The sequence below is a fragment of the Monodon monoceros genome, unplaced genomic scaffold (assembly GCF_005190385.1).
Source record: "Monodon monoceros isolate NGI ecotype Baffin Bay Population unplaced genomic scaffold, NGI_Narwhal_1 Super_Scaffold_8, whole genome shotgun sequence".
Lineage (NCBI taxonomy): Eukaryota > Metazoa > Chordata > Mammalia > Artiodactyla > Monodontidae > Monodon > Monodon monoceros.
Window position 1 is genome coordinate 68,553,334 of NW_021703785.1, and position 128,141 is coordinate 68,681,474.

Sequence of the window (128,141 nt, forward strand, 5' to 3'; positions counted from 1 at the left end):
CAGTGTTTGCTGAATGAAGCGAATGACTGCGGGTCATGTTGTGTCTGCACAGAAACCTGCCTAGGGTCCCCATTAGCCACTGAATAAAGTCCAGTTGTCCCCCCACATGTCCCCCCCATTCCTTTCCATCAGTCCCATGTCCAAATCCTCTTTTTCCAGTTTATATTCATCTGCTCTGGCTGCCATAATAAAGTACCAGAGAATGAGTGTCTTTAACAGCAGAAATGTGTTTTCTCACGGTTCTAGAGCCTGGAAGTCAAATGTCAGGGTGTCAGCTGGGCTGGTTTCTGCTGAGGCCCCTCCTTGGCTTGTAGACGGCTGTCTTCTCTCTGTGTCTGTCTGTCCAGATTTGCTCATCTTATAAGTTCACCAGTCATTTTAAGTTAGGACACACACACACACACACCCCGCAGCCTCACTTTAACTTAATTCCCCCTTTAAAGACCCCTTCTCCAAATACAGCCTGATCCTAAGGCACTGGAGATTAGGACTTGAACATGTGAACTTGGGGAACACAGTTCAGCCTGTATCAAAGGCCTGTCTCATTACTTTCTTCCTAAAATCTTGTCAGATTTCCCTCCTTTCCTCCCCCCACCTTCTCTCCACCAACTTCTCCCCACCTTGAACAACACACACACACACACACACACACACACACACACACACACACACACACATCCGAGAGGTTATTTCTCTCCTCCAAACAGCCATAGCAATGCTATAGGTTTTTCCTTGTGGAATTGAGCACTTTTTACCTTGCACCATATTACCCTGTGCTATATTTTATCTTGTATTATACTACCTTTTATTATAAGTATTATATGTGTGTTATTTCCTCACAGTAAGGCCCTCCTGGACAGACCCTATTTCTTTTTTTTTTTTTTCAGACCCTATTTCTAACAAATCTCTGTCTCTCTCACATGACTTGATACAGTGCCTTGAACATAAAGGCAAAATCATAGTGGATGAGTGAATGAAAGTGGTGGGAGATAACGATGAGGCAGTCACTTGAGTACGAGATGAGTTAGATTATCGATGAATTATGTCTTGCTTGAAAAATAGTGCTTAGTGGGCAAGGAACCAGAATCACATGTCAGTTTGTGATTAATAAATACTTTCTGACAAGGCTAATTATGCATGCCAGCAAGACTGGTGGGTCCCCTGACAGCGTAACTCAGGATGGCTTGGAGACAGGAGATGTGAGTCCCATTGTTGAGAACGCCAGCTCTGGAGCTAGACTGCCTGGGTTAGATCTTGACCCTGTGACCCTGAAAAACTTGTGTAACCTCTCTGGGCCTCAGCTTCCTCACCTATGAATTGAGGATAATATATCTGTCTCTACCTCCGAGGCTCCTGTGGCACCTGGAAGAGTGTACTTGGTAAGTGGTAGCTATTATTATCACCAGTGATTTCAGACATTTTTAAAGTGCCACCCCTTCTGCCACTCATATCTAGCCCTTAAATGGTGATCATTAAATTTCGGGGCAAAGAATATGAAAAGTTCTCCAGAAACATGACACTTCTGCCCAAAGATCTGCAATGTGCACCGCATCTAATTCTCCTCTGTGTGTCTCCGGACATCGGACATCGTGCGGGGACAGCAGGTGGAACTTGTTTGCGTTGTGATTGGGCCTTTGTGAAATGTGACAGCCAAGCCCTTAATTATTCTTAGAAATGTCAGAACTCACTGGAAGCAATTGGGTTTGACAGTTCAAGGGCTAATTAACTCCAAACCCTTCTCCTTGGGTTGCCTCATTTGCAATTCTTGGTCACTTATTTTCTTAAGCCTTTTAAAAAAATTCCTTTTGCGGTTTGGTAGAGGGTGAGAAGGCTGGGTGCCACAGATCAGTGCGGAGGGGGCCCTCGACAGACACCAGGGCCCCATGGAGGTGCAGGGGAGCTGTAGGTGTGCAGAGGTGTTACTGACCACGTCTGACCTTGAACTGACAAGCGGAGCTAAAGTATGTGCAGGACCGCACAGAGAGGAATGCCTGCCCTGTCCTGAGTCCCTCCTTTTCAGAGGTAGTGGAGACTTCCACCACCTGAGTGTCTTCCAAAGACTTCATGAACAACAAAACAAAAATATGCTAAGTGAAATAAGCCAGACACAAAAGGACAAATATTATATGATTCCACTCATGTTAAATATCTAGAGTAGGCAAATTCCTAGAGACAGAAAGTAGATTAGAGGTTTACAGGGCCTGGGGGCAGGAAGGAGTGTGGAGTTACTGTTTAATGGGAACAGAGAGTCTGTTTGGGGTAATGTGATGAAAGGGTTTTGAAAATAGATGGTGGTGATAGCGGTGCACCATTGTGAAGGTAATTAGTGTCAGTGAACTGCACACTTAAAAATGATGAAAATGGCAAATTCCATGTTAGGTATGTTTTAGCACGATTTTTAAAATGTTGAAAGGCGAAAGCCCTCGTCCCAAATCCTCAGCATCACATTTAGGATGGCGTACTTGGACTCCCGCCCATGCGTCGGGGGCACCAAAGGACCAGCAGCTCACAGGACACAGGGTGCTTGCTGTCCGGCCTCTGTACCTTCACATATGCTGTTCCCCTACCTGGAATGCCCTCTTCCTCCCATCTCTCTGGAAACTCATGCCATCTTCAGAAACCGCAAGTCAATTGCCCCCTTTCTCTGTCCAGGCTTCTCTGACCACCTCCCTTACCTCCCAGGAAGAGCTGCTGTCTTCTTCCTTTGCACCTTTCACACATCACCCTATTTATTGCAGCACTTACCGTGTTCTATTGTGATTTATTTTCTTTTTAAAAATATCGTTACAGTGCATGCAGAAAGGTTCATGCTTTTTAGTGTACACTTCTGCAAGTTTTAACAAGTACAGTTAGTATTTAACTGTAGCCAACACCAACGTAGTCACATGACACTCCCAACCCTCCAACTCCTACCCCTCCGCCAGCCCCTGACAATCACTATTCTGTTTTTGGTCTCTCTAGTTTGGCCTTTTCCAGAATGTCATGTAAATGAAATCAACAAGCATGTGTCAGTCTACTGTGATTTTTAAAAATTTGTATGTCTGTCCCTTCTTGTAGATTTGAGCCCTTAATATCGGGGACCTGTCTTAGCCACCTTTCCCAGAACTAAGCGTGGTGTGTGGTCCACAGTGGTGCCCTGTGCCTGTTGGTGGAATGATCAAATGAAGGCATGACGTTATACCCTGTTTCTATTAGAAACAATGCCCGTGTGGTGTCCTTGGCTTGGGAATACATGGGAGGTTCCAGGTGGGAGCAGCTGGTAGCAAGACAGTCATGACCAGAAACCTCGGGAGGTAAAGTTCGCCCAGCTGTTCCTTCCAGACGACGGATGGGGCAGAATGGGGTGAGGCCCGGTCAGCACTTGTCACCCCTGAGCCAGCCTGCGGGGGCCACGCCCGTCCGCAGAGCCTCCAGACTGGGCGGTCTGGTCCCTCCCTGGGACACTTCCTGGTGCAGGCACCTCCGGGACTCCAGGTCGGCCAGCCTAGGAGCAGCTCAGAGGTTTCCAAACCTCACTCATCCAGGAAGTAGTGAGCATTAGCCCGGCCGGGCAGAGTGGGGACCAGGATGTTGGGAGGGAACAAAAACCAGCTGACGTTGCCCACTCCTACGTGTTCCCCGATTCCGATTCGTCCCCTCCCCCTCAGCTACACACGGTCAGCATATCCTTTGCTTGCTCCGACACCAGGCAAGAGCCATCACAAGTAGCCGTTTGAGTTACTCTTTTTCACTATGGTTTTCTGTTTACCTTTCCTAGAAGAGCCTGGAGAAGTCCTCATTCCACATCCCATGCTTGTAACTGTGGCCTCAGAAGGAGCAAAAGTCCCACATTCTTACTACCTCTCCTTCCTTCCATGCTTTATTCCTTCTTTCATTAGTGCCTCCCTGGGAGCTCCTCGAGGGCCAAGTGCACCACCAGGTCCTCGGGTCATTTTGCAGCACAGCCGTGATGAAAGAGAAATCGTAACAGAGCAAGGGCCACGTGGTAGACGCCAAATAAATATCTATTCAATACATGGGTTCCATAATTCATGATCAACAGTCTAGATTATCGAAGCTAGCCACCTCCTTCTCAGCCCTCAGGTTAGAATGTTCACTGCCTCTAGATCATCTTCTTGGGCAAAGACAGAAAGAAATAATCCACTGCTTATGCTACTAGCAACTCTGGTTAAATTATTAATGGGCAAGAAGGTCGAAACTTACGGTGGAAGTGACGTTTGGAGAACGTGGCATGGATGCTAAATCTATTTCTTGCTCTTGCAGCAATTGAGCATTGGCTTTAAAACTAACTTTGTTAATTAGCTTTTCGGTGAAAGTATTTAAAAAAATGTTTTTAAATCCCTATCATGGATCAGAAGAGTAAGAATAATTTTCAGGCTTTTCACATTTGAAGTGACATTTCTTTAAAAACTTGGATCTCTTGCATCATCAACCAGACAGATGTGTCTTCACTTTGCCTTTAACTCTCAGCATTGATTAGTCCACAGAAATAAGGAAGAACATCGCCCCCCAAAGTCGCGCAGGTGCTCCGGCCCCGGCTGTGCAGGTCAGAGGCCCTGCTCACACGTGCGCCGAGGTGATAGGATGGAACCCAGCCTTCTTCCGGTGATGAGGCCACGGACACAGTCTTCCCAGAACCACGCTCTTGGTAGGTGCGTTTCACGGCAATGCATTAAAACCCATTAGACTGAATTTATTGACCCCAGAAGCACGTGCCAGCCTCACAAATCCCGCAGCTGTGATATCTGAAGGCTCCCTGGGTGGAGAGAAGGCGGCTACCGGCAATAACTGGAGCCGAAGGAAACAGGGGAAGGCGCAGGGCTGGGGACTTTGCTACCTCTGCAGAGGCCCGGAACCATTGCACCATATCAGCAGACCCCCCCCCCCGAGGTGTGACATGGGGGACTGTCAGCCATGACCCCACCAGCGCCAGTGGGGAAAGAACACAGGCTTCTTCTGAGCCAGCTGAACTGGAATCCTGGTTCCCCTCTGGACTGGCTGGGAGATTTTCAGCAAATTTCTTGATGTCTCTGAGCTTTTTCCAGAATATGGGGCTAACATCCCCTGCCTTCCAGGATGGTCAAAAGTACTCAGTGAGATATTATATATAAAGATCTCACAAAGCATATAGAAGGCATAGTTTTTGGTCCCCCTACCCACCTCCAGAGAATGAAGAGGCCTGAAGAAGCACACCCATGTTATAGGGCGGTGGCGATGTGGAACAGCACCGTCACATGGTAGAGGCGGCGCGTTTTAATAGGGACAGGAAATCAGGGGAAGTCTGGAATGTGGAACATGGCAGGGGTTTATGCTGCTCTTTGGAGAGAACCAGGGGGTAGCCCGAGGGTGATAGTTGTACTCACCGGGGCTCACCAAGACAGGGGAGGAGAGCCAAAGAGAAACAAGGGCATTAGGAATAAACGTGCTCTCACACCTTGGCCTACGGCGAGCCCCACATCTACCATTGGCTCCTGAAGCTGGAACGATGTGATGGCCCCGTTGATAAGAGAGCTCAGGTCTCCCTGGTCAGTCCTGCACTGCCGACACAGAGCTTGACTTCTCCCCTGATTCCTCGTGAGGCTGTTAACCCTGAAATGCCCCTGGCCAGGGTGTTCCAAGGGTTCACCGAGAGCAGATCTGTGAAACGCAGAAAGAAGCAGCTATGAGAACAGGTGAACGGAAATCTTTGGCAGTGACCATTCAAAAGCCGTCTGCCTCTGCCTTCCAACAGGATGCCAGGCTGAAGCCGAGAATCACCCGCCCGGGCGCCTCTCCTCCACGCTGGATGCAAGAAGCCAGCCATAAGGTGACAGGTGGCAGGTGGCCTGGGTGGAGGTGGGGGACCCGCTCCCCTGAGTGACACTGTGGGGAGGGGCAGGGCTTCCTGTCCAAAATCTCTGCATCTCTCCCCATCGGGACGCATTTCTCAACGCCCGGCCAAGCGAACACTTTCACTCAGCTTCCTGCTGTTAAGTCTTTGCTTTGTGCTTTCAGCCGCTTAACTTTTGAACACCAGGCCAACCGTTTAAATGTCTGTATGTTCCCAGCATGGCTCTGTGGGAGCATTTGTGACTCTGAATGTAAAACGGGAGACTCCGTCTCACACTGGGACTCAGAAAACCCCCAACGACTGGGTCACTCAATCACCTCCATCACGAAACCCTGGGGGTCATGATGTCACTTTGATTTACCCCAAACTCAGACTTGATCATGAAAGGCCGAATAAATACATGATTGATAGTCTCTCTGTATAATTCAATTGCACGCATCCTGGTAGCAGGAAAGCATTTGGACAAGGTGGCAGGTTTTTTCACATTTAACAATTCTGACTTGTTCAGAGGTAGTACCAATAAGATATTATTTCCCTAGGGAAATTTCCTCCTGATGGTGTGTACTGAGCTTGCAGCTTTTAGACATATGCAGATTTTGAGAATTTATCTTTCTCACCTGAAGCTATTTTTGTTTGGTTTGGTTTGGCTTAACTCTGACAGTTCAGAGTGTTTATTACATTAGCTCAAGGAAATTTCACCCCGCTTTTTTTTTTTTTTTTTTTGCGGTACGCGGGCCTCTCACTGTTGTGGCCTCTCCCGTTGCGGAGCACAGGCTCCGGACGCGCAGGCTCAGCGGCCATGGCTCACGGGTCCAGCCGTTCCGCGGCATGTGGGATCTTCCCGGACCGGGGCACGAACCCACGTCCCCTGCATCGGCAGGCGGACTCCCAACCACTGCGCCACCAGGGAAGCCCGCCCCACTTTTTACATTTATGTCCTTACTCATTTTGTTATAATACTGGATGTGATCTTCCCATGGCCTCTGACCACAACTCTGGGAACAAGAGATGGAAGTTTCTAGGGCTGTCCTTGCCCACAGTCAGATGTGAGGGTGTAAGAAGCTACCTTCGAGGATTAGTTAGAAATGCAGGTGATTCAGTCTCAGCCTACAGAAAGCCTTCTTTTCTCAGAGGGTCATTTTGAAAGGATAACGACTACTATTCTCCAGATAAATCTCAGAAGCTAGTAACGAAGCATCCACCATCACCTCCAAGGCACACTCACGTCAGACAGATAACATGTATCTCATTAGAGAGATGAGTCAGACAGAGATGTACTCTTCATTCTACATACCAAGAATACATCGGTGAAGTATCACAAAATATTCAAAAAAAATTAAGAAATCAGAGATAAAGTAGATTCAGTGAATACGAGCCTCTCAAGTCCTTCAGCTATCGGTCTAAAGCAAAGTCAAACTGTAGGATGAATGCAAATCCGTCCCACTTGGACCGCTGTAGGAATTGCCCCTCATATTCAACACAGGATTTGATTTGGGTGGTGCCACTGCCGAGGGAAGTGGGAATGGGAGTGAAATGTGTTTGGGAGTAGTAACCAGACTGTCAGACTTCCGGCCTCCAAGACTGTGAGAGAATAGATTTCTGTTATTTAAGCTGCCCCGTCTGTGGTACCATGTTATGGAGCCCTAGCAAACTACTACAGTGGTCAGCTCACACTAGGCCAGCATAGCTGGAACAAACTTTATTAGACCCTTTACGTGCCAAAGGAATCTTTTTTTGGTCTCAGTGATGGCAACTTTATTTTGATAGGACTATTATCTTCATAATTGTCTTGGGGATGCATATTCTTTCCATGTTCTAAAAAGATTAAGCATACATGTTATGTGCATGTGTATATTCATCCAGTAAGTTGCCTTTTATTTTCAAAAATCTTTGGGTATTTTTTTTTTAATTTTCGGAAGTGAATTAAATAATTCATATTTTTCCACAAAAAGGGGACCCTTGTTTACATTTTTATCATCATATTTAACAGCTCTGGTGCAGTGTTACTGTCTCCTTTAAAAGCGCCAGCCAACCCCTAGCTGGTACCCTGTGCTATCAGAAATGTCTGCTTACCAGCCCTTGATGGGATACGAAATTGCCCTCTAGCAGTGCCATGCTACCTGAAGGCAATCTGAGGAAGAGGAATCATCCCCTGCATGTGAAAATTAAGACTTGAACTCAGATCTACTGGAAATCACACGTCTCTACCTGAACGAGAGAACACATCCTGCCATCTTGGTTTCTGCTACCCAAAAGGAAGTAGGCATCTAGGCATCTGCATAAATGAAGACTCACTAAACTTGATAACTTGAGCCTCAAAGTTGATTTTATTTTAGACTTAATGATCAGGCTTCAGGATTAATTTTTAACCAATTAGTCTGTTTTTCACAGTCATGATGCCGTTTTTCCTTGGCTCATTGGAACAGCCTTGGTGTTGTACACTGAATAGAATTCAGTGCTGCCTTCCACACTTCCTGTCCTACCATTGTCTTGGTTTTGGGTTTTAGTTTAGTTTTGTTTTCTGGCTACAACTGATCTAAGTAAGGAGGGTCAAAAGGAGACTTTTAACGTAATTCTATAGGAGTTTATATTATCACTGGGAAATATATATCACATTCCCTTTAAATGCAAAAAGAATACAAAATCAGCTTAAGATTCTAAGTAATCACGTTTTCAAAATCAGCTTTTTAAAGTGGGAAAATTGCAAATCTACTTTATAAAATCATTTTTTAAGCTAGAAAGGGAGAACTTCTGGCACCTTTATGGTTGAGAACTTTATGTGCCCCGAATTAACAAGAGAGACTAAACTACCCACTGCAGGTCAGTTGGTGAGGCAGAATAAAAAGCAAAGTCTTTAAAAACAAAAAGGCTTCCTTTTCTGCAGAAAGTGTGTTTGGCATAAGATACAGATACAGACTCATCACATATATATTAAAAACAGATAATCCTGAGCATAGAAACTGAACGGAAAAGAAATACACAAAATGTCAATGTCAACAGGGTTATTTTTACAGTGGTAGGAAGTGATTTATCCCTTTTTTTCTACTCTTCTCTAGAAATACATCAGTCGATTACAATGGCAAAATGTAATATAATTAATTGTTAAAATGATCAAAGAGCAAATCTGGTGCCATGGAACATGTCTACAGACAGCTGGGAAACAACCACGGTTGACAGAACCTGCTCTTACCCTGTTACCAAGGATAAGAAATGGCCCAATTTGGGTGAAAAATGCTCACACCAAGGCCAAAAGTCAGGCCAGCAGCAGCAGGCTCTCCAGGTGAAGCCCCAGCTGGTTAATGGCCCAAGACCAGCCCTCGCCATGCTCACGTGTCATGGCGCCCAAGCGGGCACCATTTTTGTAGTGTCAAGCTCATTTTGTCTTTCATCCCAGCTCGCTTTGATGTGTTCAAATGAAACGCTGAGAATTTTTAGAGCAGAGAAAGCAATGAAGAGTCTGGCTCCCCAATCTGTCCATCTGTACAGACACACTTTGAATCCAGAGAACTTTTGGCACCTTCACAGTTGAGAACTCCGTGTGCCCTGGAATTAGCAAGAGAGACTAAACTACTTATCACGGGATATTTGGCCTGGTAGGATGAAAAAGACTGTCTTCAAATAGAAAAAAAAAAAATAGCCTTCCTTTACTGTAGGAAGTACACTTTGCAGAGGAGATCCCTATAGGACAAAAATATGAATCCTGAGGATATTAAAGAGGTAACTAAGGAGGACTTTCATCCATCCGTCCATTCATTCATTCATTCATTATCACTCACTCACTCATTCATTCACACAACCAACCATTAACCCCAGCTCTGTGCACGAGCCCTCAAAGCAGTGGTTCTTAGAATGTGGGCCAGGAACCAGCAAATCAGCATCCCCTGAGCACTTGTTAGAAATGCAAATTCTCAGATCAACCCCAAAAGTACTGAATTACAGTCTCCAGAGGCGGGACCCAGCAATTTGTGTTTGAACAAGCTCTCTGCACGGCTCCCAGGGCTGCTGTAGTTTGAGAACCACTGAGCTCCTGTATGGGTGTGTTACAGGAGAGTGGGGAGGATTACTGACAAGCGTTTCAAGTAAAAGAGGTAAGAACAGTGTGTGGAAGGAGCTCATCGTTCTAGGGAAGCACAGAGCGTGAGGCAGCCCCTTACCATGTGGACAGGGCTTTCCAGAAGCTATATCCTTGCACCAAACACCCGATTCTGTGGTAGCTGCAGTGTTTTCCTCTGTGAGATTCAGTCATATTACTCTCTTAGGATGTCAGACAATATGTGTTCTCAGTCCAATATGGTGGTGATTTGAAGAATTGTTTCCATTGGCTTCTAGGATGAACTCAACTGAAAGGACCCAAGTAAAAATATCTCTCCTCTTTCTTGCTGATGTTCTCTGATCAGAATGGCTTGTGCTCTCATGACATGGCTATACTCCGGTCCTCATGGCCCAGCGTAAGCTTGCCAAAAGGTATTCTGGATGGCTGTGGGAGATGCCATCCGACAGGTAGCTAGAGCCACACGGCTCACTTAGAACCAACACTTCCTACTTAACAAGGACATCAACTCGTTTCTTTTATTGAGTTCCCTTCTCTTTTCCTCACAGCATTATACTTAGCGGAGAAAATAGTAATTCTATGAGCCAGCCCTCCTATCAGATTTAACAGGCCTGGGCACAGCTGTGTGGGAAGAGGTCTGCCCGTGATATGAGCCGCCTCCAGGATTCCCCAGGTCATATTCTTGCTCTGCTGCAGAATCTGTAGCGTCTCACATGTTTTCTGCTTCTCTGGAGAGGCCGATCCAAGGGGCGTGGCTGAGGGGTTAATGCAGCTCTGCAGCAACAGCTGTCTGCTTACTTTATTGTCTCCTAAAGGTTTAATTTTGGATCCCATCCGAATAGCCATGTTTTGGAGAGAAAGCGCAAAAACAATCCAGCTGAGTTTGCTTTCGTTGCCTTTACTGTGGGCACCCTCCTTGTAGGTCCCAACTGGAGGACTGAGGTTATGTTTCCTATGACTAACGCATGTCTTTATTTAAATTCCAACACAGGAGAACCTAAGACCTACGACTAGTCACAGCAGTCAAAAATAATATAATTACTACCATGTATTGAGTGCTTGTAATATGCTAAGCATTATACTAATTATACTATAATTATACTAATTATACTAATACTTCCTGATAGAACCTCGCAACAACTCTCTGTGGTAGATTTTATCATCCCATTTTGCCGCTGTGGAAACTGAAGCTCAGAGAGGTTAAGTCATTTGTTCAGGGTGATGCAGCAAGTAAGCTGCAGGACCGGGATTTGAATTCAGGTCCCTCTGACTCTCTCATGCTCTGGTGCCTCTCTGATACACCAACAGCGAAGGGATAAAACTGTGACAATCCATTCGACTAAAGAACACACGGTTCTATCTTCTATAAATGTGCTCTGGCCGGGGCTCAGACAAAGCAGTCTAAACGAATGAGATTTCTTTTCAGCCTAAGATTCACTGAAGGAGAATTCACCCATAAATGATAGATTCCAGAGCAGGCAAGTAAGTTTCATCTCATTAATTCTGAATATTGATTAGTGGAGGCCTGAACTGCTGTGTTGAGAAAGATTCTGAAGCCACATGGGAGCCCAGGAGCGAGGAGGGCTGTGATGCGTGGGGGATAACTGGGCTGGCCTCGAGAGAGGTAGCAAAGGACCTGCTGCAACATACTTACCTCTGATGCATCCTGGATGCCAGGAGTCTTAAGCTGTAGGCTCAGGCCTTGAATTTAGATCATATGTTGAGTCAACAACTGCCATAGAAAATTAAGTATTAGGATGATGGGCTCAATAAAATGCAGTGGGATCCACCAGTTCTATGTGATGTGGGGACAATGGGACACATGACTGATCAGATTGGAATTAATGATACAGGCATGCCTCATTTTAAGGAACCGACTTTGAAAACCCAAACTCATAAAATAATTAATGATAAGATGCTTTTAAATAGTGGCATCTCACCACCAGCCCATACACATCCAGTACTTGCAAGGGGTTGTTTACCATTCTCTGTGTGGCAGAAGGTGGAGGCAGGCTGAGAAGCATAACTGCTGGAGTCGTTCTTCACTGAAGAGCAGTCAGGTGTGAGTGTTTATAAAACTGATGCTGGAGTAAAAGACCAGGGGAACTAGGATTCAGTGTATCCAAATTTAACGTACATGACTTTTCAAGAACACGTCTATCAAAATAAGGCTTAGTGGGCTTCCCTGGTGGCACAGTGGTTGAGAGTCCGCCTGCCGATGCAGGGGACGCAGGTTCGTGCCCCGGTCCGGGAAGATCCCACATGCCGCGGAGCGGCTGGGCCCGTGAGCCATGGCCGCTGAGCCTGCGCGTCCGGAGCCTGCGCTCCGCAACGGGAGAGGCCACAACGGTGAGAGGCCTGCATACCGCAAAAAAAAAAAAAAAAAAAAAAAAAGGCTTAGCTATTGATATCCTTGAAGAGAAGGAAGATGCCAGTGGATGGGGAAAGATCTTTATACCCAATTTTCACAGTCCATTCAGCGAGGCTGATTTCACAACATATGCTCAGATGGCGTGATGCTGTGTTCTCAGTGTGATCTGGCATTTCCAGGCAGCTTTGACACACGTGCAACGACCTGCCTCTGGAATCAAATCATCACTCCAGGGACATTAGGACCAAGGGTGACCCAGGGTCGAAGGCTTTCTGAAGACCACGGGTACCTCCTAGGCCCACGCGGGGTCATCGCCTGAGATGGGCTCTTGAGGACCAGACTAGAATTTGATGCTGCCTATACAAGGGTACTGGAACTGACAAGAGTTTTCTGTGACTTTGCTCAGAAGTCTGAAATAATTGCTTGATTTTCTGTTTCTGGTGATTGAACACTTTCCACTGTTAAAACTATGCAGGAGTCACTGTTCCCTGATTAAAGAAATAATGTCATATTGAGAACATCTTGTACAACCACCATAATTTGGGGCACTGCTTATATTTAATGAGCTTTCAAAGGACATCTGCAATGTACTTTACCACCAGAAGACGAGGTGACCAAATGGCACACATCAGAGTTTGAAGGCCTGCAAAGCTAATCTGACATTTCATTCTCATTGGCATTGACTTGACAGAAGCAGCTGTCTTCTGGGCAGCAGCGGTGGTTCATAACATCCTGCATGTACCCAGTGGGTCACTGAAGTAACCCTGTGAGCCAGCGCCACGCAGGGCCAGTCAAGTCTCATGGAGCGAGTAGATGCCTCAGGCTGGGAAGTATGGAAAGCTGAGACCATCCATCGCTAAACAGCGCCTGTCTCTCCTACTCATTCGGAAGAATAAACTTACAGGAAGTATATATACTTCCAGAAATTAACCCGTACCCTATGCAGTCTTATACGACATAACCAAGAAGCATGAGGCTGACAAAAATCCCACTTGGTCCACAAAAGTCCTTATGTATCCCCCTCCCTCACAACCTCTCCTTTCCTCTTCATCTTCCCTCCACGTTTCTAGCCAAAGGCCACAAAAACCTGCCTCTTGACAGAGCCTTTACTATGACCCATGGTGAGAAATACACTTCACACCACAACCGAGTACACACATGCACAAAAATATTGCTGAAACAAAAGACTCATGAAACAATAGTTACCCTTACTTGATAGAATGCACTCTCACGTGTTCTACCTGATTTCGTGTTTTGAGAAATGCTGGAAGTCAGTTTGGAACATCAGAGAAAGTTCTCTGAGCATGGAAATGGGCTCTGTCTACACTGTCCACGAGCCACCAGGGGTTATTAAGCGCTTGAACTGTGCTGGTATAACTGTAGGACTCAACTTAAAATTTTGTTTGAAGTTAAATTTAAATAGCCATAAGGAGAGCCTACATCCAACGGCTATCGCACTGGATAGTTCAGCTTTAGAACATCCAACGGCTATCACACTGGATAGCTCAGCTTTAGAAAACTGTTTGGTAGTATTTTCTAAAAATAAACATGCCTCAACCCTCAGACCCAGCAATTCCAGTCCTAGGAATATACCCACGGAAAAGTGAGTGAATATGTCCACCAAGGGACTTGTAAAGTCACAGCACAAAACTGGAAATAAACCAAATGTTCCACTGTAGAATTAATTCCTCAAAGTGCAGTGTATTCATACAATAAACTACCGCACGGCTATAAAAAATGAACTACTGCTGTATGAACATAACATTCGGGTGAGAGAAGACAGATAAAAGAGTATAATTGTATGATTCTACTTACATGATGACTAAGAATAGCCAAGACTAAGCTGTGGTCATAGAAGTCAAAACAGTGGTTGTCTCTAGGGAAGTGGGTGAGTGTTTACTTGGATGTCACAGGAGGGGACCTCCCGGGTTGCAGGAGATGTTCTATATCTTGATTTGGGTATTGTTTTTATGCATATATACATTTATTTTAAAATTTCTGAGCTATACATTTAAGATTTATGTATGTGGTTGTATACATTAGACTTCAATCAAAAAGTTTTAAAGAATGCTGGTTCTCAGCCTAAGTTGATCTCTTGATCCTCTGCTGGGTCAGGACCTACAGTTTGAAGAACAGTGCTGACACAGATGTACCTGGCAGCCCTCTCTAGCACAGGATCCCCCCACGGAAAGGAAGGGCAGGAGTATTAAAGGGTGTTTTCTTATTCCAGCCTGGATTTCTTTCAGTTTTCTCCCAGGCTCTTGTTGTTCCCACATTTTGACATCTTTCTAGGTTTGGGTAGAAGAGCTGATATAAATGTATATGAAATCAAATCAAGTCACCCATTACCCGCACGCCTTTCCCTCTTTATTGTATCTGGTCCCTCTGTTCTGCTTCCCCCGCCTTAATCTGTTTGCATGGTCCCTGGGTGCCATGGTGAGAATCAAGGAGGTAAATGCAGCAATAAGAAAGGTGCTCTGTAGTCATGAGCCAGCATTTTGTTTCCCCTTCTCCTCTCCCTGTTGCCAGGAGAAGGCCACTCACGTGCAGACAGTGAGTGCCCTCACCCACACAACTGCAGACACACCCGGCTAGTGGCAGGAAACGCTGTCCTCTCCACCGAGCCAGAGGGGCAGGGGGTCTGCACCACCCTGGCCTAATAGCTGGTGTTCTGCCTGGCACCACCCACTTGCTTACTGAGGACCAAGGAGACTGGATACCCCAATGCTACGAGAGGCACACGGCCACCTGGAGAAGCCAGAGCAGAAATGCCACAAAGGCGTTGCCCAAGAAGACACTGGGATGGGAAGTGCCGGGGAGGACATAGCAACTAGCAGGGGAGCCTCTCAAGGACCAAAGGGAAAAGAAGCTGGGATGTGGAAACTTGGTGGGATATGGGAGACTTGTAGGAATGGAGCCCCAGGAAAACGGGACTGAGCCGTGAATGGGAGAGGGGTTTGGGCACATGCACACGGTCTGAGACCACATGAAAAAATGAGGGAGATAGTTGGGGGTCAGTGAGGAGAACTGAGATTCATTGAATGCCTACTGTGTGTGGATTCTTTAACACTTGTGATCTCATTTAATCCTCACAGCCACCCTGTGGATAGGTGGCATTCTACCCGCTATACACATGAGGAAGTTGAGGCTTATTTATGCTGGAGAACTTGGCCAAGTTGCACAGCTAAGACAACTGATGCTGTGCAGTTGTGAAGTCCATGCTCCTTCCACTCTATTAAGTGAGCGACCCTCCGGCCAAAGCAGTGACCGTCTCCACCCCGGACCCTCTCCTTCCAGCCCTGCCTCCTCAGATCACAAGGAAGCCTTTGCACTAGGGAAGTGGTGATTCTTTAAAGAGTAAGACAAGCTCCATTATGTTTGGGTGACAAGAGATGATCTTGTGTTGCTCAGGGTGATCTAAAGCATGTTACTCCAGCAACTTCAGACCAAAGACGATTTCTCAGCCCCTGGAAGCTCATTCTAGCCCCCAAACATCCCAAAGGATTCTAGAGCACTACAAATAGGCCTGAGAGTCCTGTTCAATGTGGAAGGGTCTCTGGGAGAGTGGTCTGAGAAGTTCCCCGTCCATCCTGAAGGGTACCCAGGGAGGCGGAGCAAGTTCTTCTTCCAAGGTTTCCCGGAGACTTCCGAACCGAATCGTGTCTCCTTAAACCTTGATGCCTCGAACCTTCCATCGTTCGCTGGAATTTCCAAAGTAAACAAGGAACCAAGAGAGTCCCTGCTTCTTCCAGGATGGAGGCACACTAATTTGGTCCAGTGCTGGCGACACTGACACTGTCCGGTGTTTGGTGATTTTTGAGTCCAGATTCGGGTTCAACTAAGGCTTATTAGGACCCAGCAGGTGCCAGATGTACTCACACGCATTATGTCGTTTCATTCGTCCAGGAGCCTGGAAAGGACGTGATTATCCTCCTTTCACAGATGATCAAGAAGAGAGACTGACGTCAAACCACTCATAAGTGGCAGGATTGGCGTTCAAGTCCAGGATCTCCAGCCGTAAGTTCCCAGCCCATCCCACCATGTTGCTCAGCCTCACGTGGGGTGTCCATTTGAGGGGCCTCCACTATGTCATCATGGTCCTTAATTACCAGGCACTACAAAGCTCATGATAGCCTCATAAAGGAAGGAGAAAATGCATTCACTTCACTAAGAGTTCAAGTGTGAAGACAGCTTACAATTACTCCCAGAGTGTAATCAATGTGGGCCCGTCCTGAGCCTGGCTCTCAGCCCAAACAGTAAATCTCTGATGTATTTCAGCTTCTTGATAAGGATACAAATGGTTAGATACATAAAGTTCACCCCAGGTTATTCCTCAGTCTTTTGAGATCAGCCCCACAGAATCTGTAATATTAAAGGGTTATGTTTAGGATCACTTCACTCCTGCTGAGTGTCTTGGGGTTCCAAGAGATGGCAACTTGAGTAGTATTCTAGTCCCTTAAATTGAAAGACAGTGGATTTTAATAAACTTTTGAAAAGGGAGTCAGAATATAGATAGATAGATAGATAGATATCAAGCATATATATAGGCTTGATCCCTATCTGAAAAGCTTTGTAAAATAATAAAACTGAAATTAGTAAAGTACTGACTGAACTTCAGTGTTTTCACCTCAATTTTCTCTAAAGCATCTGGCAACCAGATGACAAGATTTTCCAGTTTTGTTCAACGTATGGGGTAGATAATTTACCAGGAGACAAATTAAATCTGCCCCAGCAACACGGTTGTCCAGGTTGTATGGTCAAGCCTGACCTTCCTGAAACGTGTTGAAAGACGGTGAACACGTATTTTGTAAAATCTCACAGACTCCAACAGGCCCTAAATCATCACATCCAGCAAACTGGCGATCACGAGACAAATGATTATCAAAGCTGGGAGTGATTGCAAACATCACTCCCTCTTAGCCAGTAAGTAACGGTTCCGTAATAACTGGCGTTAACATTTCATTCACCACACTAGAGGGGAAGCTTGAAATATATATCTTTAAATATATTTAATTCATAATTAAACATCTTAATTCAGTATAATTTAATTTATATCTTTATAAATATTTAAATATATAAATGCTCTTACATCTATACTATATACTATATTATTATTATATAATGATATAAAATGCTAGCACGGGGGTTTATCATGGGAACTTCCAATGGTTTCATGAAGTCAAAACCAATGACCTATCTATGGTAATGGCAGTTAAACTATGCAGAACAAAGAAAACTTGAATTCATTTAGGTAAAACAAACCCTCCCAAAGCTTTTCATTCCCTCTTTAAAATTCAGTCAGTAAAGACTTATCATGCAAAATGTTGACAGTAGAATTTCGTGGTGTTTGCCATTCTTAAAGCTAGGCTGATATAGTTAAAATCTTTTAAGAATGTAATCCAAAAGGCTGTCATCTGATCGTGTAAAGGTTCTGGGTTCTCATCATTCTTACCTTGCTACACTTTGGTTTTCAGTGGCGTGGTTGACACTGCCAGTTCACAGTGATGTTTGTAGCATGCATGGGGAGTGAGAATGGGAGAAGAAGAAGGACAATGAGTCTAAATGAACTTGGCTTCAATGATAACTGTAGATCTTAGAAAAATGTTTTCTTTGCCAAGGAAAGGGAAGCTATTAAACTGTGACTAGATCTCATATACAGCGTCGACCATCAACACTGAAGCAAGGCAGTGCAGCTCCAATCAGTTGGGAAACCAAGGTGGTCACTACTAATGAGAACAATATAGTTCACAGTCAGTGTCAGCAACATGGTATCAGATCCAAGGCCACAGTCACAGGCAGCATTAGGCCCTTCCAGCAGTCAGTGAACAATGATGCCTATGGAGGCTTCACGTGAACCATGTCCAGCAGAGGATCCGGGACTGATTTTGACAATTACTTCCATATTCATAGGGCTTAACAAAGTCAGAACCTTCCTGTTCTGATCCAAATATCCTTTTCTTCAATTCGTCATCTCCAACATTATCAAAGCAAGACTGGGAAGAGGCAGGTTAGCAATGAATATTGCATCCCTTTCTATGGGCATCCTCAAAGTTCTGGTGAAGCCTTTGTCTTTCTAAAGTGGAAAAGAGCTTCTCAAAAATTAAGGATTTTTAAAAATTCATGTGAAGGTGAAGGATGGACTGAGATGAGGAAGTAGCTATCTTGGTAAATGACACAGACTAAATCTCTACAAGACCATCCACAGGATGGAAAAGAAGAAATTAAATCTTCCAGATGTTTTATCTGCGTAACATGAAAAACTTCTTTGATTGAATTTTTCACTTTCATTTGATGTTGTATAGACAAAGTCAAAGATAGGAAAATATGAGAAGAAAATGAAAGGTGTGTAGAAAGACATCGTCAAAAATGCTTTTTTGATGCTAATAAAGTTCCCCTTTAATGTTGTAGGGTTTTCTCCCAAGCAAGACTTGATGGGTTTTATATTTATACAGGACATATATTAGCATAATTTGGGGCCTTTGGGAGCTGTTGATCTCAGTGTCTAAAAATCAAAGAGGAGAGAGCCACACACTAAGTTTTGGAATGTCCTCATGATAAAAAGCTTGTTCCTAGTGGTTATTTTATTTCAGTTGTTAAACCAAAGTAGAAGCTAATGCAGGAAAACTATGATTACAGGGGGAAAATCATAAAATCTGAGGAAATGCACTTAACAAAGGCAGCACAAGTAGGAAAATAGAAACACAACTCTGATGGCCTTGAGAGTCCTGTTGCTCTGAGACATTGCAGAGAAATGTGGATGCCAGGCTGGGGGGCAGCCATTTATTTGATTAGGCACCGAGGAGCCATCAATATTTATTCTTAATTTTTTGCTTATTAGTTGCCAACAACAGAATCCACTCTGCCTAGTCCGAGCTGAAAGAGAATTTCCACACAAGATTAGGTAGCTTATAGAAACTTCAGGTGAGCTAAACATTTTGGCTCTGAAGCCAGGAAACAGGAGGTACTGTCATGAAAACACATCCCACCTTCACTCCTGAAGATCCAACCCCCCACATGCATTTACAGGAGAATGGATTCCTGAAATCATAAACCTGAGCCTTAGTTGCAAGGGAGTCTGGGATGTGCGGTTTCTATGTTAGGAAGACATTAGCCCAAAATATGGGAGGATGTTCAGTGACATTGGGCAGCTTCTACTGACAAATGTCCACTACAGCAAGGAGATGACTATAGCTGTGCTTTAGGAAAATTAATTCTGCATGATTTGTGAACAAGGATTGGCATGGGAAAAGGCTGGACAAGGGAGAAGCCTGTTGCAATTGTCAAAGGAAGCAGTGATAAGGTCTTTCACTATCATGTTTGTTAGTGGTGGGAACCGGGGGGTGGGGGTGGGGGTTCTGAATCACTAAAGAGAGAGAATTGACAACATTCACAACGATAATGTTACTGAACCAAACTTGGGTCCTCTTGACATTACACAGTAAAGCCCATCTACTGGCACCTGGTGTGGTAAAGGAAAGTGAAGCGTTTATTGCAGGCGCCAAGCAAGGAGTCCAGGCAGGACTTAAAAGACCTGAACTCCCTGAAGGCTTTCAGGGAAAGGTTTTTAAAGACAGGGTGAGGGAGGAGGGTTGTGGGGTGTGTGATCAGCTTGTGGACATTCTTCTGATTGGTTGGTGGGGAGGTAATCGGGAGTCAACGTCATCAACCTTCTGGTTCCAACCAGTCTGGGGTCTCCATGCTTGTGGGCAACACACAGTTAACTTCTTCCACATGGTGGAGATTCTAGTATCTGCAAAAGAGCTCAAAGGACATGGCTCAGAATATTATCTACAGTCCTTGAGGTGGAACTAAAGGGCTTTGACTTTGTTTAATGGCTAATGTATTATTATTTTGTCTTGTTTGACTGTTTTCCTTTCTTTCTGCACTTTCTCACTTCTCTGATTAAATTTACTCTTTGGAATTTGGGAAAAGCCTGGGAGGCTAGAGTTTTCCTACAAACAAGAGGCAGGCAGAGGACATGAGGGGCTCTCTTTCCCATAGGGTCCTGCTTGGTTACAAGAGTTGATGCCATCAGCAGAAACAAGGGAATCAAGAGGAGGTGGTATTCCAAAGGGGAGGGTGGAGTCCAGAGTGGGACACATTCAAGTTGGGGGACAGCAAGATACCCACTGGTGGACAAATCCAGCAGGCGTTGGAAAGGTAGATCTGGAGTCCAGAGAGAAGCATCCAGACACAGGTGTTAGAGTCACCCACAGACAGATGAGAGTTGAAAAAATAGGACTGGGAGGGTGTAGTTCAATCTTAAGTGTTTTCATTCCTTTTGAAAATTGGTTTCTTTTTTGTGCCAGTGTAACTGGTTTTCTGCCGAAGTGATTTAAGGAGACCTTAAACCAGAGACTTTTTTTCCTCCAGAAAAAAAAGGACGAGTTGAAGTTTTGCTCGTACCCAAAGAACACATTCCTTTCTGTTTCGAGGAACTTATCACCTGTCTTCAAATGATTCCCCTATTCTTTAGAGAACTATGTCTAGGGGGTTTGAAGACTTAATTGCATGTGTCCAAGTGACGGGATGTATCATAAACCAGGAAAACCCAGACTTGTTTTTATTACAGTCATTTTTTTCACCTGGTTTGAGAAGAAACTAATGCCACGGTTGATGGATCAAAAGAGTCTACATCACAAAAGAGAAAGTTTCCGAATCTCCAACCTGAATAAGCCTCTCTCTGAAAGGGGAGGGAGGGGCTTGTTTCCAAGTATTTAAGCGCCCTGAGAGCTCACAGCACGGCCCGCACTGGCCCACATTTCCATCCTCCAGTCTCCTAACAATGCGCCTTCTCTGAGGCCCCAGAGAAAGAGACCCTCTGGAAAGTGAATGGGAGGCTTGTTACCCTCCAAGAGTAAACGAAGAAGTTAGGACCAGCATTTTCTTTTACATCAAGGGACCCTTTTGTTTTGAAGGACAAAACTGTCTCAGAGCAGCCTGATGCTCCCTGGGGAAGGGGCCTCACCACCTGCTCCATTCCGAGCAGGACCGCGGGACCTCCCCTCCACGCTGGCCAGGGTCAGGGACCCCAACACCCCGGAAGGACCCAGAAGCTGCACCACCCTAGGGGTCCAATCAGCATCTCTGGACCAGTGAATGGGCATGATGTCCCAGGTGCCCTCCTTCCTTCTGAGAACCCACCTCCTGACGTGGGACCCTCTCAGAGGGTAACGGGGAGACAACCTTCACACACACACACACACACACACACACACACACACACGCGGATGCCCTGCTACATAACCAACCTTCACACCGGGCCATCTGTCTTCTGTCAAGTAAGAGGGTCTGCAGTTGCCCTGTGCTGAGACCAGCAGGTGCCTGCTTCTCTCTGGCAAACCATCCAGTCCTTTCCATGTTAAGTCGTAAATAGTTGAGTCAGTCTTCAGAACTCTGTCTTCCCAGAGAGCCTCGGGAGAATCAGGCCATTCTTATTTAATATCTTGGAGCATCACAAATGTGCTTTCTTCTGAACAGTGACTAACATTGTTCCTGAGACAGAAAGAGTCCTTTCCCCAACTAGAAGACACAATAGGATCGCTCAGGCCGGGCGGGGCCGGGCTGGGGGTTTCCTTCAGGAGATCGGATGACTGAGAGGGTCAGAACCAGCATTTCTGCTCTGGTTAAACTCAAGTTTTATGCTGTTTCTGTGAGGGGGGGCATTCTGCTGTCAAAGCCTTGACAGATGGTTCTAGATGGGGCAATGGATGATAAAAGGGAAAAGCAAAGACTTGCTCGGCACAGCTTACGTTCCTCAGGTGTTCACTTGGGCTTTAGATTTTGCAACTGTAATCGTACAGGCTGTCTTGGAGGACAAGGAAGACACAGAAAGAGGTGCTGTGGACGCGGTCCTCCAAGCCGAAGGCAAGTGCTGCGGCGGGGGATTGCACAAGGAAGAAGCAGTCAGCACCCGATGACTCGCTGTGGATTCTGCTCCTTCCCAACTGGTACATATTCTCACACAGACCTTTTTGGAGGCCTCTAGGGGCCCCTGTAGTGGCTGCATTAACTCCTTGGCCCTGACAGTGTCCCGAGGCACTTGGGACTGAGCCTCACTCACAGTGCTTCCATCCAGCTGAGCCGTGATGGAAAAAAAATGTGATGTTGCTGCCGAAAGCTCCCAAGTCTCCCGGCAGCAGCAATAAATCCAGGGTCAGCTTTTCTGCCCCTTAGGCCCTAAGCCAGCTACAGGAAGTAGGTGTAAAAGATTTTATGTCTCTCGGTTCTGCAAATAAGGGAATGTATCCCAGATCTGCTCGGCTGCACCCTCAGAAGAAAGTCAAGATTAAAAAGAGGACCCAGGGCTTCCCTGGTGGCGCAGTGGTTAAGAATCCGCCTGCCAATGCAGGAGACACGGGTTTGAGCCCCGGTCCGGGACGATCCCGCATGCCGTGAAGCAATGAAGCCCGTGTGTCACAACTACTGAGCCTGTGCTCTAGAGCCCGCGAGCCACAACTACTCAGCCCACGTGTGACAACTACTGAAGCCCGTGCGCCTAGAGCCCATGCTCTGCAAGAAGAGAAGCCACCGCAATGAGAAGCCTGCGCACCGCAGTGAAGAGTAGCCCCCGCTCGCCGCAACTAGAGAAAGCCCGTGCGCCACAACGAAGACCCAACACAGCCATAAATAAATAAATAATAAATGTATAAAAAAAATAAAAAGAGGACCCAAAGTGTCAAAGTCTGAGTTGTCAGCTTGCCCAAGGATTGTCTAGGACAAGAAAGAAACAGGGAAGTCCGGGGGACTCTAGGACAGAACTGGGGGTGGTCACCCCCGCTGTTCCTTGCCACACTCCAGCCAGGGTTGCACAAAGATGTCATTTACCCTCCAGCGACTGCACAAACATCTCTTCATGGGTGGTCCGATCCCGTCCATGGGTGGAGGGGGAGAGAATAAGACAGAGGACAGGATGACTTGAACCCAATGACCTTTTACCTTATCACATATTTGAGGGTGGTCTGGTTCTCAATGGGCTTCAGAAAAACCTCGGTGGTCCCCTTCCCCTCGGGAGGTCTTGCCTTCTTGCTGGGATTGGCTGAAAGCTTCGCCTTCGTACCTGCCCTTCTCCCTCTGACAGGCGGTCGACGACAGCATCCTCACATCTGGAGATGTGTTTACAGACCACAGAACACGTATGTCTCTGATAGCCCTCACTGCAGCCCAGTGACTAGTTATTATTGCCCTCATGTTCTCAACGTGGAAACTGAGGTCCAGAGAGGTGAAGAGACTGGTCCAACATCATTCCATCTAAGGAAAGATAACTAGGATCTAGCATTTACTGAGCACCTACTACCTTCTAGATAAGTGCTTTACTTGGATTTATGATTTCTTCCTTGTAACAGCCCAGAGTTGCGGGGATATTACTGCACCCAGTTTACAGATGGGGAAGCTGAGGCACACAGAGTCCTCGTGCACCTTGCCCATGGGCTCAGCCTGCATGGGATGTCAGGATCATGTGAATTAGGCAGTCTGGCTCCCAAGCCTTGCCTCTTCATCCCAGGGTACTTTGCTGCTCCCACCACCAGAATCCTAGACCACCTTTCCCACGACACCGGGGACCTCGTTGAAATGCAGATTCTGATCCCACAGGTCTAGGATATGGTCCAAGGTTCTGCATTTTTTAACAAGTTCTCAGATGACATTGATGCTGCTGACCCGCAGACCCCGCCATGAGTAATGACGCTCTGTACTACAGCTACCGCTTATTATCCGACTGCCAAAATCCATTTATTTATCTCTGATACCATAATCCATGACCTCCTCCCATATACACTACTGCCATGCCTACTCCTAAATGTACCTTTTTCTTCAGATCTGACCTATTCTATGGGTGCATCGATTAGAACAATGGTCCTTTATCAAGCATGAAGACAACAATCATTTGGGAAGCTCTTTCAACACAATGCTCTCACCTCAGTTGCAGACCTTCTAATTCAGTGTGTCAGGAGTGGGGCAAGGGTTAGCACAAATTTGTTCTCTGCCCCTTCCTGTATAAATCAGTCCATCCTTTCTTTTACCAACACGTAAGTAATCTACATAACGAGACCCAGGAAAATGGGCTAGCAAAATCAGAGTTCTCCTGGATGGTGAATACTTATCCTGAAAATTTGTTCTTCCCCAACACACCTGGATAGGTTGACTTCTCTGCCAATCACACAGTGTCCATGCACGGGATTGGCTCTCCTGCCTCCACCCCAACCCCAGTGACGCAACTTCCTAACCACAGCATTCATTCTCCTGCTACTTGTCTGCTTGGCTAGCAAGCACGAATCTGAGCCTGATCACTTCTGTTCTCACAAGTATAAGACTGAAGGAGCGTCGATGTTTTTCTCTCTCCCCAAACGTCCTGAGCCCAGTAGTCTAACCCTTCTGAGCCTTGGTTGAGAAAGAAGAACTCTTTAAGAAGAGTCCTTTCGCTTTAAGGATTTTCAAAGACCAGTTCCCTGTGGGATTACGTTTCCTCCTGACTTTTTTCTACAATTCCAAAGAAAGCCTCACATTGAGAAAAACTAGAAAGGCATGATTCAGTGTTGTCAATGCTCTCAGGATCCCTCCTTCCAAAGTCTTTGTTAATTGTACCCAGTATCTATAGTGATAAATTTAAAGACACACGAAACAGCGGATCTGAAAGACACTGGACTATTGTATTGTCCCATTAAGTTGAAACAATGCAACAGAGTCTTGAGCCTGTTTCCAGGGCAACTGAAAATGCCAGTCACAGTCAGGTGGGCTTTCTGATGAATTTTTCAAAGAGAGTTTCACATACTTTCTTAATTAAAGATGGGAAAGTTAACTTATAAGTATTTAGATAAAATTACAAACACCTTGAACAGAAAAATATCGATATACCTTTGCTTTCATCCCAAATTTTCTTTTTTGGTATTTGGTTGATTTGCGGCAAAAGAAGATTTCTCATATCAGGAGAAAAAAAGACCCCATGGAGAACCCCAAAGCAACATATTAGCAAAAGAAAATTTTTTACCTAAAAAAAATCTAGCTTAGTATTTAAATATGACAACACAGTATAATCTGCGGGCTTCTGACATGTGATCTTCAAATTTCTCTCTATGGCCAAACTTTGCTTGGAAGTCAGGCCTGGACCTTCTAAGAAGGCTGAGGCAATCAAATGCAAGTTAAGTGTTCTTAGGTGGAATCTAAAGAAAAAAGGGTTCAAATGAACTTATTTACAAAACAGAAGTAGAGTCAGGGATGTAGAAAACAAACTTATGGTTACCAGGGGATGGGGCGGAGGGGTAAATTGGGAGATTAGGATTGACATATACACACTACTATATATAAAAGAGATAACTAATAAGAGCCTGCTGTAGAGCACAGGGAACTCTACTCGATACTCTGTAATGGCCTATATGGGAAAAGAATCTAAACAAAAAAGAGTGGAGGGCTTCCCTGGTGGCGCAGTGGTTGGGAGTCCGCCTGCCGATGCAGGGGACGCAGGTTCGTGCCCCGGTCTGGGAAGATCCCACATGCCGCGGAGCGGCTGGGCCCGTGAGCCATGGCCGCTGAGCCTGCGCGTCCGGAGCCTGTGCTCCGCAACGGGAGAGGCCAAAAAAAGGGGAGGCCCCCCGTACCCAGAAAAAAAAAAAAAAAAAAAGAGTGGATACATGTATATGTATAACTGATTCACTTTGCTGTACACCTGAAACTAACACAACATCGTAAATCAACTCCAATGAAAATTTAAAAAGTAAATAAAGAAAGAAAAAATACAGCTGTAGGCAAAGCGTCCCAAGCTGTGGGCTGAGGGGAAGCTGCCTGTGTGTCCCACACCCTCATTGTCTCCACCTGGCCTTGTCTGTCTCTGGCCCCAGTTGGTCCTCTGCGCTCAGCTTTGATGCCTTGCAATCACCTCTCGAGCTTGACCACCCATTCTGGCAGCGTTTTTCTTGGCTGACCTTAGCATTCTCCTTTGGATAAGATGTTAAATCCTTGCTCTCTAGACACATTTATAACAACTAGGAATACAAAATTCTAGAACTATGCACTCCAATGTGGTAGCCACTAGCCACATGTGGCTATTTAAATCATTTAAAACTAAATAAAATATAAACACCCAATTCCTCAGTCACAATAGCCACATTCCTTTTACTGCAGAAAATTCTACCGAACAGGGTTGATTTAGAGACATTCCTACTCATATCCCAACCCTAAGGGGTGACCAACCTGACTTTGGCATCTTCCCCAAATTCCCCCAATCCAAGTAATGTGAAACTGAAATCACTGAATCTGGAATAATCCTGTTAGTATTCTCTGGAGATAATTCCAGGAGTGGTTCACAGTTCTTTCAGATGACCCCAGAGTACCTACAGTGCAACTTTGACTATCTGGGTCTCCAAAAAGTCACAAACACTGGGAACTGGGTCATCAGTGAAGATTTAGGTTGAGGAACTCAGAGCAGCACGGAAAAGAGGAGTCTAGAAACAGTAGAATTCCACCTTCATTACAACACATTTGGACAGAGCGAGACTATATTAGTTTCTTTATTTGGCAAGATGCCTGATATTCCACCATTAGAGCTTCATTCCTCTGGCCTTTACAGGTATCTTCTTTAGTCTCCATACTGGGACAAGGTGCATGGGCTACACCGGTGGGCAGGAGAGAAAAAGACAGATCTGTAGGGTAATTAGAGTATTTGTTGATGCTCTCCCTTGACTTACCACTGCCTCGAAATAACCCTATAGGTGAGAGAGAGCAAGGATGAGGCTCCGGAGTGCCTCATCATATATCATATATCACAAATGAGAAATCATTTTAAAATACAAACTACAGTATTATATACCCAGCATAGGGCTGGACCCATAGATGTTCAACACATACCTGATGGGCTAATTATAGATAATCAATTTTAAGAATAGTTTTAAGACTACCTTAGCATTTGAATCACTCTGAAGCATATTCTTCCATCACGAATTTAAAATTAATTTTTTAAGTGCACAAAGCAAGTTTTCTCATGTATTTTTGGCCTAATGAGCAAAAATCGTCCCTTCCACATTCCCCACCCCCAACAAGACTTCCTTTTCTTCACTCATTGGGTTATTGATTCATTATTCAACAGCTATTTCGTGTACCTGCTCAAGCATTGTCCAGTCTCTGCAAAGGATAGAAAAGTTGACGAATCTTCCTTGGTCTAGAAGCTTGACAGGTGACTGTGAGTCCCAACTAGGACCCACAACTTGTAGAATACAAGATTCTTGCCTTTGCTATCTCTCATCTGTATCCTCCATCCCATGTTTCAGAATCCCATTCCATCCGCTAGAATTCATCTTAGGTGCCTAATTGAGGAAATCCTAAATAGTAGTGTTTACACCAGATCGAACTTTCTCTTTTAGGTAAAAAACCAGAATTTGCCTCCAGGATTAATATGAGGGCTCTTCTGGAATCCAGGCTCCTTCTGTCCTCTTGTTTCATCAACCTTACTCCATCATTTCATGATCTAAAAATCTACATTCCAAGTGACACAAAGAAGGGAAATCAAAGGAGAGCATCCTTCATCCTTTTAGGAGTTTCCCTCTTAACCTCATTGGGCAGAATTTAGTCCCATGGCTGCACCTCCATACAAAAGAGGATGAGAAATTTCATCTTCCCATCAGGTTTCTATCCAAAAAAGCAAGTCTAGAAGGAATGGTACGGTAGACATCTAGCAATGTCTGTCACCTGCCACACTCTGTGCCCAAGCAGTGAGCTATTCTAAGTACACAACCTTCAGATGCAAATATAATGATCCATGCCCTCTGGTGAGGGAAAGAAAGGCCATTAAGCTTGAATGGTGTTATTCACATCACCAATGTTCTTTCAATTGTGTATATTGCAAGGTTCTAATCTCATCTTTTGCATGCTTACTTGTTTCTGTAAGATAGGAGTAAAATAGATGTCAGCAGATGCAGCTCTTAAAAACTTTCATATATATTAAGACAGAACCTTTGCAGAGGCAATAAAAAAGCCATAAAACACAGAAAGCTATAAAATTAGAACATCTAAGTTCTTACAAAAAAACAAAACAAAACATTGAACCGGTCCTATTGACCGTGGTATTTTAAACTTCCAATTATCCTGATAATTGCAAAATCTTAGAACAGGACATGGAAAATGGGGAAATAAATTAATATTACCATGAAAGCCCTAATTTTTAGACCATAACTTTGAAATAACTCTGTCTTTAATTTTTAATGCATAAAAGGAAGAAACAGAGCAGAATGTAATACTCACAATCACAAAGCCCATGGAGGCTTTGATGTTAGTATCTGACAGAGTTAATAAAAGGACCAGATCAGACCTTACCTGATGCTGATATTCAGTTGGGGTTAATTAAACCACCATCAGGTTTCCCAAGCAGGAAAAGAGACATGTGAAGAAACGAGTTTCTCGAAGTTCTGCCCAAATCATAACCTAAACTCACAGAAAGAACTTTGCTTTCAGTTGTGAATTATCGAAGGTTTTAACTGTAGCCGGTGCTTCACTTCCTTTTGCCCTGATAGTTAATGTCGGATCCTGGTCCAAAGCAAGGTCCGCCTCCCTGTCTCCCAGTGTTTCTGAGAGTTCCTGATGTGCTCCATGTGCTTGTGAAAAAGCCGAGCTGAATTTCACAGGGGCAGCTGTGGCGTTGTTTCTTTTTTCTGTTTTTTCTTCAGGCTCCCTCTTGCTGGTGACCGGGCTCTTTCCTCCCCGACAGAGTGCCACATCCGCAGGCTCAGTGACTGGTGGCCCTGTCCCTGAGTGATGGCTCCCTCAGCACCCTGCCATCTCTGCTGCTCACTGACAGCCTCTCCAGTCTCCTACTTCACTGACACACAGCAGACTTCTAGCCAGCACTGCCTACAAAATTGGTAGAAATGCTGAGGTGTGACTGAAACCCAGCAGTGGAACCAGCATAGATGGGAGCTGTAAACCTGTGGCAGGGACTCAGGATTCTCTCTCCTTTTCCCACAGTAATAGAATACATCGCTCACGATACAAAATAAAGACCACATATGTCTAAGTTCCGGCCCAAGAGATATAAGTGAAAATGGAAGAGAGGGGTCATACCCCTCTTTTCTCCTTCGATCTTTCAGCTGATGAGAATGTAGAGGCAATGGGTGGAGCTCTAGCAGCAATCTTGAGCCATGAGGTGACGGACATGGAAAATGGAAACTATACATGCAAAAACAAGCAACCAACCAACCAAACAAAAAGAGTTTGGGTTCTCCTGAAACTACGAAGTACAATCTAGCTCGGAAGTAACGGTCTCTGGACTTACAGAACATAGGAGAAAAACAATCTTTCTTGCTTAAGTCACTGTAACGTATTACTTACAACCAAATTGAATCCTAACTATATGCCACAAATACAGAACTAGCCATAGTTAAAATAGTGACTAGGTGAATTGATTTTTCATCTTCTGGGCCCTCTTTTATGAATCTTCTCCCAGAACCCACTGTCCTCTGATGCCCTCTGTCTGCCTCTGCACTGATGTCCTCCACTGAAGCACCCATGCTTTGCAATTTTTCTAGTCACTCTTCATTTATCCAGATTTACCAATCCTACATCCCATTCCCTTGGGATCAGGCAGGTGACCGACTAGGTAATACAATAATTAAATTTATACTAAATTATTCATGGGACGTAATGAGTGTTTTTATTCTACTATAACATTCTAGTAAGGTCTTGGGTGACTAGACTCAAGGAATGACTAACAGGCGTACCCTAGCAGGTAATTATGGTAGGTATTTTCAGGCAGGCAGGCTTCTTGACATCTGATACAAGAAATATAGTTCTGCAAACTGTCAGGCAGCTCCAAGTTTACACGCATAGCACATCAGATTCAATTAGGATTCCCAGATACTTATCTCAACTTTCTCCTCATATTGATCACTTGTGTAAAACTATGCCAGTGGTGTTCAAAATAAGATACATGGAGCCTGGGTGAGAGGGAATGTGGAAGTTTGCAGTTTGAAAACTTTTAAAATTTCAGACATGGTATTCTTTTGATTTTCCTACCACGGACATTGGAAACAATGTTTGAGAAAGACCCCCGCGTCCAACATAACAATATGTGTTGGAAAGTCTTAGACTCTCCCTAAAATCTCCATCAGCTGTTCCTCTGCTACCCCAAATAAGTAGACAATCTAAGTAAAAACATGGAAACACTGCTTCTAGATAAGTCCCTTAGCTCTGGTCCTTCCAACAAAACTGTGACCCCTCAACATCCTTCCATTTGGAAATTATGGGGCTACCACGGATTGACACAACGTTATGTTTTTTACTTCTTGAAACCATCAAAGCCAACTTTAGTAATTATTTGTGAAACGGTAATAAGTTGTTGTTATTTCGGTGGCTTATATATAGCTTCTCTCTAACTTCTTATAACTCAGAGCTGGCTAACAGCCAGGGAAATAGACAATGAGGAAGTACAGGAGCCCACCTGGGTCCCCGAATACCGCCTGAATAAACATCACTTTTCTGAGCCTCCGTTGGCATCGCTTCCAGAACAAATACAGTAATCTGAGCCTGTGTCCTGGACCCCGAAGCAACAGCTTATGACAGACGTGTAATTGAAAACCAATTTCCTTGAAGACAGCAGTGCCTTGAAATGCAAGGCGGGCCTTGGAAAGCAGGGAGCAAGTAACCTCACGGTGACCTTTTATCTTTCCTTTCAGCGCCCTTATCTTGCCATTCTCTTCCTTCTCCCTCTCTCTTTCATCCCACTGCTGCAACAATGGACCCCGGCAGGAAACGAGTTAAAAAAAAAAAAAACCTACCAAAAAACCCCACAACTATCAAAACACCTTATTTTCACATGAAGAAATGTCCCCCACCCAGCAAAACTATCAATTCCAACTCAAGTGTAAAATAAAGCCATTACTTCATACAAGCAATGTGCCCAGATTTTGGAGGATGGACTCAGGCAAAACTAGGGACTAAAATTAGAAGGGATTTGGGAGAAGCGGATCCAGTGAGGATGGGGTGGAAGGGAAGACTGAATAATAACTATAAAGCAGGTTGACGAGGCTGGAAATCAGGTTGGAGCAGGGCAGAGAGTTCTGAGAGGGAGGCAACCAGGAAAAAGCAGAAATTCAAAAATGTAAACGACCAGATGCAGCATTGGGGATTATAACAAGGGAAGAGATGAGGCTGTTTGAAACTTCAACAATATAACGCTGTGCTCTAAAGAAACTGCAGTTATGGTGTATAAGTCTTGGCTCTGCAGTATATGATTTTTGTAGAATTATGACATATTGGTAGAATTATGACCTTCTCAAGTATACTGAGAAGATGAAAGAGGAGAAGGAAATGTAATTTTTGCCTATCAAGGAAGAAACCATCAGGAAAGGTCTAATACTGAATAAGTAAATATGTGAGTATTAAAAAATAGTCCCTTACTATACAATTGTTATCGTTTCAGGTCCTTACCACCTAAGCTCACCAAGTCAGAGATCCAAGCCCCTGACACAGAGTCGAGAGCCAGAGCACATGTGCTGCACTCGTGATTTCCTGGGTGCCGTAGGGGAGTGTGAGTCACCTGGTGACATGACTGTCTTGTCGGGGGAGACAAGACTGAATGAGCGCCACAGTTAGAGAACAACATCAACTGAAGGTAACTAACAATGATGTCATGCTATAAATCAGTCCTTGAAATAACAACGTAGATGCCTAAAAATAGAGCCGAGGTGAGTAAGGAACTAGGTGGGTAGAGAGGTATGAGGACTGGAAAGGTCCAGTGAGGGCAGCATGAGTCATGCCAACTTCAGAGAGAGTTTTCAGAACTGCGAAAGGCAATTGTTTGGCCAGAACTTAATCCTGTTAACGTCTTTTGTGAAATTTCAGTTTTGAGGCATTCGGCACTGGTTAGGAGGAAAAGGACTCGGATGGGTGCCCTTTCTTCTCTACAGTGGGAAAGCCAGTCCCATCACTGGGCAGGAATGACCCGTAGCTCTCTTCTGTCGCTGTCTACGAGAGAGCCTGGGGTTTCCATCTTCAACAAAATCCTTCGGGATGCAAGGAGAGGAAGGAAAGAGAAACCCTTCCACTAAAAAGCTATTTGAGGAAATAAATGAAAAAGAAACTAGGTTTTAATCTTACTTCTAAGCCATATCACGCATATATAATGCCTAATTCTAATCTTTTTGTAAAATGAGCAATAATTTAGATGCACTAAAGTCAATATTTAATTACCCATGTGTTCAACATTATTTGTCCCTTTGCAAATGTAAAATTCTTGCCATTAGGAGGAAAAACCCAGTCTAAAGTGAGTAAGATTTTGTTTCTAATTCCAGATTTAAAGAAACGTTGCCTTTCAACATGGTTTAAATTGCTGGGTTCATCAATTTATGACTTTGTGTTCAATGAAATAGAGAGAAAATGCCCAGCACACTGGCTGGCCATGGTGTGTGGTGCTCGGTATCTGTTAATCTATTATTTTGAACAAAACTGTACAATTAAGCTATGAGCCGAGCTTTCCACATTTTTCATTAACTCACCTCGTGTTTTTCCATTTAGATGAGTTTAAGATGCACAATGGGAACTCTTTGAAAATATTCACAGTTTTTAAATTATTCTGGACCCTCCCTTAAACTCTTGTCTCAAGTTTCTGTATTAAAGCTAATTCTCCTTTGTGTACTTTAGTAACCTGATTATCTCAGCCAAGATCTAAGGTCAGCAACTTACAATTACCTCACCAAGTCAAACAGGTCTCCACTGACAGACAAGACCATTCTGCTTCTCCAAAGCGGGGACTTCTCCAAAGTTTAGTGCAATGTATGGATGTCTGCCTGTCATTCATTCTTAAAAAAACTCCCACCAACCCAGTCAGCAGTTTTAACAGGTAATACCTGTCAGTCTTTCTCTAGTAAGTGGTTGGCATCCTTGGCCATTTGCAGGATATCGCTGCCTTTACCCAAGAGAAGAGCCCTTGGTGTAAATTAAAGGTAAGTAAACCAAATGACTTTCAGCGCAATAGAGCTTTCAAGCAAATCCTCTAGTGGCTCCTTTGCAAAGTCAAAGATTCTTTTACAAAGCAAATAATCACTCCCAAATGCATGGGGTTTGCAGATCTGGAATGTAATCCTTCAGACTTTCTTAAAACAGGTAGACCTTGCTTTATTTGCTTCTCTGAGCATTGGTCTTTTGGCTTAATTTTAATTTAAAGAATAAAAGAGTCAATTGCTCCAATCACGCTCTGGTTTTGGCAGTGTTGATGTTAGTGTGTAACAGTTAGTGTGTAAACAGTTAGTGTGTAAAGGGTAATTTGCTGTAAATGGAAGGGAACGCAAGGTACAGATGTGGCCTGGGAGCCACTGTGCCACAGAAAGGGGTGGTCGAGATCCTTGCATGGCTGAAGTTTGAATATCTTTGATCTTCTTTTAAAATTTACCAGGCTATTTGGGAGATTACATCCTACAAAAACACACAAGCAAACAAAGAAACCCCTGATATTCCACAGAGCTGAAAAAGTAGGAATAAATTTACAACTGATTCTGTTCATAGAGTGGCAGTCACAAGAGTGGGAGAATCCAGCACAAAGGGATATGAGGGCAGAGCAAGGAAATCTGTAAATTGATGTAAAACAAAACCACGGAGATGGAAAAGGACAAACTTAGTTGGCGAAGCATGTTTTTCTAACCAGGAGAATAGGAAGCTAGCCCTATCAAGAAGGGCCGGACTGTGTCCTTTATATTTCTCCTTGGTGCCCCTCACTCACATTCTTGTCTTTTATTGTGCCTTCCAATCCTCCAGGGAGAAAAAGAATCTTGCTTTGTCCCTGCTGGACCTTCAAAGCAAATGTAGCCCTTTATTTCAGAGCTCTTTCACCTTCACAAAATGCTGATACAGTTTCTACAAATCGGAGGAAATCTGATGGTGGAAGTGGGAGTAGGTTTTGCAGAGAAAGAATTTTCCTTCCTGCAACCAAGACGGGATAAATTTAAAGTCATGTCCCCTGCCATAAAGACTGCTGGACTGGTGTCCTAGACCCTTCATGCCTTTAAGGGTTCCTTTCTGGAACTTTATCCCAAGCAACATAGGAATTAGGGGGAAAAAAGAAATCTATCCCACCTAAAGGCTCTGCCTCTCCATCGACCTACATTTTTCTCAAGATTTTTAATTGAATGTTGTTCAAAGTAACGCATTTTAAAAAGAAAACCTCTAATTCTGACTGTTCAGCTCAGTCAACCTCTATGAACTTCCCTTTTGGGTTCTCCAAATCCTCAATGTGTTTTACTACTTGAAACTGAACGAGAGGGCATTTCAGGGGATCAATCAAAGATAATAGGTGGGTTCTGAGCTTTTATAGTTTAAAAGAATGCTGTCTTCAGAAATGGTGAACAAGAGCACTATTATGAACATTTAATTATTTCTATGAATACATTACAAACTCCTCCATCACTAGAATGTAATAACTAAAAACTGCCTTATAATGACTTTTAAATGAATTTCATTCCATGAAAATGAGACTTTAAAATCAGCCAGGCAAACAATGGCATTTTTTTTTTCTTTTCTTTTTTTTTTTTTTTCTCGGTCCTTTGGTGTGCGGACACTCTGCCTCCTGTGCCCATGATGCTTTAGTTCGCTCCTCGCTTGCCCCGGACTCCCCCCACCCTTCAGAACCCCGCCACACCCCCCAGATGCTCTGTGGGCACCAGAGATAATCTTTTTTTTCCTTTTCATTCCTCAAAGCTATTGCTTCATCAAAACACCAGAAGAATGTTGTTCCTGTCACGTAAGATGTGATATTAACATAACTTTCATCCTGACTCCAAGACCCTAGTTATGTAATATTCCAGGGCAACTCAAGGATATTGTGAAATCTCTTTAAAAAAAAGAAAAACTAAATAAAGTTTAATACAGTTCAACTGAAAAAAGGACTTTGGCATTAAGGACTTTGGGAGGTGGAAACATCAATCACCAATTATATATATATAATATATATATTATATATATATAATATATATTTGTTCTACTGTGTACATAGTCGAAATATAAATCTCTACCAGTTGCTAACAGCCCAAAGACCTGGGTCTAAAGGATGCTAGATTGAGCTATAAATATCAAAAAGAAAGAAAATCAATGCACATTTAAAATACATTCAACTTTGACTAAGAGTTAATGATACAATTTAAGGACTTTTAATTTTTGTTCTTAATTATAACTGGACCTTGGACAATTGTTCCTTAGGATCTTCCCAAGATGCTGGGTTTAGCAAGAGAGAGGATATAAAAGTCATATTCAAGGACCTGTTCCAGCTCAGGTAAAAATAATAAATGTAAATATATATATATAAATATATATGTTGTTACATGACCTTATGATGGGATGATATGCAGTCATTCACTATGATATTTACAAAGAGTTGTGACGTTTGCAAAGTGTTTATGGTAGTAAAAAAAAAGAGCAAGATTCGAAATTTTTATATATAGGTTGAGTCCAAATATTTACAAGAAATGTAGAAAACAAGACAAATGGTGTGGGGTAGGAGAAGATTTAGGGTTAGGATTGTGGATGGAGTTTATTTTTCCGTCTTTATGTCCTTTCACATTTTTCTAGTGAAGATGTATTACATTTGTATTTGTGATTTTTGACAAGTTTTAAAAGACAAATTCATTTATATGCCTTTTCTGAACTCAGTCATTCTTAATTAATCCTTTTGTTATTTTTGCAAAGATTAGAGTAAAAGAAGCCTTTTAAGTATTGATTTTATGTATTGATACAAATAGATATTCCAAAGTACCGTTGTAGTGATAATCTAGTTTCATGTGAGAATGGGTCAGAAAGCTAATTCAGGCAGGGTTCATCTTGAACAGTACATGGTACAGTGTATGTATCTCTTGAATGGCTCTCATGATTATTAAGTGTTATCTTTTTTTTTTTTTTTTTTTTTTTTTGCGGTACGCGGGCCTCTCACTGCTGCGGCCTCTCCCGTTGCGGAGCACAGGCTCCGGACGCGCAGGCTCAGCGGCCATGGCTCACGGGCCCAGCCGCTCCGCGGCACGTGGGATCTTCCCGGACCGGGGCACGAACCCGCGTCCCCTGCATCGGCAGGTGGACTCTCAACCACTGCGCCACCAGGGAAGCCCCAGTCAGTGGTTTTGCATAATATTTTGTTATCTTTCCCCAATGCACCCCATTTTTCTGAAAAATTTTCATCTCCTAAACTGCATTTATTAATTTTTTATTAATAGATTTTTCCATGGGATGATCAATGCCATCATGTTCCAGCCAAAAATCCAAGAAATGTGACATTTGAGTCTCCTGAGCAGCCTTATCGGTTACAAATATACAACTTTTATTAACCTTTTTAAAGAGTTGAAATTATTTCAAGGATTCTTCCCTCCTCTCTCCCCCATCACCATCTTTTCAGATTCCCTGACATGAAGGAACTCAAGCTGGAGACCTAGTGGATTAACCCTTACAGGATGTGCCTAAGTTTTCCTCTGATTCTAGAATCAGACTAGAATACATGGGCTGATCAAAACCTAGAAATGTCAACCCTCCACCCAGGACCATGTATTCATTTACTTGTCAGTGCGGATAAAGTGAATTCCAGACCCACAGCCAGTTAGGTTAGTTGTGCTGAAAACAAAGGCTGAAAAAAGACCATCCACTTTCGCTAAAGAATCCATAATGAATCATCCCATAAAACATGATCGGTTCCAAAAATGGTAGGTCCCTTCCTTGATCTGAAAGCTTTGTGTATCTTGCCATCAGCAGAAAGTTTTTACAAGAATGGAAGTAAACACACCCATAGTGCTATAAATAAAGGGTGAATAAGGTTGCCAGCTCGAAGGCATCCCAACCTAGTAAAGCACGGGGAGCACCAGGCAGCTGTTCTGAGAACCACAGTGCCCCCCCGACAATGGAGGTACTGATGGTTTTTAATCAAGACTTTTAATTTTATACTTAGCCTCATAAGAATTATTGTTAATATGATTTATTCATAAACTTGAGACTTCGCACATTTGATTTACCACAGAAACTAGAACAAAACAGCACATGCCCATGTAAAGAATGCATGTATGCTGAAATATAATTGGAGTTTAACTTTTGGGGGAAAAAAAAAGCGGCCTCCAATGCCAACAAAACCCTCCCCCAAATATTTTTATAACTGTTATTTAGCATATTCCAAAGGAATAACCTTATTCACAGGAAACTGGTTTTTTAATTTAACGACCGTACACGATAAGCCCCAAAGAACCACTAGGTGTAGGGGAAGCACACTCAAGTTTCAAGAGAACCATCTTTCATTTGTTCCATGTGCAGCCTGCAAGGAAATCTGATTTTGAAATTTGACAAGTGCTTCTTTAGAACACTTTAAAAAATGAGCTTTGGGCCACTTGCTCATGTCCTAAAGGGATGGAGCTTGCAAGAAAAAGAATAGCAAAAAGGCACAAGATCTGTTCAGGCCTCCAAGCATGTTATAGTGTCAGGAGATGCATTTAAGCTTGCCACCGTTTTATACTAATAAATGTTAGTCGTGTGATTTGATTTTAAATAAATGGCAAAGTTTTATTTGATTTCTTTGACTATGTCATGATGCGGAGCTAACTGGAATCATATTTGTGCAGAAAGTAGGAACACCCTTCCAGGAATAAGAGAACCCCAGGAGTGGATTTGATGGATAGATTATATCCTTAGAAGAAACTAAACTCAAAAGCCAGCATTTTATGACTCCAATAACTTATTTCTGGGTCCCTAAAGCTATTTATCTGTTTTTGTTCTTTATGGAAGAAAAGTGTATATGCATGAGCTAAAGAGAGTGAATGTCCTTCTAAGGTTTTTTTTTTTTTTTTTTTTTTTTGCGGTACGCGGGCCTCTCACTGTTGTGGCCTCTCCCGTTGCGGAGCACAAGCTCCGGACGCGCAGGCTCAGCGACCATGGCTCACGGGCCCAGCCGCTCCGCGGCACGCGGGATCCTCCCGGACGGGGGCACGAACCTGTGTCCCCTGCATCGGCAGGCGGACTCTCAACCACTGCGCCACCACGGAAGCCCCGCGGACTCTCAACCACTGCGCCACCACGGAAGCCCCCTTCTAAGGTTTTAACTCAACTCTACCACACGGTACTTTTTCTAATTGTTCCTTGCCCTTCTCCTTAATCCTTCTCAGAATTAAACAGATCTGAGTCTGAATCCCAGGGACCTTGAGAAAGTTATCTATCTCCTGAGTCTCTTCTCCATCTGTAAAATTGGGCAAAACAATGTGACCTCACAGGGTTGTTGTAAAGCTTACATGAAATAAAGGATGCGAAGTCCCAAATGATGCCTGACATGTGGAGGTTGCCTAGGAGAGCTGGTACCATTCAGTTCGCCTTCTGCTGCCCCCTCCTTTTCTTTATATTCTCCTCTTGTCTTTTCCTTCTCTCTCTCTCTTTTAAACCATTTTTTAAATTGAAGTGTAGTTAATTTACAATGTTGTGTTAGCTTCAGGTATATAGCAAAGTGATTCAGTTATACATACATATACAGATTCTTTTTCAGATTCTTTTTCATTATAGCTTATTACAAGACATTGAATATAGTTCCCTGTGCTATACAGTATGTCCTTGTTGTTTATCTATTTTATACATAACAGTGTGTATATGTTAATCCCAAACCCCTAATTTATCTACCCACCCCACTATCCCCTCTGGTAACCGTAAGTTTGTTTTCTATATCTGTTAGTCTATTCTGTTTTGTAAATAAGTTCATTTATATCATTATTTTTTAGATTCCACATATAAGTGATATCATATGATGTTTGTCTTTCTCTGTCTGACTAACTTCACTTAGTACGATAATCTCTGGGTCCATCCATGTTGCTGCAAATGGCATTATTTCATTCTTTTTTATGGCTGAGTAATATTCCATTGTATATATGTACCACATCTTCTTTCTCCATTCATCTGTCGATGGACATTTAGTTTGCTTCATGTCTTGGCTATTGTAAATAGTGCTGCTTTGAACATAGGGGTGCATGTATCTTTTTGAATTAGAGTTTTCTCCAGATATATGCCCAGGAGTGGGATTGCAGGATCATATGGTAGCTCTATTTTTTGTTTTTTAAGGAACCTCCCTACTGTTCTCCATAGTAGCTGTACCAATTCACATTCCCACCAACAGTGTAGGAGGGTTCCCTTTTCTCCACATCCTCTCCAGCGTTTGTTACTTGTAGACTTTTTAATGATGCCATTCTGATTGGTGTGAGGTCTCTTGTCCTCACTTTCTGTATCCTGAAAACAGGCAGACACAGGATAGAGTCTGGAAGGTTTGTGGAGGAACATTCCATGTTCTTTGCCCATTCTGTTACCTGGTTAAAACCCCATGCAGTATGAAAAATTGCAAGGGAAAATCATTCCCATCCATGACTTCGTAATTGGTGTAATTCCCCTTGGGCAAGTTAACTAAACAGCCTAGGCATAATCCACAAATGCAAGTGTTGAAAGCTAGGAGGAGACGAGATGGAGGGGGTCAAGGACCTTGCCCTGGGCCCCTCAGGGAAGAAGCAGAGCTGGCAAAGGGAGTAGTTGCCCTCCTCCGCCTCTTGCTTGGGGGCACGCATGGCATCTGTGCTTGTTGCCTGGTTTTCTGCTAACTCTTTTGCAAATGTTATGCCTGGGTGTACTGCTTCTGTCTCTTCCCCTTCTCTTCTGTTTATGTTCTCCATGTATTCTCTGTAGCACATAGAAATATTTGGGGGTGAAGTGTGCTTGGAGCTTCTAGGGTTTAGGGAAAAGATGACTTTGCTAAAATGTAATGAAATATGGAGATTTTTCAGTGATAATGGAAATGGCTGGGCTTTACTTCTCAAATCCTTAGGCTACCATCGTGTGTATCGTAAGCATCACCAAGCACACTTCTGTGCAAATTGCTGCAGTGTTTTGAAGAACTTACAAAATAACGTGTTTTAGGGATATCTCTCATGTTAGATTTTCTATAAGTAGGAAATAACCTTTTTTTTTTTTCCTCAGTTTTGAAGCTGGTTTAGAACTCACGTGTGTTTTCATTTTCAAGCTAAATCCAAATGCTTGTGATTTCAGTTCTGCTTAAAGATGGCAAGACACAAATTCACTAAGTAGAATTGGGAAATGTGCTTCCGGGGCTTTAACAAAATTACCATGTTAATCTCTCTTCCTGGGATCCTGATCTCACCAAAGACTTATGTTCCTACTTCAATGTCATGTGGGTATAAGATCAGGGATGGAAAAGTGATGAAGGTGAAAATAATTGTAGGAAACATACAGAGGAGTATTTCATGAAAAAGCTAACCACGAGGTCAAAACAGAAAATTCCTCTCTAAATCCCCATAGAACTTTGAAACTGTCAGAACTGGCCATACCCAGGAGCCAGTGGCAGCTTTGTTTACAAATCAGAAACACAGTCATTCCCTGCTGACTCTGTTTTCCTTGCTTCCCCATGACAATCTGACCAATCTTATAAAGCAATGTCTTCTTAACAGGGGGATAGTAGGAGAGTCCTAAGAGATGCAGAGCCCGGCCGCTGTTCCCGGCCGCTGAACTTTCCTAGTATCTGCAGCTTAACTATCCAACTCACAGCATTTACTGAGCAACTACGATGTGCTCTGATGGCATACAGGGAAGGTTAGGATTTTAGATGTGTATGCACGATACGTCCCTTAAGTGAGAAATATCTAGAACCATCTGCCCCGTAGCCCTTCACTTGATTGGCTTTCCTGGCAGCAGCCCTGAGTGAGGGTTAAATGGAGTGTATGGGGGCTTCCCTGGTGGCGCAGTGGTTGAGAGTCCGCCTGCCGATGCAGAGGACACGGGTTCATGCCCCGGTCCGGGAAGATCCCCCGTGCCACGGAGCGGCTGGGCCCGTGAGCCATGGCCGCTGAGCCTGCGCGTCCGGAGCCTGTGCTCCGCAACGGGAGAGGCCACAACAGTGAGAGGTCCGCATACCGCAAAAAAAAAAAAAAAAAAAAAAAAAAGGAGTGTATGAGACATGCTCAATACTTTAAAGAAGTTGATATTAAAGGAGGAACAAGATAGAGGAAGAATTAGAAAGAATTCTGAGAAATGGGAGAGCCTGTTTTTTTTCTTTTTAAAGATAGGAGAGATTTGAGCATATTTCCATGGTAAGGAGAAGTTTGCCTGGGGTAGTCCCAGCTTCCCTGTGCAAGTATCAACAATGTCCCCTTTTCTTTAACTTTTCCGATTTGGGACAACATGTTATATGGTCACCCTGGGCAGAAGAACCTCGGGAGAGGGAGAGACGGAAGATGGAAGACAAGAAAAGGGTTGTTTGTTGGAACAGCGTTCTGGGGACAGAAGGAGTGGCTCCTGGGTGGGTAGAGGGCTGATTCTTAGAAGGAGAGGCTTAGGGCTTCCCCCAAAGCTGATGAGGGAAGAGTATGGATGCTACAGGTTAAGGGCTGGATACAAATTTGTGAGATTTCTTACCTGACTCCTTTTGTCTGTGAAGTAAGAGGCCATGAGGTCACAGTTTAGGGTTCAAATTCCATGTTCAACTTGCTTTATTCTGCTAGCCATGAGGCCGACCTTTTCATAAATGTGGTTCCATTGGTCTCTATAACAAGAGGCCGACAGTGTTGCTGGATCCGAGCTGAGCATGAACAAATAGCTGAGAACACTCGCTCTAAGAGAAGTTGGTTTAGTCGAGTTACTATCACATGTGAAAATCCTAGCATAGAAGAAAAAGTAGACTGAGACAAACCTGTAGCACTAACACTTGAAGCCTCTATCACTGTATCCCATTTCATTATAATTATAATCGTAGATTAGTATTGAGAGCTTATTGTGTGCTAGAAAGAGTTCTCTTTTAAATTTATATATTGTGTATGCACTTTTTTACTTTCATAATTTTTTTTAGATGAGAAAATCAAGTAACTCACCCACGTTTACACATCTGGTAAATGGCAGAGCCAGGATTTAAACCCAGGGCCCACACTCACAACCAATATGTTATTTCCCCCTCTCTCTTTCACTATAATCTGTTGATTTAAGTTCATTTTAGGTTTTCTGTTTTATCTGTGGTATTAAGTCAAAGGTTGTGTGATAAATTAATGACATATGAATCACCCCAAAAGGTGAGATGGTGATGTGGCATGAAGGTTCCTGGCCTGCTGGATGAGATGTGCAGTTAAACATGGCAATTCTTTCTCCGCTGCTGCCCCTTGTGAGACGGTTAGGTCCCGGCCCCTTTGTGAATTCCCCGATCGGCATGGAGGATGAGACTGATGGTTATTCAGTGTAGGAAACATGGTCGTGAAATTCAACCACAAGGGCAGTTGCCCAACAAGGCCTGACTCAAGGACTGAATCAGTCATGACAGAGGCCATTCTTTGGCCCAGCCATTCCGACTGGCAACCTCCCTGTCAGTGTGATACACTGGAAGCCTTCAAGGGCGTACACAAGGCTTTGGAGAAATCTTTCTGTGATTCTTCATTCTGCTCTCTTAGATAGTAAGATAATGTGCAATGCATTAATGATGGACAGGGTCAGTATCCGCCTTGGTGAAAAGAAAAAAACACAATTTGAACAGCGTGGAATAATTACGGATCAATCAAAAAACTCGTGTCAAAAACAATGACTATCTGAAACTCATACAGCACTGTAAAGCAACTTCCATAAAAAATAAAAATGAACAAACAAAAGCCCAATGACTATGGTGGAGGTTATTGGGGTACAAAAGAAACAGAATTTCCAGTTCATGCCACATGCCACAAGATTAGTGTTAAGGACAGTTGTTTTGCCTACACTGATGGGAGTATAATGCTAATGCAGGATTTTTAAGTTTTTTTAAATTGAATAGAGTTTTATTACTTTTGGCATTAAAATTTTTTTTTCTTCATTGAATAATCCTGTGATGGTGGGCTGATTTCTGTGACAGTGGAAACCAAGAATAATGATTGTATTTTAGGATACCAATTTGATGATACATTTTATATTCATTTGGTATATTTGTCATGACTTAACACAGTTATATAATAATTCAACAATTACATAATGCCACTAGGAACTATTCTGCCTTTTTGTTTCTTGGAACATCTTAGAGGAAACTCATTCTCATGTACATTTGAAAAGTACAGAGAAAATGTGCGTGCTTCTCAAAAAGTTTCTATTTCCTCGCTTGTTAAAAGAGTTGAAGATGATGCCATCACTAAGGTTCCTTCCAACTTTAGCTTTAGATATTCAATAGTGTGGGCAAACATGGGGTCAGGTCAGGAAGAAAGGCATTGTGGGACATCAGCGAGAGGTCAAACACAGGTATTACTTTTCTAGTGGCCTATGACTAGACTAGACTGCCCAACTCCCGTGGCTGTAATGTTTGCAAAAGCTTGCTAGAACTATGTGACCATTAAAAGACATAACTCTCGTTTTTTCAAAAGCGAATTCCAGCCTTCACACAAAAATTGTCTTTCCGTTGGCATATTCTCTTAGTCGTGGGAAAGCAATTGAGCTGAGCCTGAATATCATTTCTGCATTAATGAGGCACACCTCTAGGTCTGAATAGAACATCAAAAGGTAATCCCCGACTTTACAAAATCATGGAACTGGGAAGAGAACATAAATGTTCATCTCTTCCGTGCACTTACTGGCAAGGGTGTTGGGTGTTATTCATTCACTATGTTAAGCGTTGAGGCTACAAAGATGAATAAAACCCAGTTCAGGCCCTTAAGGATGTTACAGATAGTTGAACACCCACGATCCAAACAGGTAGAAAGGTGGCTGCAGCCCAAGGGAGAAATAACAAAGCTGCCAACCTGTAGCAAAACTGGGTGTTACCTCCTTCACTCATGATGTGGTGGCCCAGGAGCTGTCTTATGTCAATAAATTATTTGTAAATAAGAAAATAATTTCTTTATGTTATCTGATTGATATCTATACTAAAATGACCCTTAAAACTCCACGGTCATGTCACCCATGCCCAGCTGGAGGGAAGATGCATCCTCCCCACGTGAGGGATCACCCCAGCTATGCACCAGGTAAGCTTCTTGGGCTTTATCCACACTGGCCCCAGACTGTACTGTACTTGCTTTCCTGTTTCTGCTTGCTCTCTCTGTGTAAGAAATGAACATTCAAAAATGTTTATTTCTTACACACAGAAAAAGGCTCAACCAGATAGAAATCATCTCAATGCAAAATGAAAATCCACAAGGAACAGGATTTTTTTTTAACCTAATAAATAGCATACATAGTCAGGGATAGATCCAAAACTTCTAAATATGAGGGGTCTCCTATCTGGTTGGGGTTGTGTGTGTGTGTGTATGGATGTGGGTGTGGGTGTGTTGTTGAAGCTGTGCTTACATAGAAAATACCTGTTTTTACTTGGATTGTGTCTTTAATTGGAGGAGAGAAGGGCTGATGGGGTAGCGGGGTGGAGCTCTGACTGCCCAGTCACCACTGTGCACTGCTGTTGTGTGCAAGGTATACGTGCATATTATAAACAGGTAGTACAGCTATAGATACACATAAGGGCTGGGGTGGTGATGATGGTAAAGTTGGTATTCATATTCACAGACAGCATTCTAAGCAGGCAAACCCTTTGGAGAATAACTTGAATGCACAGTTCAAGAGCCATGGGGAGGCGTATAGACTTGACTCCATGATAACAGTTTCTGGACTCTCCCCTAGACAAGTAATTCAAAATGCAGAAAGACTTCTTTGCACAAAGAGCATACAATTGCAAGCAACCTTTATGTCCCCCAAACAGAAAATGATTGTATAAATTATAGTACATGGACACAGTGGAATAGTATGCAACCGTCACAAATGACTAGGAAGATTAGGTAGCCATTTGTAACATTAAAAATTTTAATGTTTAAAAAATGAATTTTCAGGGCTTTCCTGGTGGCGCAGTGGTTGAGAGTCTGCCTGCCGATGTAGGGGACACGGGCTCGTGCCCCGCTCCGGGAAGATCCCACATGCCGCGGAGTGGCTGGGCCCGTGAGCCATGGCCGCTGAGCCTGCGCGTCCGGAGCCTGTGCTCCGCAACGGGAGAGGCCACAGCAGTGAGAGGCCCGCGGAGCGCAAAAAAAAAAAAGAATTTTCATTTAATATTGAAAAGAAAATGTTATGCATACCACAAATATGTGAAATTATGTACATAAAACAACCTGGAAGGAAATATACAAAAAACAAAGATAGTTTTTCTAATTTCCAAAGTTTCTATAATATTGGCATTGCTCTTTATTTTAAAAATAAAAGAGAAAAGTACATACTGGGTTGACTATGTATTATGTAGTAGAATGACTCCTTGTTTTTGTGGAACTTTGTTAGCAGAAGAGAGAGTAACAAGCACTGTATTAGGAGTCAGTCCTGGTCTCCTATAAAACTGGTCTTTCTGATCTGAAAAAAAAAAAGAAAAAAGAGTTGGGCTTTGATCATCTTCAGGACCGCCTAAGAGTTTTTAGATTACGTGGGTCCATGACAACTAACCCAAAACATACAGATAAAAGGTACTGTTGGAGTTCAGAGGCCCTTTTCCATCCTCCTATAAAAACAAATCTCATCATGGCATTTCCCCATCTACAACCTTTCAATGGCTTCCATTTGCTATCAGAGTAAATCCAAACTGCTTAGCCTCAGTTGCAAAGTGCTTGGTGACTGGTCTCCACTTTCTCTCTCCTGCCCTTTTCTTGCCTCACCCCTCCCCCATTCCCAAGCAGCAATCTGGGCTTCAGCCACCTCCCCTCCTTGACTCCTTGGCTTCCAGTCTGCGTCTCAACCCGTGTGTGTGTGTGTGTGTGTGTGTGTGTGTGTGTGTGTGTGTGTGTGTATGCTCTTCCTGAACACCCTGGCTGTTCACCTGGCCTTCACCTGGTTCAACTCCAGATACCTCCAGGCTGAATTTGCCTCATTTCCTCTGTGCTTTCAAACTGCCCAGTGCTTGTTCCCATGGACTCTAAGCAGAGGGAAATGTCTTGAGGTAAAGAGACTTGCGTTGTATCAGAGGAGAGGTCAAGGTCTGGGTGAGTAAATGAACACAGTGGGGCGGGGGAGGGGAGAGCAGTGGGCTTATGATTATTCCTTACATCTCTGTGACTGTGGCCACCTTTACAAATCACAGTACCTACAGGTTATCACTCTTATTACTAAGACAAGACTGAGGCAGAGGAAGGAAGCTGAACTTGAAGGAATTTGACATACACAGTGTTTCTCAGTTGTGGCTGCACCATCAAAACACTTAGGGGAGGTTTGAAAAATACCGGTGTCAGGTCCGGTCCAGGAGAGTGTGATTTAATTGTTCTGGGGAAGGGCTGGGGCATCTGTCTTTTTAAGTGGTTCCTAGTGATTTTTATGGGAACTGGGTTGAGAATGTCTGGTTAGGGGAGTGTAGGGTTAAAAGGCTGGACATATTTGCAATATGTGTGTAGGGGTGCTCCTCAGGAGTGAACATAGGTCAGCCAACGTGTCCGGCCTGTTCCCTTGCCTTACACAATATAATTCTTTTCTTCATATCCCAAACGCTTCAGAGCACGATTCTCAAATCTACAAACACACATAGTCCGTTTATTCTGCTGCAGCAAGAGTAAAGACTAAAGGGGGAAAGTCCATTACTAAACCAGTAACTAGCAAATCACATCTAGTTTCAGAGAAAAGACCTCGACCTTTTTTGTGGTAGGAAATGAACATTTCTTGAGAACACTTCTATGATGGGAGTCTTCACATTGGTTTTAGGGGACTTCATATAGATTTTCTCATGAGAAAGAAATGTAGTATAATTTTACAAAGCAAAACCTTGATGTGTCTCTTACACTGGGACCAAAGAGGACCAGGCCAGTCTTGGGTAAAGCCGGACATAGCGGGCAAAGGAGGTTCTCAAAGTTCTTACTTCCACTTTGCCCACAGAGTATGGTATTTCCACAACCCTTGTCTCCACCCCCCAGGCATTGTTGCAAACCTTTCTCTGCCTCTTGTGGCATTTTCCTACCCCCAGATCTTTAATAAATGACAATGGATGGCATAATGAGATAGTCAAGCAAAGTAATATCTGATTAAAGGTTACTGGTCTTATAGAAAATAATGCTTCTCTCTAGTTTAAATTCCAGAGTTTTTTGTGAAGACCCTTAAGGAATGATCCTAAGATGGAAATCATTTCAGACCCCTTACATGGCAGATAGGGGAGATTATATTTTTAACAGCTTCACTGACATACAATTTACATATCATAAAAATCATCCATCTCAAAATAGCCAAAAGGTAGAAGCAATCCAAGTGTCCATCGATGGATGAATGGATAGGCAAAATGTAATATGTACATACATACAGTGGAGTATTTATTTCCTCTTAAAGAGGGAGGAAATTCTGACACATGCTACAACATGGATGTGCCTTGAAGACATTAAGTGAAATAAACCAATTACGAAAGGACAAGTACTGTATGATACTAATTATATTAGGTACCTAGAGTTGTCAAATTAATAGAGACAGAAAGTATTATGGTGGTTGCCGGGGGCTGGGGGGAGGGGGAGGGGGAATGGGAAGTTGTGTATTAGGTTTGGAGTTTCAGTTTCACAAGATGAAAGAGTTCTGCAGATGGATGGTGGCGACGGTAGTACAACGGAGTAAATGTACTTAATGCCACTGAATTGTGCACCCCAAAAAGGTAAAGATGGTACATTTTAAATTATGTGTATTTATAATTTAAAAAAAATATAAATTCTCCCATTTCACATGTACAATTCAATAGTTTTTAGTATATTTACAGAGTTATGCAGCCATCACCGTAATGTAATTCTAGAACATTTCCATCATGCTCTACCCTCCACCCCCCAAAAAACCCCTCATACCCATGAGCAGCCACTTGGGGGAGATATTTTTAACAGGTCGTGGGTGTCATGTGTTATTCTTCCAGGACTTGACTTCACAGACTCTTAGAAGGGGCCTTAGAGATTTTAGTCCCACCTCCTCAGATGAACAAATTGAGACTCAGAGAAGCAAAGTGTCTTGTCAAAGGTCACACAGCAAATTCATCACCAGAGCCAGGTCTTTTGATTTCCCATAGAGTTACTTTTTGTAATACAAAAATGCCGTGTCACTTGCTTCCTTCAAATTGATGCTGACAGTAGACTGAAGGTATTAAGAAGATGTTATCCTTTCCTGCCGGGGACAGATGGGCTCTTTTTCCCGTCTCTCTTCTCACCCACCTGAGTCGGGAAGTACAGAGGAAAGAGAGGAGAGTGGAAAAGTCTGCAACTGTGTCCAGTCATGCTCCCTTGTGCCTTAACTCTATTAGGAAAGAGCTATAATGAGTCTTATGGAGAATAATGTCGCAGCCTCTCTTAGAAGAGAGACTGGAAATACAGCCAGGTGCAGGGACTTTACTTTTGAAAGATGCTGCCTTTTGTGGAGGTGGCTGGGGTAACCAGTGTCAAACAGCAACACCAGGTATCAGAAATGCCAAGGTCTTGGGCTGGCAGTGGTGGTCATTATGTCTCCTGTCGTCGCATGATTGCTGGGAAACAGCAGAGGAAGTGAGTTGAGGCTTCTATACATCCTGCCACCTTCTGCTTCTTGCAGAGCCTTGGCCAGGGCAGTAGTTGGATGAAAGTTGGGGTTTGGAGTAGGGTGGAGGACTAACTTTGTGAGCAACAGCCTTCAATATTCCTTCTGAACTCACTGAAACATCTTCAGCTGCCCTTATTTCCTGGAGGGCTGCTGGAGAGGCCTCTGTGGTTGCTAAACATGGAGAATGAGGCCAAGGAAAATCATGTAGCTATGGACTCAGAAATATCTATACCAAGTCCTGAAGGCTAATCAGGGCAAGATTCAGGCCTCTTTTTCTTCTGTCCTTTGGTCTCTCCGGGAATTCAATCTACCCTCCTCCTCCCTGGTTACCACTCTAACTCACCCCAGGATGATATAGGCCTCCAGGAGGGCTTGGAATTTCTCCAGCAGGGCTAATCAAGAGGCAGGTACTCTAAACGTCCTGTGAGTTTCCATCATGATGAGACACACCTGACTGGAGAGATTGCTGTGGGGAATGACACAGGCTCCTAGACAATGGGGGACACTGACTGGATTATTCATTTTTGAACTCCTGGTGCCTAGCAGAGTGCCTAGTGTGTTTGTTTGCTGGATGAATAAGTAGTAACGTTTCACATCAAATGATGCATTGTTATTTACAAAGTGATTTATTTTCCCTGCATGAATTTATCCTCACAAGTGCCCCTACTTTACCCCTGGAAGGAAGGCAAGACTGTTTCACAGATGAGGTCACATAACTGTAGGTTGGAGAGGTGGCTGTCAGACTCTTAGCTTGTTGGCATTTTTATACAGGTGTCTCATTGAGACGACCCTTCCTAAAATACCCTAAGAGAGGTATGTATAGGGAGTCAGATAGACATTTGTGGTCTTTGCATTTTGTTCCTAAATCTGGGGTAGATGTATTCTTCATCTACGTCTCTCACTAATGGTATTATTTTCTGCTGTTTGCTAATCACTGCAGGTGTATAAATTTTCAATTACATCTTGAGTTAAATAGAATTTCAGGGCTAGCCTGGTAAACTGGCAAATCCTCATGTAGTTTGTAGTAGCTATTTCCTGATAGAGATTTAGCATCATACACTATCGTATCTAATACAGTTTTTGGTTCATACGCTATTGCATCTAATGCAGTTTTTGGTAATTTCAATTAACTAGATTGTAGCTTTATGGGCCTGGGTCTTCAAGAAACATATGTTCCAACATTCTCCCTGCTTAACTATATCCTTACTCTTGTTGAACTTCTATGACCTTATTGGAAATCAATGCTTCTGATCTTCCAAATGTATTGTTGAGGAGAGACCTAGACGAAATCACTATACAAAATGCTTTGAGATTGCAGGATGTGGAGAGCGTGCTATCCTTAAAAATGAATGGTTCTGCTTGGAGGTAAACCATGTTTCAACTCTGCGTGTATATTGTGCACGAGGGAATTTCCCTGTGCAGAATAATTTTCGCCCAATAATTCCCACGATCACAGCACTTCTGGTAGCAGGTATCTCCTAACTTCCCTGCTGCAGCTTGGCTAAAGCGAGCTTTCCTCTCCTAGCAACTGTTGCTAGGAGGGGCGTGGCTTCGGAGTCGGGCGAGGACGCGTTAGGCGGCCCGCTCCCTCCGCACCGCCCCCCCCGGCGTAGACTACACTTCCCGTGATGCTCGAGGGTGGTCTCCGTAGTGACGCCTTTGGTGTTCGCGGAGGGGGAGGGGGAGAAGGAAGGCGGGGGCGGTGGCTGCGAGGGGGGGCTGTGCTCTTCCCAGGTCCCCGACTCGCGCTCCGGCAGCTGCCGCCGCCGCCGCCGCCGCCGCCATGTTGGCTTGAGGAGCGATGACAGGAGGCGGCTGCGGCGTAGGGTACTGAAAAGTGGAGGAGGAGGAGGAGGAGGAGGAGAGACAGCTCTGAGAGGAAGCGGTTCCCGGGCTGAGGAGAGGAAGGACCCGGGCTCTTCCGGGGCCCAGCCGAAGTCGGCGTCGCGGGGAGCTCGCGAGGGAGGGGAGGGGAAGGCGGAGCCGGGGGAGGCGGAGGCGAGAGAGGAGCGCCGGGAAGCCGGAGACTATGTGTCCTGAGCCCCGCGGCTGCCCGGAGGCGCCCGCGGCCTGAGCCCCGACGGGCCGTGGGGTCTCCTGCCGGGCCGAGCGCCCCGCTTTCCCCGCTCGCCGCCCCGGCTCTCCGGCCCGGGCTTGCGCTTCGGCTGCCAACGAGTTAAATGCCCTTGAGCGCGGGTTTCCGCGGCCCGGCTGGCAACGCCGGCCGCGCGAGTTGAGCCGTTTCCCCGCGCCGTCCGCCGGGGAACGCGTCCATGTGTAGCCACATAGTTATCTGTGTACCGCGGCGCCGGGGCATTCTCCTCCTGCTTAATGAAGACTCGACTTGGGAGCAAGTGTGAATCACTGCCGGGCTGGGAAAGGAGGAAGACGATTTAACCCCCTCCCACCCCGCTCCATGTCCGTGTGTCACTCAGCTCGGTCCACCTGGCGCGGCCGGTCCTGGGGCTGCTGCTGCTGACGACGACGACGGGGCTGCTACCCCAGGAGTTCCCTCCTGGTCTGGCCACACCGCTCCCGGCGATTGTTCCTCTTCGCTCGGAACCTCGGCCCGGCCGGCACTTTGGCTCCGAAAGAACTTATTTTAGGGGGAAGCACATCTCGAACCAGTCAAGATCGTGAAGGTTGATTTCTGTAGCTCGAAGATTTCTCTTTTTTGTTTGTTGTTGTCTCTTTTTGATTTTTTTTTTCGGCGTAAACATCTGGGTATAGATATCAAACGGCAAGATGTCCAGTAATGTCCCGGCGGATATGGTAAGTGAAGGATAAGAGTTACGACACCCTTTGATTTAATTGTGGTTTCCAGTCTTATTAAATCAGGATACAGGCGTGGGGTGAAGGTTTGCGGGGGACTGTTGAAAAGCCACGGTGCTGGGAGATCTGGAGAAGTTGGAGGGTCTGGTGTCCCTCTTGAGAAAGTACTGCTTTTAATGCGGATTTTTCTCATTTGTGTTTTCTAAATGATTAAAGGACAATGGAGAAGTTGGGAACATGTAGCAAGGTAGCCTGAAGTGGAGAAAATCTCTTCTTCTTTGCTAGAAGCCTCTGAACACTTGTGTCTTTAAAGCTTCTGAAAACGTCAGTGGCAGTGGGCAGAGCTCAGGACGGGTGTCCCTGCTAGATACAGAGGTGGACAGGAAAACGGGGATCGTGCTCGGTGGCACTGATCATTAACGCAGTAGGTACAAGCTTGATATTTCCAAAAACAGGGACGTGTTATCTCTTGGAGAGAAACTTGACCAGAATTTGCTGTGAGCTTTTTGAAACGTATGGGTGAGCAAGTATGGCAACAGAAATATTAAGACGTTTTGGAATTTTCACAAATCTAGGCTGGCTGTATTTTGGTACTTTGAATGAATATTCCAGGACTTTTAGTACCAAATATTTAGTAGTATTACATCACTGGACTTTTAAAAGCTCATAAAACATATTATTGATTGAGCCTTCATACTGGAATGTTAAGAACCTGAAACAAAAAGTACTCTGCATAAAGGTTAAGGATATGAGACTGTTGACTAACAGGAACTGTGGAGGTTTACAGTGCTGGGAGGTGGGTTTGTATGAGTGTGAAATTACACTTTGCTGTCCTAGGGACAAACGTAATGCAATTAACAGGAAGGTGAATAATCTTGTTTATGAAAGAATTGAAGTTAACGTAGTTATGCTCACTTACATGAAGTTAACATTTGAGTGTTTGTATATTTCAGCGAAAAAACAAAATTGAACTTTCCTGGTGATTAAATTTTAAAATGACAGATGTTTCAATAAGAGTGAACCTCATTTACAGGCTGTAAAATAAAAATTAAATGGCTCTAACTGGCATAATTTGACCTTGGTTTAAAGACATTTTGCTAGCGTTTGATTTCCCTTTTAGTGCACTATTTAAATGCAAAGGAACCACAGTGTTCTGTCTCTAGGGTGGCCACATAGCAACCTTACACTCTCCTTCCTGATTCTTAAGACTCGAGCATTGTCCTTTTAGTTTTCCCTTCCCTCCTGGTGTGCACACCGGAGAATAGTCTCCGGCCTGCTTAAGGATAGCTGGACTTGATTGCCTCCACCCTACTCGCGAAGTTGCTTGGAGAGGTCTCTGGACGGAGCTGGAAAATGCTCTTTCCTCTGTTGGATAATTGCTCTGTGGGCTCATCACCTCCAGCAAAGATTGGCTCTCTCTCTAAAGCCTCCATCTTATATCATCATGCGCACTGTGAGATATGATCACCCTTTGTACTATTTATCTGTCACAGAAGTTGTCGTGAAATAGATTTGTGTCATTAAAACAGTGCCACAACTTTATTTAGGCCCAGTGATGAAGAAAAGCTGGAATGCGGGTAGCATCAGTCACAAATTGAGATGATTTGGGGAATACTGTTTCCAAGTCAGAGAGAAGGTTTGGAAGCTAGTGTTCATATCAGGGGACCGGGAAGTAGTGCAAGGTTTTATTAATAGCTGCAGTTATAAAATACAACTATTTCTGTTTCAGACTGTATTTTAAGGCCTTGATGATTCTTTGGTGCTTTGAGATCCCTTGATTAAAGGTGATATGCAAGGGCAAAGCAGTATTATGTAATAAACATATAATGCCCTGGTGATGCTATTTCAGAGCGTATCTAAGGTACAGCTCAGATTAGATGGTTCTGAATATTTTTTATGTGTCATTTTCTAGCTGTCCAACTTGTTGGAGGTCTTGAGGGCTTTTTCCAGCGTTAAAACCTTTTAAACCTTCATTTGCTAGTACTTACATTGCATTTTTGCTTAAGAAGTGCCTTTATTTTATATGTACCTAGAATCCTCAACTTTTTGAAATATGACATGATAAATACTGGTTGAAAGTTGTCGATTAAATGCTTCATATTTGTTCAACTTTTTATTATCAGTAATTGACAATCTGCATTTACATCTGTGACTTAAAGTGAGAAGACTTTTACCACTCTTGGAGAGCGTCAGCCGGTCCACTCCCACCTCTTTCCACACTCTGACATTTCCCTTGAAGTACAACTCTAAAGTGATCAGGATACACACTCTTGCAAGTACGAATACATACATTTTTGCTAGATGCAGTAAAAATGTCAAGTTTCTCAGTGGCGACAGTTCGTATGTGCTATTTAGAAACAAATGTTACGCTGTTTCACGTGTTAACGGTGCCTGTCAGTTGTATAGGAAAATCCTGTTTAGGAGACGAGGTGGGGCAGTGAAGTTATGACCCCTGTCATGTTTTCATTGGAGATAGTTCATAAATGAGCTATAATAATTGCTAAATCATTTGATGTTTTTGGTAAAGTCTTCTTACGGCAATTATTTTGACTCTAAAATCGATTTTTTAGCATCACTTTTTTATTTTGTAAATATAACTAACATTTAAAATTTATTTTTAAACATTCAGTAAATTTTTTTGTTTACCATAAGTAGTCTCTTTTTCTTACAATCCAAATTTAGCAAGTCAGTCTTTTGAGGATGGGTGGGAGTGGTACCCCCAGTGAATGGATTTGCTATATTCTTTACAAAAAATAATTTGCAGTTGATACTTTTCCAATGAACATTCTGTAAAGATGTCCTATAAATTATATAAATGTGTTTACTTAAAATGTTGGCTTTTCCTTTGCTAAGAGTGATTGAGTTTGAACTAGGAGATTTACTAACATTCCAGTGTAATAACTTATTTGTGAGAAAAATCTGAAAATATCTGAACAGAATATCATTATAATACATTGTGTTTAAATGATTCATTTTTTTCGCCTCAGTGCAAATCATAGTTTATGATGGGCAATATTCACTGTTTATAATTGTAGCATGAATTATGTTAATGACTTAGGTTTTTCTGAAAGAAAATGTTTACTCTTTCTGTTAGTAATAAAGCCTAAGGCTGGGTGGATAAGCTGGTAATTTTCTGGATTTGGAAAGTTATCAAGACATAAATTATTGTATTTATAAAACTATTATATAAGACATTTGAACTACTATTTAGAGCTTTGGACTGAAAGTATACTTTATGATATCTGTAAAATTGAAAACCCTACCTAAGAGAGACATTGACAATTAGTGTGAGAATAATGGCAAAGCAATTTTGGTTATTCAAAATGTTTTAGATGATAAAATACAGGAAAACCGTGTATCTTTTAAAACTATTAATGTAAAATTGTAGCAGATGTAACCATTTTTAGTCTGGGGTTAAGTGAGCTAATGATAATTTGAGTTTTTTCAGTGCTTAATGAATATTTTTATTGTAATGTCATATCTGTAACATTTGTGGAAGAAATGTTGGAGCCCTCTAGTGGACAGGAAATTATTAAAATGAATTTCTTTTCAAACTGAAGTTTTATCACTTTTCCAAGTTAAAATGACAGATATAGAGTATGCCAGGGGAAAATGTCATGCTCGATAAAGGTCTAGAGAATAGAAAAATTTTAACTTTGAAGAAAGGGTGTATTAAGATCTAATGCCCAAGCAAGGCAAAAACAACAAATAACATACAAGGGAATCCCCATAAGGTTAACAGCTGATCTTTCAGCAGAAACTGTGCGAGCCAGAAGGGAGCGGCAGGACCTATTTAAAGTGATGAAAGGGAAAAACCTACAACCAAGATTACCCAGCAAGGATCTCATTCAGATTCGATGGAGAAATTAAAACCTTTACAGACTAGCAAAAGTTAAGAGAATTCAGCACCACCAAACCAGCTTTACAACAAATGCTAAAGGAACTTCTCTAGGCAGGAAACACAAGAGAAGGGAAAGACCTACAATAACGAACCCAAAACAGTTAAGAAAATGGTAATAGGAACATACATATTGATAACTACCTTAAATTTAAATGGATTAAATTTAAATTTTAATCCAAAAGACATAGACTGGCCGAATGGATACAGAAGCAAGACCCGTATATATGCTGTCCATAAGAGACCCACTTCAGACCTAGGGACACCTACAGACTGAAAGTGAGGGGATGGAAAAAGATATTCCATGCAAATGAAAATCAAAAGAAAGCTGGACTAGCAGTTCTCATATCAGACAAAATAGACTTCAGAATAAAACCTATTACAAGAGACAAAGAAGGACACTACATAATGATCAAGGGATCAATCCAAGAAGAAGATATGACAATTCTAAATATTTATGCACCCAACATAGGAGCACCTCAATACATAAGGCAAATGCTAACAGCCATAAAAGGGGAAATCAACAGTAACACAGTCATAGTAGGGGACTTCAACACCCCACTTTCACCAATGGACAGATCATCCAAGATGAAAATAAATAAGGAAACACAAGCTTTAAGTGATACATTAAACAAGATGGACTTAATTGATATTTATAGGACATTCCATCCAAAGACAACAGAATACACTTTCTTCTCAAGTGCTCATGGAACATTCTCCAGGATCATATCTTGGGCCACAAATCAAGCCTTGGTAAGTTTAAGAAAATTGAAATCGTATCAAGTATCTTTTCCGACCACAATGCTATGAGACTAGATATCAATTACAGGAAAAGATCTGTAAAAAATACAAACACATGGAGGCTAAACAATACACTACTAAATAATCAAGAGATCACTGAAGAACTCAAAGAGGAAATCAAAAAATACCTAGAAAGAAATGACAATGAAAACGTGACAACCGAAAAACCTATAGTATGCAGCAAAAGCAGTTCTAAGAGGGAAGTTTATAGCAATACAGTCCTACCTCAAGAAACAAGAAACATCTCAAATAAACAACCTAACCTTACACCTAAAGCAATTCGAGAAAGAAGAACAAAAAAACCCCAAAGTTAGCAGAAGGAAAGAAATCATAAAGATCAGATCAGAAATAAATGAAAAAGAAATGAAGGAAACGATAGCAAAGATCAATAAAACTAAAAGCTGGTTCTTTGAGAAGATAAACAAAATTGATAAACCATTAGCCAGACTCATCAAGAAGAAAAGGGAGAAGACTCAACAGAATTAGAAATGAAAAAGGAGAAGTAACAGCCGACACTGCAAAATACAAAGGATCATGGGCGATTACTACAAGCAACTATATGCCAATAGAATAGACAACCTGGAAGAAATTGACAAATTCTTAGAAAAGTACAACCTTCTGAGACTGAACCAGGAAGAAATAGAAAATATAAACAGACCAATCACCAGCACTGAAATTGAGACTGTGATTAAAAATCTTCCAGCAAACAAAAGCCCAGGACCAGATGGCTTCACAGGCGAATTCTATCAAACATTTAGAGAAGAGCTGACACCTATCCTTCTCAAACTCTTCCAAACTATAGCAGAGGGAGGAACACTCTCAAACTCATTCTACGAGGCCACGATCAGCGATACCAAAACCAGACAAAGATGTCACAAAGAAAGAAAACTACAGGCCAATATCCCTAATGAACATAGATGCAAAAAAATCCTCAACAAAATACTAGCAAACAGAATCCAACAGCACATTAAAAGGATCATACACCATGATCAAGTGGGGTTTATCCCTGGAATGCAAGAATTCTTCAGTATACGCAAATCAATGTGATAAACCATATTAACAAATTGAAGGAGAAAAACCATATGATCATCTCAATAGATGCAGAAAAAGCTCTTGACAAAATTCAACACCCATGTATGATAAAAACCCTCCAGAAAGTAGGCATAGAGGGAACTTACCTCAACATAATAAAGGCCATATATGACAAACCCACAGCCAACATCGTTCTCAGTGGTGAAAAACTGAAACCATTTCCTCTAAGATCGGGAATAAGACAAGGTTGTCCACTCTCACCACTGTTATTCAACACAGTTTTGGAAGTTTTAGCCACAGCAATCAGAGAAGAAAAAGAAATAAAAGGAATACAAATCGGAAAAGAAGAAGTAAAGCTGTCACTGTTTACAGATGACATGATACTATACATAGAGAATCCTAAAGAGGCTACCAGAAAACTCCTAGAGCTAATCAATGAATTTGGTAAAGTAGCAGGATACAAAATTAATGCACAGAAATCTCTTGCATTCCTATACACTAATGATTAAAAATCTGAAAGAGAAATTAAGGAAACACTCCCATTTACCATTGCAACAAAAAGAATAAAATACCTAGGAATAAACCTACCTAAGGAGACAAAAGACCTGTATGCAGAAAACTGTAAGACACTGATGAAAGAAATTAAAGATGATACAAATAGATGGAGAGATATACCATGTTCTTGGATTGGAAGAATGAACACTGTGAAAATGACTATACTACCCAAGGCAATCTACAGATTCAATGCAATCCCTATCAAACTACCAATGGCATTTTTCAGAGAACTAGAAGAAAAATTGCACAATTTGTATGGAAACACAAAAGACTCCGAATAGTCAAAGCAATCTTGAGAACGGAGCTGGAGGAATCAGGCTTCCAGACTTCAGACTATACTACAAAGCTACAGTAATCAAGACACTTTGGTACTGGCACAAAAACAGAAATCTAGATCAATGGAACAGGATAGAAAGCCCAGAGATAAACCCACGCACATATGGTCACCTTATTTTTGATAAAGGAGGCAAGAATATACAATGGAGAAAAGACAGCCTCTTTGATAAGTGGTGCTGGGAAAACTGCACAGCTACATGTAAAAGAATGAAATTAGAACACTCCCTAACGCCATACACAAAAATAAACTCCAGATGGATTAAGGACCTAAACGTAAGGCCAGACACTATAAAACTCTTAGAGGAAAACATAGGCTGAACACTCTATGACATAAATCACAGCAAGATCCTTTTTGACCCACCTCCTAGATAAATGGAAATAAAAACAAAAATAAACACATGGGACCTAATGAAACTTAAAAGCTTTTGCACAGCAAAGGAAACCATAAACAAGACGAAAATACAACCCTCAGAATGGGAGAAAATATTTGCAAATGAAGCAACTGATGAAGGATTAATCTCCAAAATTTACGAGCAGCTCATGCAGCTCAATATCAAAAAAACAAAAAAACCCAATCCTAAAATGGGCAGAAGACCTAAATAGACATTTCTTCAAAGAAGATATACAGATTGCCAACAAACACATGAAAGGATGCTCAACATCACTAATCACTGAGAAATGCAAATCAAAACTACAATGAGGTATCACCTCACATCAGTCAGAATGGGCATCATCAAAAAATCTATGAAGAATAAATGCTGGAGAGGGTGTGGAGAAAAGGGAACCCTCTTTCACTGTTGGTGGGAATGTAAATTGATACAGCCACTATGGAGAACAGTGTGGAGGTTCCTTAAAAAGCTAAAAATAGAACTACCATATGACCCAGCCATCCCACTACTGGGCATATACCCTGAGAAAACCATAAGTCAAAAAGAGTCATGTACCACAATGTTCATTGCAGCTCTATTTACAATAGCCAGGACGTGGAAGCAACCTACGTGTCCATCGACACATGAATGGGTAAAGAAGATGTGGCACATATACACAATGGAATATTGCTCAGCCGTAAAAAGAAACGAAATTGAGTTATTTGTAGTCAGGTGGATGGACCTAGAAACTCATACAGAGTGAAGTAAGTCAGAAAGAGAAAAACAAATACCGTATACTAACACATATATATGGAATCTTAAAAATAATAATAAAAAAAGCTGAAGAACCTAGGAGCAGGACAGGAATAAAGGCGCAGATGTAAAGAATGGACTTGAGGACACAGGGAGGGGGAAGGGTAAGCTGGGATGAACTGAGAAAATGGCATGGACATATATACACTACCAAATGTAAAATAGGTAACTAGTGGGAAGCAGCCACATAGCACAGGGAGATCAGCTCGGTGCTTTGTGACCACCTAGAGGGGTGGGATAGGGAAGGTGGGAGGGAGACACAAGAGGGAGGAGATACGGGGATGTGTGTATGTGTATAGCTGATTCACTTTGTTGTAAAGCAGAAACTGACACACCATTGTGAAGCAATTATACTCCAATAAAGATGTTAAAAAAAAATCCTCCCCCCCCCAAAAAAAGATGTAATGCACAGATTTTCTCTTTACTTACAGCTCTTCTTAATTTTTCGTTCTCTTGGTGGAACTTCTTATTCCCAGTATAAGTTGGGAGGTTCTATGAAGCTAAAGGGTAGATAGTACCATTTATGTATATATACTTATACACACACACATACACACACACACACACGTAGGTGACTTGATGAACGGCTTATTAACATATCTCTTATGGAGTGTTTCTTTAAATTGTTTTACTTGAATGTGTCTTAAATTTGGTGTTCTGAATTAGGCATTTTTATTGAGAAAACAAATGACACATTATTTCCCTCTGCTTTGAATGCCTTTTCCTTTCTAGCTCTGAATCCTACTCCAGCTCATGTCCCTTTCCTGTGAAAACGGTTTTTAGTTCATTCTACGCCACAGTGATCTTTCCTTCCAGTGAACCATTTTCTGTCAGTGTATTTCAGATTCTTACGTGATGTCAAATTTACATGAATATGTGTCTTACCTTTATTAGATCTCCTGTAATTTCTAAAACAGAATAGACATTTAAAAACTGTTGAGGGGCTTCCCTGGTGGCGCAGTGGATGGGAGTGCGCCTGCCATCCCAGGCGGGGGACAACTACGGGTTCGTGCCTCGGTCCGGGAAGATCCCACGTGCCGCGGAGCTGCTGGGCCCGTGAGCCATGGCCGCTGGGCCTGCACGTCAGGAGCCTGTGCTCCGCAGTGGGAGGGGCCGCGGCAGTGGGAGGCCTGCGTACCGCAAAAAAAAAAAACAAACAAAAAAACTATTGAGAGTTTTCTTGACTCCTAAAACATTACTCTCTCTGTTACTTATGGGAAAGGTAAATATTGTCCCATACTACTACTATGTATAATAATGGTGTTAAATATGAAGTCTGTGATGTCTGCTTCTATTACTACTTGGAATATGAAAAATATATTTTTAGTGTAAGGCTTGAAGTTATTTTAAATGATCGATAAAGTACTGATGGCTCTACTGGTTTTCATAACATGGAACAGTAAATATGATTTAGGAGAGTGAAGTATATACTTCTTAAATATGCTCTAAGAATTCCTCTCATTCTGAGGGGGGAAGAACTGAAAGTGACTAGAATTCATGGTAACTAAAAACCCTGGGTAATAAATTTTTCTGAATCAGTAAATTTTTTGAATACCTAAAGGTTGTTTTGGGGAATATCCCAATTTATTTTGGATTACTGTCCTATTTGCTTACGTGTAATATGCTACGCATAATTTACTTTCTGTGACTTAGAGCCATCATTTGAATAATATTGATTCACTTCAATGAAGTTCATTGACTCCTTCACTGTGTAATCATTATTCTATAAACTATAGCTGTCATACCCTCAGCATCTAATATAGATTGTGAAGCCTTATGCCCCTTCACTACTAGTAATTTACAAAGTGAGATGAGGCAAGTCAGTTGCGATGTGAGAATAAAAATATTAGAACTTCTAGTTGTTATTTTGTGCTCCAAAAAGAGGGAAGAATTGAGGTTTTGTATTAATATATGGATTGGATCTGAAAAAGCCTCCAGGCTTTTCTAGGTCCACGTTCTCATGAGCATGGTTTGCTGGGGGAAGGTGTGGGAATTTTGTAATGTGGAGAACAAAAGCAGCACCATGAGTTTCTCAAAGTTTCTACAGCTTTTCTGTCATAGTGTATTATATAGTTTTAAAAATACTTTTTAAAAGAATCTATGATACTTTGTATGGAAACGGGGAGCAGAGGTTCACTGTCAAAGTACTTAAAGAATTGTAGAACTCAAAGCTGAATTACACATTTTTATTTTACAAAAGATGAACATTTTAGATGCTGATCTTTTCCATGATGGCAAGAAGCTATCAACAGTATGCTACCTGGCAGATAATTTTTTTTTTTTTTTTTTGCGGTACGCGGGCCTCTCACTGCTGTGGCCTCTCCCGCTGCGGAGCACAGGCTCCGGACGCGCAGGCTCAGCGGCCACGGCTCACGGGCCCAGCCGCTCTGCGGCATGTGGGATCTTCCCGGACCGGGGCACGAACCTGTGTTCCCTGCATCGGCAGGCGGACTCTCAACCTCTGCGCCACCAGGGAAGCCCAGCAAATAATTTTTAGAAAACAATTAGTTGTCTCTTTAAGGCAAAATTGACATTTTTAACCAGTAAGTGAAAAAAATACCTGCTTTTCAGAAGTGTTATGGAGAGAACATTTGAAAACATGTTTAGATTTTTCCAGTCTGTTGAAAAATCTTCCTCATAGAGAATTTCAGTGGGCTTTAGACCCGTTTATTAGAAACGTAAAAAGCAACACATTTTCCTTAGTTTGCAAAAATATCTGACTGACATCAGGTAAAATAAAATTGTGATAACATTGACATCAAGAAACTGACTTAACAAAGACTTGTGCATATTTAGTGATACAATAGAAAAGTGATATGATTTTGTGAACCAGTAAGTGACATAGTGTTCTATATGGATCTATGCATTTGTGAGCTAGGTTTTTCAGTTACGACTTGACTTCTCTTAAAACCAAGTTTCAGAGTACATTGAACTTTACAAAAGGGGAAAGCAAGATTTTAAAAAATAGGCGTATTCAGTAACAGTGCTCTTAGTATGTTAACAGTAATAGTATTTTTAGTGATTGCAATATTAAAACAGATAATGTTTAAAAAGCTAATAATTAAAACAATATTTTAATTCTGTTTTAGTATACGTTTTATAATAGACATAAAATATATGGTTTATAAATGAATATATATATTGGGAGTATATGCTGAAGTATTTTATAGTTGGGATGTTCAGTCAAAAAATTTTAGAAGTTGTGTGTAAGATGACTTAAGATTTCTAAGTATTTTAAGTTCTGTTTGATATTTATAGTTTTCCCATCTCCTGCCTTGTTAAGCAATTACATTTATCTGTGGTAAGTACCTATTCCTCTCTAACTTTTTACGGTTGCTGATTCTCATTTGCTGTGGGTGTGGAAACCAGATTTTCAAAATTTATTAGAATAAAGTGTGTTAAAAATGAGCAAATGGTGTCCAAGTGAGATTTTTAGGAGTTCTTACAGTGAAGTGCATAATCTTTATTTCATGGACTCGATCATGTCTGTTTTGGTTGCTTAGAGTTCTGTTTACTTCAGGGCTTATCTTTTTTGGCTGTTAGCTGTGTTTTGCAGAGATGTAGATTCTTGCAGGGATGAACTAGGTAGATGATTAAAAAAATAAAATTACATGTGTAGCTTTATTTTGAGCTCATAGGGGAGAGATGCTAACATTTGTTGTGTACTAGCAGTTTCCCAGGCAGATGCTTGGCATTTTACAGGATAACATTTAGTTTAATCCTCTCAGTGACCCTGGATAAATAGGTTGGTATATAGAAAAAGAAGCAGCTATTACCCACCAGGAGAAGACCACCAGGAATACACCTGTAGTGGAACGAGTCAGGTTTATTGACTTGCTGCAGCGAGGAGGAACCTGTGCCTGAGCAGCCACGCAGTCTCCTAAAAGGGTATCCGGAGAGGTTCTTGCTGGGGTTTGCACTGTGCCTAATGATTCTGATGAGAGAGCAGGGAAGCGGAGACTAGCTCTGGACTGAATGCTGCGTACACAAAGTGGAAGTGGGTTGGTAATCAGATCTTTCAGCTGTCTTTGTTTAGGAGTCAGGAGAAAGGAAGGGGGCTGGGGGAGAGTGTTAGTCATTTTGGAGTTGAGAGTGGCCCTGGGAGGGTTTATTACCTGTCGGTCTTCTGTCGGCTTTGTCTGTCTGTCTGTCTGTCTTTTAGAGGCATCACAGTGTGATTGTCAGCAGAGCTGTTTTTACTTTCTCACAACCTAGGTTCAGAGAGGGCAAGGAACTTCTTTGGAATCAGGAGTAGCTAGGAAAATGCAGAGCTAGGGTAGGAACTTGGGTCTCATGGCAATAGTGATAAACACACTAAGCCCTTTCCCCCTACCATACCTGAGCAGACAGTGCTAAATCCCTTAGGCACTCCTTCCTAAGCAAAATACCTCAGATTCCCTCCCAAAACCTTGTTCCAGGTATCCTTGCAAAATACTATGTAACCTCTGGGTTGGAATGATTTTAATGCAGGTGGATTTTCTTATTAGTTGCTAAAATTAAAGGGAGTTTTCTTTAAACTTGTTGGAATTTTGAGTCCTCATATTTATATTATACAATAGAACTTTTTCCTATTAACTTACCACTTTGAATGCAGACTATTATTGTTATATATATATATATATATATATATATATATATATATATATATATACATATATACACACACACACACACACACACACAACACATAGATTGATTTAGTGCTTTTAGGGTATTTTGTTTTTGTCTTCATACTAGTATAACTGCTTATGTATGATGCAGATCTCTGTTGATAGATTCAAATCTAGTAGCATTTTTTTATGGTCTAAATAAAATATATACTTGGGCAATTTTCTTTGACTAGATTTTGAGAAGAAAATGTTCTTTCTGCTGAAGAAAATTGTCTTAAGTTAGGCATTATATCTTTTGTTTATGAACATAAATTAAGATGGCAATTCATTATGTCTAGACAAAATGTTCTCTCATGATATATGTTTAATTTTCTTCACTTTCATATAAAATTAGTGTTTTTGCCTTAGAAATACTCCTGCTTTTGTATCCTGCTTTTTTCATTTAGTCATATATCATTAACAGTTACCCATACAAACAAGTTATAGAACCATCTTATAATTTTGAACTGATTCTGATAAATGTACATAAATTGTTTAGCTATTCCATATTCATATAGCATTTAAAAGCTATTATAAACAGTGTCATAATACATATCTTAGAGTATATCTCTGTGCCTTGTCTGATTATTTTCTTAGGATAAAATTCTTGAATGTAGTTGCTGTGTGTTTAGATATGTGTTTAAAATTGGGGGGATGGGGGAGGGATACACATTTACTAATTTTAAAGCATCCTTGAATTTCTGGATAAACCTAACTTTTTCACTATACATTATCTTCTTAATATACTAGAATATATTTCGTTTACGTTGCATTTTTGTTCATGAAAAGGATTGACGAGTAATTTTTAATTTCTTGTAAAGTCTTTGACACTTTTAGGTATCAAGGTTATGCTGACTTCATAAAGTGACCTGGGAAATGTTTTCTGTTCTCTGAGTTTGTGAAAATTGATTTTATTGCATCCATAAATGTTTGGAAGAATTCACTGGTGAAGCCATTTGGAGTTTTCTTGTGGGAATTATTTTTTTATTTTATTTATTTATTTTTTGCGGTACGCGGGCCTCTCACTGCTGTGGCCTCTCCCGTTGCGGAGCACAGGCTCTGGACGCGCAGGCTCAGCGGCCATGGCTCACGGGCCCATCCGCTCCGTGGCATGTGGGATATTCCCAGACCGGGGCACGAACCCGTGTCCCCTGCATCGGCAGGCGGACTCTCAACCACTGCGCCACCAGGGAAGCCCTCTTGTGGGAATTATTGATTCTGTTTCTTCAGTTCATGTAGGACTATTCACGTTTTCTATTACTTCTTTGTCAGTTTTGACAAGGTTTGCTTTTAAGGCATTTGTCTGTTTTATCTAAATTTTCCAATGTGGCTTACTTACATTTTTTTACAATATCCTTTCATTATCTTTTTAATGTTTGTAGTATCTGTAATGATATGTGCTTTTAAAATCTGATTGTTGGTAATTTGTGCTTCTTCTTGATCACCATTGATTTTCAAAGAGCCAATTTTCAGATTTAAAAAGTTCTTTATTTTCTATTAGGTTCTGCTTTTACTTCTTTCCTTCTATTTCTTAAAAAAATTAATTTGCTGTTCTTTTTAAAGTTTCTTGAGATGGATACTCAAATCAGTAGTGATCAGTCTTCTTTTTTTAATGTATGCGTTTAAGTCTATGAAATTTCCCTATAAATGCAACTTTAGCTGGATCTCACGAGTCTGATATATTTTTATTACTCAATTAGAATTGTTTTAAATTTTCCATTGTGGTTTCTTTGATCCATTGGTTATTTAGAAGTATATTGCATAATGTCTAAGCATTTGGGGATTTTTCTAGCTATATTCTTATTGTTGATATCTAGTTTAATACTACTGTGGTCTAGGATCATTCTTTCTCTGATTTCAGTTGTTGGTAATTTGTTGACACTTGCTTTCTGGTCAGTTTTAGAAAATTAAGTGTGGTGTGATTAATATCATGTAAGTCAAGTTTATTAATCATGTTCAAATCGACTGTATCACTACCAACTTCCTTGTCTTTTTTATCACTTCATTGAGAGAAATGTGTTAAAATCTCCAACTGTGTGAGGATTCATCTATATGTCTTTTTAGTTCTCTCAAATTTTTGCCTTATATATTTTGAGGCCAAGTTCTTGGTTGCAAATAAATTTGTTGTATCTTCCTGTTGGATTGATCCTTTTATCATTATCTCTAGTAATAATTTTTGCCTTAAAGTCTATTTTTTTTGGATATTATATAGTACCTTTTTTTTTAACTTCTCTTTCCAGCTATTTCTTTAAAACCTTTCTTTGTCCTTATAGCTTAAGATGAATCTCTTTACGCATCATAGTTTTTTTTTATTGGAGTATAAATGCTTTACAATGTTGTATTAGTTTCTGCTGTGCAATGAAGTGAATCAGCTATATGTATACCTATATCCCCTCCCTCTTGGACGTCCCTCCCACGCCCCACCCATCCCATCCATCTAGGTCATCACAGAGCACTGAGCTGAGTTTCCTGTGCTTTATAGCGTGTTCCCACTAGCTACTTATTTTACGCATGGTAGTGTATATATGTCACTCCTAATCTCCCAATTCGTCCCCTTCCCCTTTCCCCACTGTGTCCACATGTCCGTTCTGTACGTCTTTTTGTCTGTTCCTACCCTGCAAATAGGTTCATATGTACCATTTTTCTAGATTCCACATATACGATATTTGTTTTTCTCTTTCTGTCTCACTTCACTCTGTATGACAGACTCTAGGTCCATTCACATCTCTACAGATGACCCAATTTCGTTCCTTTTTATGGCTGAGTAATATTCCATTGTAAATACGTACCACATCTTCTTTATCCATTCATCTGTCATTGAACATTTAGGTTGTTCCATATCCTGGCTATTGTAAATAGTGCAGCAATGAACATTGGGGTACATGTGTGTCCTTTTGAATTACAGTTTTCTCAGGGTATATGCCCAGTAGTGGGATTGCTGGGTCATATGGTAGTTCTATTTTTAGTTTTTTGAGGAACCTCCATACTGTTTTCCACAGTTGCTGCACCAGCTTCCATTCCCACCAACAATGTAGGAGGGTTCCCTTTTCTCCACACCCTCTTCATAAGCTGGGATTCTTTTTTTTAAAAAAAAAATAAGTTTATTTATTTTATTTATTTTTGGCTGCTTTGGGTCTTTGTTGCTATGCGTGGGCTTTCTCTAGTTGCGGTGAGTGGGGGCTACTCTTCGTTGTGGTTCGCGGGCTTCTCATTGCGGTAGCTTCTCATTGCGGAGCACGGGCTCTAGGCACATGGGCTTCAGTAGTTGTGACACATGGGCTCAGTAGTTGCGGTGCATAGGCTCTAGAGTGCAGGCTCAGTAGTTGTGGCGCACGGGCTTAGTTGCTCTGAGCCATGTGGGATCTTCCTGGAGCAGGGATCGAACCCGTGTCCCCTGCATTGGCAGGTGGATTCTCAACCACTGTGCCACCAGGAAGCCCTAATTCTTTCCTTTCTTTCTTGGACTATGAATTCATGTATGTTAGGTCATTTCACAGTTTTCATACTATTTTTACTCCCTCTGTGTATCTGGATATTTTTGCTGAACTATCTTCAAGTTTACCTATCATATCTTCTCTGTCCAGTATCCAGTTATACCCAATTATTGAGTTCTTAATTTCAGTTTTTGTATTTTCAGTCCAAAACCTTACACAGATTCAAGTTCTCACAGTGTTTTACCTATTTTCTTCAGTATATAAACATTGTTGTAATGTTTCTGTCTGATAACTCTAATACCTGCATCACCCATGAGCTTATTTCTGTTGTCTGCCTTTTGATCATTTGATCCTTTTTTCCAGTATGCCTGGTAATGTTTTGTTAACGTTGTGATGAAAAATTATAGAGGATCAGAATGATGTTATCTTTCTTCAGATAGAAAAAGATTATTTCTTAAAAAATTTTTAAATTTATTTTTTTGGCTGCACTGTGTGGCACGCAGGATCTTAGTTCCCCTTCCAGGGATCGAACTTGTGCCCCCTGCAGTGGAAGTGTGGAGTCTTAACCACTGGACCGCCAGGGAAGTCCTAGAAAAATGTTATTAATATTCTCTGGCAGGCAGTTAGGACAGCATTGATCACTTTGATTCATCAATGATTGATAAGACATAAGCCTGAATTCAGGGTAATCAGGAAATTCAAATAGCCTCTTAGCACATAGCTCTTTTGAGGTCTCATTTAAAAGTTTGAAGTATTTACCAAGATGCCTCTTCCTTGGCAAGCCCTGAATTTTAAGTATTGTGAGGCTGATGAAAGTTCTGCTCAGCTTTTAGCCTCTTCGCAACATCTTTTTGAGGAGTTTACCTCCACTTCATTCCATGTTCAGCACATTCCTGGAGGGCAAAAATTGAGCAGAATGATGGGCTCATTCTTTGTGGTTCCTTTTTATCTGGGATCCTCAATTCCTAGCTGCCTTGGTGTAGTACAGAATTCCGATTTTTGTCTTGCCAGCCCCGTGGGACTGATAGAAGCTCCGAGATGCTGCTTTCTGCTTGGCCTGTATACCCCGTAGTGGTAATTGGCAAATACCTCAAGGGGGAAATGGGGACCTTCTATGTGTCTCCCTTCTCAAGGCTCCTGACGTCCTGGCTCTCTTGGTTGTTCTCTCTGTTCCTTTAGATAGCTCAGTTTGTTTGGTATTTTATGTCACTTTTATAGTTGTTTTCAGTGGGAAGTTTGGTCTGATATTGCTCTTCCCTCACAGCTTGACCTAATTGTCCTTTCTGTCTGTGCTTTAGTGTCCCCTCCCTCCCTCCCTCCCTCCCTCCCTCTATTTTGGCTATAGGATCACCAGGTTTTTTTCCTCTCGCTTCTATCCTAATAGTAGCTATGAATAGCTAAAATTAATTAAATTCTTAACTGTGTTACTTACCATGGCACCATCAGCCAAGCATTTGCTTAAGTCAGACATCTAGGAGTCATCTTTGATTTCTTCCGTTCCCTCATCCCCCAAATTCAATCCATTTCAAACTGTATCTGGAATCCATCAAGTCCTCTTCATCTCCTTGCTACCACCATATTGCAAGTACCATCGCTGTCTCCTGGACTATGGCATTAGTCTTGGAACTAATTATTCTACCTCTTTTCACATTCCCCTGTATTACACTTTCCAAAAATAGCTCTAGTGATTTTTATGAGATGTAAATTGGATCATCTGTCCCTCTGAAGAAAACCAGAAAACTTCAGCAGCTTTCCACTGAAGAATAAAGTCCCATAGAATCAAGTCACAAATCCTTACAGTGGCCCTTCAGAGTCCTGCATCGTCTGGCTTTTGCCTGTCTCTATGATCTTACCTCCTTTGGCTTCCTGTGCTTCAGTTACACTGCGTCCTCTCAGTTCCTCAGAGGCCACAAGCTCTTTCCCACACTTGGGCTGAGTCTTTGTACGTATCAGTCCCTTTGCCTGGAACCCTTATCAGTGTACTTTTGTGCCCTACATGTATGGGTAATGACTTATTAGCTTGCCTGTCCTCAGAGATACTTTTTCTGCCCACATCTAAGGTTGAATTCTCTCACTCCCTTGGTTTCTGACTCAGGACCCCATAGGCTTCCTCTGTGACACTTGTCACACTTGGTAATTCGTTTGTTTGTCTTTAGATTTATTTTAGTTGTCCTAGATTCTATGAGGATAGGTATATCTCTTTCATTGGCCACTGTAGCCAGTAAGTATGATGCCTTCTGTATTCTTCATAAATATTTGTGGGTTAAAGGAGTAAATTACATTTACTCTGTGTAAATTACATTTATACTGTGCCAAGTTAATTACTTGAAACAGATTTAATCCAACAAAAACTCTCAGAACAAGCTTATCAGGTAGGTAGGTGCTAGTATTAGCTGCATTTTATTGATGAGGAAAGTGAGACTTAATGATATTTGGTCTTTTTCCTGAAGCCAGCCAGCTAGGTGGGCCTTTTTGTATTCTTGGATATTTTTGCGTTTCTAACTTTTGACCATTCTTTACCTTTTTAATGTCATATCCTTTTCATTATATCTTAAAGCTAATGACTGTGCTTATACTGACATTCTGGTATTTCAACTTTAGCTTCTTGCATTTGCTTAATGTTTTAAAATAGCCAAAATTTCAGAAAGGAAATTAGAAATTTGTAATGGAAGTTGAAAAGGTATTAATAGGATTTAAATACTTGAAGTGGTGGATTTGCAGTGTGGCTGTCAAGTATTGTGAGTGATTTTTCAAGCTATAAAGTCTCTCTCATTACTTTGTGAGTAAACAGAAAGCCTATGTTAAAATTAATTACATATATTTGAATATAGTATATATGAAACGCATATTTGAAGAAAATATGTTTGAGCTTTTTGTACTTAAAGGACTGTTATATAGATTTTTACTTTTAGCACTCAATATAATCAATATAATTTCCAAGTTAGATATCAGTTTACTTCCATGCTTATCAGTATACGCGTAGTAATCCTGCTGTTTTTATTTCTTCGCATCATTCAGTCAATCAGCAAGTGTTTGTTGAGCAGGTGCTATATGCCAGGCACTGTTTTAGGCTCTGGTGTACAGTGGTGAATGAAGCAGACAAATTTCCTCCCCTAATGGAGCTTACATTTAAGTAGTAGGGAGACAGACATTAAACACAATAAATAAGTAAAATATATAGTATAATAGATGTTGGTATTTTTCTCCAGAGAAAAATAAAGCAGGAGGGGGCGTTGGAGAGTGCTGAGAGAGAACTCCTGTGCTGTTCAGTTTTAAATCATGCCATCAGGGGAGAACTCACTAAGATGTCGACATCTGCACAAGGGTCTGAAGGAGCTACAGCCATCCAGGTATCTTGGGGAATCACATTCCAGGCAGAAGGATTATGGCCTCGTTTGATTTCTTTGTTCCTTTTCAGTTTCTCTCACTGCCAGTCCTTCCCTTAAATTTTTGTGTTTCTCATGGTTTTCGTTTTCTGCCCTTCTCTGTCATCTAAGTGATCAGTATCTTTCTCACTAACTTGTGCAACAAACAGTTATCGGATGCCAGTGTACCAGATCCATCCTGTCAATAGTCAGAGCTAACCAGTTTTCTCTCATGTCTCTCGGATGAATTTCCTGTTCTTTATCTCCACTACCTTCAGCCAGGTCTTCATCCAGATATCGTTCCTCTTTATCTACTGCTATTTATCTGCCTTTCACCCTTTTCCCAGGTTTGTCTTTTGAAAACACAGATCTCATCATTTAACTGTTCTACTTAATAACGCTTGGTTATCACTTACAGGCCAGGCTCCTTGGGTGGTGGCATTAAGGCTCTTAGCAGTTGGGTTTCAATCCAGCCTCATCTCCTGCTGTTGCCCCCTGTGTGTGCCCTGTGTTTGGGTTGTAATGAATCAATCCTCTGCTTGCCCACAGATCTTTCAGTTAACATTTATGCTTCTCTCTTTCATCCTTGCTTAGCCTGCCCTTTCTGCTTAGGAGCACCTCTCCCCTCCCTTCTTGTTTCATTTCCACTGAATACTTATTCTCGATTGCAGTGTTAATTCCTTGGTAATGCCTTAATTACTTGGTCAAGGACTTCATCATTGTAAGTATAGCACGTGCTAGGAGCTCCAAACCAAAGGGACAGTTGAGGCAAAGCTGTTTCCTGGGAGGGACCAAGGGAAAAAAGCCAGAGTAGCAGGACGGTTTTTTCCTTCAAGGGTTGCCAGCAGTGTGAAGCACCAAGTCCAGGGGGACAAAGCTAACGTAAATCCTGTTTAGGTTTCAGCATCTTGGTTCCGATGAGCCCAGGATTGCTAGGTAGTGATGAGTCTCAGCATTATTTGCTGTACCATCGTAACACCAGGTGAATAAGGCCCAGTCCACAGAGAACCTAGATAAAAGGATTGGAATTCCAGCTAATTGGTCTGGAGTTCAGAGCTGAGCCTCTTAATCAATTACTCTCTCATAAATGTTATTACCTTTATTCTAGCACTTGTAAATATTTTTTGTTTCATCCACTAGACAGACTATGTGCTCCTTGAGGGCAGAGGGAGGCCTTATCTTACTCATCTTTCTATACTTCTGTCCCTAGCATGTGCCTGTTGTATAGGGAATGCTCAGTGAATGTTGAATGAGCACTGCAGCTTTGTCCAATAGAACTTTCTGCAGTGATCGAAGTATTCTTCATCTATGCTGTCCAGTAAGGTAGCCATTAGCTACATGAGGCGATTGAGCACTTGCAAAGTGGTGTGTGACTGAGGAATGGAATTTTAAATTTTATTTAATTAATTTAAATGTAGTTACATGTGGCTAATGGTTACTGTATTGGACAGTGCAGTTATATAGTTTACATAATTATTTCTCTCACTGGACTAAAGAGATCTCTGACAGTTTTTTCTTTGGCTTGTATTTCAAATGGTCCCAAATTGCTAAGCTTTTGCTTTTACTTTTTGTGATTTTTGTTCTCTCAGTGTCAGCATTCATTTTTTGCTACTGTCATTGTGTATACTGTCATCAGCCTTTCTTTTAACTTTCTGGGTTTTAGTCTACATGACATAGAAAGACATACAATCAAGCTAATGGAATTCTTTTAGAAAGAGCAAATAGTATAGGTACCTGGGAGTCATCTTTGACCTCTCCTTAAGTAAGAGGAATAGCCCTCTTACTTAAGAATGTGAGCCTTCTTTCATGAGGGCTGTTCCACATTCTTACTGGAATAGCCCTCACGAAAGAAGAGAGGGCTAAAAATAGAAATTAGTGTGCATTAAATTGAAGAAAAATACCGATATGAGGTTACGTGAATTCATTGAGATGGGGAACAACCCAAACGTACAATGCCTCTATTTAGAGATAGGAGAGTTTTTAAAAGGGGAAAAGGAACAGAGTTATTGGAAAAATAAACTTTTTAAAAAGTTTGATGCTCATGAAAGCCATGCAAGGAGAAAACCCAAGGAGGAGTAGGGGTGGACAACAGCAGAGGTTGCAGGAGGATTGGATGAGGACCAACTAAAGTCCATTTTGTGTAATTTGGTGAAGGTTGTGTGGATCTTAATTCATTGTCAAATATTTTAATGTGGACAAAACAGTGCTTTTGTTATAATTCACAGTTTTCTTCCATATTGAAGTGCTAGACATAGAAGAATTCAACATGTCCACTTTTTTTTGAAGTCATTACTGTTTTTCAGTTTTGTGTCCATATCTACCTTTTCTCAACCCTTTCTGTTTTTCAAAGTATTTTGCTTGCTATTATATATAATCTGGACAAACATTAATAATACTTGCTTTTTGCTCTGAAATTGATCCTTTTTAATCCTGCACAGGGATATTCTTTATTACCTAGTAGTAGGGTTGTTGGTTCAGTAGCAGCCATTCAGTTCATGCTTTGATGTTTCTTGTTTAATTCTCCATACCCAGAGAAAGACAGGTTTACTAAAAAATTGAGACATCTCGCCTCGCAGAGGTACTGTCAGACTCCCAGCTGGCATAGGAAGCAAGCAAACAGCTCGTTCATTTCCCAGAGTGCTGTCTGCCTTACTCCTTTGGGACTTAGGACAGGCAGCCAAGAAAAATAAGAAACTGGGAAAACTTTTTCCATAAATATCATTATTCTGAAGTAGAGATGGGCTCACTCTTAGGTTGTTCATAGTGCAGGTGTAAGCTTATTATTGTATTTTTATTTTCAAATTATGCCAACACACGAGTCATATCTGAAATCTCCTTTCTCAAGTAGAACCACTAGCTATATAGCTGAAGTCTTCCCGGACTAGTTCAAATGGCCATCTCAGTTGGACAACAGGGAGGGCAGTCTACCCTGAAACTGTAAAACCCTTTCTTGTTTCCCAGACGACTTGAATAACTTAGTAAGTTATAGTTACCTGCGACATAACACCAAAGATAATCAAAAGTACAGAAGGGAGATGTCCCAGAATGGGTACATCAGGTAGTACAAAGGCAGGAACAGTAGTACCCACTTGTACTCTTATCTGTTTGAAAACATAGTCGTTACCTATGTGGTCCTATAGTATTAATTTTAGCTAAGGTGTAACTTTTTTTTAAGATAAACTACTTAGAAAGGTAATCATAATTGTGCATTATCAAGTAGGTTAGTGTGATTGCCACTTAGCAATCAATGAAATATAACTTATCTTCCACAGTAAGATGAATGACATTTATCCTTTCTGTGATGTCTCCATGTACTTGACCAGTGTTTTCTAAAAGCAGGTGTTTATCTAGCTTGTCTTATTTGCCCTTTCTTGGCTGTAGTCTATTTATTTTATGTATTTAGTTTTAAAAATGTAAACTTCATTGTTTTGTTTGTTATTGTTTTATTCTAATTCCGTAACTGATTAGAAAGCAATAGGATTATTGAAAAACTTGTAAAACATTTTAAAGAAAACAATACCGTTTATAAAATTCTTTTACTTAGTATAAATACTGTTAATGTTTTTGCTCTCTACCCTCTAGACTTTTTCTCTGTGTGGTATATGTAAATGTGTGTATGTATACAGTTGATGATTCACTTTGAAATGTTCTGATTTGGGGAGGTCTTAAAGATCAAATTTAACTATGTGTAGTCTTACACATTCACTCATAAGGTTATGTTTACTCTTAAGAAACCTTAAAGTCTTCGGTTTTTCCAAAGAATAAAATAGCGTTATATTTTAATGGGTACCACTTTTGCTTTATATTTATATTTTTAAAAATTATTTTAAGTATAGTTGATTTACAATGCTGTGTTGGTTTCTGGTGTACAGCACAGTGATTCAGTTGTACAAATATATGTATTCTTTTTCATATTCTTTTCCATGACAGTTTATCACAGGGTATTGAATATAGTTCCCTGTGCTATACAGCAGGACCTTGTTGTTTATCCATTCTCTATGTAATAGTTTGCATCTGCTGATCCCAACCTCCCACTCCATCCCTCCCCCAACCCCCTCCTCACCCCCCACCGGCAACCACAGGTCTGTTCTCTATGTCTGTGAGTCTGTTTCTGTTTCATAGATAAGTTCATTTGCGTCATATTTTAGATTCCACATATAAGTGATACCATATGGTATTTGTCTTTCTCTTTCTGACTTACTTCACGTAGTATGACAATCTCTAGGTTCATCCATGTTGCTGCAGATGGTATCATTTCGTTCTTTTCTATGGCTGTGTTTGTGTGTGTGTACACATACATACACACATACATTACACCACATCTTTATCCATTCATCTGTCGATGGACATTTAGGTAGTTTCCATGTCTTGGCTATTGTAAATAGTGCTGCTATGAACTTAGGGGTGTACATTTATGCTTTTTATTTTTTTTTTAATTTATTTATTTTTGGCTGCGTTGGGTCTTCGTTGCTGCACACTGGGCTTTCTCTAGTTGCAGCGAGCAGGGTCTACTCTTTGTTGTGGTGTGCGGGCTTCTCACTGCGGTGGCCTGTCGTTGCGGAGCACGGGCTCTAGGTGCGCAGGCTTCAGTAGTTGTGCCGCGGGGGCTCTAGAGCGCAGGCTCAGTAGTTGTGGCGCATGGGCTTAGTTGCTCTGCGGCATGTGGGATCTTCCCCGACCAGGGCTCTAACCCGTGTCCCCTGCATTGGCAGGTGGATTCTTAACCACTGTGCCACCAGGGAAGTCCCCATTTTTGCTTTTTAAAATGCAGTCGTCTTTCTGGGGATTCTGTGGAGTCTAATATGGAGTGCCAGTGACTAGAAATATTTTGCTAATTTTATTTGGTAGCTCCCCTAAAGTCAAAGCAAAACAAAAACTCACCTAAATCAGAGCACTTTATCTCAGTAGAATCAAAGAAGGAGGAGTTTGAGTTTGTTTATATTTGAGTTTTGCAAGAATGCTTAAAGGCTTTCTGATCTTACAAAAGGACTCAACCTTTTTTTTTTTTTTAAGTTTTTCCCTTCTCCAATTAGTACTTTGCTTTATCCTGTTCTAGGTTTGGAAGTACATATATGATATAAAGATAATGTCTATATACGTTTATGGTATGCAAGATTTTTTAAAAGAATAGTATACTTTAAATTCTATTTATAGTTTATTTACTCTCCAGTCCACCTGTCAAAAGTAAATAAAATAAAAACAAGTCTCTGAGTGTATGATTTACAAAATTTATACGTTCTGTTTACTCTTTAGAAATCACATTTGTGTAAAAAAAGAGAGTTCCGTCTCTGCCAGTTCATAAGCTACTTTGTCTGCCAGATATATTCAACCAACACAGCATATTACAGTGATGTTATTGTTAATTATATCACAATTAAGAACATCAACACTATTTCTCAACAGTCCTGAATGAGATTAGATTTCTAATCTTCTAATTTAAGTACTTTAACAAAGGACTTTAGAAGACCAGTTGCAATCACCTGGCAACTATTTATAAAACACTCTTAATTTCATCTGAATTCCTTGAGAGCCACTGTTGATGGTTCTATTTTGGGGATTTTTACGTGCAGTCAGAAAATTCAGAATATGTATTTCTTTACAAAGTCAGTACACAATACTATAAACTGAAAGTAGGTTTAAAGAAAGTCAGAGTTTATATTATGGCCTTGTATTAGAGAAATAATTAATTTTTCGGAAAGATTTTTATTGGAATACTAAACTTTGCTATCTGTGGAATACATATTCACTGAATAAAGGATATACAATAGAAAATGGTAGAGAATTCAACCAAAGAAATTAGCGTGTTCTTTTGGAAAGGACTGAGTCTTCAAGCCCCAGGTGAAATTTAATATCTGCAAAGCAACAGTAGCACCATCTCTTACTTCATTTTAAAGGTTTTAAAGTTAGACCTACCAAGAAACTTTGGCAGAATAGCTTCCTGAGCAATTTGATTAGTTACCAAGAACCATGACTACTATGAGATGACTTTGTACAGTTATAAATAATAAACACAGTTTCCGTCCTGATATGTGTTACAGCTTTGTTATGTCACAAGGGAGGTATTTCACTTTTCTCTGATGAATTTAGTGTAATAAATCAGGTACTACAAACAATAGGTTTAAAAAAAAAAACCCACAAGTAGTATCAGATATACTGAAACATTGCTCAGATTTCAGTCTTTTATAACAAGGTCCTTTTGGAGCCTAAGTCAATAAGCCTTCTTGTCTAGTTTCTGTTGTTTTCAATATGTAAATACAGTTTAGCTTAGTTAGTATTGAGTGCCCAGGTGGGCAGTATTCCAAGTGTTTCACACACATTAATTCAATAAAACTTCCCCACAATGCTATGAGCTAGGAATTATTATTATCCCCATTTAAAAAATATGGAAACTGAAACATGGAGAAATTAAGCAATTTGTTGGTGACTGATGGAACCAGGATTCAAATCCAGGTATTCTGTCTCCAGAGCCTGTTATGTGAGTATAACATCTCTGGAATTCTGGGAAGGTGTATTCTATTATTCAGTACTAGTATGTACATTAGAAATGAGCCAGTTTCTTTTATGTATACATGTAGTAAGATTGCAGAGCAAAAAGGGAGCATTTATTTAACAAATAATAGCAAATCAGGTAAAGGGTGTCCTTTAATATCTTTATTATGCATTTGAGTTTATTGTTTATATCATGGTTGTAGCCTAGCATGTTGATTTGAACGGTGTCCATATCTGATTCTTTAGATTGAAAGAACAAAGGAGTGGAAGATAACTCAAGGGAAAAAAAACAACCTTGAATTTAATATTTTTAAATGTCTAATACTATTTCAAATATAGGAACCATGAATGTAAAATAAACTCTTAAGACTGCAAGGAATCTGGGAGTAGTCTAAATCCAGAATTCATTCTATGTTACTATAAAAAGTCTAAGGACCTCTCAGTGAGATCCTGCTTATCTCTGGTACATCTTTTTTGCAGGGTCAGTAACATACCGCTATCTTCATTAGAGAAGCTTCTTTCCAGAAAACAAAGAAAATACCATGTAAGGGGAATACTATAAGTTTAGGAGACGTTGTTAGGCTTATCCAAATACCGTAAATCATTCTATTAAGCTTATTTGTAGAATCTTTCACATTTCTGAAGTGGTTGACATTTTATCCTTGCAGTTGTCTATAGAAAAACTTGGGGGGTAGGGAGTGGGGAAAAGGGATTATTACCCTTGAGTTATTCCTTGTGATGGAGGTCTCTGGCCTTTTAATCAGCCTTTAACATTAATGAATGTTGCTCATTAATTCTTTGGTGGGGGTGGGGTGGTTCTTGAATTCTTTCTAAATTGTTTCTCTCTAAATTACTTAATATAATTCTCTTCTAACTTTCCTTTTTTTTAAATGATGTCCTTTCTGGTTGAAAGAAGAGCACATTTTATTTTATTTTGGAAAACTTCTCATAAAAAATAAATCTGTATAATTTGCAGTGTCCTAGTAGTTTAATTCATTATTGTAAATAAACAGTAATTATCCAGGATGGATTACAGAAAATATATAACTGTTTTATTATATTAAGTCTTCTAATTCTATGGATAGGTAGGTTAATTTTTTCCGGATTTGTAAAAGTACCATTATAACACCCACCTTAGTTCATGGACTTGGTGGAATCTTTTATTCACTGGTGGCTGTATTTCTTTTAAACTCTATAATCACGTTTCTTTATTCCCGGACTTCTGGTATGGATGCATACTGCAACAAAACACCTTACTTGGCCATTCTCTTACACTATGAATATTTCTCATTTTCTGTCCCAAAGCTAAATGACCAGCTTTACAGTTTGACTCAACTCCTTTAGATGACAACATTAAGAGTCCCTTAGGTGGGATTTTGTAAACACTTAAAGTTTTATGAAAAATTTCAGATATTTACAGAAATGGAGAGATGAGTATAATGAAACCCCCATGTATCCATATTCCAGCTTCAACAGTTATCAGCTCATAGTCATGTTTACTTGCTTTTCTTGAATGATTTTGAAACAAATCCCAATTATCATGTTACATGTGATATTTGATATATATGATAATGACTTTTAAAACAACCACAGTAATCATCACAGCTTCACAATTAGCAATAATTACCTAATATTATCAATCATACAGATATAAAAGCATATAAAGACAAGTTTTTATGCTACCTTTTAGTAATTTTGAACTGAAGGCACTGAAAAATTTAACATTTCAAAATCTGTTTAGCATTAAAGTGATTTTTGTCTTATGAACATTGAGAAATGTTGAAGGCATAGTATAGCAAAGTTCTTTTCTAATCCTACTTTAGGCAATATTCTTAGAGTTCTCAGTTTTTCTCTCTTACCTCTAAAAGAAGTAAAATGTATTCTGACTTTGCTGTCAGCATATAAAAACGTAAACATTGGCCACTAACGTTGAGCACAAGCGCACTTGTGACATACATATTATGTGAAGTAAGAATTTTTTCAGTAAGTAAGAAACTATTTTTGAAAGCTAAAAAAATTGCCCGAAGATTTAAAAATAGTTCTTGGACAGAGCAATATCTTTCAGGTGATTGATTGGCTTTAATCTGGGAAATCATTAGGTTGCTATCTTCCTTTTTTATCGGAAGGAAAAGGAAGAAAATAGTGTTTATATGTCTGGTCAGTGACCTAAACAGTTTGTTCTTTTTCCTTTGCTCTGCGATAGGTTAGTAGTCATTTAAATAATTGATGTTAAGTGTCTCTGAATTCCTGTGGTTTGAAGGCTTTGCAGATACTATTAACTTTCTCTTCCTGACTGAAGAGGATGTGTGTGATAGTATCTTTTTTCCTTAGTCCAAATTTAGACTTCTTGATCATGAATTAGAAAGCTTGTGAGTATATCTGAACTCGAGGTGAAGTATGGCTATTCTCTTATTTTTTAGCTTTATTTTGCTTCTTCCTTTTCTTCACTCCTTTATGCAGTTAAGGGTGAATGGAGAGCTAAAAATAAACATTTGCAAACAGTTCAAGCTAGAGGTTATTTTTCTATAAGGCTTGAACTGAATAAAAGCAAAAGTTTAAAAAAATTCTCTGAATCAAGTTTCATTTGGAATCCTTGGCTTACAGAGAAGGCATTTCTTTATGTCTGGTTGCCACTCACCCAGCTCTCTGCTCTCCCATCTCTCAAAACCCTGACCCAGTTCTGGATCCGAGTAGGGATTGGCCACATGTGCAAGTGTATCCGTACATGTACGTGTGTACCTGTGAATTTGCACTTGAATATCCCTTTTAACAAACTTGATGACCTTCTGTTGGCTGGTGATTTTTTTTTCTCCTATGATTACTTTCTGCTTTTAGAGTTGGATTACAGGTTGACATTCAAAACATCACAAGCCTCTAGAAACCCTGTTTTTTCTAATACATTGAAGCTCTTTTGTTTATGGCCCTTTCCTTGTGCCTCCCCTGACCCATTCTGTCATTACAATTACTGCAGCTATTCTCCTCATCACACATCCCCAACCCCCAAGAGCGGGGAGGGGACCATGGCAGCGATTAAATCACAAGAGCAAGCCTGCACAACTGAAATCACATTTGTAAAAATTCAAGGTTTCTGCTGCTTCTGCAGATCTGTCAAACAGGAGGCAAAGGAAACAGAGGAACTGAAATTTATTTATTGAAATTTATATTTTTATTTTAAACATTATAGCATACTGAGCTGTGTAGTAGTAGCCTTTCCCCGTGTTGACATTCAAAGTCTAAACTAGAAGATGCTTCCGTTCCTTTATTCCAGAATGAATAAAATAAAGCAGACAAGAAATTAAATTCACGTATTCACCTTCTACGTATGATTTTAAGAATCGAAGTGGTTTAGCATTTAGCACTGCAGCTTGGAATGGAACAGTCCTCAGCACAAAATGTCCAGGGATAAAGAGGACACAGCATAGCAGCATTGCCAGAGTTTTGTCTTGCTCTTGAGGATTGTTACATGCAGCCAAGGTAATTCATGTTCCATGTCTTGAATCAAGATATAATACAACATAGGATAGATAACCCCTAATTTACCTAGTGGCTATGTAGCAATCTCTGCTGTGTAGAGTTTAGCCAAGACCAAGAAAATAACAATGAAGGCCTCTAAACAGCAATTTTTATAATCAATTCTTATAACCAAATTGATTTTGATTACAAGATTTCCAGAGGTCAACATTGATGGCATAGTTGCTCTTATTTTAGACACAGTTTAAAACTGATTATCTTAGCCCATAGCAAGAGAGCAGCTCTCTGGGTAGCCACAACAGGCAGCTTCTATTATAAAAAACTCTTTACTATTAGTTGGTTCTAAAAGTAAATTCCCTAAATTCTGTGATTATATTTCATAATCTAGTAAGTTCAATACCTTCAGTGCTTTAACTGAGGAGAAGAAGGGACTCTATGCAAAGTAACATAATAGGATCCCGCATGCCCCGGAGCGGCTGGACCCATGGGCCATGGCCGCTGGGCCTGCGCCTCCGGAGCCTGCGCTCCCCAACGGGAGGGCCCGCAGCGGTGAGAGGCCCGCGTACCGCAAAAAAAAAAAAAAAAGAAAAAAAGAAAAAAAGTAACATAATAATAGTAACATTAACATAATTAAATAATACTGAAAAGAGAATTCCTAGCAAGCATTCTGAAAGTTTAGGGGAAAATATCCCTGAGCACCTACCTAATAGGTCCTAAAGGCATCAGTGTGTGATAAATTAAATTTATAATGGCTCCATGCAGGGACTGGTTATTTGACAAATATTGAAAGCTTATCTCCATTAGAAATGTATAGATTAGTTGGCCCCAGAAGATAAAGTTAAGAAAGGACTGTATGGGTTTTCCTTTATTGCATTAAGAGAGTTTTCCAGACATCTTCCGCTGGGTGCTTTTCTGTTTGGACTGGAATCCGTGTAACCAACCTGTGAATGATAAAGCCAATTGTTTGCCCAGGTGTGGAACTCATCTAGTAACTTAGAGTTAGATCTCTATGCAGTACAGGAAGCACAGCTTCCTGAAAATTTCCACAAAATGCCAGTAATGTTGCCTGAATTTTTGTTTTGTGGTTCTGAATTGAGAAGATAGTACATATTTGGGGATTAAATAGTATTCAGAAGACTGAGAATAGAACAAGGATGTTTTTAGCTTTGCAGTGGGTTAAATATATGCCTTGACTTCTGGCCCTCCCAGATTTATTCAGCAAACTTCTAACTTGGTAAAGTAATTTTAATCTCTTTGATTCCTTTTTCCGTGGCAGATTGGTAATTCATGGTAACTTCTCAAAGTATGTGTATTTACAATTCTATAGCCTCCAGACTAGAGGATCTCAGAGGTTTGAAGCCGATGTATTATAAGACGTATTTCCCCCATCTACTTTCCACTTGACTAACTCCTATTTGAGATCTCGGTGTAGATCCCTTTTCTCTGGGATGCTGTTCTAGGCCTTTTAAGTCTGTGTTGGTGCTTGTTGGCTCTGTGCCTGTGAATGACACAGGATTTCTTTTGCAGTGCTGAGTTACACTGGATTGACATTTCACTTGCTACTTTGTTTTGCCTGGGGTTGGGTCAGTTCATGTGGGTTAGGAACTAATGATAATATTTTTTAAATGTTTGCTCAACATGTATTTAATGGAATAAGGATAAACTAATTTTATTTTCATAACATTTCCACATAGAAACAAATACCTTACGGCTTCATTTCTGCTTGCTAAAGCAAGGTCAATTTTCTAAAAAAGAATTAGACAAAGCATTTCCCAAGTTTTGGTAGTTTTAATTCATGAATTTTCTAAAGCAGAGAGCTTCTTAAAGGGCATTTAAAATTTAGATGATAACATTTATTATTCCTGATAAAAATCTCTATACTGTTCAATTTTAGAGCTTGAGCTGACTTTAGCCATACATGGACAGTATAGTCCAGTGGTGCTTTAGTGTCCCTTATAGATCTGAATTCCTAGACAGCAGCCCACCTCGGCCCTGCTTAATCACACTCTGGTTTCCCCAGTGAGAGCATGAGACCTGTGCATCTTATTCAGCCTTGTATCTTGGGCCGGTTATGGTGCTTGAAAAAGAGTAGGTGTTCAGTGACTCTGATGGATTGTTGAAAAAGTATTAGTTTTTCTCCCCTTTACCGATGTGGAAAATTTGGCTTGGAAAGTCAGAATTAAAATCTTTATTATTGTTTCTTATTACATAGTTGGTGTATACCTATATGAAATGATCTATTCATGTGAAGAATAGAAGCTTTTAGCAGGCTTTCAGATTGTTACCATGAGTTTCATTTCTAGATTAAGTGTTCTGTTTGGTAGAATATAAATTTGTTCTTCTTGATAACATCTGTAAGCTAGTTGGTATGCTCAGTTTTAGTTAAGGACTTAGTAAAATAGGTATCTGCCGAAAGGTCTTGTTGCGCTTATGATATTTGAGGTAATTAAACAATCGATACTTATCATACTGGCTGTAAATGAATGAGAGAATTTCACAAAATCTTTAGTCAAATAACATTACATAATTTTTTTTTTTAAACCTTCTAAGTTAGACCTGAAACTGCTGTTTCCTCTTTGGTTAGGCTTAATAGGAGTGAATTCCCATGAGTGAATTCGAGGAGCCTGATTTGGGTTCCTTCTTTTGTGACTCTGAACATTATTTCATTAGATAAAGCGGAACGGTGTCACTAATATTCACTAATGACACCTTTGTCCTCTAACGATTTTCATCTTATTTCAAAAGTGACTCTGTTTCTCCTTCTCCAAAGTATATGAGTGTGCCTTGAACAACATGGGTTTGGACTGCACGGGTCCACTTGCACATGGATTTTTTAAAAATAGTAAAAACCACAGTACTACACGATCTGCAGTTGGTTGAATCTGTGGGTGCAGAACCATGGATACGGAGGTACTGTATCTATGGAGGGCCGACTGTAAGTTACACTCAGATTTTCAACTGCTCAGAGGGTCCAGACCCCTATCCCCCCATGTTGTTCTAGGATCAGCTGTATTGTGGTGTGTTGTTTAAAGGTTGCTTTATTTTCATTGAAAAGAATGAATTATGCAGAGTAAATTAGAAAATGAGAAATAACAGTTTAAGGAATTGAATACAATTTTCTATATTTAATTTAACTAAGTTTTGTTTTTAGTGTTTATCTAAGCTTTGATGCTTATTGAAGGTTATTTCCTACCTCACTGCCAAAAAAAAAAAAAATTGTGACTTTCAAAGAGAAAAATAAAATCTGGGCACTAGGTAGAGAAGTGTTCCTGAAGAGTCTATACAATTAATAAAGTTTGCCTCTTATTTGGCTCTGAGCTTCCTGTGGGCAGAGCAAGAAGAGGTGCCTCATTTGTAATAAGATTAGCATTGTTCCTAAAATAAAACTATACCAGTTGCTTAGGAAAAGGAATTTTCTTCCTGACACTGAAGTCTGAGAGAAATTTCAGACTTACACATGCCTTTCTAAAGGAGACATTGGGTAGCACAGTGAGTAGCTCTCTCCAAGTAAATGTAATAGAGAGTTTTAAATAGCATAACTCTTAGTCACAATTGGGTAAAAATGATTCTTTAAAGAACAGTACTGTCCAACAGAAATAGAATGCAGCAATACACATAGTTTAAAATTTTCTAGTGGTCATATTAAAAAAGTAAAAGAAATGGGGGAAATCAATTATTTAAATATATTTTCACTTAGTATATCCAAAATATTATCATCTTAACATGTAACTAGTATAAAATTATTAATAGTATCTTACATTTTTTCGTACCAAGTCTTTGTAATCTACTTATAAAACATTTCAATTCAGATGTTAAATTTTCATTGGAAATACCATCTGTATTTAGATTTCATAAAATCTACATTTCAAAAGTAAATTCACACACCCACATTCCAGACATAAAGTTTTCCTATAACTGAATCTCACATCAGATTTTAAATTTAAATTAATTTCAAGTCTTCAATAGCCACATATGGCCAGCAGCTACCTTATTGAACAGTGCAGCTGTAGAATACCTACAGCAGAAAAATCTTACCCAGGGGTACACATCAGCGTCACCTGGGACCTTCAACATGTGCCCTTGGAAATGAGTCAGTAGGTTTGGGACGGTTCTTGGTGTATGTATTTTGGAAAAGTTTCCCAGATACATTCAGATTTATACTTAAGAATTACTGATCCAGAAGAGAAAATAAGTTGCATATACTTAAAGTAACGTAACCATGAGTTTACAACTAGGCTTTCAGTTAAGAGTAGCAAAAGAGCCACAGTGAAGGTATTCTGCATTCCCAGCCTGAAAATTCTTAGATTGAATTTTGAATTGGCTAATTGCTGCGCTGATTTGAACGGGAGGGTTTATGTGGGGAATAAAGTAAAGGGGGTGGAGAATGGTGAGTGACTGTCAGTAAATGACTGGAGAGAATTGTGGGCATCAGGACATGGTCCCTGTGGCTCCTTTGGAACAGGTCTTGAGGAACACAGGAATTAAGTTAGGCCCTTTAAGAACTGATACGATTTAGAAGGGAGAGCATTCCAAGGACAGGACATTAGTACAATTTCAACCTATACTGGAGAAGAAACTTGGAAAGGAGATGCAAAGCCAGAGTAAAGGAGGAAATGCTACACTTGGCTATTTGAAAGAAGGTAGGAATGCTTTTTGCTGGGGGGAAAAAAGAAAAAAAACTTAAAAAAATAGTAAATAATAAATGACTTTATCAATAAAGACACTTAACTATCTTAAATCTGGAGAAAGGCAGTCTGGTTTAGCAGTTGGTAGTGCCATCAAGCAGCCAGGGTTTTTCCATTGTTGGAGATGGGCTTTTCATCCTTGTGCTTGTTGTCCTGTGGCTTCAGGATGGCATGTGGCTCCAGATATCACAACCAGTTCAAAAGGCAGGAAGGGCAGAGGGCAAGCGGTGGTGTGGAGGGCATGGCAGGGACAGCCCAGCTACCATTTTTCTTCAGCACTTTCTTCTTATCAGCAAAGGGTTTCATTTCCTAGGAGCCCCCATCAGTCTTCCTTGTACCTCATTGTTCACAACTAGATCACATGCCACTCCTAGTTGCAGTGGAATTTGCTATAGTTCTGATGTCTTCTTGTACTAAACATTGCTTCTTTTAAAAATACTCTTACTGAGGAAGGAATGAAATGAATATATCATGTATCTGCTAGCATTGTGTTTAGCTATTATGGCTTAAAACAAGTGAGGGGTTTACATGCCTCCTCCAGCAAGAAATCTGGAAGGTGGCTTTTTAGGGCTAATACAGTGGCCTGAGACTGCCCTCAAGGAACCAGGCTCCTCCTGTCACTCCGCTCTACTCTCCTTAGCCTGTGGATTTCCTTCCCGTGGTCTAAAGATTACTGTAATTCCAAACATCACATTATGTTCCAGGTGGTGAAAAGGTGGAAGGACAAAAGGCTTTTCCTGAGCAGCACTTTATTTGAGAAAGAGCCCTTCCTCCCCAGGTACTTTAACCTGTACCCCATTAACCTGAAGTTGTCAAGGGCCCATGCATACATGGGTGCTGGAGATTTGAGTATCTCTTTCAGGCCTTTATTGTAGAGGCTGGAAATTCATAACTGTTAACGGTGAGCAGAAAAACACAACACCAGCATAGTAGCCAGCCTTTCAAACAGGGTAGCTTTGCGTCCCTGTGTGTCCTGTGTGCAGCTGCTTTTTCCTACATAGAGTGCTAGTTCTTCGTCATAGTTTGTATTATAAACAATATTGGTTCAAATAAGGTAAATCATGTTCTTTAATTGAATTTAAAATATCTAATTCCTGTGGAGAAAACTCACTTTTGTAGGAAAAATGGCTGTGTTTTCACTCAGTGGGATATAAGAAGTCATTAAATATTTACAAAGGTTGTGCACAGAATAGACTGCACGCCACTGAAACTGTTCTAGGTCATTAGTGATCTCTAGGTTACAAATCCAGAAGACGCTTCTCTGTCTTCATCTTACTCGACCTCTCAGCAGAACTTAAAGTAGTATAGCATCTGGTCTTCCTTTAAACACTTTCTTTTGGTTCCCATTACCCCACACAGAGCTGTCTTGCTCTCTCATCAGCCCCTCCCTCTCAGTTTCCTTTGCCAGCTCTGATCTGCCTTCTGAATGTTAGCCTTCTTCAGGGCTCGGGCTGGGCTCTCTTCTTATCTTACTAGCTACTTTATCCATACAACAGCCAAGGTGATCTGCAGTGGAATTTGGATCATGTGCCTCCCTGTTTAAAACTTTTAAATGGTTTCGCAGTACATTCTGAGCACTACTCAGACTCCTCCCGGCTTATGTGGGATCTGGCCCGTGTGCCCTTCAGCCTCATCTGTACCAGCCTTCCTCGGCTGCTAGGCTGCCCTTAGCATTCGTGTTCTCTTTCCTGAAATGGGCAGGTTTTTCCTTTTCTTCCTTGAAGTCTTCATAAACGCTGTTCCCACTGCCTGGAGTGTCCTACTGCCTATTCTTTGTGTTTCTGGCTGCTAGTTTAGGTCTCAGTTTAAGTATCATCTCCTCAGAGAGCGCTTCAATGAAACCTTCCTAAAGCTCCCTATTCTAGAGCCTTGTTTCCTTTATAGCACTTTCTTACAGGTTATCTTTTGTTTGTTTGCTTGCTTACATACCCAGTGTGTCCATAGTAGGTGCTATTTTTTTTTTTTTTTTGGCTGAATGCATGATTAATACCATGGAGAGATTCTTAACATTATCTTGAGGAAAAGAAAAAATTTATATTCTATTGAGCGTGATCATACTGTGTAAAGAAAAATGTTAATAGTCTTTAGATGGTGGGAATCTATTTTTTTTTAAAGCAAAAGAAAAAAACTCTTCTAACTTGCAGTTTTACATCTAGATATAACTTTCGAGATCATTGAATACAATCAGTACCTCCCTAATCAGGGAACATGGATAATAATATGCTAGTTTACATTTTTACAAAAAGATGTAGAGTTTACAAAATACATTCACACACTGTCTCATTTGAGCTTCAGAATAGATTGTGAGTAGTTAGGGTATTGTCTGTATGTAAGCCCTGATCTAGCCACCAGGCATGTGACCTTGGGTAAGTCATCTGCAGAATGAGAAAATGAGGGTGGTGTGAATATCCAGTAACTTAATAGATATCAAAACATTTTTCAGACTCTGCAGTATGAAACAGATGTTGATAGTAGTGATGTTACAACTAAGACACTTAGCTCCCAGAACAGTCAAGTAATATGTCTGGGATGTCACAGCTATTAAGTGCTAGGTCTGATAACCAAACCCAGGCTGTACAGTGAACTGGAAAAACCTTCCACTTAGCTTTGGCAAGACATTTAACCTCAGTTAAGCCTCAGTCTGCTCATCTGGAAAATAAAGATGATATCTGCTTTATATAATTATAGTTAGCGCACTTTCTGACACATGGTAAGTAGTCAGTAAATCCTATTGTCATCACCACCAACAATAATATCAAGCATGTCAGAAATCACTAGAACGGTAGTTTGAAAAGTCTTACAGGTTTTTAATTCTTTGCAGAATTCCCTCATTTGAGAAGTAATTCACATATACGCTGTATAATAGCTGTGCTGCAGCACAGTAAGACCACTTAGAAGTGGTTTGTTTTCCACGTATTTTCTAATTGTACATGCTTCAGGCTACCTTATTCAGATTTAAATTATGAAAATAATAATGGTTTAAAGACTGAAACATTTGTAGAGTGATTGCAGACATTCAGAGGACCTTGAGTCTTTGGAATAAGGATTGTTAGTAAGCATGTGGAATGTAGCTGCTGCTTTTTAGGGTTACCTCTTCAGTGGTTGCTATGGCTTGTTAGAGACAGCATCGTGATCCTGGTAATCATGGTATTTTCCTCTTCCTCTCTAATGGCCCCCTAATGATTTTATTGACGCACTTTAGGGAGAATGATTAGCTGGTTCCGTACTTGTACCATGCCTTCATTAAGGATATTTAATAATGCTGCCACAAATACCCACTCTGTAAAAAACTGGCCAATGGTGAGAGGAAGTAGAAGGAAGTACAGACACAGAAGGAATTGAAGTTCTTGTGTTTCCTGTCCTTAAGGAGTTTATAGTCTAAATAGGAGTTACATGTTTAATTGATGCTCAAAGGATTAATAGGCCTAAATGTATGGCAAACCTCATATATAAGGCAGGAAATAATTGAGCAAGGTTAGGAAAAGGACAGATTAAGGATAGCCATTTTATTTGATTGAAGCGAATTATTCCTTATATATAAATATGAGACTAACAGCACTTTAAGGTCTTAGAATTTAGAGTAAATGTTCATACTTATTTTATCTGATCTTTGCAGTAGCCATTACAGGTAAAGTAACAGTCATTAAAGTGCCTCCCAGATGCATGTAGGTAATGTATGTAATGTGAATTAAATAACAGATTTGAAAACATATTGGGGAATGTCAGGAGGGAATTAGGAGAGTAGTAGTCTCCAGCACTATCCTGGCCTAACGTAAATGTGTTAGGAGACCTTAAAGAAGATGAGGGGTATTCACCAGAGAACCCTATGTTGATGAAAACGTCCTATGGAGACATTACCCTCCTTTAATTCTAAGATTCTGTCTGTACTCCTCAAACGTATTTTACTCACCAACTAAGCTTGTGTTGACTGTATTACATCTCATTCACAAAATAACAAAGCACCTAGCATATACTTTTCCTCTTTCCTTTCCTTTTTTGTGACCTGAAGAAATGTACAGTTTTGATGGGGAGACAAAGACAAACCAACAGAACACGGGTGCACAGAACACAGAATATGGGGAACAAGAAAAATACATTAAGATTTTTTTTTTCTTTAGAGCCTATTTGATTAGGTTGTGTTTTCGTGAGGTATTTCTACTAATAAATATGTAAATGATTAATGTGTAAGTACATGAACTGCTTATTCCATGGCACTGTAATTGAAATGTCAGTTGTTAAAGAAAAGAGACACTTACATGTTCTCTTTACGTGGCAGGGACTTCCTGCCCTCAAGTTTTTTCCTAAAATTTTCCTGTCATTTCCTTAAATCTAGAATAGGAAACCCTTGGGGAACAGCAGCTGAATTTAGAACAGTACCTAATTAAAAAGCTGAAGGAATCTGCAAATAATACCTTTTAGTAGAATGGCCTTACCAGTTGTGATCAGAATTCAGACCAAGTCATGAAAAAGATCCAAGATTATATCCTTATTAGTTTATCACCTAAAAGAACTGTGGCTCCAAAAGGTAGAAAATATATGGAATACATACAAACCAAGTTCAGGGTTCTTATATATTTACATGGGAAGACATTCACATATCTTAAAATTCAGATAAATGTCACATCTAATCAGTATTGTAGCCACCCGAGTAGAGTTATAGATTTCTTTGAGTAAACAGAAAAATTAAGCATATATACATTAATAGTACACCTGAATCTAAGGGTCAGCGTCGTCCCACCCAAGGTAGAGGCACCATTCATATTGAACGGATCGTTGATTATTTTGAGTTTTTTTCATTTTTTATTATAATTGTTGACTGCAAAGGCAGATGATTTGTATGTATATGTTCGACAACTTTCTGGCAGGTAACGGTCAGTGTCTCGTTTGGAGGTCAGTAAGACATCCTTTAGGTTGGAGGCAGGCTGCCGAGGGACCTGTCTCCTTCTCTAAGTTCTGGTGTCATTGATGCAGCAGCTATCATGCAGGTTCAGCTGGCCGTTGTGGTTGCAGGCAAGGGCCTGTCCCTGGGCCTCTCTGATCTTGAAGAAATCTTAACAGCTGAGATGGTAGCCCTAAAAGTTTCATAGGAAAGTTATCCCAAAATTGTTTGTGACGGTATAATTTTTTTATTAGACAAATGTCTTTTACTTCCTGGAAGATTTTGAATTAAGTTTAAAAAGAATACACAAATAAGCAATCTCTCCATATTTGGCAGTTTGTGTAGTTTTCATAGTTAAGAGAATTAGACTTCTTTGAATAATAAGACTGCCTTATAATTTAAAAAAACTTTTCATCATAGAAAGTTTCAGACATTCATAGAAGTGGAAAATATAGTCTAAAGGACTCCTATGTACCTATCACCATGCTTCAACAATTAAAAACATGTATACCATTCTTATTATACCTGTTCACCACCATCCTCCCCCAACAAGTTGTTCTTAATAGAGTATTTTAAAACAGATCCCAGGTTTTTGGTCATTTTTCCTTAAATTCTTAAGTATGAATCTCTAACAGACAAGAATCTATATAATCATGACTTCATTATCACAGTAATTCCTTAATAACATTTACTCTGCAGTCCATATTGAGATCTCCCTTATTTTACTTAAGAGTTGGTTTGTTCAAATTGAGATCTAAAAGGGTTTACACGTTGCATATGATTATGTCATGTGAGTATCTTTTATTCTCTTAGTTCCCTCCCTCTTTAACCCCCTTTCTCTCTCTCTTCCTATGCCATTGACTTGTTGGAAGAGCTGGACATATGTCTTGTACAATGTACTGCATTTCGGGTTTGGTTTAAGTTTTGCTTTTTCATAGTGTTATTTTATTTCTTCCTCTATTCCTCAGTTTTCCTGTAAACTGGTATTGAAGTCTAGAGACTCAATTAGGTTCAGGTTCAATGTAATTCCAATTCTTAAAAATTGAGAAATAATTCACATACCATGATATTCACCCTTTTAAAAAGTGTACAGTTCAGTGGATTTTTTGGAATGTTCACAGAGTTGTGTAAACATCTTTTTAAGGTATCTTTAAACAGAAACACATATAAAATCAGGTTATGTATTCATTGGTTGATGAAATTGTTACCAGAGGCTCACAACCTAACCCTAATAGTAGTGGCTCAGTATCCTCTTACTCAGTGTTCATGAAACTGTGTAGAACAGAACTACTACATATAATGAGAATCAACCATACCTAGGACTGGAATTGCTGGATCATAGGACAGCTTTGTGTTTAACGTTTTGAGGACCTGCCAAACTGTCTTCCAGAGCGGCTGTACCATTTTACATTCCCCTCAGCAATATTTGAGGATTCCAGTTTCACCACACCTTTGCCAACACTTATTGTCTATTGTTTTGGTTATAACCATCCTAGTGGGTTTGAAATGATATCTTATTGTGGTTTTGATTTTGATTTCTCTGATGGCTGACTAAATGATGCTGAGGTCAATGTACTTCCAATGTAAAATATGTAATTGAGTTGATTTTTTTTTTTTGCTTGTGATTTCTAGGATAAACACTTATAAGTGTATTTACATTACTGTGACATTGACAAGAATTTAAGGTTCATGTTTTTATAAGTTTAGTTTATTAGTTTCATAGGAATTATTAAGTAATTGGGAAGATTTGCCATCAGGTAGTTGAAATATGTAAAAAGGAAAAAAATCTATTGAATTTATAATTGCAGTTTAAAATTTAAGAAGTTAATCAAAAGTCAAGTGATACATTTTGAGATTTGTAAATTGAATAAGAATTAAAGGTAATTTTAGAAGCTAGAACTAACTTGGAGACCCTGTCTCTTCATTTCTTTCTCTCTAGTTTGAGTCATCGCTGAGCTCTCTCTCCATCCTCCAGCCCTTCGCCCCTGCCCCTGCCTTCTTGTCTTCACAGAACAGCTAGTCTAAAACTAGTCCTGTATGCGCACCAGTGAATCTTTTGGATTTGAACCTCTGTTAGTAGTTCCTTTGAATCTTTGTTTCCTGGGGTGAGGAGATGGTGCTCCAAGATTGGTGTTGCCAAAAGCAGTGGAGGGGGAAATTGACAGAAAATGAACAGATGACGCTATCAGGCCCCCAGTAAATACAACATAGAAGACAACATTAAGAACAGGAATCAAAGTTAATTAATTCAGTGTATTTCTGGAGTGGTTAGTAGAAGTCATGGTAATTGTTCCTCTGTTTAACTTCCTGATAGAGATTATTTATTGATTTGTTTTTACTTTTATTTTTAAAAAGCAGGACAACTCAGATTTGTTTATTTAGGAAGCATACATTTTGGAGACAAATGGAGTAGTCCAGGGGCTTCAGCCAAGGGCCAGGGGCTCTGACCACGAACACTGATCCTGAAGTAAATTCTACGTGCACATATGTGAATAATTCATTAAATAATAGTGACTGAGTGAAGTAATGAAACCAGCCTCAGAAGAATCTTTTAAAGTGTCAGATGAGTCATTTGAAGTAAAAAACCATGATGTACTTTTAAAACTTTGGATGCTCTGCAGGCTGAACTAACTAAAACTTGTCAATAATTATAGGCAATTTAGCCTAGTGGCTGAAAGTGCAGGCCCTGGAACCAGGGTTGGATTGAAACCCAGCTCTGGTACTTCTTAACCAGGTTTGGGTAGGTTATTTAGTCTCTGCTTAGTTTCCTCCTCTGTAGACACAGGCGTAGTAATAGTAACTTTCCATAGGGTTGGTGTGAGGATCAAATGAGTCAACATAGGAAAAACACCTAAAAGATGACCTGGCACACAGTAAGAGTTATGGGTGTTTGCGATTACTAATAATGTTACTGCTTTTCACTGCATATTAGGTGTATTTTAGTCATATTATTACAATAGATTAAATAGGCTTAGGAATTCGCTGGGAAACTAACTGCCGTAAATAGCCTTTTTTCTATAGAAATGTAATCCAGGTTTCAAACAGTGGATTTACACGTGAAGCCTTGGGACATCAAAGCTTATAAATGAGAGGTGGTTAGGATCCAGATGACTTAGTATTTGCTAGATTAAAGTCACTACCAGGAGAGTTGTTCCTCGAAGGCATGAGGTCCTATGCACATAAAAATTTATGTATATGTGATCAAAACCACTAACTCCATTCATGAGTGAGTAGCCTGAATACTTGAATGTGAAATGAGTGTTTGCAGTCTTATCATTTAGGAGTGCCAAGAAAGACTATTGGGGCTCCAGGAGGTAATAATCATAACAGTAACTTTGGGTAGAATTCTGCCTTTGTTATTTGTAGTCCTGATGCATTTAGTTCTTCCCCACAACTGCTGCAAGAAAGCATAATCAAATGCATAGCATTGTGGAATTACTTTTGAAGAAAACAGGAAAAGTAATTTTTTTATATTCCCTAAGAAAGCAATTTTTATGCCCTATTAGTACTTTCTAAAACGGAAGATAGAGTAAGGACAGTATGTTAGGGATTGGTAATTGTTCAAACATTAACGTCATGAATATTCTGAAAATAAGCTCTAATATAAGAAATCAAAGTGATAGGAACACTGTTATTAAGCTCTTACAATGAGAGATCAAGAGACTCATTAAATACCTTTCCCAGACTTTTGTATCTATTTTATGGTGTTCGTTACTCTGAGCTATTGTTGATATATGTTAGAAACTTCTGAAATTCCTCACTTACTCTTGTGGATTTTGTTTAATAGACATGAGCGTAGGCTATTTTATTGATTTAAAAAATAGAACATTGCTCAGCGTATAGCATATAGTCCAAGTCAGAAGATAGTCATACTTAACTGACCTGCACCAATTTATTTGGATTTCTAACTATCTTCTGTTTTTTTTATAACCTTAGACAATTTTTCTTTAACTCTGAACCTAAGTTTCTAAATTTGCAGAAAGCATAAGTGATATTTTCTAGCTCAGTGCCAGGGGTTCTTTAGTTCTTGAATTGTTTCTCTGGCAAAGATGCATTCTACTCTTTTCATGTCCATGTTTCTAGACAATTGTCTAATCTGCTCATAACAGTCTTTCCTCTTTATAAATAATCCTTCTTTTGCTCTCTGTTAGTCATTTACTTTTTCCCAGGAGTTCATCTGCCCTTTTCCTTAACTATTTCTTTGTAAAGTTTTTCCTTTTCGTTTTAATTTGTACTTTACTACTGTGTAGTTTTCTTCTTTGTTTCCCCTCTTTGAAACCATCTGCTGCCATTGCATTTGCTTTCTGTATTGTAATGCTAAATGTTTTGATGCTGCTGGGTTTATATTTATATTCAGTAACAACTTTTATGAACATACAGTTCTTGTGTTTTTTTAAATGAATAGCATGATGCATTCACCCCCAACGATGAACACTTAGCGATTACGTTAAGCAATAACGTTCTTAGGTTAGATGGTATACCCTGCATAGATGCAGAATTTTGTGCTATATTTTCCTGATAATTGTACTTAATATTATATGCTGATGTCGATGCATTTACGTGTCTGCCATTTTCATTTCCTGCTTGTTTTGTAGAGTTCTGCTGCTAAATAATTTTGTCACACTAAACCTAAGTAAAATCATTTATTATGGTTTTTAAATTTAATAAATAACAATGAATAAAACAATTATATTCAAGTAAGAATTCATGAGTATTCCAGAGACATTAATTTATAAATGAGAACCTCAACGTTAAGAGCACATGAGGTGGCGGCTCTCTGGGGCACCACTGAGTGACAGTATCACTAGGCACAGGTTGATGCAAATTGTCTGCGTGAGCTGAATAGGCCTGTGAAGCACAGGCGGCCTGGAACAATCGTCGTCTTCATAGCCAGACAGAATGTATTCTTCTTAAACAGGAGAGTTTGCTATCACTTTTGAATAATGAGTTGACTACAAACATACTGTAAAGAATAGGATGATTTTCTAAAATGTCTTTTTCTTTTTTCCCTCTTCAGGGTAACTGTTTTTTATTATCACTATGGGCTGTTTCAGGGCACGTAGTCCATGATAGTTGTGTGTGGAAAACAGTGAGTCTATCATCACCTAACTGTGTATAATAGTAAAAACATTAGAATACATATTTTTCTTGGTAGTTGTTGGTAGATCCACTTCCTGGTTATACTTAAAGTATCCTGTTACATTACATTGTTGAAATATTTTAGGAATGTTGGCTATAGTCTGGCATATTCTAGTACATTATTCATTCATCTTCCAGTATATTAAATACGTAGTATTTTTCAGGCACAGTGACTGAGGTTAACTATATGAATTAATTTAAAATGCAATTTTCGTCTTTAGAGCTAAAAGTAGGATTTAATTGGGAAACAAAACCCAGCCAAAGGCTCATCTCCAAAATTGCTTTGTCGCACACACATAGGCAACTGTGCTTGTGTATGTTAAGTTCGCAACTTATGAAAGAAGAGAACTATGAAGTTTTAAGATTGATTTTTCCACCCTCAAGGACCATGATTTAATTGGAGAGTTAAGACACATGACATAAACTGTATCTTCCTACAATAAATGGTATGATATATGTAGGATGACCTTATTATTTATTGTCCAGATTGAGATATTTCTGAGAGTAAAAGGGGGCACTGCGCATCATAATAGCGAGACAACACTTATACAACAACGATCACAGTTCTTCCAGGCAAACGTGGACACATAGGGTCACCCCAGTATACACCCGTGATTGGGTAGAAACTCTGAGGTAGGAACGAGCAGTGTAGGCTGAAGTTGTCACATAGGCTTCAAAGGAGACATTAGAACTGAAAGAGAGGAATCAGGAAGTCATTCTCGTGATTCTTGCCAGGATAGGATTCATAATGAATATATCAATTTGGCTGGAGTAGAAATTTGCCCAGGGAAATAGTACTACAGTCAGCCCTCTGTATCTGTGGGTTCCGCATCCGTGGGTACAGACACCCTAAGCCCACTTACTGTACCATGCCATTTTGTGTAAGGGAGATGGGCACCCGCCACGGCCCCGGAGCCCCAATCCGGTGGACACCGAGGGGCAGCTGTGGTTGGATTGGGCTGAGAAGTTTCGACCGTGACTATGTGATCTTGAGAAGTTACTTCACCTCCGTGTCCCCATTTACCATCTATAAGATGGAGACAGTAGTACCTGTCTCACAGGGTTGTACGGCCACGAACTGCATACTTTCATGCAAAGTACTGTGTAGCACGTTCAAGTGATAAGTAAATGTTAGCTACCTGTAGCACACTGACAATTTTAATTGTCAAAAGTGTTTGGAAATGTGCAGGGTGGATTGGGGGTGAGAGAGGCAGCAGGGAGAACCTGAAAGGATTTAGTAACAGAGAGGGGAGAGGAGAAAACAGGGCAGAGTAAATGATGGCTCTGAGCTTTCAAGCCTGAGTGACTGGGAGACCGGGAGAGCTGAGCAGAAATAAATAAGTTGGGAGGGAAACCTGTTGTTTAGGAAGGGATAAGTTCAAATTTAAACATATGATTTTGAGGGGACAGCAGGCTCTCTAATTAGAAATGGTCGCCGACAGTTGGAGAAGTGAAAGTGGTCCTCCATGGAGAATGGGGGTGTCCCAAGCAGAGGCAGCTGAGGCCTCGGGTGTGGATGAGGATGTCTCCTGGATAGGGTGTTGGAAAGAAAAGATTGATGAGGGAACATTGGAAAGCCCGTATTTGGAGTAAGTGCGAGAGGAAAGAGAACAACTAAAAAGAGGTTCAAAGGAACAGGAAAAGTATTCTCCGAAGTATGTTTTACTGAACACTAGATCTGTGGGATGGTAACGGGTAATATGGGAAAGAAAATTGGTTCTGTGGTTAAAAACTACAACTGTGTGAAAGTTAAATGAATTTGTTCATTGCAAGAATTCTCTGGGTTTTTAATATGTTAGCATACATGGCAAATCTCCAAGAGGGGAATATATGAAGTAATGTTTTGCAGATTTATCCGATCACTTGAACCCTTTTCTCCCCCAGAATACTTAATGGATGCTAGTGTTCCAGAAAACACATTTTGGGAATTATAGAAGCCTAACAAGGAAAGATTTTCAAGAGGGAAGGAGTTAAACTGTGCCAAATGTTGCAGAAAGACTAAGGAACATGAGAAATGAGAGGAAGCTATCTATACTTGATGTTTTTTATTAGATGGCCCTCGGTGACCTTCACGAGTACAGTTCACTAGTGTGACTTCAATAGGCACTGGTTTATAAGGGAATTAAAGATAAGAGTTAGTGATGTGACCAGGAAATCAAGGCAGTGGGTTTACATCATTACATCTCTGTTAATTCAAATACGAAGTGTGACGGATAGGAATAACTTGGTCATTAGTGAATGTTTATATATCCTGTGCATTTTTATTATGCATAATAAAATGGTTATATTTCTAAATAACATGCCCTTTTTGTTTAATGTTAATCGTATATTAGAGCTGGAAGGGACTTTTAACAGTCATCTGGGACAATCCCTCAGAGAACTATTAAGTTTTTCTTTCTTAGGGCAAAGGCACACATTAAAATTATTTTCTTTTCTAGCCACAGCCAGACCATCAAGTCTAAACCATTTTCCTCATGTTTTTTAAAAAGTGGGAGGGACTTCCCTGGTGGCACAGTGGTTAAGAATCTGCCTGCCGATGCAGGGGACACGGGTTCGAGCCCTGGTCCGGGAAGATCCCACATACCATGGAGCAACTAAGCCTGTGCGCCACAACTGCTGAGCCTGCGCTCTAGAGCCCACGAGCCACAATTACTGAACCCCGTGCACCTAGAGCCCGTGCTCTGCGACAAGAGAAGCCACCGCAGTGAGAAGCCCACACACCACAACGAAGAGTAGCCCCCGCTCGCTGCAACTAGAGAAAGCCCGCACGCAGCAACGAAGGCCCAATGCAGCCAAAAATAAATAAATTAATTAATTTTAAAAAAAAGTATATGGGAAAGATAAGACTTATCAATTGTGTGTTTTTAATGGGTCCATCTTATGTGAATTTTACTCTAATATTAAAGACCATTTTGGATATATACTGTCCTTTCATTTGACAGTGATGCAAATATTTAACTCACAGTTACGCTGTAAAGAGGAAAGTCATTTTGACATCCTCTAACAGCAGGTGTAGATAATTTTAATTAAAACTGTTTCAGCACTTTTTTGTGATAAAACGTGCCATAGAACTGATGGCTGATTTTCTGTTCCATGCAAATCAGGCTCTGCATCAACACACCACGCCCGACAAATCTGAAAATCCGTACTGAGCGGTGTAGGCCGGAGTGGTCACACAAACCACTCTTGTGTGCCACTCAAGGAAACAGACTTGAATTTCAGTGACCTTCTTGCCTTAGCCTCACTGTCTGTGGAGGTGGGTGAATGCTTGAGAGCAAACCCAGGGTACTGGAGAGCTACTGGTCATCTTTGTATCTTCTACAGCATCTAGCCTAGTTGCTTGTTTAACAGACATTTGTGTGTTCAGTCTCTGGGAATATCAGCTGAAAGTAGAAGTCTTGAATACTCTGATACAGACCCCTGTTCCCCTTGGAAATTCACAAATTCATTTTGGCACATGAAAGATTCTGAGAAGTTTTGCAGTGAGGAAACTTTGAATTTTGCTTTATAAATTTTTTGTGTGTGTTTAGATTGTAGTAAAATACATATAATATTTACCATCTTAACCATTTTTAAATGTACAGTTCAGTGGTATTAAAGGCATTCATAGTGTTCTGCAACCATCACCACCATCCATCTCCAGAACTCTTTTCGTCTTGAAAAACTGAAACTCTTTACTCATTAAACAGTAACTCCACATTCCTCCTTCCCCAAGCTCCTGGCAGATACCTTGTTTGAATTTTTTAACCTGGCACTTCCAAACTTATTTTGCGGTAAATGAAAACTCTTTTCCTCTTGACATTTACTTATATTCTCTAGAAGTTCCATCATTCAGAGTAATGCAGGATTAGTTTTCAGCTAGCATGTAGCAGATAAGGAGTATTTTTGCCTCAAAAGTTGCCTGACTCCTAAGAGAAAAGCAAGCCCTTCTGGAGTGCCTATCTGAATAAGACATAAGTCCAATATTTTGAAAGCTCTAGAGGAGACTGGGAGGGTGGTTTAGGGAGGCATTGAAGTTATGCTGGAGCAAACCCTGACCTAGGAGAGAGGCTTGGGTTCCTGTTCTGCTTTGCCACTAACTAGCTAGTCTTCCAGGGCCTTTTGCCTTGTCTGTTCCCTGTCTAAGAGCTGGATGAATCCTGAGACTCCCTGCAGTCTTAAAAGTTGAATGATTGAGGAATACTGTAAAAGGCATGGAATTTATAGTACTGAGAATCTGATAATAGCTTAGAGGAAGTAGGAGGAAGAGCATCTGGGAATTGACACCCACAGGAACCTCGAATGTAACCTGGCACACACCTCAAATAATGGCAAAGCCAAGACAAGTGTAAGAAGTATAGATGTCTGAAAGATTCATGCTGTGTCATACCTGGATTTATCGGAGTAGCTAGGTGATTAGAGAGAAGAGACAGTGCTATATAGTAGGTGCCAAAATACAATGTATGTAAGGAAAAGTTCTAGTACTTAGTTGGTATTCAATAAATATTAGTTTCTTCTCTCATGATTTTAGGCTGTTAGCCAAAAAACTTAACACCATTGTATTTCCACTAAGGAGAGGTGGGCAGAGAAAAAAACTGTCACCTTCCTGAAATACATGAAAATATATATTATGAATATAGAAAAAGTTCTCTCCCTTCCCCAGTGTCCTTTATTGCTTTGCTTTTGCCATTTCCCTTTCTCCTGTCTGTAATTTAATATATTAAGTGCTTGGTTGACAGAAACAATTGTACTGAACTGTTGTTCTTATTAAAGTGAGTTATAAGACCTAAAAATCCTCAAAACAAGGGTTTCCCTGTATACAAACCCAGTGTCCCAAAGAGAGCGCTTTACTTTCATTCAGAGTTGCTGTTTAGTTGATAGTATGTGTAGGAAATCAGGCTGCTACTATTTCATATTGAAATCTTGTTAAAGCAGCTACTTTGTATCCTATTTAGGGGCAAGTTTTAAAGGGATATCCTATAGTCAGGTTTTAAAGTGATGCAAGATCATAATTTAATTCCATTACTAACATGTTTTCTAAGTTTATAGGATTTAGAACTTGAAGGAAAAATTATAATATTAAGAATAATTTTCAAGGATTCTCAAGAAAATATATTATCCAGTTTTCTCATGGAATTTTAATTTTATCCAAGTTTCCCAAACTTATTTTAAAGTAAATGTACATTATAAAGTATCTAAAGAAAGAGCACCATGTGGTTAGTGTTACATGACTTACTAAACTGATGAGGGTTATGATGACGATGGTAACAGGAGACTTGTGATAAGGGTCAGTTAGGCACTTACTATGTGCCAGGCACTAAATGCTGCACAAATTTTAAGCTACAGTGTTTGATTTTAAATTGTACTTGTAAGAACTCAACATTTTCTTTGTTTCTTCACTGATGAAAAAAAAAGTCAATCTATATAGAAAGCAAGTAGGCTAATTCACTCTTATTATCAATTCCTTTTTATTGTCCAGTGGTCAAAAAATAATGAATATAAACAGTTGATGGGTTCATGTAATTCAAAAAGCGTTAAGTGTTGCTTTGGGATGTAGTTCTCCCACGTTTTTAAATGAGTCAAATGTTCTGGAGATTAACATTCCACGTAACATGAGATGTTGTAAAAGTTTTACTTGGGACTTAAGCTAGAGAACTCTCTGACCTCCCCTTTACCTATTTTTCAGGGTAGGTAAGTGTTTCTACAATTAAAAATAAGGAATCCCACTGAGTTTTTACCTCTAAAGATTTCATATTTCATGTATATTAGACTCTACATCATTTTAAGTGTTAAAAAGGAGATAGAAACAGATCCCATTGTTTTAATCCATTTAGCAAGTCTCAGTGTACCTGAGTTTATGACTACATAATACAAGTAAATTCCGAGACAAGAATTCAGGTGTATTTTCTTAGAAGTTAAAATCTGTTTTCATGAATGCCTTATATTAACTTCTTCACAAATAGGACTGCTCCTTCATTCCAGTAGAAAGTAGGAATGCTGTCTTGGCTTCTTCAGTTCTATTTTGAAATTCTTCTCCTGCTCTTCTTTCAAAAATTTAGTTTTATCGTTTCATCCAGGATGGTTAGGCTCGGGAGAATTTTTTATGCCATCCCCTCTCAAACATATGAGCCCAGAGTGTGTGTGGATTGGGGTAGGGAGCATGGGGCACCGAGCGCTCTGACCAGAAGGAACAACCTGGGTAAAGGCCTTGAGGCAGGGAAGAACTTGGCGATTTTGAGGAACTGAAAGAAGGTACCTGTCATTGGGGCATAGTGGGGGCAAGTGTGATCTAGATGACAGAGAATAATCATGGAGACCATGGTGAGGAATTCGCCAGGACCACTTGGTTTGCTTGAGCAGAATGGCAGACAGCAGGTTCTGGGTTGTTAGTGCACTGGGTTCAGCTCTCAGCTTCCCACTTGCTAAGGTCTCTACACTCCTTCCCACAGCTCTGAAATGTGGGTAGGAACACCTGCGTCAGAGCCTGGCTAGACTAGTGCTAACTAGGTACCTGTGTAGTAAGCCACACAAAAGACGGCAAGCTGGCAGCATTTTACTTCTTTTCCCTGCCCTGGAATCTCCAGCTCACAGGTTCTCCTTTCTGTTCTCTTTCATGTTCATTCAGCAAATATTTGTTGAGCATTTTGTAGCCACGCCTGTCCTCCATAATTATGTTTGTATGTCTCATAGCTTCAAGGGTATGAAATCCTCCAGGGATTTCATATTAAATGTTTTGTAATCCAGGCACCAAACATAGTGTCTGTTTCAGAAAACGTTTGAATAAAACAACTAAAAGAAAGTTTGTGAAATATATAATTATCATATTTAAGCACTGCAGTTACTTGAATAATTTGTTTTAAATCAGTCCTGTGTAGAAACATGAACACATTCCTCCTTCATTCCATTTTTCTTTAACATACAGTTAACAAAAATTCAAAATATGCCATTTATAAAAATCCGTAACTCTAGAAAAGAAATGCTTATCTGTTTTCAACTTCATACCTTGTCTTAAGTCAGTGGTCGGTTTATATTTTTTCCTCTAGATCAAGTAGCCATTTTAATACAAGATTATGTTTTAAAATAAGCGCTTTTCATCTTCAAATGAAAATAAGAAAAATAAGTAGAGACAAACATAATACCATATCAACTTTTAGCAAGTCGAGCGCTTGTTTTTACATCTTTTTATTTCAAGGTAATTATGGACTCACATGCAACTGTAAGAAATAGTGCAGAAAAATCCCACACACCCTTCGCCTACTTTTCCCTAATGGCAGTATCTTATAACTAGTACAGCAGCTCAACAGGAAACTGACGCTAATAAAATCCACAGACTTTATTCGGATTTCTCCAGTTTTGCATGCACTCATTCGTGTCTGTGCAGTTGTATCACATGTGCAGATTCATGTGCCACTTAAACACAGCAGCACACATTGCAGTTCCACCCCCGGGATCCCTGTGCTTCCTTTATAAACACAGCCACTGCCTTCCCTTCTTCCTAAAACCTGGCCACCACTCATCTCTTCTCCATCTCTACCTTAGTCATTTCAAGAACATTATATCAGTGGAATCATACGGTATGTAGCCTTTTGGATTGACTGTTTTTTTTTTTTTTTTTTTTACTGGGTATAATCCCCTTGAGATAAATTGAGAGCTTTTAAAAAGTGATTTTCAAAGAAAGTCTAACATCTTTCCCACTGGCCACTTATTCATCCTTTAGCAAAAAAGGCAGGAATGAGCACTGCAAAGGCCAAGGTGCTTCCCTAGGAAGTGGAGTAGCGTGCCCCAGGACTCAGTTTACTCCTCAGAGACTCTCAGGGAAGTCAGGAGTTCCTTTTTTGATCAACATGTTGATCTTTTTGTAGAAAACAGTCATATTTTCAAATTTCTTTTACAGCGCATGGTCCATCTCCTATTGCCCGTTTATATTCCAGTTAGTCCCATCTTCCATGCCCCCTCTTTCCTTCCTCTAAATTTTTCCATCCTGACCAGTTGAAAACAAATTGTTGAGTGAATTAAGCTCTAGATGAGATTTCTCCAAATTGATATAATGTAACAAATAGGAATGGCAATCAATTTGACCGAAAACTTTTTTTTTTAACTTGAAATTACGTGCATGGAAGAGCTTCTGTTGTTTCCATTGGCCTGACGGGAAATTATCATGGTAGTTCTACCACACTAATAGTCTTGTTTTGATTTGTTTTGCCTCAAAAGTAATTATAAAATATACAATTCATTTGGATGACCTAAGTGCCATCCCTTGGGGATTTCATTACATAATAGGAGCTCCGTCTCATACCAAGTCATTGAGTCCTAATTAACAGTTTTGTTTTTAGATAAGTATGTATATCAGTATATCACATTTTAAGCTGTAAATAAGAGTGTTGTAATCCGTCGATGTGTTGAGAATCCCACTACCTCATGAGCAGAGGCTCCTTTAAGGTATTTTATAGATTGATTTGGCTTCAAAGAAGTAAAAAGGTCTTTCATTAATGAGTATTTAAATAATTAATACATAATCTTCTAAAAGAAAATTCCTACAAAGAAATTTGTAGGAATTGCTATACATTTACTGAGGGGAGCTATAATTGACATTATTTATCTGAATAAGCCTGAGAGATTCTAACTATAATATAAGAACAGTTAACTGCTGACCAACCTGTGTAGCTAGATGTTTGTCTGGGTGATTGCTTTCAGGACTTCTTCTAAAGGAAATGATGGGAATTCAGTGTTTTCCTCCCTTGGTGTTACAGTCCTAAGATATACTTGACTGCATACTGAGGCAGATGGATTCATGCTTCTAGTCTAGGGACAAGGCTGTCACATAGATATAAGCATAGGAACAAGTCCAGACTCATCTGTTAATCTAACGTATCAATAAACCCAGTCTTTATCTTCATTTGAAAACTAGGCACAATATACATGTTAATATGGTAGCTCAAGATTAACTTCACCTTTCAGAGCGCCTTACTAAATGATAGCATTTATATAAATTGTGGCATATTGCTGACACTAAAGATCCAGACCCGGACAAATTAAACACTGAGGGTTCTACACATTGAAATATCCACATGTCCGTGTCACTACCACAAAATTACTATCCATTCTCATTCTACTTACTACACTCGTCATTTAATAAAATGCCCAGAATGTGGAAGCCTGGATTTTGATCTTGGTGCTGACCTATCTAGTCTACATCTCTACTTGAGTCTTCAAACTGAAGAAACTGAAACATTAGTGAGTCAACAAATACTGGTTGAACACCTACTACGTGCCAGGCACTGTTCCAGGCAGTGGAAGTGTTTCAGGCAATGTGTTACTTTACTCAGCCACTTAATTTTGTGGGTTTATTGCTGTTAGTTTTAATTTTGGACTTAAGCTTCTTTCCAAATGCAGTCTTTAACTGCTACTGTCAGTTACAGATAGTTTAACGGTAAGATATGATAAATTCTTCGGTTGATGTACTTTTAGACTTATTCTTGCAGTTGTCATGTTCTCCCCTTTCCCCACCCAAAGGGGTGATTAGTTTCCCTCTAAGTAGGTTTTAAAGTCCTACTCTGCTTTCTGTTCTCATTTTGTAGCCCAAAGCCACTTTCAAACTTTACCACGCATTATAAACTTAAATGTTTTCTGGGGCCAGCCAGGTCCAAGTGTATGAAGCAGACCAGTGTGAGTGTATCGAGATTAGTAGGGTGTGTGTCAAACTGAAAAGTTCATGCCCACCTGTAAACATTTCAAAAAATATTTTTTAACCTGTGTCAAGCACATCTACAGGCCAGAAGTTTTCAACATTCTGAACATCTAGATAAACATAAATTTGTTAGACCGTTGACTTTTAAATATGAAAGTGAAATATCAGTTTATTAGTGACAGTGATTATATCAGTTTTAAAATAGGAAATGCCAAGAACTTTGCAGCATGAATGCACTTAGTGTTATGTATTTATGGGGTGGAGGTATGTGGATTATTTTGTTTTTGTTTAATGTATTGTGGATGTCTTGCCATGTCAAATCATATAGATCTATATCTTACGTCATTTAATGACTGTGGGAAATTTCCATAGTAAGGATGTGCTATCATTTACTTTTCCATTTCCATATTTGATGGATATTAGGGAAAATCTAAAGTATGCGTTAGTGTAAACTTTATAGAAGATAAGGATTAGGTCCTCCTTCCCTCTTTTCTTTGCTATTTTTAAATATAATTTGAAGAAAAGCTCAATAGAAATGAACGTTAAACTTAAAAGTTGATTCCAGGAAATAGTAGGTTCATATCACTTACATAACCCTTAGGAAGCCTGAATTTAATTATATTTCTTTCTGGTTAAGCAGAGACATGTGGCTGAACCATTATGAAGGGCATAATTTCTTGGGCATTAATAACTGAAGGGCTGTTACACAGTAGTTTGAAGCTATTAAAAGATTCCATATAAGTTCAGAGCAAATATGTATTTACCAATATTCACACGTAAAGAGACAGCCTTGAACAGTGATATATGTGTGAGAACTAAAATTCACATTGTATCGTGTAGATGTTAGGTTTCTTGCTTTGGGAATCACTCATTACTTGTTATAGGAGATGAATAAGGTGGTGCTTTCTTACAATAAAATCATTCTTGCAAACTATTACTTGAATTTTGTTCTAATGGAACTTAGAGTTTCTGAATCAAATTACTTCTTTATAGCAGTGTGATTTCATCAGATCTCTTCTTGTATTAAGTTCTTTGGTCTAAGTTCATTTTAATTAGGAAAGGCAGCAAAAATTCATATTGGACATATCGAAAGGGCTTTTCACCTGAAATGTAGATTTCTTTTTCTTTTATCTTTTAAAATACTTTAAAAATTGAGATATAGTGTACATACAGTTAGAATACAGTTTCTAATATGGAACCCAGTTCTATTCCATCTACTATGGAATTCAGTTGCATTCCATTGAATGCAGAATTGTTTGTGTATAGCATTTTTTTTTGTTTGTTTGGGTTTTTTTTGGCGGTAAGCGGGCCTCTCACTGTCGTGGCCTCTCCCGTTGCGGAGCACAGGCTCCGGACGCGCAGGCTCAGCGGCCATGGCTCACGGGCCCAGCCGCTCCGCGGCATGTGGGATCTTCCCGGACCGGGGCACGAACCCGCGTCCCCTGCATCAGCAGGCGGACTCTCAACCACTGCGCCACCAGGGAAGCCCGTGTATAGCATTTTTCTGGAGGAGATATTTTGTAACTTTCCGCACACTTTCAAAGTGGTGAGGCACTGGGAGTGGCAGTGGCCGCCGTTGTGGCAGATGGTAAATCAGTGACCTGGTGTCCTGGTGTTGCTGCAGTGGGCACCAGTGTTTTCGCTGTAGGCTTTGTCATCTTAAAGATTTTCTGGGGTTTTTTTTTCTGAGGAAAAAAAAATGTTAGCAACTGAGGAGGAGAGCTTGGGTAACCTAGAACCTGGCGCAATTCAAACTGGTACAATGACATTCTCTGTTCTCTCTATATAAAGAAGCTAGGCTAGTCCCAGCGCTGAGCTCAGGACTGGAAGTTTTAGGAAGGTGTTATTTGGTCTCTTAACAGACACCTGGAGGTATAGAAAACCGCACTTGTAATTCTGTAACTTATAGGGGAAATTAATGAATATCGTGGTTTTAAATAATATCATTAATTATGGATAAAGACAAAAATGAAAAAGTGAACTTTTTGGAAAATACATTGACTTGGAATTGTAAATCCTGTGGACCTCAAAATTTGTAGTTCTCTCATCCAGTTTAGGTTTTCCGGTGAGGGTGAATCTGTGCTCTTTGTCACACATGGCGCCTCCTCCCCTTCCCACAGAAATGAGCGATCATGTAATTGGGATTAAAGTAATTACAATTATTGAATCCTCTATTAACTCTAATAAAGTTCTTTAAAATTATAGTTTCTGGTTCATTTGTTTAGGTTTGAAAATTTTTTATAGGATAAAAAGTTGTATATAATCCTTGTCTCTTTCTTTTTCCTAAGAAGCAGATTAGCAAGTAACTATTTTTCCTGTTTAGTGATGTGATCTGCAGGGTAACCACTATTAGCTTTTCAATGGAAAATGCGTATTTTGTAGTTATAGTGATAACCTGTAAAAGTCCAATTCTGAGCATTGCTGGAGTAGTTAAGTTTAAAAGTATAATGAATTTTGGTTTTCCTTTGTTCGTTTATTATGGTAAATTACCCCCCCCACATATATATATTAAGTAATGGAAATAAAATCATGTCTCAAATTCCCATTCTTTAAAAAGAATCTTTTTATAATTTAAGTAAATAAAAACCAGAAAATGGCATTAGTAATAACTGAGAATGTTATTGAAATGAAAAGATTATGAGTTATTATTTTATTTTAAAAGTTTCAAGATTTATATTAAAAGAATCATTGTCTTCTTTCAGATAAACTTGCGCCTCATCTTGGTAAGCGGGAAAACAAAAGAGTTCCTGTTTTCTCCTAATGATTCTGCTTCTGACATTGCAAAGCATGTGTATGACAATTGGCCAATGGGTGAGTGGTATTTTTCTCTTGGGAATGAATAATGTTAATTCTTCATGCCCTACCTTTCAAAATGTTTCACAAACATTTTGAAAAAGTTGTAAGTAAATAAAAGAGAACAAACAAATGATTGAGGGTATAAGGCTTAAAGTTAAGGGGGTTGCTGCATCCTTCCTGGGTTTTGCTTTTCAGCTCCCTCACTGCAGAATGATAACGGAGCCAGTGCATCAAGTACCTGGTTGGCTTTAGAGCTGTTTTAATGTATTGATAAAAGAAAATTTTTTTTTTTAAAGAATACACAAGGTAGCTAACACACACACACACACACACACATACTTTCATATCAGTAACCCTATTTATACCAAAACACAAATAAAAGGAAAGAAAACCTGTCTTTAACAAATTTTAATACGTTCTCTTTGGTCTATTCTATACACAGCCTATTTAAAATTGAGCTTGACACAAAGCTAATTTCTAATTCATGTCACTTCCTGTGTTCTCTGAACTACTACAAGGTCAAGAAGGTATAAAATCCATTTATACGTTGCATTTTCAAGCCAGTATCCATGACAAACAGAATGTGGGCGCGGGGGCGGGGTGTGTGTATGTCTTATTCCTTTCTCTGGTTCTTTTCTATGTAATAAGACTGGCTTGCCATCCTCAAGTGAGTCTTTAGCTTATGTTCTTCCTTTAAACTTAACCCAAGTCATCTTGACCCTTTCAATGGCATGTACCATAGTGATATGACTGTTTCAGCTGATTTCACTTAACTTTACTACCAAAGCAGCTTGGACTTTTAAATCACAAGACTTGTTTTAACAAAGAACACAGTGTATACAAAATGAATCAATTAGGTCAGTGTTTCTCAACCTAAAAAATATATATGGAACTCCTTACAGGAAGAAAATTCTTGTAGATTCCCTAGTGCTGACTTATTTTTGTTATAATGTTTATTTTTAAGGATAGAGACATATAACTCAATTAACTCTTTATCCTTATTAACTTGTATACAACCATAAAACTAAAACAGATCTACAAAGAAAATGCAAATATAACTCTAAAACCGGTAATGTTCAAATTAACAACTTCAATGTGCCACATGATATATTTTTGCTAAAACTAACTGCTTGCACCATGAATATGGTACTGTTGAGTGTGGCATGCCTCTGCTGCTACTTGCTGTATGAGAACCCAGTTATCTGCAGATTCACCACAAAACCTTCATTCACACAGTGTACCAAATTGTCATTCAGCCTTCACTTAACAAGAATGCATCGTTTATGTATTAAGTCAACCTCTGTTCTTTTCTTGTTAACCTCTTGACAAAGAAGTACTGCTTGGCACCAGTACAATCATAAACTTAAATGCATACATGGGCACTAAAATCCCAAGGCTTTACTTGGTTGTAAGGTAATTATTTGAATTATCTAGATAATCTCTTGCAGATTATCATTAAAATGAAAACAGAATCTAGAACTTATTGAAGAGGACTTTGAGACCCTAAGAACCTGTCTTTGTGGATTCATAGACCTGAGTTTAAGAAATACTCTGCTTTAGACAAACACTTTCAAATGACTGGATCTTTCTTCTCACTGATAACCAAGGAACAAGTCAACACTAGCTCCTAAATCAGGAAGAGACTGAAGCTAGAGGTCATAGATAAGAAGGAATTTCAGAAGAGCTGAAGTAAACTAAACTTGGGTTCTTAGAATACTGGATTTTCTTCATAGCCAGACAGGGTAGATAAGTAAGAGTATGGAAAGCGTTTTTAAATACCTGTGTGGTGGTGATGTTGTACTAAGTGTAAAGATGCCTTTTGTGACTTTTGTGGGGTGGAGGTTGAAGATAGGCTTTTGACATCTGTGGGCGTGTTGTAGAAAAGGGCACTACAACCCCGGCTGCAAGGGTTACGCCATAACTTGAGGTAAAGGAGATAGTTTCACCTTCGTGATTGTTTGACTTAGACATTAAAAGTAGTTTCAGTTCCTTAAAGTATCCTGATTAATGGTAAACAAAGGTGAGATTCAAGTGCAGGTCTGTAACATAGTTTCCCAAACCATCTACCAGTGTTGGAAATTGTATCAATTCTACGTTACTTATTTTCATAGAAAAGGTTTTTGAACCCAATCTTTTCCTCAGTTTGCCAGTTCTACTCAGCAGTTTTAGACACTGCAGGGAATAAAAATAAATAATTTTTATTTTATATAAAACATTAAAAAATCTAGGTCTGCTTTGTATCACATAATGCACTAAAGGTCAGCAAATGTAAATATTTATTGATGCTAATAATAAAAGTAGTGAGTATTAAATTAGTAGAATGAAATACGTTGTACAATATATTTTTGGAAGGAGTGGGTTTCCTTTGGTATATTCTTGTGCAGCTTAGTGGAATATTGTTAATAGATGGAATAGTCAGGCACATAGTGTTATTGGGTCAGAGTTCCAAAAAATAACCCACTAAATATATGTTGCTAGTAGCTGAAATTCCTCCTGTAAGCATTATTCTTCTACAGGTCTCTTTAAATTTCAGATCCTCTGAGAAGGAAAGGAAGATAGCGTGTTAAACCACAGAAGCACATGAGAATCATGACACTCTGTGTAGGATAAAGAAATATGTGGCGTCAAGTTTCTGCATCTCAAAAAAATACTTTAAACATTTTTAGAATTTTTTTTCCGTGTAAATTAGACAATTACTGTCATTTGTCTTTATATCTTGACCAGAAATATTCATATATCTGATAAGGGTCTAATATCTAAAGTATACAAGGAACTCATACAACTCAACAGCAAAAAAACAAACAATCCAGTTTTAAAATGGGTAGGAGATCTGAACAGACATTTTTCCAAAGAAGACACACAGATGGGCAACAGGCACAAGAAAAGATGCTCAACATCATTAATCATCCGGGAAATGCAAATCAAAACCATAACAACATGTTACCTCATGCCTGTTAGAATGACTGTTATCAAAAAGACAAGGAATAACAAGTGTTGGTGACGATGTGGAGAAAAGGAGGCCAATTGACACTCCCAGCCACAGTGGTGGGAATGTAAATTGGTGCGGCCACTTTGGAAAACAGTATGGCGATTCCTCAAAAAATGAAAAATAGAACTACTATATGGTCTAGCAATTCTGCTTCTGGGTATTTATCTGAAGAAAATGAAAACACTTAATTTGAAATGATATATATGCATCCTTATGCCCATTGCAGCTTTATTTACAATAGCCAATATATGGAAACAACCTGAGTTTCCATCAGTGGATGAATGTATAGTGAAATTGTGAGAGACACACACATACTCAATGGAATATTACTCAGCCATTAAAAAAAGAGTGAAATCTTGCCATTTGCAACAACATGGATGGACCTAGAGGGCAATTATGCAAAGTGAGATAAGTCAGAGAGAGAAAGGTGAATACCGGATGATATCTCTTATATGTAGAATCTTAAAAAAAAAAAAAAAAAAGCCGCCAAGCTCATAGATAACAGAGAGCAGATTGGTGGTTGCACAAGGTGTGGGGAGGGGAGAGATGGGTAAACGTTTTTTTTTAGTTCGAATAAATTGAATGAAAATTATTTTAAAAAGAAAAATTATAGGAGAATATTTTAACCCTGGCATTTTGACATTGAGGACATTTAACACAAAATACAATTTGACCCATGTAAAATTAGATTAGGTAGAAATTATCGTGACAGAATAAAATGAACAACGCTAAAGGAAAGGAAAAAGAAATATTCTATTAAACAATAATTTTGGGTGTGATGAATTCAAAGTAATCCATACGAAAGTGTTAACAACTGACAACTTATTCTTTCTTCTGGAGAAGAGGGACCTGGGAGCCCTGGAGTCAGAAGGCAACAGAGACACCCCAGGGGGAGGGACGAGACGGGGGCCTGGGGGAGAATGAATGAGTTTCACTTCTCCTTACCCATTCCTGTTGTGCTGAGTCACTGACAGGCACTGGTTTTATCAAATTCATATTCATCATTTTGAACACTCAAAAAAAGGCAAGAAGAAAAGTGCTCTACTTACCTCCTTTCTCTTCTGTCCCTTGCTCTTCAGGCTACTTTAAACTAGTTTGTGTGTTGACAGTTATCATCTCCTGAAAACAGGAGCTTCTATAGGAAACAAACACATGATACTAGAATTCTTGAGGAAGATGATGACGAAATTCTCAAACCTTTCAAAATCAGAGCTTCAAATTCTGTATCTACAAGCTAGTGAAAATTACTAACCCCATACCTTGTCACGATACTACTGTTCTCAAACCATTATTTTAACAGAATCATATTCCATATTTTACTGTAATGTAAGTTATACACTAAAATGAAATATTCTGTTATTCATTCTACCTACCAGTTTCTCTTTTGATTTTCTTTGTACATTATCCTAGCTTTCATACTTATATAGCACCTTCTAATATGTTATTTTTCAAGTTTATGCTGAGAATTTTGGGTAAAGTGAACTAAAGTTGTGTCTTTAATGTTTATCAATTGGCTTCAAAAAAAGATAAAGTTATCAACATTACCCAAAAGTAAACACCTAATTTTTTTGTTGTTCTGTTTTTTTAAATGTTTGTTTTCCAGTTATTGAGGTATAATTTTTTGTTATGCTCTATATCAATATATTAATTCTTTTAAAAATCTTTGTTAAACCTATTGTTTCCAGCCTCAAATGTATATTTTAAAAGGTACAAATATTGGTAATATTATAATATTTTCGGTTAATTACTGGTTATTAACATTTTCAGCTGACATTTTTTAAACTAGGATTCGATTTTCCCCAACTCATTTGTTTCCATTTTTAAACTTCAGGACCGTATTTTGGCACAGTTTAGTGTTCTTTAAGAAGCAAAAACTAGCCTTAAGCAGCTCTTGCTATTTAACGAGAACAGCAAGAACAGTGATTAAGTGGGCAGTGACTGCTCCAATTATAAGGAAGCGCCAGGCGTCTTCTCTGATGTATTCTATCTGATTTGGAGCCGAATTTTAGAACAATGCACTAATACCTTAATTTTATGTTGAAATGCACCTAACAATTCCCTGGTTCTTTTCAGACTGGGAAGAAGAGCAGGTCAGCAGTCCAAACATTCTACGCCTTATTTATCAAGGACGATTTCTACATGGAAATGTCACATTAGGAGGTAATAGTTACCTTTGTAATGGGATTTAATGCCTGTCTCATGGCAGCATTATTCATTTGTTTGTTTAAATGCTAATGTCTGATTTTACTAAAAATATATAATTTCAAACTGTGAATTCTGCCTAATTTTTGATATGTCTACTTCTTTACATTTTTCATTCCGTTTAATTTTAGCACTACGATTAAGTGTTTACTGCCTTGTAGAATAAACTATAAGCCATTACAGATGGGAGTCCATACCTATATTTTATAAATGTAATTTAAGTGTACTTCTGGATAATATAATTTAGATGTAATATTTTTAAGTTAAAGCGAGACACACAAACTAGGAAAGGTTTATGGTAATGGATTTTCAAATAGAATACTGAAGGTATGTTTTCAGTTTGACTCTAACTGATGTAATTGCTAATCATGCAGGAATAAAGGTAAGTGAGTAACATTAGAGAAACTGTAGTGTAGTGACTGAAAGAGCAGATTTTAGAGCCAGATTGTCTGAGTTGTATCTTAGCTCCACCACTTACTGGCTCTGTAACCGTGAGCAAGTTACTTCACTGCTTTCTGTCCTAGTTTCCTCATCAGTGAATTAGGATAACCATAGTGCCTACCTCATAGGTTGGGAGGGTTGAATTAGTTTATAAATTCAAAGCACATAGAACAGTGCTTGGCACATAGTAAACACTTTAATTGTTGGCTATTACTGCTCTTTATATGTGAATGGGGAAATGTAGCTCAATAGTGCCCCCTTCTGGGTGGAACATTGTCTACCATCAGCAGGATTTGTTTTTATTTAAGTACAAGTATTTCAAATATATTATGAGAACTAGAAATATGTAGGCGAAGGAAGTGATCTACTGTAATATATCTTTGTTTACATATAGTCATGACTTTTTTTCCTCTAAACCTAATAATCGAAATGTTTAATCTGTTCTTCCTTAAAGGTAGAATATTTTCGTTCATTCATTCATTTATTCAGCATGTATTTCTTACGTGCCAACACTGCTAAACAATTAAAGATACAGGGTTGAAAAAGAATCTCTTCCTTCAAGGTGCTCTGGTACTACATAGTAGAAACACATAAAATTCACTGTTAAAATACTATGTGACTTGGAGTAGATGAATGCAAATGATTTTTATGACAATATCAAGTCGATGGAGTGTTTCAGTATGTAATTTTACACACAGCCAAGTTTTGGAGGCATTGATAACACTGGTCTAAAAAGTGCTGCTATCTATCTACTGAGAGGTATCTGACGTTTAAAATATAGCTTTTTTTGGTTTGTAGTTATTGTTATTATTACTTCTTTATAGCTCTTTGTGTAGTTACATGGACCAATTCTTAATGTGTTGTCTATGGCTATATTTTACATTCATTAAGGATGGGACCATATTTTAGTCTTTTTTTGATTGTCTGTGCCTCACATAAGCTCTTGTAGTGTTGATGGGTCAATGTTGATTGAATTAATCTATTGACTCCACGAATGACTCTTGAGACTCCATTTCCCTTTGAGTATTGATCTACAGGAGCAATTTCTTATCAACTTAATTCTTTAATTACCTCTCTGTTGTGGCCCCAAAGTTCCAACTTCATATTAAACATAATAGAATTTGTGTTAAAATCAAACTATTGACTTTTTTTGGAATTTGTTTTTGACCGATTAACAGATTGACTTAACGTTATTACTCTCATTCTATGTTGCTGTCAATCTTTTCAAGAACAAACCATCTCTGGTCTTAGTGATTTAGACAAAGAGCATAGGAATATAACCTAGACCTTTTAAGTTGATCAGTAAATCTGGGTAATAACATTGAACTATTTGTGACTTTTTGGTCGCTGTTTTTCTTTGTCTCCCTGTTTTTTGAGGTACGCAGGCCTCTCACTGCTGTGGCCTCTCCCGTTGCGGAGCACAGGCTCCAGACGCGCAGGCTCAGCGGCCATGGCTCACGGGCCCAGCCGCTCCGCGGCATGTGGGACCTTCCCGGGCCGGGGCACGAACCCGTGTCCCCTGCATTGGCAGGCGGACTCTCAACCATTGCGCCACCAGGGAAGGCCCTGTCTCCCTGTGTTGTTGAATGTGGATAAGGAGGAGACGGCACACAGGGTCATACAGTTGAATGGCTAGTGTGGAGAAGGCCTAGGCTTGCTTTGCACGGCTTGAGACATGCTCCGTATGTATAACCCTGTGGGCATCGGATACTTATTTTTAAATGCAGATTTCTGCATGCCCACTCTCCCCCGCCCTGTCTCCCAATCTACTACCGATTTGCCGTCCTGGTCATTTTTCTGTAAAGGGTGAGAACCTTTCTTCTGGGTACTGTGCAGTGTCCCAGTAGAAAGCAGAAGCACCACAGTGAAGGAGAGAAAGCATCTTGGATCTGGTATCCCTCTTCCTTTACCTTCTCTTAGTATCAATGTCTACAATTTCTAGTTAAAATTCAGATGGAGAAGAAAACTAAGTCCCCGTCAATCAAATGTGTGGCTTCAAACAGTAAGCCCCTCAGCAGCTTTCTGGGCCTGTGCAGCATCTCTGCACATTCACATCTCAGCTCACTCACCTGTTCTCTGAGGTCTGTTTTCCTGGCTGCCCAGAAACATGATGATCATGGTAATATCTATGGAGTGCTTTTTTGTGCCAAGCCCCGAGGCAAGCACTTTCCTTGGATTGTTTCTTTTAATCAATACAGTGGTAGGGGGCAGGTGATAGAATTACTATCTCCAACTTAGGTGGAGGAAGCTGAGGCGTAGGGAGGGGTCAACAGAGCTCTCAGAACTCATCTTAGAGTCAGTAAGTAGCAGGGTGCAATTGTAACCCAGGTCTGGCTTACTGGAGTCAAGAAGGTGGTGTGAGAGTGGAACACAGCTTGGTATGTGGACATTTTAAATTCAGTCAGGCTTTCCCAATACATTTAGTGAAATGTTTCATAATGTAAAGTCCTGTTTGCATTTCAGTGTTAAGTCAGGCCTAGGAGATTATCCAATAAAGGCCCTCCTTTTTTTTCAGCCTAGTGTGTATTTTGGGGCCACGATGCTTCATTTTAACTTCAGAAATTAAGAGAACAGACCAAGTAGTGGCTGGCTAGCTTTAAGTAAGATGGAAACTCACCTTGATTACATGAAATATTAGGAATGTTGAAGATAATCAGGGCTCTTTTTAACCATCACCCTGTAGAGCGGGTTGAAAGAGCAAGTGGCGGGAGGGCGGTGCTCGCTGAGTAATGATCTAAGCCTGCCTTAGGTTTGCAGTGAAGAGACTAGTTCGAAATGTCAGAACTAAAACATCACAGCTACGGAAACAACTCCAGATGTTAGATCTACCGGCTGCTTCTAATTTTATACACAGAATGCCAAAGGGATTTGCCATGAAACTTTTGCGTAAGTGGTTCATGGGTGCGTTATATTAGTCTGTGTCTGAAATATTTCATAATAAAAATTATTACTTATAAATGAGAAAAACCTTTTAAAGACTTGATTAGAAAACAGTGATTACTAATAATGCCAAGACAGTGATTCTTTTAAAGTAACCTTTTTAAGAAAAGTATTTTCTAATTGAAGCATATAAGGTTAAAAATTATTATATCATTATTATGTTTAAAATTATGTTTGTCATTTCTTCTGTTTCTACATTATAGTGGCCTGTCTGGTGCAGGAATTTTATTATGTGACTAAACATAATTAGGTTTAGAAACAAATGTCTCTTAATCTAAACTTCCCCCTAATTTAGAAAAAGTATTCTTTAAAACCTTGTTGAAATTCCTTCTCTCCTTTAAAGATTATCCAGTATTAACCAGTTATGCATTTTCTCTTGTCCCCTTCCTTAAACAATGTATACATATGTGTCAAGCTGATAGCCATAGCTAAATAATTTCTGAATTATAAAAATTGTTTCTGATAATATGAACCTAATTTCATTTTGTAAGAGATGCTCTCTCTGGTAAGAAATGCCATCTGTTGAGGAAGTCATACAAAAAGCAATCAATTTTTAAAATGGTTTCAATTTTGGTTAGTGATTTCAACAGGTTGGTGTATATGTAACAAGTTGTCTTCTGCTTTTCACATAGCATTAAAACTTCCTTTTGGCAAAACAACAGTGATGCACTTGGTGGCCAGAGAGACACTGCCAGAGCCCAACTCTCAAGGTGAGCCGTGCGCTCGAGAAGGTTCTCACTCGAGCCACAGACAGCCATTCAAAAGTGGCTCAGCGTTTCTTGGAAATTCTGAGGGGAAGAAGTTTTCATAGTTTATGGTGACTGGTCCTTAGCAGTCAAACCAAATCAGCGTGTCCCTTGATTCTCCTCTGTGTTTATGTGTGTATCTTGGTTTGGGGGAGAGGAGAGGGAGGGGCAGGACTGTGGAATCTCTAGGGTGTCTGGGTAGGTAAGTGGGCCCTTATGTTAAAAACCTCTGCGGGCCTCTGTTTTGGGGGTGAAGACAGGTATCACCGCCCCGCTCCCCGCCCAGCCATCTGCTTGCCTTGTGGAAGCCTTCTGCTTCCGGGAAGGCTCTTGGAGGATAGTGCAGGGTGAGGTGCTACCATCCATCCTGGAGCTGCGTCTCAGTGGAGAGGGAAGGTGACTTTGTGGATGACTGCTAAGACCTAACGAGTCACCAGAAACTCTATTCATAGTTTATGGATGGAACTTGTTAGTAAGCAAATAACCAGACATTTTGGAAACAGGTTAAAATTAAAAGGGTATTTACTATAGCTTTCTAATTTAAAATAATGCAAACATTAAACAGAAAAATCCTGTTTCTTACTATGCTTGCTGTTTCTTATTATGCCCCTTTCCCCATGCTTTTTTTTTTTTTTGCGGTACGCGGGCCTCTCACTGCTGCGGCCTCTCCCGTTGTGGAGCACAGGCTCCGGACGCGCAGGCTCAGCGGCCATGGCTCACGGGCCCAGCCGCTCCGCGGCATGTGGGATCTTCCCGGACCGGGGTACGAACCCGTGTCCCCTGCATTGGCAGGCGGACTCTCAACCACTGCACCACCAGGAAAGCCCCCCCGGGGAGCCCCCCCATGCATTTTTATAAACAAGGCTTCTCTTCACCTTCCCTAGGTCAGAGGAATCGCGAAAAGACTGGAGAGAGTAATTGCTGTGTGATCCTGTAAACACTGTCTGCCAAGTGTGGTGTGATGCAGTCTTCGTCTTTCATGCTGCTGGGCCAGAGGAGACCCAACGTCGCTTCAGAACCTTTAGGAAGAGTCTGCCTATAAATACGTGGACCTGAACTATCACATGAACACTGTCATCTTTTCTCATGAAAGTAAAAAGAACCAAGGACATTTTTCACTATGATTTTTTATTTCCAGTATTTTTGTTTATGTTGAGCAGTTTTAAAATGTATTGATTTTTGAATGCAAGTCAATCTCCAGGGGAAAACTTAACAAGTTACCTTTCATAGCAGAAACGATTTTGCTGCCACAAAAATTTTCATTACCAGAACTAACAAAATCAAGTGTTCCAAATACAGTGTGCGCTGAAAAAGATGGACAGTTATTTTCTTCATCAGCAGAATTTGTAACATGGTTTATGGTACCTAGAAATATACTCACATATACAGTCCACACTGGAAGACACAGCAATTAATGAAGTTAATTACTGGGCTAACATGAGAGTAAAAAGTGGACAAGAAACTGAAACGTTGGGTGAATGCTACCAAAGTCAGCCGTGGCGGCTGCACTGGCACAGAATCCTACACTGAGCGCGACTGCTCTCACTGCAACAAGTGAAGAGACAAAACGTGCCTCTTGTTGAAATTACTCAGCAGAGGGGCTGATGCGATTAGCTGCTTTTTTCCTTTAACATGTGCGCTCCAGTCAGACAGCGACGGAGGGCTGGCTCACATAGCACAGGATGGGTGAGAGCTCGCGTCCTAGCCTTAACGCAGGGGTAAATTCCAGCCACTCGTAGACCTCCGTGATTGCGCAGAAATATTAGAAAACCTCATTTATTCATCACTTTTGTGTATTCGAATATCAGCAAATTGAATTTTTCCATAATTATTGCTCATCTCTGTGTCCAGTGTCACAGTTACTCATTAGAGACCTCAGATGAATTCTTAAAATTAAAAAATTCTCCATAGGACTAATTTTGTTTCTTTATGTAGTTTGCATTGGGTATTAGTGCTTGCAATTGTATTAAAGTCAAAAGCTGATTTTCAAGGCACACTTGATTAGGGATGCCATTGTTTTGTTTTGTACCAATAATTTAAAAATTGATATGCTAAAAACAATTTGCACAGCACTAAAGCATGAGCTAGTTTCATCTAAACCTGTAAAAAATATAAAAGATTTTATATTTTTTCACTGGGAAGAAATTCTTCCTGGATGAAATTACAAATACGTGTAGAATATATTTAATAAAAAACTTATAAAATACCTAACTATAGAACTTAAATATAGATTGGCGTGTAGTATATAGAACAATGTTCCATATAAATAACTTTAGCCTTTATAAAAATGAAGTTGCAGGCTGACGTTATGTTCTGTACTGAAATGAGTGTCCATGGCCCTTACAAATAGTAAGTGTAAATCGTTTCAAACGGTCAGCTTTGTTTAAAGGTAATCAGGTTATTTTATTCATTGTTAATGCTTTGACGAAAAGGCTTTATATGCAGTAGATCTACGAAAATATTGTTCATACTGATCAGAATTAAATTTGTATAGAGCAGAGTTTTAAAATGAATGTAAATAGCACTGAACATTTTCCTTCTGCAACCTGGACTTATAGATCCTTTCTGTAAACTAAATAAAAAAAATATTGTAGTGCATTTTGGTGGTAATTTTAAAGGTCTTGATTAGGTTGATAATTGTTTAAGCACTGTCTCATCCATGTTAAAATTGTTCAGTTTTTATTTCTGAATCTTTAAAAAATTTGTTTAATGTTCTACTGTTAGGTTTGGGACGAATCCCAGTGTATCTCTGGTATTTAACCTGGTTAATTTGTGCACAGTCACGACAATGGGTAGAATTATGTAGTCCCTGTTATCACTAAGATGTTCTATTCAAGAGATGTCGAACATTTATGTGCTTTGTTGACTAACTCACATGTGAATTCTGTTAGTGTGGACTAAAGAAGAATCTGGTAGTTACTTAATTGGGCAATTAAGCCATTTATGGCTGTATTCTTTCCTAATACAAACTACTGGTAATTATTTTTAATACCTATTTTAATTCTAATTGTTCTTCTGTTTCTCCAAAGTTAAAGACTACATTTAATTGTGATTGAAATTTTATGGTTAACCATATTCTCTATTGGTTTTCAATATATTTTTCTGTGTGTTCCCACATTATAAATTTCCCTTCACAAGACCTCAATTTAGAGTTTGCAAAATGGATGAACTGGTTCATCAGTAGAGAATTATGTCTCTCAATACCTGATATCATTGTTGTGCAAAATGAAAAGAAGAATTTGAAAATTGCAGTAAAATTATATACAGGAAACACCAAAAATTTAGATGACTTAATAGTGTATACATGAAAATACTCAACCATCCCTTTGAAAATAGTTCCTTGGACTGCCTGCCGGTTAAAATCGATCGATCATATCCCATTGAAGGTCCCTCTGCCACAAACAGCTTGCTTGCTGAAAGGCGAGAGCCGCAGAGGTCCAGTCCTGTAAATAAAACCTGAGCTACGGGCCTGTGACCCTGCCCAGCACTTGGTATTTAACTCATGTCTTTTACCTAAATTGTCCTAGACTTGAAGTATTCTGGAAAAGGCAAAGCTTTTCTTCTTTATTAAAACCTCAGCATGTCTCCTTGATCTGACTTATTTGGTTCCTCTTCAAGATAAGTTGTATCTTATCATGAAAAATGTAGTATTTAACATCATCATGCACATTACATGAGGTTTTCTCATGACAAACATCTATCCTTTGTTTTATGTCATCTTGACCAATGTTACAATAATTTCTGTTAGCTGACTGTGGTGAACAATGTTTAATGTGAAAAGAAATTAAAACTTTCTTCATCTGTTGTAGAATATTTCCCTTCTTTTAAGTGACTTCATAATTTTGGTGTAGAAATATTCTTTGTCTCTACTATTTTTCTCTTTTTTCCTTCCATTTATTTTATTACATTCCTCAGTAAAATCAGCATTATGTCAGCCTTTTTTTCTTCTCTGTTACCGAAACCAAAGAGAAGTGATCAACCAAAATTTTGTGTACCTTCACACCATCCTTACTGGTAACTGTTGCAGGCATCTCTTTAATTTTTTTCCCATTATTATTTTGCAATATAGCCACTGGTTAGCCAAACAGAGTGACTAGGGGTGGGAGGAGGGCTTGAAGAAGGGGGTGTAACCTATACTTGTGGTTGAAACAAAACTGCAGGCTGCTGGCTGTCTCCTAGGCACGGTTTCCCTGACCTAGCAGAGTGGGCTTCTCGGACGTGGGCAGCGGGTGGTTGGCTGCGGCTCCCCTGTGCGGCTCCGAGCGCTTGGTGCGCTTTCTTCGGAAGAATACAGCGTGTGTGAAGCCCTTTCACAGACCGGGGCATGGGGTGGGGACTGGCTTCCGAAAGAGTTCGTGGACAAAAGTAAATAAACGTCCAAGTCTCGGTAAAGTTTAAGCCAGTACTAGAATATGAAAACATATTTATTAAGTTATTTTGTGGCTCTTGACAATGACATCAAATGTCCTTCAATATTTTTTTATTCTGCCTCTTTTTCAAAACGCCAACTTTCAAGAAGTATACAGTAGGCATGGTAAATCAATACTTGGGGAAAGGGGATGTCAATCTCTCCTTTGATTCAACCAATAAAAAAACGAACTGGGGGACTTCCCTGGTGATCCAGTGGTTAAGACTGCACTTCCGCTGCATGCCGCGTGGCGCGGGGGGGGGAAAAAAAAGAAAAGGAATTGGGTAAACAAACATATATTTTCTTAACGTGGCTCTGGAAGTGATTTGTTTTAAAACCAAAAGAGTCTGAGGCAGAGACTCAACTGATTCTAGAGTGTAGTTATTACACATTCAGACATTGTTCAGTATCTGATTTTTATTTTCTACAGACATTTCTCAAGCCTTATTTTGGTGTAAGGGGAGTCTACGTTGTAGTAGAAGACACTTTGCTCCTTTTAAATAACAAGGAGGGAACAGGATCTAGAGGGGAATAGTGCCTGACCACACACGGAACTGGAACCTCAAGGTTTTAGTCGGTGCTGCTTTTTAGACTGTCCACATGTTCCATGTGATAATAAAAGAGGGGGATTTATTCCGTTCTCAATTGTCTGCTGGATAAGATGGCTTTTCTGGCGTTCTGGAGCCTGGCCCCTCTCATGGTCCCCTTCTGCATCACGTGGTTTTCTCTCCGGGGCTTTGCTTAACTGAGTTCCACTAATTAGCGTGCGACCTTCCACCAGTGTTTCTCAAGCGTTTTTAAAAATTTGATGAACACATCTCCATTTTGACTGATAACTGCCATTCAGCCCTCAGACTGCAGGATACCATGCCCGAGAACAGCAGGGCTTTGGAATCAGGCCTGGCTTCGAGGTCCAGTTACTTAATCTTTGGGCTTCCGTTTTTTCATATATAGAGTAAGGATAATACCTATTTTGTAGGGTTGTAGGGATTATTTTAAAATAAACATTTTTAGCACTGACTGGCCCAAGAACTCATCTGACCGCCCGTCAGAGCTGTCAGAGGGCCTTATGTCGGAAATGGAGCGCCCGGCACCCATGTGTGTTCTAGACATCATGAAGAAGTAGCTTACGAAAAGGAGAAAAAATAGGAAGATTCTGCGTGCAGATCTCTCACAAGTAAATCACTATGTAGGCACAAGTTATCCTGATGAGGAAGGAAAAAAGACATTGAAGAGATCGTTGTGGCCACAAGTCAGCTCTCCCATCATAATTTAAACAGCATGAGCAGAACTGGGTGTTTGGCTATGTAAATCAAGGAGAAATCTAGTAAGTGTCAGACACCTCTGAGAATGGTGTTAGAAAGGTCTGGAATGAACTGGGGTTGAACGGAAATAGAAAGTACACGATTGCTGTGCTCAAAACAAAAAGAACATGGAAGGGATACACTGCTGGGTGCCAACCCTGGCTGCAAGCCGGAACCACCGGGGGAGTTTTCATTATTTTAATTTTTTACTTTTTCCTATTGACGCCTGGGTTGCTCACATCAGCTGAACTAAATCACAACACTCGTGGCTCGGAATGGTCTCCTTAATTCTTGCCAATGACCAAAACCAGAACCACTTAAATACCGAGAACACAACACAGTGGAAAGACTGCAGTAAGTGGAGTTAAAGTAGAAATGGAAACCGGGCGAGAGGATGGAGACGGGGAATAAGGGTCCCAGCCGCTTTGGATTCTAGGAGACCTTGCGCACGCCGAGTAGTACTGCCCCTGCGCCCCTCCCGCCGCATCGCCCTAGACCCCCTCCTCCCTGCGTGCCTTTGCGCATGCTCACCACCACCACCCGCTCCCAGACCACGAGGCCAGACCCCCCCCAGCATCCCAGCCGCGATACCCACGGGGAGAAATAATGTCGAAGTGGAATCCATAAAGATGAGAAGGATTTGTACATCAGTGTTCACAGCAACATTACTCACAGCACCCAAAGGTGGCAGCTACCCAAACAGATGAATGGAAAAGCAAAATGTGGTATCGTCAGACAATGGAATATTATTCAACTTCAAAAAGGATGGAAATTCTGACACATGCTACAACATGGATGAGCCTCGAAGACACTATTCTAAGTGAAATAAGAGGCCACAAGAGGACAAATATTGTATGATTTCACTTATACGAAGTACCTTGAGTAGGCATCATAGAGATGGAAAGTAGAACAGAAGTGACCAGAGGCTGAGGGAAGGCAAGGATGGGGACACGGGGACACAGTTTCAGTCTGGGAAGATGAAAAGAGCTCTGGAGGTGGACAGTGGGGATGGCTGCACATCGTGAATGCACTTAATGCCCCGGCTTGTACACTTAAGAATGCTTAAAATGGTCAATTCTATGTTATATATATTTTACCACAGTAAAAGAAAAATAAAACTTTTTTTCAAACACATGAGTAGGCCTTACCCAGGAAAAGGAGCCTGGCAGAGCTTCAGAGAAAATGGGCAGAGGGTGACGCAAGCAGAGCAAACAGAAATGCAAAGGCCCAGAAATGAAAGCGGGCACACTGGCGAGGAAATTGTGAGTAGCTCGGTGTGGCTGGAGCACGGAGGACTTGACTTTGACAGGGAGGCAATGAGAAAGTTGAGGCTTGCAAAGCGAGCCGGGGCCACGACGTGAGGAAGCTCAGAAACCCCACCCGTAACTCCGAAATCTGGACTTTTCCTGCAGGTGGGGCTGCACCACTGAGTGTCATGCACATTCACACACCCCCAGAAGGGACTTGGCGATTTCCCTCCAGCCTTTCTACTGTAATAAATTATATAATAAAATAAAATACACTGTTTCTGTATTTTTAAAAATGCTTATTATAAAGAATTCAGAGTCTTAAACATGAAGAGGTGAAAAGTGTTTTCATTTTAGTTTTACCCCAAGCCCATCACGCACAAATAAGAACATGATCTGAATATTCTCTGTTCATATTGACAGCAGAGACGGTTCGTAAGCAAAACTGCTTTATAAACTTGGGGTCATACAACAGAAGCTGTTTTGAATTTTAGTTGCATTCAACAAAAGACATGGAAATGAAACTCAAAGAATCACTGTCACATAAAAGTTTCTTCACCACCAGAGGGTTGTTTCCTAAATATCCCTCTAGGATTAAAGAAAGAGTGATTATGAAGAAAAAGAAGAGGTTACTATTTATCTTTAGTACTTTATGTTTCAGTTTCAGACAATACTAATTGATTCCTTTCTCTGAAAGATGAAAGAGGTATTACTTCTTCCATCTGACCCCCTCTGAATTTTGTTAAGTTATATGATTATTTTAATACTTCCCATATTTCTGACACATACACTGCTCTCTAATTATGTGGTATCATAATTATTCAGTTTTAACTCTACATTTAAATGGATTCCATATTCACTTACCAATCTTTCATCAAAGCTTCCCGGGTCCTGATGGTTTTAAATCATGAGTCATCTATCAGTGGGTTAAGTTGTTATTGTAAAATATCTTTTTAAGAAGATTCACAGCACTGCCTAAAGATGTCTGTCTGTTACCTTTACATTTGAATGACACCTTGATGGGGTGGAATGATCTCAGGCTGCACGTTCTTTCAGAACTTGGTAGACATTACTCCAATGTTCTCAGGCTCTGACTGTTGTGAACAATTCTGAGGCCAGTCTAATTTGTCTCTCTTGTAGTTGATTTGTGTTTTTCTAGATGCCTGGAGATTTCTTTGTTTAAGCCTCAAGTTCAACAGCTTCTCCAGGCTATGCCTTGGCAAAGAGCTTTCAGTGTCAAAATCTCCAAGAATGTGGAGTGTGCTTTTAACCTGCAGATTCAGTTCTGCCTGGGAAATTTTTCATATGTATCTCTCAGGACATCTTCTGGTCCTCTTGTCAATCCTCTGCTTCAGGGACACCAATTGTGCTTCTATTGGATTCTCACCATTCACGGGCCGGATGTGTTATCTTCTCTGCTTTAACATTGGTGTCTTTTCCGTGTGCAGTCACTGAGATGACCTCCGTCTTTCTTCTGATGTCAGCACTTTGATTCTCAGCTGGGTCCAGTCCTTTGCTTTTTACGAAATTTATACTTTAGCTCTCTAAGTATGATGTTGTGGAGTTTGTGGAAATGGGTGGGGGGGGAGGCGGATGGAAGGAAAAGAAAGAAAACTCAGCTGCGGGGTGTGCAGGCTCTGTTGGAGAAGCTTCCTCTGCTCGCTCTGCTGATGTGTCACTGAGCGTCTGGAGCTGGTGTCCCCCCGCCCGGCTGAGGGTGTTGTTCATTCCCACCTGGGGTGACCCTCAGGGTCGGATTATTCTCCCAACTCAGTCACCGTCCTAGACCCTCACTTCTGCCGGAGAATCAGCTCTATTTTTCACTTTCTCCCATATTCCTCCACCCCTCCGTCTCTCCCCCCACACACTCTGTGTAAAGTGCTTTTCTAGTTGCCGGTCACAAAGAGGGAAAAATAGGGGCTTCCATGGTGGCGCAGTGGTTGAGAGTCCGCCTGCCGATGCAGGGGACGTGGGTTCGAGCCCCGGTCCGGGAGGATCCCACATGCCGGGGAGCGGCTGGGCCCGTGAGCCATGGCCGCGGAGCCTGCGCGTCTGGAGCCTGTGCTCCGCAGCGGGAGAGGCCACAACAGTGAGAGGCCCGCGTACCGCAAAAAATAAAAAAAAAAAAAAAAAAGAGGGAAAAATAGCAAAATCTGTTGTCTCACTGTTTTAAAGTTATTTAATCACCTGCCTTTTGACGATCATTTACCATCTTGACTTGTCTTTCTCGCTCACCTGAGATCCATTCATTGGGCATCTACTGTAAGCCATGCACTGGGGGAGGCACTAAGAGTTCAAGGACAAGGGAGACAGTCTCTGCTCACAGAGTTTGTGGTTCATTTTGTTACCTGTCTCATCAGTCACTGAATAGTCTCAATTTACTGTTAGTTATTATTTTCTTCCTCTCTGCTCCTGCTGTCCCTGCTCCAGGCCTTCTTTATCTCTGAGATTATTAGCAGATCACAGCAACCGTCTCCTATATCTTCTTTTTTACCTAAGACTTCCGGGTGACAAATCTGGTTGGAATAATGTTTTTAGATCAATCTTTTCAAAATCACCTTTTTCATGACGCTTCTGGGGCCCAGAACTTCTCAGTGACCCCTCACTTCTGACCACAAAAATCCAAGCTCCCTGGCACAGGTCTCCTTCCTGCGGCTCTGGGCTCTCCACCTGCAGCGAATCCCGGGGACTGGCTTGTTCAACACTCATTCCAAACCCTTTTGCATTAGCTGTACAAGTGAAAGCTAAGATCCATTTTCCTGACTCTCTTGCAGCTAGAGGTCCAGTTTTAAGTTCCTCCTCTCGGAGGCAACCCGGGGAGATTCTGATTCACAGCTGGGGTGTGTCGGAAGAGGAGCCAGGCACAAAGCATCCGCTTTGCTGGTACCGATGGCACAGGGGCCGTGCGTTCTGCTTTGGAAGCAGTGACTTCTAGTTTGCAGCAGTATCTTAATGTGGCAGCTTTCTGATCATGACGGAGGCCTCAGCCCTCCCGGCAGCCCAGTTCTTCCGCATGGGGAAGGGACTCACTCTTGGAGGCTCAGCTTAGAGCCTGTTTGTCTATCTGTTCCATTCTCTAGGTGATATATACCATTAAGTCCTTTCTGCTTTAACTAGCTGGGAGGGACCCTGGTTTCTGCAATCCTTCGCTCTGACCAATACACTACCCAGCTTTACTTCTCACTTTCCCCCCAAACCTATCAGCCTGGTGCCCTCACTGGCCCCGGGAAGATACCCTTCATGTCTGTCCTTCATGCACTTACCCCTTCACCCGCCCTCTCGCTTTCCCCTGCGATGTAACTGTCTCCCTGGGTCCTCTAATTCCAGATCCAGAGCACATCTGTCTCCCCTGGGGCTTCTCTGACCCCGTGTCCCCACTGGTCCTCTTCACGGGACAGAGAAGCCCAGCCCCGAGGGTCAGAGTAGGCTTAGGGCCTCAGCTCTCCCATCCAATGGCGATCCCGGATGGACTTGTCCTCAGTTTCCTTTGCCATAAAATGTGGAGGTTGGACCACGTGAGCACCGCCTTGTCCTCCAACTCAAAAGTTAAGACTCAAAGAAAAGCTACTTCCCAAGCCAAGAGAGCCGAGCTGCTCTCAAAAACATTTGACTTCAAATCCTGTGGCCTCTTTGCTTCCTGACACCTTTCCTCCAAGGCTGGCCATGCACGTGTGGACTGTTTAACTGCTGGAAAGAAATCCCCGCAGCTGGTGCCGAAAGGCAAAGTTCACCAGCTGCACGGGAGCAATGCCCTTGGCTGCGGTTGACCTCTCCACGGCGGGCTCGCAGCTCCTGTCAAATCTGGACGAAGATTACCAAAGAGGAGGGTCTACCTGGCTGAAGCCGTGCCATGGGAAGAGAGCAGCTGTGTGGCAGGTATTTTTGCTCAGTGCGAGTGTCAGCAGTTTCCTGGTAGCCTGTGTAATATTGGTGGTGATTCTCCTGACTCTGGAACTTCTAATAGATATAAAGCTTCAGAAGAAGAAGGAGGAGGGGGAGGAGCTGCA

General features: G+C 40.4%; 1 protein-coding gene across 1 annotated transcript; it reads left to right on the forward strand.

Moving 5' to 3' along the window:
• Positions 1-50,451: 50,451 nt before the first annotated feature.
• On the forward strand, positions 50,452-120,992 carry UBL3 (ubiquitin like 3). The gene is made up of 5 exons (XM_029209797.1): positions 50,452-51,480; positions 107,764-107,872; positions 112,920-113,006; positions 117,062-117,139; positions 118,060-120,992. The coding sequence occupies exons 1-5, from the start codon at positions 51,454-51,456 to the stop codon at positions 118,110-118,112; spliced, it is 354 nt and encodes a 117-aa protein (XP_029065630.1). The 5' UTR covers positions 50,452-51,453; the 3' UTR covers positions 118,113-120,992.
• Positions 120,993-128,141: the final 7,149 nt, after the last annotated feature.

Excerpts from the sequence above, each read along its gene's own strand:
- UBL3 (XM_029209797.1), top strand. The coding sequence starts at position 51,454 with ATGTCCAGTAATGTCCCGGCGGATATG. Across the intron at positions 51,481-107,763 it reads GTAATGTCCCGGCGGATATG|ATAAACTTGCGCCTCATCTT; the intron begins GTAAGTGAAGGA and ends GTCTTCTTTCAG. Across the intron at positions 113,007-117,061 it reads TGGAAATGTCACATTAGGAG|CATTAAAACTTCCTTTTGGC; the intron begins GTAATAGTTACC and ends CTTTTCACATAG.